Genomic DNA, 132907 nt, shown 5'->3' with positions numbered 1-132907 from the left:
CAGAGAACAGCTGATCAGTAGGGGTCCCTAGTGATGGACTCCAACGATCTACTATTCATACCTGGTCTTGAGGATCGGCCATCAATAGTTTACAACTGGACTATCCCTTTAATTCTCAAATCAAACTCAGCTACAAATCTGTAATTCAGGATAAAACAAACTGTAACCAAAATGTTTGGCTGAGTAGGTGAGGAGTAACAGGCACCGGCCAGGATGAGGACAACATAAAGCATATGGGAGTGGGGTCTTATAGGCTAGCAATTACTTAATGCTAGTCTCTCAATTCTAGGTGGGCTGGTCTATAGTGGAGTGTAGGGGACAAAACATCCGTTCTGTGCGGCCTGAGGATGAAAAGGAAAGTTCAGACTTATGTTTATTATTTATTGCTTAGACTGTTATGGAAAGAAGCATAAGTAGCAACGTTTCGGCCCCAGGACAGGCCTTTTTCAGGCACGCTTGAAAAGGCCTGTCCCAGGCAAAACGTTGCTAATTATACTTCTTATGGAGATTTAAATAAAGAAGGCACGGGTTAGTGCTGAACCAGTTTTAACAAGAATCCCTGTGTGCTGCTACATCTTCAAATTTTTGATTCCTTTTAAAGCAGTTGCTCTGTAATTCCAGACTGTTGTGCCCTCTGAGGTCCTGCAGACTGCCGTCTAGGAGGTGGGGTGCCCCGTGTGTATATTGTGTATGTATATAAGGGAGTAGGGGTCAAATAAGTTTTCCAGGATGTAATATTGATCATATATCCTTAGGACAGCAATATCAGACCAGTGGGAGCCCAACTTCCAGGAGCCCTATCATTTTAGTGTCTTTGGCCTGTGAGGTCATGCTCACAGATCACATGGCCCGGGAATCTCTGTCCCATTGAAGTGAATAGGAATGAGATGCAATACAAGCCACAACCACTATGCAATGTATGGCGCTGAGCTTTTAAACAAGATGAAGGTGAAGATAGAAATTGTATTGATCTGGAAGGCATCCAAGTAATCCGGTCTCATACTTTAAGGTTAAAAGTAAAGTTTATTTAGAATACGTTTTACTAGTTAAAGGTAAGTAAATAAGAAATACAAACAAGGACACCCTCACAAAAAAAAAAAGAGCCAGAATCTAATGAAACACCGTAACGGTTGTATGTAAGTATGTTTTCTGGTTCTCCGCCATAAGGAGTCTCAATATTAACATGAGGAATTTTCAAGAAATCGGCAATTCAGCAACAATAAACATACAATAAACTTAAAGAGCTTCTTACATCTATTAGTTAAACATGTCTGCATCCCCCCGCACCTCATCAGAAAACCTTCTGGCCTAGAACATTGCTTTATCTTTACCATTTAGGCCTCATGTCCACGGGCGGATCGGATTCCGCATGCGGATTTCTCCAGCGGCAGACCTGCGGAAACCATTTTCAGGAGATCGCGGATGTTATTGTTTTTCCACATGGATAATCTGTGCAGAAAACAATCTGCCGCCCCCCCCCCTCCAGCCTTCTCCCCTTCACCCTAATTGATTTTAACTTTCCAATTCACAGTGCCTCCACAATTGTATTTGCGGATACACTGTGGATCATCCGCACCCATTGACTTCTTTTGAGCCCGTCCACACAGAATCTGCACTGAAATAGAGCATGCTGCGATCTATTTTCCATACCAAGCGGTCCGTACATCAAATCCGCACGCTTAAATTCAGCTGCGGATGCCTATGCTTCCCTAAGGGCAGATCGAATTGCGGATCTTCCACACGGGTCACCCACAAATAATTCCACAAATCAAATCCGCTCATGGACATTGGGCCTAAAAGGGTTGTCACACTTCTAGCGGTTTTGCTGCAGGAAGCAGACAGCTCTGTTGGGGTGAAAATGTATAAAAGTGGCTATTTGCAGCCCGCCATCTTGTATTCGAACAGCTATGGATGTTCAATGTATAAATTATAAGGATTGGATAACGGAGTCTTATAGACTTGCTGGAACCATGTTAATATCTGGATATAGTATCTCCATTGTCTTGTGATTCTATTGTCTAATTAATCATGCAAATCTATCATCATTGTCTTCTGACTGAACTGGGCCTTATGTATATTTGGGGGTTAGTGCTGTCAGGGTTTTAAGAATCAGTTTTGTTTCTCTGATCTGCTCCCATTTGAGGAATGGCCACTTACGGCTGTGACCTTGATATTCTCAATACAAATATACAAGCAATAGATGATACTAAGTGTAAAAGACAGGAGAAGGCTCTGGAGAGTTAGTAGCATGATGGACCTGTGATGGGGAATACCCTCTCACAGTGGGGTTCCCAAGAGGCCCCTTGTTCTCTGATTTCTCACCACTGCTTTTCCAGTTGATGCACAAAAGGCTCTTGGTGATGTGATTATTGATGTAACCATTATTTAATTATTTACAAAACATATATGCAGTATCACCTATTTTAGTCTATTACTTTGTTTTATCTTATCACTAGCTTACCCGTCACGCGTTGCTGCGAAGACAGATAGACATACATACATTTGTTTTTATATATTTAGATAACAACCAATCACAGCGCAGCTTTCATGTTACCTTAGTGGTATAATAAATAACAACTAGAGATGAGCGAACCTACTCGGCCACGCCCCTTTTTCGCCCGAGCACTGCGATTTTCGAGTACTTCCGTACTCGGGCGAAAAGATTCAGGGGGCGCCATGGGCGAGTGGGGATTTGCAGCGGGGAGTGGGGGGGAGAGGGAGAGAGAGAGAGGGCTCCCCCCTGTTCCCCGCTGCTACCCCCCGCTCCGCCACGGCTCCCCCTGCCCCCCAAATCTTTTCACCCGAGTACGGAAGTACTCGAAAATTGCAGTGCTCGATCAAGTAATTACTCGAAACGAGTAGGTTCGCTCATCTCTAATAACAACCAAACGCAGCGAAGCTTACATGTTACCTCTGCTTTATAATATATAAGACCCAATCACAGCGCAGCTTTCATGTTACCTCAGCAGTATAATATATAACAACCTATCACAGCGCAGCTTTCATGCTACCTGAGCAGCAAGAGAAATAACAACCAATCACAGCGCAACCTTTATTCTGCCTCAGCAATATAAAAAATAGCAACCAATCACAGCGCAGCATTCATTTTACCTCAGCGGTATAATATATAGCAACCAATCACAGCACAGCTTTCATGTAGCCTCAGTAGTATAAGAAGTAGCAACCAATCACAGCACAGCTTTCATGTTGCCTCAGCAGTATAAGAAATAGCAACCAATCACAGCACAGCTTTCATGTCACCTCAGTAGTATAAGTAGCAGCAACCAATCACAGCACAGCTTTCATGTTATCTCAGCAGTATAAGAAATAGCAACCAATCACAGCACAGCTTTCATGTCACCTCAGCAGTATAAGAAATAGCAACCAATCATAGTGATGCTTTCATTTTACCTCAGCAGTATAAGAAGTATCAACCAATCACAGCACAGCTTTCATTTTACCTCAGCATTCTTAATATCCAGCAATTGTCTTGCGAAACGTTCGGTGGATGCATCATTTTCTGGTTGAACACTCATCCCGTTGCTCGTAATGCCTTTTGCTTTCGTGCTTGAGATGGAAATCAAACGATCTTTGTCTGGGGAGGCATAACTGTCGACGACGCTCGCACGCACCCCACCTATCGTAGGATAGTTGTACTATGCCAGTAATCTTCCCAGGAGTGTACTCAACAACTTCCCAAAGTTTCATGGTGATCGGATGAATGGTGTAGTATCGCATAAAGAACAGACAGACCTTCATTCAATTTTATTTATATAGATTTGTATTAAAGGGGTTGTCCCGCGCCGAAACGGGTTTTTTTTTTCTTCTTCATAGACCCCCCGTTCAGCACGGGACAAACCCAAGGGACGTGATAAAAAAAAAAATTTTACTTACCCGAATCCCGTCTCTGCAGCTTCTTTCTTCTTTCCTTCACCAAGATGGCCAGCGGGATCTTCACCCACGATGCACCGCGGGTCTTCTCCCATGGTGCACCGTGGGCTCTGTGCGGTCCATTGCCGATTCCAGCCTTCTGATTGGCTGGAATCGGCACACGTGACGGGGCGGAGCTACGCAGTGACGCGTAGAAGGGGGCGGAGCCATAACGCCGCTCGTGCCCAGACCGAAGAGAAGGGAGAAGACCCTTCTGCACAAGCGCGTCTAATCGGGAGATTAGACGCTGAAATTAGACGGCACCATAGCGACGGGGACGCCAGCTGCGGAGTAGGTACCGTATATACAGGCGTATAAGGCGACGGGGCGTATAAGACGACCCCCCAACTTTCACCTTATATGCCGGTAATACAGTGTAGAAAAAAAAAATCATTACTCACCTCCCCCGGCGTTCTGTCGCGCTCCGGCAGGATGTCGCTTGCTCCTCGTCCCCGGCGCAGCATTGCTTTCTGAATGCGGGGCTTGAAATCCCCGCCTCCAGAAAGCTAATACACACGCCGTCAGCCAGTTACAGCCATTCAATGACAGCATTGAATGGCTGTGATTGGCTGAAGGCGCACGTGGCTTCAGCCAATCACACCCATTCAATGATGTCATTGAATAGTGTGATTGGCTGAAGCCACGTGCGCCTTCAGCCAATCACAGCCATTCAATGCTGTCATTGAATGGCTGTAACTGGCTGACGGCGTGTGTATTAGCTTTCTGGAGGCGGGGATTTCAAGCCCCGCAATCAGAAAGCAATGCTGCGCCGGGGACGAGGAGCGAGCGACATCCTGCCGGAGCGCGACAGAACGCCGGGGGAGGTGAGTAATGATTTTTTTTTTTTACACTTTTTTTTTGGTATTACCGGCGTATAAGACGACCCCCGACTTCAGAGCAGATTTTTCGGGGTTCAAAAGTCGTCTTATACGCCGGTATATACGGTAAGTGAATAACTTCTGTATGGCTCATATTTAATGCACAATGTATATTACAAAGTGCATTAATATGGCCATACAGAAGTGTATAACCCCACTTGCTATTGCGGGACAAACCCTTTAATAAATTGTGCTGTATCAGCCCACTTGTCCTTCTTTAAAGCCGTACCCGAACTTGTTGCCTTTCGAATTGACAATACACTCTATACATTGTGCAGTGAGCTAGATTGGTTTTGCAGGCTTAGTACAATTCATTTCAGTAGTACTCAGCCTGCAGTACCAACCCCAACCACTGTGCAAAGTACAGAGCTGTCTGCTTTCTGCAAAAAAAAACAAAAAAAAAAAACAGCTAGAAGTGGGACAATCCCTTTAAAAAATACAAAGAGAGTGCAAAACAGTAACACAATAATATATTCCAGAGGTTGTTACATATAAGCAATCGGTTATTGCAAAGCTATTTTAATTATAAAGGGAGATTTAAAAGTCAGGGCCACCCAGCGTATCTTCTGAACAAAAAGAGATACAAGTAGGTAACTTTGTAAAACAATTAGATAGGTGGGTACAAACTTTTTGCCCTAGTGGTAGTTCCTATTGGCTATCTTGTCGGCAGCCGTCTTAGATTAAGCCTAAAATACTTCCATAGAAAAAGGATCATGGGATGCATGATTTATGAGCAGACTTTCATCAGAAAATGATAGGTGCAGTCATTTTTTTCAATATTTCCAACCATTTTAGAGTTCTACATGATGTGATGTTGAGTATTAATAAAGTTATGTAAAAGTATATAGTGTGGAGGACAATGGCTGGATGTTCTTCAGGACACAAATGTCCTAAAAGTTTGGGAAATATTGTGAAAGCACAATAGTTAACAATCCCTAAAATAAGGAAGAATGGGAAACATTTAAAGAAACCAGGATGGATGAACACAGAACTTGCACACATGTTAAAAATGAAGAAAAATATGTTAATCAAACGGAAAGAGGGCGGAATATCTAAAGAAGAATATAATGTGGCCCACAGAAACTGTAGGGCAAGTGTCAGAAAAGCTAAAACTAATAATGAATTGAGGCTTGCAACAGAGGCCAAAAGCAATAAAAAAGGATTTTGGGGGGTATGTCAAAAGCAAAACAAAAGTCAAAGATGCTATTGGATGATTACAAGATAAAAATGGTGAATTGGTTAAGAATGATGTTGAGAAGGCTGAACTTTTAAATTCCTATTTTGTATCTGTTTTCTTTCAGAAAGTAGATGGAACATCAGTTGAACTTCCCTGTGCTATTGGGGGGATAAAAGAATACAGGCTATGTATAAGCAGAAAGATGGTGAGGGAACACTTAGCTAACTTAAATGAATTCAAGTCTCAAGGTCCAGATGAACTACATCCTAGAATACTAAAGGAAGCAGCGGAGGTAATTGCTGAACTACTCACCAAAATCTGTGAAAATTCCTGGAGAACAGAAAAAGTCCCAGAAGATTTGAAAAGGGCAAATGTCCCTATCTTCAAAAAAGGTGGATCCAGGAAACTATAGGCCTGTGAGCCTGACTTCTATACCGGGAAAGATCTTTGAACAAATTATTAAACAGCACGTATGCAAGAACTTGGATGAGAATGGAGTAATTAACCAGACCCACCATGGGTTTGTAACAAACAAGTCATGCTACATTAATCTAATTTCCTTCTATGACAGTATGTATCACCGACTGGGTTGATCAGGAAAATTTGGTGGATATAGTTTATCTTGACTTTAGTAAAGTATTTGACAAAGTATCTAATACTATACTTATTGAAAAAAATGACCAAATATGGGATTGACAAGGCAACTGTTAGGTGGATTCACAACTGGCTCAGTGAGCAGACTCAAAGAGTGGTCTTAAATGGCTGCACATCTACGTGGAAGAATGTATCAAGTGGAGTACCAAAAGGCTCTATCCTAGGCCCAGTGTTGTTCAAAATTTTCCTAAATGATCTGGAGGAGTGAATTGATGGGAAACTGATCAAATTTATTGACGACACACAGCTAGGAGGGATATCTAAAACTAGGGAAGACAAAGAGAGAGTATTCAAAAAGATCTAGAAAAGCTTGCATAGTGGGCAGCAACAAACAGAATGGTATTTAACAAGGAGAAATGCAAAGTCCTACATCTGGGTAACTCTACCATTTTATAACACCAGAAGATGCTCTTAACAATCCAGGGCATAAATTAGACCATCTTGATGGTCACTAACAGAAGTACACATTAGGTGGCCGATGCTTTCAATCAAGATAACCCAAGAGGACAGCCAGATTCAAAATATTAACATGGTTTATTCCCTGCATAACTTTTCTACGGTTAAAATGTTTTGATTGTCGAGGAAAATATTTTCCACATTCTGGACATGAATACAGGTTTTTCTCTGTGTGACTTCTCTGATGTTAAATTAGAATTTGTTAATCTGTAAAATATTGTTAACAGTCTAAAGAAGAAAATAGCTTCTCCCTTGTGTGAATTCTTTGATGTTTAATTAGATTTGACTTAGAGGTAAAACACTTCCCACATTCTGAACAGGAAAATGGCTTCTTCTCTGTGTGAATTCTCTGATGTTCAACAAGATTTGATTTATATGCAAAACACTTCCCACATTCTGAACAGGAGAATGGCTTTTCCCCTGTGTGAATTCTCTGATGTACAACAAGACTTGATTTATCGGTAAAACACTTCCCACATTCTGAACAGGAAAGTGGCATCCGCCTTTTGTGAATTCTCTGATGATTTACTAGACTTGATTTAGAGTTAAAACACTTTCCACATTCTGAACAGGAAAATGATTACTCTCTTGTGTGAGTTCTCTGATGTCTAACTAGATAGGTTTTCTGAGTAAAACACTTCCCACAATCTGAACAAGAATATTGCTTCTCCCCTATGTGAGTTCTCTGATGTTCAAGAAAATTTGACTTATGGGTAAAACATTTCCCACATTCTAAACAGGAAAATGGTTTCTCCCCTGTGTGAATTCTATGATGTTCAACAAGATTTGATTTATTGATAAAACCCTTCCCACATTCTGAACAGGAAAATGGCTTCTCTCCTGTGTGAATTTTCTGATGTTTAACTAGATAGGTTTTCTGAGTAAAATATTTCCCACATTCTGAACAAGAAAATGGCTTCTCCCCTGTGTGAATTCCCTGATGATCAACAAGCCTTGTTTTCCGACTAAAACACTTGCCACATTCTGAACAGGAAAATGGCTTCACCCCTGTGTGAATTCTCAGATGCTCAACAAGATTTGATTTATAGTTAAAACTTTTCCCACATTCCGAACAGGAAAATTGCTTCTTTTTCGTGTGAATTTTCTGATGTTCAACAAGATTTGATTTAAAGGTAAAAGACTTTCCACATTCTAAACAGGAAAATGGCTTTTCACCTGTGTGAATTTTCTGATGTTTAACAAGATGTGATTTATCTATAAAACTTTTTTCACATTCAGAACAGGAAAATGGTTTTTCCCCTGTGTGAATTATCTGATGTTTAGCAAGATATGATTTATCCGTAAAACATTTTTCACATTCAGGACAAGAAAATGGCCTCTCCCCTGTGTGAAGTTTCTGATGTTGAACAAGATGTGCTTTCCGGCTAAAACACTTCCCACATTCTGAACAAGGAAATGGCCTCTCTCCTGTGTGAGTTCTCTGGTGTTTAACAAGATTTGCTTTACTTATAAAACATTTTTCACATTCTGAACAAGAAAATGGCCTCTCTCCTGTGTGAATTCTCTGATGTTCAACAAGATTTGGTTTATCTATAAAGCATTTTTCACATTCCGAACAAGAAAATGGCCTCTCCCCTGTGTGAATTCTCTGATGTCTAACAAGATATGATTTTTGGGTATAGCATTTGCCACATTCTGAGCATGAATAGGACTTCTTCCCTGTGGCAGCTGTTTCTTCTTCAACATCTCTTCCGTAAATGTTATGTTGCTTACTAGTCTGTGATGAATCAGAAGATGGAACCTGTATAGAAGGATCAGATGGCAGATGTTTGCTGTGAAGGGCTGAGGGTTTATCTGGGATAGTAGTAGGCTCCTCGCCTGTATCTTGTATGTTACCATCATCTTCCACTGTAGAACCTGAAGATATCAGATGTCCCTCGGATCTCCTGGTGTCGTCATCTGCCAAGAATTAAACAGATTTTTATATTTTTGAATATAACAATTATATTAATATTTTATTACATTTCTATATAAACTGTTCATACACATTGTGAACAAGACAGGTTACACAAATCCCGCGCTCCAAAGTCTGTCGGTTGGTAATCGGTAAAGATTATGTATATGGTTTTACTCATATGAACTTCTAGGTACAATTCCGTGCACACTCTGCTCACACGTTATTCACACAGATTTAGTATACTTATTAATAAACCAGCACCACATTCCTGAAAATGATTTTATATGCATTAATACTCCAGAAACCGTATCCTTTTGTTTTTACAGAAAATCTACAAATTCCTTAGGAACCCCCCAGGACGCCCAATCACAGCCAAAATCAGGTCTATTACCAGTAATCTTTCAGAATATGTAGACCGCCATTTACAACGCTTTTTATATACCTTCTGGGGCCAGACGAGTTACTGAATGTACCCGCTTTAAATTTTTGGATTTTACAGCGGTGGTCAGCATCCTGAGGTGAGGCAAACTGGTTAGAGTGTGGTGCAGGAAAAAGCATGTAGGCTTATTTACAGTTTCCTAAGAGCTAATGTGATCTGTGTTCCCTACTAGAGATGAGCGAGCACCAAAATGCTCGGGTGCTCGTTACTCGGGACGAAAATTTCGCGATGCTCGGGGGTTCGTTTCGAATAACGAACCCCATTGAAGTCAATGGGCGACCTGAGCATTTTTGTATATCGCCGATGCTCGCTAAGGTTTTCATGTGTGAAAATCTGGGCAATTCAAGAAAGTGATGGGAACGACACAGCAACGGATAGGGCAGGCGAGGGGCTACATGTTGGGCTGCATCTCAAGTTCCCAGGTCCTACTATTAAGCCACAATAGCGGCAAGAGTGCCCCCCCCCTCCCAACAATTTTTACTTCTGAAAAGCCCTCATTAGCAATGCATACCTTAGCTAAGCACCACACTACCTCCAACAAAGCACAATCACTGCCTGCATGACACTTCGCTGCCACTTCTCCTGGGTTATATGCTGCCCAACCCCCCCCCCCCCCCCGCACGACCCAGTGTCCACAGCACACACCAAAGTGTCCCTGCGCAGCCTTCAGCTGCCCTCATGCCACGCCACACTCATGTCTATTTATAAGTGCGTCTGCCATGAGGAGGAACCGCAGGCACACACTGCAGAGGGTTGGCACGGCTAGGCAGCGACCCTCTTTAAAAGGGGCAGGACGATAGCCCACTCTTCTGTCTTCTGTCTGCCAACCAGGCCCACTCTTCTGTAAAGAATTGAGGAGGCTGACTCCCACTGCGCCGCCCATGTTGGAGTTGGTATTCTACTATAGCTCTACGCTGCTCATAGAGCCTGGCCAACATGTGGAGCGTAGAGTTCCACCGTGTGGGCACGTCGCACAGCAGTCGGTGCACTGGCAGATTAAACCGATGTTGCAGGGTGGCAGCGTCCGTGTGGGACTTGCGGAAATGTGCGCAGAGCCGGCGCACCTTTCCGAGCAGGTCTGACAAGCGTGAGTAGCTTTTCAGAAAGCGCTGAACCACCAAATTAAAGACGTGGGCCAGGCATGGCACGTGCGTGAGGCTGCCGAGCTGCAGAGCCGCCACCAGGTTACGGCCAATGTCACACACGACCATGCCCGGTTGGAGGCTCAGCGGCGCAAGCCAGCGGTCGGTCTGCTCTGTCAGACCCTGCAGCAGTTCGTGGGCCGTGTGCCTCTTATCTCCTAAGCTGAGTAGTTTCAGCATGGCCTGCTGACGCTTGCCCACCGCTGTGCTGCCACGCCGCGCGACACCGACTGCTGCCGATGTGCTGCTGCTGACACATCTTGATTGCGAGACAGAGGTTGCATAGGAGGAGGAGGAGGGTGGTTTAGTGGAGGAAGCATACACTGCCGCAGATACCACCACCGAGCTGTGGCCCGCAATTCTGGGGGTGGGTAGGACGTGAGCGGTCCCAGGCTCTGACTCTGTCCCAGCCTCCACTAAATTCACCCAATGTGCCGTCAGGGAGATATAGTGGCCCTGCCCGCCTGTGCTTGTCCACGTGTCCGTTGTTAAGTGGACCTTCGCAGTAACCACGTTGGTGAGGGCGCGTACAATGTTGTGGGAGACGTGGTCGTGCAGGGCTGGGACGGCACATTGGGAAAAGTAGTGGCGACTGGGAACTGAGTAGCGCGGGGCCGCCGCCGCCATCATACCTTTGAAAGCCTCCGTTTCCACAACCCTATACGGCAGCATCTCCAGGCTGATAAATTTGGCTATGTGCACGTTTAACGCTTGAGCGTGCAGGTGCGTGGCGGCGTACTTGCGCTTACGCTCCAACACTTGCGCTAGCGACGGCTGGACGGTGCGCTGAGAGACATTGGTGGATGGGGCCGAGGACAGCGGAGGTGAGGGTGTGGGTGCAGGCCAGGAGACGGTAGTGCCTGTGTCCTGATAGGGGGGTTGGATCTCAGTGGCAGGTTGGGGCACAGGGGGAGAGGCAGCAGTGCAAACCGGAGGCGGTGAACGGCCTTCGTCCCACCTTGTGGGGTGCTTGGCCATCATATGTCTGCGCATGCTGGTGGTGGTGAGGCTGGTGGTGGTGGCTCCCCGGCTGATCTTGGTGCGACACAGGTTGCACACCACTGTTCGTCGGTCGTCTGCACTCTCAGTGAAAAACTGCCAGACTTTTGAGCACCTCGGCCTCTGCAGGGTGGCATGGCGTGAGGGGGCGCTTTGGGAAACAGTTGGTGGATTATTCGGTCTGGCCCTGCCTCTACCCCTGGCCACCGCACTGCCTCTTCCAACCTGCCCTGCTACTGCACTTGCCTCCCCCTCTGAAGACCTGTCCTCAGTAGGCGTAGCAAGCCAGGTGGGGTCAGTCACCTCATCGTCCTGCTGCTCTTCCTCCGAATCCTCTGTGCGCTCCTCCCTCGGACTTACTGCCCTTACTACTACCTCACAGATAGACAACTGTGTCTCATCGTCATCGTCCTCCTCACCCACTGAAAGCTCTTGAGACAGTTGCCGGAAGTCCCCAGCCTCATCCCCCAGACCCCGGGAACTTTCCAAAGGTTGGGCATCGGTCACGACAAACTCCTCCAGTGGGAGAGGATTCGGAACCATTGCTACCCATTCTGGGCAGGGGCCCGAGAACAGTTCCTGGGAGTCTGCCTGCTCCTCAGAATGTGTCATTGTAATGGAGTGAGGAGGCTGGAAGGAAGGAGGAGCAGCAGCCAGAGGATTCAGAGTTGCAGCAGTGGACGGCGCAGAACTCTGGGTGGTCGATAGAGTGCTGGATGCACTTTCTGCCATCCACGACAGGACCTGCTCACACTGCTCATTTTCTAATAAAGGTCTACCGCGTGGACCCATTAATTGTGAGATGAATGTGGGGACGCCAGAAACGTGCCTCTCTCCTAATCCCGCAGCAGTCGGCTGCGATACACCTGGATCAGGAGCTCGGCCTGTGCCCACACCATGACTTGGGCCTCCGCGTCTTCGCCCGCGTCTACGTCCTCTAGGCCTACCCCTACCCCTCAGCATGGTGTATTACCAGTAGTGCAGAAACAGAACTCTGTAATTAAATGTACCGCTTATTGGCCTGTGGTTGGAGGCTGACTTCGCTTACGGAACGCACAGCAGAGCCAGGAAAGAATTTTGCGCAAGCCTGCTGTAACACTTAGCTGGCTGTGTATGAATTAGGACAACTACCCCCAGCAGAGATGCAGTACACTGAGGACGGTCACAGGCAGCCCAAATAGATTTTTTTCCCCAAATTTTTTTGGAAAAGCCCACTGCCTACATAGACTGTATATGTCTTCTGTCCCTGCGTCACCACTACTGGCCCTGGACTATGTAAAATTACTGCAGACTGTTTCACTGTGGACAGGAATACAGCGGTGATGTAACAGGCAACACAGAGCCAGGAAAGAATTTTGCGCAAGCCTGCTGTAACACTTAGCTGGCTGCGTATGAATTAGGACAACTACCCCCAGCAGAGACCCAGTACACTGAGGACGGTCACAGGCAGTGCAAATAGATTTTTTTCCCCAAATGTTTTTTGAAAAGCCCACTGCCTATATAGACTGTATATGTCTTCTGTCCCTGCCTCACCACTACTGGCCCTGGACTATGTAAAATTACTGCAGGACGCAATGCTCTGGACGCAATGCTCTGCACGGCCGATATACAAAAAAATAAATAAATGTGCAACACTTCAAAAAGCAGCCTCAACAGTACTGCACACGGTCAGATGTGGCACTAAGAAGGACCGTTGGGGTTATTGAAGCCTACAATAACTCCTAACGCTCTCCCTATAGCAACTCCAGCAAGACAGCACTTTCCCTGAACAATGTCAGAATGCATCTGTGATCTCGCCAGCCACTCACTGCAGGGGGGGTGGTATAGGGCTGGAACGTCACAGGGGGAAGTTGTAATGCCTTCCCTGTCTTTCTATTGGCCAGAAAAGCGCGCTAACGTCTCAGAGATGAAAGTGAAAGTAACTCGAACATCGCGTGGTGCTCGCCTCTAGTAACGAGCATCCCGAACACGCTAATACAATAACGAGCAACAAGCTCGGACGAGTACGTTCGCTCATCTCTATTCCCTACACATCCCTCATACTTCATCCTACTGTAGTGTATTTTATTGTATTTTAAAACCCTCACCAATTGCAGAATTGCTTTTAATGCAGCTTTACTTAATAGGATAAAATGATTGTATTATTTAATAATTTTATAATTCTATACAGTTTTACATAAATTTTTGAATTTAATATGTTGATATTATAGGTTTATGTTACTCATGTTTTACCTTTCTATTAATTTAACACTTTTTATTGTATTTTTTTCTAATTGATTCTCATAATTTTCTCCACCCTTGATTTTATAACTCTTTGCAATTTGGACGCCTTTAGGACAAAAATAGCTTTTCCTTGCCATATTCTATCATATAATATCCCATGAGGACTATAAATGTGCTGCTGGTTCAGTAATAAGCATACTGAATCTATCTGAATAACATGTCTGAATGGAGCATACGCACGGAATTGAGTCTAGAATTTACCCAGAATTGTGTCTGGTCAGGAAAGCGTACGTACATAATTTGATGGCCATTTTTCTTCGCCCACGTGTCCGTATGGCGTGCAGGATTTTTCTCATGTGTGCCAATCATGGGCGCAGGCAGGTACACACTTCTGGGTGGATAAGAGCTGCTGACGCCCCCTGCTGTAAAGTGCCCTGTACTGTGCTGCAACTACAGTCTGCTGATCATGTGCTGCTGACCGGGGAATAAAGACGCATCTAGAAGGTTGGCACCACCATTATCAGTGGGCACACATGTGTTTGTAGCCATTCACTAACCCAGCTGACTGTTACTTGTACTAAGATGTGGGAAGTTCCTACTGAGCATGCCCAGTCCTTCTGGTTCCAGCAGCAGAGGAGAGGGACATGATAATAGTACTTGCACATGTGCGGAGGCAGCACTGGGGACGGGGGTCCAGGTCTGATAGAGTGATTGGATGTTGCAGAGATCCTGACATAGTGCATGGGGTATCAGCTGGGGGCAGATGGAAGGAGCAGCTGAATGCAGAATGAGGATGGCTTCTCCTTACACGGCGCCTGTGGCTCTACCAAAACATTAAGGGGAAATAACATAACAGCTTGTGTAGCTTATTGCTGTATATATCAGAAATATTCCATAAGGGGCCACGAGGGCCCAACATTCTGTAGTGGAAGCTGAGCTCACATCCCAGCACCATGCAGCCTGAAGAGCATTTGCGAGAGATCCCAGAATTGGCAGATCAACCATTGGCCCACCGTTCTCTTCACAGATAAGAGCAGCTTCACAATGAGCACATGTGACAGACATGAAAGAGTCTGCAGAGGATGGAGATCATCCAGATCTGATGTGTGATTGAGATGTTCCCTCTATTCTTTTTAGCAGAATATATTGAATGTTTATATAAAAATATTATATAACATTTACACTTTATTATATACTAGCTGATTACACGGCTTTGCCCGTGTATTTTTTTTTAGACACGAAAAGAATTTAAACATGTGTGTGTATATATATATATATATATATATATATATATAAAAAAAGGTACTAATTTAATATATTCGTATATGATGAGGAGGTTGTCTGCGTAATATAATGGCATATGAGGAGGAGGTCATCTGTGTAATGTATTGGTATATGAGGAGGTCGTCTGTGTAATATTAGTATTTGAGGAGCAGGTGGACTGTGTAATACTGGAATAATTAAAAATCAAAAACTCACCATCTTCCCCTGTAATTTTCATTCCCAATAGCAACCAATCACAGCTCAGTTTTCATTTGTTATACTGCTGAGGTAAAATGAAAGCTGCACTGTGATTGGTTTCTGTGGGCAACACAGATTTAGTTTTGGACAGCTTTCATAAAAGTGGCTGCTGGGCTCATTTCTGTGTGGTACATAGTGGCTCAGTGCTGGTGGGAAGCTGCGTGGTAGTTGGAGCAGAGGAGGAGGTTGTCTGTGTAAGATATTATCTGGGAGCAGGAGGTCTGTGCAATATATTAGTATTAGAGGAGGAGGAGGTAGTCCGTGTAAGACTGAAATAAAAACCATCTGCTCAAGTACATTTCCGGCATTCGACACCTCTCCCCCCTGGGGTAGTGGGGTTGTCTTATTCCACCCCCCAAAAAATTTGTCAACACGGAATGACTTATAAATGTATCAAGTTTGGTTGAAATTGTTCCAGGTGTTCATGAGTTATGGTGGCACATACACACATCCTATTTTATATATATAGATAAATTGTGGCTGAATAAAGGAATATACAGCTGAAAACCCCGACAACACAGACTCTTCTCTACATGTAGTCTCACCTGGGGGGTCATCTGTAGGAATCCCCTCCTTACACGGCTGATCCCCACTCACATGTGTCTCTGTAGCATCAATAGGGATCAGATCTTCCTCCAGTTTCACCAGCTGTGAAATAAATATTGTAAAAGTCATCACACAGTTGGAGAAGTCGTGTGGAAGGTTTTATATGGCCAGAAAAGGTCATTAATTAGTATGAGGAGCCGGAATGACATGACAGCAGTAGTGATCTGGGCCAAATAGCTGCAGGTCTCCTGTATAACTCCAACCTGTTGCTTCTTTATTCCAACCAGAAGTCTCCAGAACCAGAAAAAAGTGATAAGATGCGGAGATCTAATGTCCGCGGTCGGCTGTAATCCTGCCATCTCCAGCTTTCTCATTACACAAGTATCAATCATATAATGAGACTGAACACAAGACCTTCCCAGCCGTCCTACAGACCAGAGGGAAGATTTCATGAGACCTTTTCTCCATCTACCTGATCATCCTGTGGAAGAAGAGGCCGGGGACATCTCTCCGCTGCTGTTCTCTTACTGGATCTACCTGCAGAAAACACAGACAGCCACTGAATTCATTCTCTACATACAAATAATAAAGGCCGTGTGGATTTAGTCCTGTCTATTACCTGGTGATAGGGGGGGCTGGTGGTCCTCCATCATGACGTCCTTGTACAGATCCTTGTGTCCTTCTAAATACTCCCACTCCTCCATGGAGAAATAGACAGTGACGTCCTGACACCTTATAGGAACCTGACAACACAATGATACCGTCATCACCCAGACGTTATACCGTCATAGCGTTACTGTATAATGTCCCAGCATTCCCAGCAGCGTCACCTCTCCAGTCAGCAGCTCAATCATCTTGTTGGTGAGTTCTAGGATCTTCTGCTCATTGATCTCCTCCAGTATCAGGGGGTGAGGTGGAGGCCCTGTGATTGGGCTCAGGGGTCTTCCCCATCCATCAGACACCGGGGCCTGACAGCCATCACTAGAAGTCTTCTTCACTACCGTGTAATCCTGTTTATGGGGAGATACATCCATAAATATCCCTGCAGACATTTCTAGTATCCTCCCCGTCTGGTCCGGCAGTTATGTCGGCTCTTCACATCTGTGTTCATCAGTTCTGTTGTTCTATTCTGTTGGCTGTTCGACATTTTACCAGCTGCAATAGTTTCCAGCATTCCGGCCGTCTTCACACTTGGCTGCAGCATTTACAGTACAGGCCATGCGGGGGAGATTTATAAAATGTCTTTCACGCGGTGCCGGTATTTTCTATAACTAATCTACTTAGTTTTTGAAAACTGCGGCAGATTCTAAATCCGCAGCGAGACTATTTATACTACGGATTTATGCTGCGGATTTTGAACCCCTGAAGAACAAAGGATAAAATCCACAGAAGTTTGGCAAGTAAGTCCGCAGCATAATATGAGCCATTAAGATGCGGATTTGGCCACTGCTTATTTACTGCGTAATAGCTGCAAGCTACCATTGCGGAACGCTTGCAGTAATCACGCTTCATGTGAAGGCGGCCGAAGGACTGAATCTGCAGTAAATCCTCCACCGTAGATGTGAACAGAGATTGACAAAGATAAGAATGATGGAACGTGACGTCATCCCCAGAATCTCTCACCTCTCCTGTAAGCTGGAAGAGTATCTCTAGGGTGAGGGTGAATATACTCTCCGCCATCTTGTCCCGGTTCCTCCCCATCCTTCTCGGGTCAATCAGGATAATTATCTGATATAGAAGATATCAGCTGAAGATCTTGAATGGGAAGAAGACGAGACAATGTAAAATCGCCGGGTCCAGATTGAATACACCCAAGTTTTCTAAAGGAATTAAGTGACATGATGGCTAGACACTATTGAGACCGGGGTTGTAGCACTGGATTGACGCATTGCCTGTGTAGTTCCAATATGCAAAAAGGGGTCTGAAAGAAAGACTAGTAACTACAGGCTGGTAAGTCTCACTTCAATAATTGGAAAAATATTTGAGGGATTTCTGAGAGACGCCATCATAGAAAACCTCCAGGAAAACAACTGTATAACCCCTCATCAGCATGGGTTCATGAGGGGTCGATCATGTCAGACCAATTTGATCAGCTTCTACAATGAAATAAGTTCTAGGCTGGACCTGGGAGAGTCTATTAATCTTATATATCCGGATTTCTCTAAAGCATTTGACACCGTGCCGAATAATAGGCTGATATATAAAATGAGACAGCTCAGCCTGGGTGAAAACGTGTGTATCTGGGTAAGGAACTGGCTTGGAGATAGAAAGCAGAGGGTGGTAATAAATGGTTCATACTCTGGGCGACAGGGTGTCACAGGGTTCAGTATTAGGCCCCATTCTGTTCAATATATTTATCAATGACCTGATAGAGGCACAACTCAGAAAAATATCAATATTTGCAGATGATACAAAATTATATACGAAAATTAATACAACTGGGGACGATCTATGGCTACAAAATAATATAATAATCTTTTATAATAATAATAATAATCTTTATTTGTATAGAGCCAACTTATTCCGCAGCGCATAAAATAACCTGGATAAGCCGGGGGCTTGGGTAGAAAAATGGAAAATGAAGTTCAATGTTGATAAATGTAAGGTTCTGCACATGGGCAGGAGAAACGGATGTCACCAATATACACTAAATGGGGTACTGCTAGGGAAAAGTGATATAGAAAAAGACCTGGGGGTACTAGTGGGCTGTAGATTTAACTGGAGAAATCAATGCCAGTCAGCTGCTGCAAAAGCTAACAAAGTCTTGGGGTGCATTAAAAGAGGTATAGGGGCGAGGGACGAGAACATTATCCTCCCACTATATAAGGCCCCACATGGAATACTGCGTACAGTTCTGGTCACCGGTGCTCAGAAATGATGCTGGAGTGCTTGAGGGGGATGAAAGAAGGGCAACTAAATTAATAAACGGAACGAAAGGACTGGAATACCCAGAGAGGCATCAAAATTAGGATTATTCACCCTGAAAAAAGACGGTTAAGGGGCGAACAAATACCTATGTATAAATACATGAGGGGACATACAAGGATCTCTCCCATGATCTGTTTATACCCAGGACTGCGACGGTAACAATAGGGCATCCTCTATTTCTAGAGAAAAGCAGGTTTCATCACCAACTGAGGAGGGGATTCTTTACTGTAAGAGCAGTGAGACTGTGGAACTCTCTGCCTGAGGACGTGACGATGGTAAAATCCAAAGGAGTTTAAGATGAGACTAGATGCCCTTTTAGAGCGCTATGCTATTACAGGATATAGACATTAGCTGACCAACGGTGTTGTTGATCTCAAATGTTGATCCAGGGATTACTCTGCCTGCCATCATGGAGTCAAGAAGGAATTTCTTTCTTCCAAATGAGCTTGGCTTGTTGGGCTTCTTCTTGCCTTCCTCTTGACCAACAAGGCAGAGGGGAGGTTTGATGCAGGAAGAATTAGATGAATATGGTTTTCATTAAGCCTAACATACTATGTGACGTAGAAAATCCCCTATAATTATACAATTACCGGACATTCACCCCTCTTCCCTTACGCAACACTGCTGACCCCCAACACAGCCCCCTCCACACCCCACTGCTCAACACCCACTGCTGACCCGCAGTTCATTATCACCATTATTAGCCATCTTCTGTCTTCCTGACTGACAGGACTGCCGCCCAGCGGTAATGTTCCCAGCATTACCCGACTTGTCCCACGATCTCCAGACACACTGGGCGCAAGGCTGGAGAGAGGGCGGAGTCAGGTGATGCTGGGAACAGAGCGGCACTGGGTGATACATAGGGGGCACTATAACTAAGTGGGCCAACAAAGGCAGCATTATAGTAGAGTGGAGTCACAAAAGTACACCTGAATTAAAGGGAAAGAGACATTACTGATTTGTCAGGTCACAGAAGATGCATTAGTGCTATGAGGGAGTCACTGAGAGGTTAATTGGAGCAGCGTCAGGATGGACAGCGTGTGCAGAGACTAGTCATAGCTGGAAGAAGCCTTTATGGCGGTCTGGGCCCAGAGAAAGAAGATAAATGTATGACTCCAATCAGAGGACACATCACCTGTGATCACTGAAAGTAACTGCACTGTATTCACTAATACTGGAGGTAACTGCACTGTAATCACTAATACTGGAAGTAACTGCACTGTAATCACTATCTCTGTGTGCAGCTGGTGTGTTTTAGAGCTGTACTATCACCCTGAGGGGGTCAGTAAGCTTCCAACATACAAGGATACATAAAATACTAGAACTTAATGTGCGCAATGATTTTTGATACATTTCTGTAAAATTATAACCTGCTGATTACACTGGTTACACTGAATAATAGCCGCACGTCTCATTTTGAAGTTATTTAACTCCTTAGTGACCAAGCATTTTCTTCATAACTCCTTTATTTATCCATCGATGTCGCTGTATGAGGGCTTGTTTTTTGCGGGAGGAGTTGTATTTTTCAATGTTACTAGCAAATGTGCCGTATAATGTACTGAAAAACATTTAAAAAGTTCCAAGTGGAGTAAAATGAAACAAACACATGAAATTCCACTATCTTTTGGTGCGCCTTGTTTCTGCGGCCCATAAACTGCAACAAAAATGACATGATAACTTTATTCTATGGTTCAGTATAATTACTACGATACCAAACTTATGTGGTTTATTTTTTGCTATACTACTTTTATTTTTTTTTCAAAATCATTTAATTTTTTAAAAATTATTTTCCGCTGCTATTTTCTGCGATCAAAAACTTTTTTTTCCATCCACATAGTTCTGCATGGGCTCATTTCTTGCAGGACGTCCTGTAGTTTACGTTATTACCATAATGGAATACATATGAATTTTTGCTCCTATTTAAATTACATTATTTCTTGGAGACAGAAATTTTGGAGCCTGGGACAGCTTACAACACCTGGCCGATGTCCTCCTGTGCCGCTAAGGATTGAAAAGAGTCCCCTCTAGGGCGGATCCGTGACCACAGGCACTTACGGGACCCACGGCCTAGCGAGGCCTGCACATTCCCGGCCTTGATTACTGAAACCATCCAGGCAGGCACTGCAAATGAGTAGACAGTAACAGCCTCACCTGTCAGCTGTGGAGCTCGCCGCAGACCCAACCATCCTCTGGGGAGCGGTGGTGAGGAGGAAAGTCAGTACGGTGCTGTGTAGCTGCTTGGCTCAGCAGGAGAGAAGGTGAGGAGAGGTGATGAGCCTGCTCCGCTCTGGAGAGGGCATGTCTGTCGGCTCTGAGCCCATGGTGACTGCAGCAGCCCATCAATCAGGGCGACCCTGGTTCTCACACCAGAGCATCAGGATAATGCTCTCCAAGTAATAGCCTATCTCGCTTATCAACCTCAGGAGACTCTACAAGCTGCCACGGTGGTACGAGAGGTGTCCACATTTCTTATGCCGATGTTTGACAAACGATTAGAAGTGCCTTACACCTCTATCAACTGTGCCCTCTCCCTTATAACCACAAATGCCCAGAAAATAACAGAACTAGAAAATAAAGTGGGTTCTCAGGAGATCTCAGTCTCCAACAATCAATTACAATGTGTTGAGAAATGGAGCAGAAACCGAAGGAGAAGCTTGAGGATTTGGAGAATCGAGACCGCAGAAACAACTTGCGCTTCATAGGTGTCCCAGGGGACATTATGGGTTGTGAATTTCTTACTCTCCTGACGGAGCAGCTTCTTAAAGCTTTATTTCCAGACATACCCATTGATAAAACCTGTATAGAAAAAGTCCATAGAATTGGACCCCCCAGAATACTTAAAACACATTGGGCTAACTATTTGGACAACGATATCGAACACTTTAATAACACCCCTCTGCTTTGGGTGATGCCCAAACCAGCGATGAGAGGCCATGTGATAAGCTATGTCTCATTTAAGAGGAAACAGATCAGGTCTCAATTCAGTAAACCCCAACATTCCCTGCTGACCCCACAGCGGCAGCTCGCCGCTCCCCTTCCCAACAAAACAAACTAACCTATGAACAAACTAAACAAACTTTAGAAGCTTTCATGCAATGGCAGCCGGTTTGGCTCACTAAACTGGAACAGAATAAATTTTACCGCCAAGCCAATAAACCTGGCAGATTGCTGGCAAGTATAGCAAACTCACAACAAAAACACAAACCAATCACATATATCACAGACCCACGCAAAGGGGTGAGATACTCCGAACAAACAGACATAGAGGGGACCATATGCAACTACTTTGAAGACCTCTATAGGGCAACCCCCATTGACATGAAGAAGATAGACTCCTGGCAACAGTCTCTTGTATTACCCAAACTCACACCGGACCAGGTAGCCTTCCTGGAGTCACTGTTCTCGGAACAGGAGATACGGGAGGTGATCATGGCTGCACCAAATAATAATACCCCAGGCCCCCAATGTAGTGAGTATTACAAGATTCTGCTGACAGAGATGGCTCTTACAGTAACCAAACTATTATATATATTCCTAAAATATACAGGTTGACTTGATTCTAGACTCCAGGACCAAACTCATTCTTAAACCCAATAAAGATCCCACACTAGTCCAGTCCTATCGCCAATTTCCCTACTAAATAGTGATTATAAATTCCTGACAAAGGCTCTAGCCAGCCGCCTCCAAAGCCTACTCTCCACTCTCATACATCCCTCCCAATGAGGATTCACAATATGCAGACACTTCACCAAACATATATGAACGGCCATCGCTGCAACGATAGACGCTGGTAAACCGCACGCCCCTCAGATGTTACAACTTGCCCTAGATGCGAAAAAAGGCGTTTGACAAAGTGCCGTCCTTTTCTAAATTCCACTCTACAACATAGGAAATTTGGAGCAAATTTTTGCAATTTCATACAATATATCCAACCAGAAATAAACACCCCTTTCATGGTAAATGGTCGTATTACCCAACCTATAGATATCTTTAGGGGAACTAGACAGGGTTGCCCCCTCTCGCCCCTACTATTTAATCTTTCACTGGACCCCCTACTGTATCATATTTAGCCAGTGCCATTAGTACAGACAATCCAAGTGAGGCACCCTGATATTTCGGTAGCAGCGTTCGTGGACGACATACTTCTAATCATTAACAGCCTGTCTAAGTCTCTCTCACTGATCCTGCAGGACCTTCGGGAACTGGGCTCTCCCTTGGGATATTTTCTTAGCCTGGAGAAATCGGAGGCTCTATTGCTGAACGGCCCATCGCGGCCGAGCTGGACTCATAGATGATCATATTCACAACTGACAATTGCTTTCACTGTCGGGAGGCGGGGGTGGGTCTCCGCCATTGCTTGTGGGACTGCACGGTAGTTCAGACCTTTCGGATCAGAGTACATAGATTCACTACAACACATCTAACGTCGGCCTGTCTGTTTAACCCGACATGGGCAACTTTTTTCCTTCTCAATAATTTTTATTTGTTTTATAATAATCAAACAAAAATAAGAGAAATTTTACATATTTGTTGCGTTAGAATACAATTACCATGACAGATATTTTAACCCCTTAGTGACAAAGCCTGTTTGCGCCTTAGTGACGGAGCCAAATTTTGGAAATCTGACATGCGTCGTTCAAGGTAGCATAACTTCGTAAAGGCTTCACATATCCAAGTGATTCTGACACTATTTTTTCGCCACATGTTGTACTTCATTTTGGTTGTAAAAAGAGACCAATATAATTTGTGTATATTTATTAAAAGCGCCAAAATTGGGAACATTTTGAAAAAATTGTCATTTTTTCACATTTTCAACTGTAATATGCCATTTTAAAGATATATTTTTTTCCTATAGTGTCCATGAAAATGAGGATTTACACTCCAAAATGGATATCCCCGTTTCTCCCGTGTTCAGAAACATACCCACTGTGGCCCTAATCTTATATCTGGATGCACAACGGGGCCCAAAATGAAAGGAGCAGTCGGTGGTTTTCAGAACTGAAATTTTCCTTGAAGGCGTTTTAGGCCCCATAGTACATTTGTTGAGCTCTTGAGCGGCCAAAACCAAAGAGAACCCCCACAAGTGACCGCATTTTGAAAACTAGACCCCTTAACGAATTTATCTAGGGGTGTACTGTGTATTTTTACGCTACAATTTTTGAATAAATCTAAGCAAAGCAGTAGGAAAAAAATGACAATTTTCATTTTTTTGGCAGTTGTATCAATTTAAAATCTGTTTTTTTGTACAGCACACATAGGGATGAAGACTTTCACCCCAAAATGGATACCCCTGTTTGTCCCGTGTTCAGAATCATACCCCTTGTGGCCCTAATCTACGTAAAGGACACATGGCTGGGCCTATAATGGAAGGAGCACCCGTTGGATTTCAGGGTACAACGGAATACATTCCAGGCCCCATTGCCCACTTATAGAGCCATTGAGCGACCAAAACGATAAAGAACCCCCTCAAATGACCCCATTTGAAAAACTAGACCCCTTAATGAATTCATCTAGGGGTCTACTGCGTATTTTGACCCCACAGTATTTGAATGAATCTAAGCAAAGCAGAAGGAAAAAATTATAATTTTCATTTTTTTGGCAATTTTGTCAATTTAAAAACAGTTTTTTTTGTACAGTGTACATAGAAATGAAGACGTTTACCCCAAAATGGATACCCCCGTTTGTCCCATGTTCAAAAACATTCCCGTTGTGGCCCTAATCTACTTATAGGACACATGGTTAGGCCTATAATGGAGGGAACACGTTGGATTGCAGGGCACAACTGACTGAATTCCAGGACCTATTGCCCACTTGTACAGAATAAAAATTGACTCCCTAAAAATATCCCCCCCCACACACACCCCCCTACCCCTCCGCACCCTTTTCGGTGTTCCCCAAATCTTAGATGAAAGTAATAATGTGAACTATGTGGTATTTCCGAAGACAGGGGTAACTACAGCGGCTCGTTGGGATGGGCCCATGGGGCAATAAAACCGTGTATCCCCCCTCCTCTCATGCTTTTTGGGGGTATTTCTTGACCTCCGCGGCAGGGATAGGGTGTAAAAAGTGGCGCTCTGTGAGTCTCCGTAAGCTTGCAGAGGTGCGGCGGTCTCGCACAGAAGACGCTCAACAAGCTGCTCCTGGAACTGCAGGAAGGTGAGCGTTCCTGGGGCTTCTTGTAAAATACGTATTACAGGTAGCGGTCTGAATAACGCCAGGCTCACGCAGAATCCGGGAAAGTTCACGGATGAGGATTGCGTCGGGGTGCAAATACGGAGGCCTCCGTTAAAAAGTTTTATCTCCTCTCACCGATCGCATCTGTGAGGGGAGATGAAGCTTCACCCTTTTTTTTACTTTTACGTGATCGCCATTATCCATTGGATAACGGCAAACACGTGACCAGAAACCGCTCACCGCGGCTCTCCGTGAAATCTCCAGGCTCTCGGCTAAATTTTGTAGCCAGGAGCAGGGAGATTTTAAATTATCCTGGCAATCCACAGCTTTTGGCGACGGGCGCGTATGCAGAAGCTGGGGTAAGGTCCGCGGATAAATCCGTGGGCCTTAGGTATGTCATTTCATCCACCCTCACGGATATGATCCATGGGGGGTGATGAGCCGTAAGATTTTTTAACTTTTTAAAAACTGTTTTAAACTTTTTTTTAAAACTTTTTTACACCTTTTTTTAACTTTACATGATCACTGTCATCCATTGGATGACAGTGATCATGTCCCCAGTGACATCCCTCTGCTCCGGGCTACACATGGCAGCTTGGAGCAGAGGAATTTTAAATTTCCCAGGGCTCGAGCCCCTCTGTGCACGAGCCCGATGTCAATCATCGGGCGCGCATGCGCAGAGGGGAACTTTGGGTCGCGGAACATGTTCCGGGACACCGCTGAGGACCGGGCGTGAGTATTTTCACCTCCCCTCATGGATCCGATCCATGAGGGGAGGTGAAACGGACACTTTTTAAAAACTTTTTAAAACTTTTTCGCGATCGCAGCTATCCAACCTTTGAGAGCCAGGAGATTTTAATTTTGCCGGTGGCTCCTGGGCTTCTGCGCATGCGCGTGACGTCATCGTCTGGCGCGCATGCGCAGAAGACTGCCGGCGGGTCCGTGAGAAGCATATCTCCGGGGGACACCGGCGACAAGCCGCGTGAGTACTTTCAGCTTCCCTGATGGATCCGATCCATCAGGGCAGCTGAATCTTTACTTTTTTTCACCATTTTGTTTACTTTTCTGCGATCGGCGCTATCCATTGGATAGCACTGATCGCAATGCCGGGGGGGACTGCCCGCATCCTGGGATGACAGCTCCATGCTGTCGGCTACCTGCGGGCACCGACAGCATGGAGCTGTCACGTCCTCAGGCCAGTGGGCATTAATCCAAAGAGGATGCATAAAACTACGTCCTCTAGGATTAAGGCCCACTTACTGAGGACGTAGTTTACCGATGGGGCAGTCGTTAAGGGGTTAAACATGCAGTGCGTTGCTGAATAGTATTACGAAATATAAAAAAGTAGTTGCCAGGTTGATGTAGTTCATCATTTGAGGACTAGATATCAACTATAAACCAGAAACCTTTGTGTATCACTTGAAGGCTTTTACTTTATGGTAAAAGGGTCTATTAGCGAAATAAGAGGGGGGTTAAGGCATGGAGATATAGGAAGGGGGTATGTGGAGTGATTTGTATGCTAGTTAGTTGAGGGATGATTTGTCAGCCACAGGTCCCATTTCGGACTGCCAGCATTGTTTCATAGGTGCAGTTTGAACACATTAACCAGGATGAAATCAGATGTACATCAGGCAGTCGAAAACTATTACCCATGGTGGCCATGGCCGGGGTTAAAGCAGTCCTGCAGACTGTGACGGCTCTTTATGGAAAAACTATCTTTCCTCGTGCTTATGGATTAGGCGGAGGCAACAATAGCAAAAGAAGCACAGGTCCAAAGTTTCTTTGAAATATGGGAGAGCTTCATTAAGATTTTGCCTCGATGGGTAAAAGGATCTATTAAGGAGTCCTTTAAACTAACTTGCTGGTACTTGGAGTAATGGTGGGAGACCCGCCAATAAACACCACATAGAAGTGTTCTATGATGTGGGGCAAGAGACCTGGGCACCACGGTGTGGAAATGGGTCCTGTGACCTCCCTATACCGAAACGGAGATAATGGCAAGAGGGGGATAAAAAAAAATAACACTCAAAATACATCTCAGAATCGTTTTGGCTCAATGGTTATTGTTGGCCTGGTTGAAAGCCTCTGTTGTTACCCCCTTCCCCTGTGTTCCACCCCACCCCCCTAATAAAGAAAAAAATATCTCTTTTCCCTTCTTCCCAATATCCCCCTGATGAATCATACGAGGAGAAGTTTGGAATGTCCGTATCTAAGCTGGATTAGATGAGTTATATGAAGAATTCTCAGGAAAAAGTATTTTTTATTGAACATTCATATATGACCAGTTTACCTTTTGTAATGTGGAAAAGAGTTTAATACCCTGTTTCCCTGAAAATAAGACAGTGTCTTATATAAATTTTTGCTCAAAAAGGTCTAATTTTTTTACATGTATAGCTGCCTGGACACTATTTAAATTGACTTTTTTAATTAACTGTTAGTAGGGCTTAATTTTGGAGTAGGGCTTATATTTCAAGCATCCTCAAAAAGCCTGAAAAATCATTTTGCATCCTCATAAATTCTGGAAAATTATACTATGTCTTATTTTCAGGGAAACAGGGTAGAAACATTTAAATATAAAACAAACATCAACTAAGAAGTGCTGTCAGCTCCGCCGCGTCTTCTACCCGGTCCCTGGCAGTTGTCTCAGGCATTTTTTTCTGGTCAGGGATTGGAAATTACCCACCTCCGCTTGATGAACCAATAATAGACATTCATTCATTTATTGAATGGCCGTGATTGGTTCATCGAGCGCTGGCTCTGATTGGCTGAGAGCTTTGACACTCAGCCAATCAGAGGCAGCACTTCCTGGAGGCGGGGATTTTATAATCCCTGACCAGAAGAAATGCCTGAAGACAACAGCCAGGCAGAAGACGCGGCGGAGCGGACAGCACGTCTTAGGTGATCTATGTGTTTTGGGGTTTTCTGCAGCTAGGGCTTAGTTTAGGGCTTTGACATTAGGATTTCCTCCTGTAAAAGGTGCATCACACATAGACCACGCCTTCATGCGATGCAACAGAGAGGAAGATCCATAGGGGAACATGAGCTACAAAACATCACCGGTCACGGGCATATTGTGAACCCAGCATGCTACACAACATTGCAAATGTGAGGGAACCAATAGGAAAGCTTGGGCTTCACATACATGCGACTTGTTGTATTTGTCGGGGCTTGAGTCAATCACAAAAATAATCCCAAGGACACGACTTGTCAGAAGCTGTCCCAGTCCACGATGCTCCAACCGCAGCAATTGGTAGGAAAATCGAGAGCCGGCCCCCTGGTTGTCCGCGGCGTTATCTCCTCCAACATCAACACTGATGGAACAATGCTCCCGGTCATTCTAGATCGGCGCTAGAGACCCTCGTCATCCAAGCGAGATAACTAACTAACTTGTCCCCCTGCTTCCACCCCGCTTATCGCATACGACCTCCACCCCCCCTGCACCCTCTTACCGCCCCCTGCTTCCTAATAATTGATCTGCACATGTAACTCCCAGCCTCCATAAATCTGCCCCCCAGTGCTGGTGACCCCACATACCTCCACCTGCAGCCAGACAGGAGCCGTGGGGTTGTTCTGTGCTTACAGGACCTGTGATGATGTCACTGTCATGTGATCGGTGTGTGGGAGGAGACAAGGGGTCACATGACCAGGTCTCTCCGCTCAGTGGATGCAGGACTCTGCTGTGTGAGGATGTATTCAGAGAGTGGATGGAGCGAAGCCGTGCATGTGTGCACGGGGGAGCGGAGCCGAGCGTGTGTGTGCGAGACGGAGGAGCGGAGCCCAGCGCGTGCGAGACGGAGGAGCCGAGCTGAGCCGAGTGCGTGTGAGACGGAGGAGCTGAGCCGAGCGTGCGTGTGAGACGGAAGAGCTGAGCCGAGCGAGTGTGTGAGACGGAGGATCGGAGCCGAGCGCGTGTGAGAGACGGAGGAGCGGAGCCGAGCGCGTGTGAGACGGAGGAGCGGAGCCGAGCGCGTGTGAGACGGAGGAGCGGAGCCGAGCGCGTGTGAGACGGAGGAGCGGAGCCGAGCGCGTGTGAGACGGAGGAGCGGAGCCGAGCGTGTGTGAGACGGAGGAGCAGAGCCGAGTGTGTGTGTGAGATGGAGGAGCCGATCGTGTGCAAGACGGAAGAGCCAAGTCAAGTGCGTGTGCGAGATGCAGGAGCCGAGCGCACGCGAGACGTGGGAGCGGAGCGCGTGTATGAGACGGAGGAGCAGAACCGAGTGCGTTTGTGAGACGGAGGAGCAGAGCTGAGTGCGTGTGTGAGACCCGGGAGCGGAGCCGATCTTGCGCGAGATGGTGGAGCGGAGCAGAGTGTGTGCAGGACGGAGGAGCCGAGGGACATTACTGCAGTACTTTATAAGTTGGCATTATTGCCACATCAGGAGACAACGGGGCATTATCACTATATAGGGGAGCATTCATGGGGACAGTATTACTATATATGGACTTTCAAGTGACCAATATAGCGTGGAGGTCAGGTGGGCACTGCTATTTTGTAAGGGGGCGCTCACAGGCAGAACTATTACTTAAACAAACCACAAAGGGGGAATTATTAATGTCTATGGGGAACAAGAGGGCACTATTGCTAGGATGGATAGAGGGGACAGTATTACTTACAAGGGAGCACTACTGTGGCTATTATTACTGTGTGTGGGCACAAAAGGGGCATTAATATCATGGAGGGTCTGGCTAACTGCCATCATGGAAGCTTGGGTCAAAGTGGTTATCTCTACCGGGTACAAGAGAGATATTTCCGTTACCCTCTTTAAATGTGCGATTCTGGAACTGCCAGTCAGCATGTAATAAACTCCCCACCATCCATGACTTTTTTTTACTGCTAAATCCCTAATCTGCTAGCTCTAACAGAAACGTGGATACAGCAGTCTGACACGGCCTGCCCTGCTGCACTGTCCTATAACGGCCTGAAGTTCTCACATACCTCAAGACCGGAAAACAGGTGTGGAGGAGGAGTAGGTGCTCTTCTAACCCCAAAATGCACCTACCAGGTCACCCCCCTCGTACCCTCACTACCCATCATTTGAGGTACATATGCTATGACTTTTCTGCCCACTGTCCATGCGAGTTGCAGTTATATACCACCCCCCAGGTGCTCCTCGCCTGTTTCTGGACCACTTTGCTGCCTGGCTGCCCCACTTCCTCTCCTGCGAAATTCCAACCTTCATCTTGGGTGACTTTAATATCCCCATAAATTATCCCATCTCCCCATCTGCCTCTGAGTTTCTATCGCTCACCTCTTCCCTTGGTCTCTCACAGCTCACAGCCTCTCCCACTCACAAGGATGGCAATGCTCTCGATCTGGTCTTCCTCCATCTCTGCTGTGAGTCCCACTTTACTGACTCCCCTCTTCTGCTCTCGGACCAAAACCTTCTCTCTTTCTCTATCAAGCTCTCTAACATCTCTTTAGACCCACCGACCTACCATACTTACAGGAACCTTCAGGCCATTCACACCCAGGACTTTGCCAAATCCCTACAGTCCTCTCTGTCCCCTATCTCACTCCTCCCCTGCCCCAACCTGGCTGCCACAAACTACAGCACCACTCTCAAATGTGCCCTGGATGAAGCTCCACCTCCCACCCCCCCTGTGATGCAAGCCATCTGATGCAGACCGCGGCAACCCTGGCTTACGCCTCAAACACGTTTCATCTGGCGGTGATCGAGGAGTGCTGACCAACTGTGGAGAAAGTTGCAAATGTCCGCAGACTTTCTCTACTACAAATTCATGCTCAGAACCTACAACCTCGCCCTCCACCATGCCAAACAAGTCTATTTCACCTCTCTCGCCTCCTCAGTTTTGCAGAACCCTAATCGACTCTTTGCTTTTCACTCCTTTTTCAGCCCTAAACTGCAGCCCATAGTGAATAATTTCAGTGCTGAAGAGCTGGCTGCTTACTTCAAAAAGAAACAACCTCCCAATCCCAGATTAGCCTTGACGCTAGTTTCATCAATACTGCATCTAGTACTACTCACTGCCTGTACTCCAACCAACGACAGAGGAAGAAGTCTCCAATTTTCTTTCCTCTGCTCGCCCCACCACCTGCACTCACGATCCTCTCCCCTCACACCTCCTCCAGTCCCTCTCCCCAGTGGTTATTTTCCATCTCACCACTATATTCAACCTCTCTCTGACCTCTGGCATCTTTCTCTCTTCTTTCAAACATGCGTGAAACCGACTATTGACTCGACTGATACTGCCAACTACTGACCCATCTCAAATCTCCCCTTCATCTCCAAACTATTGAACGCCTGGTTTTCTCTTGCCTTCTAAGCAATCTATCATAAAACTCTCTTCTCGACACCCTACAGTCCAGCTTCCAACCCCTACAATCGACAAAAACTTCTATTACAAGGGTGTCAAACAACCTCCTGACAGCCAAATTGAGCGGCGATTACTCCCTATGATCCTCCTTGACCTTTCCACAGCATTTGATACTGTTGACCACAAACTCCTCCTCAGTAGGCTTTGCTCCATTGGTCTAAAGGACATTGTTCTCTCCTGGTTCTCCTCCTACCTATCTGACCGCTTCTTCAGTGTCTCCTTTGCTGGTTCTACCTCTCCTCCTCTTCCCCTTGCTGTTGGGGTCCACCAGGGTTCGGTTCTCTGCCCCCTCCTTTTCTCTATCTACACAGCCCCTATTGGCCAAACCATCAAGAGATGGCCTCCAATACCACCTCTACACCGACGACACCCAGTTATACATCTCTTTCCATGACATCTCTGCACCTTTCCTCCAAAACATCACCGACTGTCCACTGTCTCTAACATTATGTCCTCTCTCTACCTAAAACTGAACCTCTCCAAAACTGACCACCTGGTGTTTCTGCCCTCTATTAACCGACCTCATTCTGACATCTCCATCTCAGTGTGTGGCACCACCATAACTCCCAAACAGCATGCCTTGGGGTCATACTCAATGCCGATCTTTCCTTGACCCTCTACATCCAATCTCTGGCCCGAACATGTCAGCTGACCTCAAGAACATCTCAAGAATCAGCCCTTTTCTCACCGTGGACTCGCTTAAAATGCTCACTGTTGCCCTCATCCATTCTCGACTCGATTATTGCAACTCGTTGCTGATTGGACTCCCCTGCTTCAGACTCTACCCTCTCCAATCCATCCTGAATGCAGCAGCCAGTCTCATCTTCCTGTCCAGCCGCTACTCGGACGCCTTTGCCCTGTGCCAGTCACTGCACTGGCTGCCCGTTAAATACAGAATTCAATTTAAACTCACTACCTTCATCCATAAAGCTATCCACAGTGCCGCACTGCCCTACATTGCCTCCCTCCTCTCAATCCATCACCCAGCCCACGCCCTCTACTCTGTTAACAAAATCAGACTGAGTGTTCGAACCTCGAAAAATGTACTTCTTCAATTAGGCATACCATATCTCCTAAACCAAACCCCTCTGTATGCCGCCTGATAACATGCTCCCTGACCTACTGACTGCAATCCCTGCTAGCCACTATCAACTACCCTCTGCAGTCACTGTTTCTGCCCTCACACGGCTTAATATCTGAACATTGTCTATGTGTATAGCATCCCTCACTCTCCACCTGCCATACTGGGCACATCTCCAGACTCTTTACCTTCTGTATCACCCAATTATTTGTAGTATGTAAGCTTGTTTGAGCAGGACCCTCACCCCTATTGTTTCCATCAACTGATTACTACATGTAACCGTGGTTCTGTAATTTTTGTACTTTTGTCCTTCTGTATTCCCCGTCTTTATAAGTGCTGCAGAATATGTTGGCGCTATACAAATAAAGATTATTATTACCCCATTTCTTTAAATCTCATCCTCCTCAATCTCCTTCTCTTGTTTCACTTTTCAAGCAAACTCTTAATTTGCCTTTGGGCCCAGCAGCCATTGTTCTGGTTCCCACTCAGGTAAAGGTGCATGGAGTTCTATCAGAACCAGTTTATCGTCCCCAAGAAGGATGGCTCAGTCCGCCCCATGATGGACCTAAAATGCCTGAACCAGTATATCCGTCTTCTCCGTATACAAATGGATTCCCTCTGCTGTGTGATAGCTTCATAGAGGACAATGAGTTCCTATTCTGGGGGACATTTTGGGTGCTTACTTGCACATTCCCATCCCCCCACTATAGGGTTCCTCCACCTTCCCGTTCAGTCAGACGACTTCTAGTTTGGGACACTTCCGTTTGGGTTTGCAGTGGCTCTTTATGAGTAGTAATATGTGAACATATCTCGTCAAACAAGAAAGTGAGAGTTGCATTGCCCCTTTATAGCCTGTTAACAATGTCTTCACATTTTTTATATAATCTTTATTTGTATAGCACCAACATATTCCACAGCTCTAGATTAATAACCACGCCTCCCACACCCTATTATAGCATAATAACTAGGCCCTGAGGCCAGTTTTAGGTTAATAGCACCTTATATAGTCGAATTACATGCCCCCTCCCACACCCACATTAGCATAACTAATTGCCCCCCCCCCACCACCACCACACAGCTGACCCACCCCATAAATTAGCATAACATAGCAGTTCAGTCCCAGCTTTTCTGGTGATAACCCCTCCCTATGATGTATTATTATACTTTTGAGTTATGTAGCCATTCCATCCACCATGTTATGTTTGGTAATGGGATTATCCAGCTCCGAGGCGTCTTATATGCAGTCCTCCACATTTTTTTATTCAGCTTTTATACTTTTATTGAAAGTCATCTACTTCTGTGCCTCATGATAAAAATTCACACAACAGACAAATGGAAAGTTTTAAAATCTTTACTGACCAGTCAGCAGGATACAGAATACAGCTAAAGATAATTGCTGTTCATAGAGGCACTTATACTGCACAAATCTGTACATGTTCAGTATAATTTACGATGTTAACCATGCTGTTTGGAGCAATGGAAGAGTTCTTTCTTTAGGTAGTAAACTTTCCTGTATTATTCTGGGAGATGCAGGAGAAACGCTAGGGTTCTGCGCTGCGGTGGGGCAGGTTCAGAAGTAGTATTCAAGTCCCTTTTCAGGCTGTAAAGAATTTCTTTAGTAGCGAGGTTACCCATGTTATGGGAATAAATCATATTCCAACAGATTTCACTGATCTGCTCCAGATTGGTTATAATGAGAAGCTTCAGGCATGAATATATGTATTTGAACTGACGGATGTTATTGGTCAGCCCCCAATGCTCTAATGATTTATTCAAAGGAAGTACAATACAAATATAATTGACCATGATGCACCAATTACATGCATGCCAAAAAAATCACAGGGGCAGAGGGAACTACTGTGACTAGGAATTACATGCATGCCCCACCCAACATCATAACAACTCCTGATTGTCCAAGTATGTAATGACGCTAATGATTAACATATGTTTTTGCCCCAGGTATATGTCGCTATGTGAACACATTCCTATATACCCAAGGAGCATAGACTTTATTAATACTCCAATCTTAACTGAAAGAATGCAGTCAGTGATGTGAAAAAATAATTAATATAAAACAAGAAAATAATAAATACATATAAATTACAACAGAAAACAACACAGGCTGTCCCCAACCAATTTCACCATGTCAGAGATGGTGAATTGGGAAATGACTCAATTTACTGATATGATTGTATTACCCTCATGTCACTAATGCATGAATAGCAGTAGCAGTTGAATTGCCCTCATTTCCCATAAGTAAAAAAAACGGATGCCGGCTAAAAATTTTATGTCTCTGAGAGTGATAAAAGTATCTTTGTCCTGAATATTCATGTGCTAGATCTGGCGGGTCAGCCAGTTGGTGGTCTAGTGCAGGGGTCCCCAACTCCAGTCCTCAGGGACCACCAACAGGTCATGTTTTCAGGATCTCCTATGGTAAGAACACCTGTGGCAATGTGTGAGGCACTGACAATAATTACATCACCTATGCAACACCTGAGGAGATCCTGAAAACATGACCTTTTGGCGGTCCCTGAGGACTGGAGTTGGGGAACACTGGTCTAGTGGTTAGGATTCGGAACACTCACCACCGTGGCCCGAGAAGATAAGGTAAGAGACAAGAATATATCAGGACACTGGGTTCTGTTTTGAGTGCCTTTAGGCGGGAGTCCCCCGAGAAGGCTATAACAGACAGATGGAGTGAGCCCTTATAATAAAACCGTGAGTACTACAAATAAGACCTGTGTCATCACCTGTCTTGAGTTCTTTGGGGTGGTATCCGCCTCAAAGAGTGCAAGACAGATGGAGGTAGACTTTGAACTTCGCTTAGTGACCCGTCGTGATGGCCTTGGGGTGGTATCAGCCACGAAGGCTGGAGACAAAGGCGGGGAGGTTCTGCCTATGTGATGACATTTGTAGGAGACTGCAGAATACACCTGAGAATTAGTAATAACCAGGTGGATCATGGGAGGCTCACTGAGAAATGAAGGGGGAGGGGAAGAATGTGTTCAAGTGCCCACTAGGCAGATAGTCCAAGAGATAGAAAGCTCTCCTGTCAGATGCCCTGACTACAATAGACTGACTTATAAATGTCTCGATAGCTTAGACATGAAAGAAACAGAAGGAACAGATGACAACACATTTTTGCATACACAAAGAATTGCTGGACTGGGGAGGTGTAGAGAGATGCCTTCTGGGAACGAGATTGAAGTGAAGTGCATTCAGGAATTGAATGGAGAAACTAGGGCTGATACTGTAGGGTCAGCGGGTGCAGCCATGGATGCCAGAGTCAGTGGCAGAGGGAAAAAGAGATTATAAGAGTTAAAATGGAAAATCTTCAGAAGCAACTTCACGCTAAAACAATAGATGTCCAGGAAAAGAGAAGGATTATAACACACCGGAAAAGGAATGGGCGAAGATATAGGACGCCGTATGAACAGCTTAAGGTCCAGCATAATAAGTTAATATTTGAACCTTTAGTGGCCTAAGGGGGTATGAGCTCTCCTTCTTGTTATTATTATACCCCAACACAATTAATGGGTAGAAAATTGCAAAATGAGTAGATGCTGTAATGGTATGACTATGACGGACCTGACAGAGCAAAAATGTAAGACTATACAGAAGTTTTATGCCAATGTGCAAGTACACTGCTCTGAGATAGTGAAACGTAACCATCGAGAGATGGCAAGAGCGGTGGAAAATATTTCAGAAGTAACATTTAAAGAATAATAGGAAGCATGGTAGAGGAAGTGATGAAAAGAAGGGGGCATTCACTCATTAAGTCGTTACAATAGTGTAAGGGTGGGACATCTAAAGAAAAAGTGTAGAAGCCCTCCATGCTCCCCCTTCAAAACGAGTTCTAATTCAGAATACAGTGTTATACCTGATCAACTATCTGAGCTGGTGACAGAATTTCCCTTCGGATTTATTAACTGCATATCAAACAATAAACTTGAAAGTCATGCGGCATCATCCTCAGAGCAGTCTCCGAACACTGAGGTTATTGCCCAGCAGCCTATAGGCAATGAAGTACCTATGTCCCAGCTGCATGATATGACTCCTGTACAAGATTGGGATGATGATGGGTTTCAGGTAGATACGAGTATACATATTACATTACTGGACCCAGAGGAGATCCCTAAGTTTTTCCCCAGAGTATTCTGTTAGACCCATAGTAGAAAGAGATATGGATGGTTAATAAATAAAGGTTCCTAATGTTTGTGTAAGATAAATTTGCAGTTAATAAGGGAGGGGCTGTCTTCTTTAGAGGATTATATTAGAATTTATATTACTGCTGCGTCCCTTGATAAATCATATGGAATTGTTGTATAGCATATAGCAAGTATGAGCCCAAGTAGCCAAGGATAAATTGAGATAATAGTGGTTGAGGTGGCTATTTGCAGCCTCTCTAAGCTATGCTTCTTAGGGTGCATTCCCACGTACGTATATCGGACTCGGTTTTCACGCCAAGCAGATATACGTTGTCCTCGTGTCCTCGTGAAATGAAAGAGCCAGGAGCAGGAACTGAGCTCCCACCCCCGCTCTGCCTCCTCTACACCCCTCTGCACTATTTGCAATGGGGAGAGGGGGGGGGCTAATTCGTGAAACTTAGCCCCGCCCCACCCCGGCGATCAGATACAATGTTCTCGGGCACCCCATGTAGACAAATGATTTCTTTACAAAAATCTTGGCAAACTCTATAGCAGAAGGTAGCTTCTTTAGTGCCGTGAAGTGTGCCATTTTTGAGAAGTGGTCCACAACAACCAGTATCATGGTGAATTTCTGAGACTCTGGCAGATCTGGGATAAAATCTACTGATAAATGCGACCATGAACGAGACGCCACCGGTAACGGTCTATCGGGCCCCTCCAGACGCCGCTGCCGACTTTTACTGCGTGGCACAAACCATCTGCCCTCCAGCACCCTGAGGGAGCGTCCTGCTGACAACTCCATAGATGAGGAATGAGATCAGATTCTACAGCTGCCACCACTACCCCAGGTGCAAAGATATTCTCTGGAGCCACTGTCTCACTTTCTGGCGAACCAAAACTCCGTGAGAGGGTGTCTGCACATGGGCTATACCCAGATGTCCTGCTGATCTCCTGAGACAATACAGCCCCTGCCCCTACCTCAGACGCATCGACCTCAATGAAGAACGGTCGCCGCGTCAGGCTGTACTAGTAGCGGGGCAGCAGTAAACGCCCTCTTAAGACATCTAAAAGCCTCTAGGGCCACTGGTGACCAAGTCGGCCCCCTTGGTAAGATCGGTCAGGGGCTGCGCAATAACAGAATAATTCTTAATAAATTTACGGTAAAAATTTGTGAAACCTAAAAACTGCTGGAGAGCTTTCAGATTATCTGGTCTGACCCATTGGGAGATTGCTGTCACTTTATCAAACTCCATCTGAATCTCCGTGGGTGAAATCACATAACCCAGGAAAGACACTTGTTTAGTGCCAAAATTGCATTTCTCCAACTTGACAAAAAGTTGGTACTTATGCAAACGGGTCAGAACCTGCCTCAGGTGCTGCACATGAGAATCCCAGTCTGGGGAATACACCAGTATGTTATCGAGATATATGACCAAAAATACCTCCAGGAAGTCATAGAAGACCGCATTCATAAATCCCTAAAACACAGTGAGGGCATTACAAAGTCCGAAGGGCATGACTAGACATTCAAAATGTCCTAATGGGGTGTTGAACGTGGTCTTCCACTCATCTCCCTCTCGGATGCAAATTAAATTGTAAGCCCCTCTTAAGTCCAATTTGGAAAACCAGTGGGCCCCTACTACCTGATTCAATAAGTCAGGAATCAGGGGCAAGGAGCACTGGTTCTTCACGGTAATTTTATTCAAAGCCTGATAATCCACACAAGGCCTCAAAGTCCCATCCTTCTTCTCTACAAAGAAGAGACCTGCCCTGGCAGGGGACCTGGACGGCCTGATATGTTGTTTGGCCAGAGACTCTGAGATATAGGACTTAAGGGCTTCATGTTCATGCCCCGACAAATTGGAAATGGCTCCCTTAGAGATGGGACTGTCAGGGATCAAATCAATGCCACAGTCCCACTCCCTATGGGGGGACAAAGTCTCAGACAGGTTCTTGGAAAATGCGTCATGAAAATTAGACAAATACTCCGGAAAAAGTATGGTATCTGCTGAACACATGGATATAGTAGCTAAGTGACTATGACAGGACAACCCCCAATGTGTCAATTCCAGAGTGGACCAATCAAATCGGGGATTGTGCAGTGCCAACCAGGGCATACCAAGCACTACATCAACAGACATCCTTTCTATTACTAGGAACGACAGATTCTCTGAATGGAGACTCTTGCTGACATGCACACACACAGACACTTACTGACGGGCACACACACAGACACTTACTGACAGGCACACACACAGAATATACTTATCAGCCCGCAACAGCAGCAGACTTCTCTTCAGCAGCAGCCGAATGACATCACCCTCAGTGTTGGGACCTCTCTCCTTGCGGCAGCACTCTTTGGTCTGGTGCCGCTCCACTACCTCTGCCTGTTGGATGGATCCTTCAGCAGGCAATTCCCCAGCGGTTCCCTCGGTCTCCTGGCAACGGTTCCTGTGCCACTCCGATGTCTCCCTTCTGTCCTGCTCGCATCGGGCGTCTGACGTCACTTCTGGTCAAATGCTTCCTGTCACGGGCACTTCAATATGATACTTGCATTGACTACTAATGTACCTGATGCCAGTAAGGCTTGTGTAGTCTTTGATGCCAGGGACACCTTCACTGGCACAGATGTTTATAGCAGGCACAGACACCCCCGCTGGCACTGAGTTTTGTAGTGACTACAGACACGCCCGCTGGCACTGATGCTTGCCGCGACTATAGACACCCCTGAGAAAGTACAGGCTCATAAAATGGAAGAATCTGTCTCAAAATGGCCGCTAGATACAAAATGGAGCATTATAAGATGTAAATAAGCTTGTGCGTAGTGAAACAATAATTAAAGCAGAAATAACTTTACAGCAGGGTATTCGGTGCAATGTCTAATGATTTGTTTTTTTGTTTTTTTTCTTTCTATTCATCCGAGAACATTTGCCTGGTACAGCCGCTATCAGAAAAGACTCCCCCATGTCCAGGAGCTTTGGGAAAAGAGCAAATCGTGCTGATAAGACGCTGCGATCATCCAAACTCACAAGAGAGAATAATCATTTGAAGGACATTTCACATATTTATTCTCACTGCGCTGATTGTTCAACAAAGCACAATTCTTGATGTTTTTCTAACCCAATAAGATTAACCTCGTGACTAATGACGTATTACTTTCCTGTATTAGAACTATACTCAGTCAATAAAGATTCAGTGTACGCGCCTTAAGCAGAGTGGGCTGAATACTTGCCGCGGCTCATCTCTACATATCTGTGAGAGCTAATTACTATAAATCATATAGTTTTTGGCCTCTCTGATGCATCCAGGTATGAACTAATTTGGAACCCAAGGCTTGAAAGGTTAATGTGACCGGTCATGTGTAACGGTCCTTAACAGTTGGCGTAGTCGGCAGGATTTACTCTTGACTCTTGTGTCACTCATCGGACGACGACATCGGACTGGGAGGACATATATCCACTGTGCCAAACCAGAGGACTGATCAACCTCACACACAGCCCGGTAAGTGTTCAATTTATCATATGATGTCTGCCGTTGGTCTGTTTTGGCTCAGTTGATTGACAGACTCCTAGGTCAGTCGGATGTTTGATGTTTGACATCATAGTTGTCATCGGTAAAAAAGTTTACCTCAGGTCTTGGGTGGTCTATGACACCAGGGGACAGAATCTTTTAGGACGTTATAAATTGTATTATCGAGCATACTTCTCAGGGACTTCAGATCCTGGTTGAGAGACGGCTTCGAGGGTTTAGTTTATCGAGCATACTTCTCAGGGACTTCGGACTCCCGGTTGAGAGACGGCTCAGAGTTTAGTTTCGGAACATGTTTAAATTAAGGTACCTGACAGTGGTCTGTTTGATCCTGTCGACTTGGTGTCATGTAGAGGAGGGAAGGAGTATGTGAAGAAAGTCAAGAAGTTATGTGAAACTGTTGGTATAGTCACTGAGCAAAAGGCTCAGGCACTTAGAGATATACTTCCCAATGTGTCATTGAGCATAGGGCTAGGCATACCCAGTTGTAGTATGTAGAGTCAATAAGTAATGTAAAGTTGAAGTAAGATAATTGCAGTTTCAAGATGGCGATTATTCATATGCTTTGAGTTGAAGACAAAGGAAGGCAGCCCTTCACCATCTGAAGGCACCGCCCCGGCCGTGTCATGGATGATGTTTTTCTCCCTTTGCCCTGCCCCTAGATGGCCGTGTTGTTATTGGGGCCAATACCAGTCGGTATATCTTGATACGTGTCTAGTATGTAGTATTCCTGGACCCTCCCGTCGCCATCGCCCAGTCAGGCCACACCTTCGGTGGCCATTTCAGTGCCAGCCATGGCCCAGCGGCCATTTTAGCATCTGTTGCAACAATACCTTCAGTTACCCCTCAGATGTCATCTTAGCTCCGCAGCAGAAATGAGCTGGCCTCTGAACTCCCATCTATGTATGTTTTTACCCAGCATACCAATTCTTTGAACTGCAATGACGAGTGCCTTTCCTGAATTTTGCATAGAAACATTCAAGTCCCCTCATCGTGCCTGCAAACAGCCTCCTCCCGATTATCTGTTCTGCAGTCTGTGTTTAGCACCCCCATCCCAAGTAGGTTTGTGCTCAAAATTGCCCACAAATGTAGTTGTTGCTGGAAAATCTTTTCCACTTTGCAAGGAGGAACCTGGGGGCGAGTTCAGGCAGAATCTGTGATCTATGTGACAATTTGTATATCTTAAGGTCCCAACATTGTGTCATTGCTGTACGTGTTGTCCATTCCTCATAAGTCAGATACTGCTGAGAAGAAAGGTCACTATAGGTGCTAGGATCGCAGACGGCAGTAGAAAAGCTTACAGAACGAAGGAGAGGGTTAATGCTTGATCTATGAGAAGCCGCAGCTAGTCCGGAGCAGGTCCTCCCCCCCCTTCTGCATATGCAGACTGTAAATTTTCAATGTGGATAGATGTTTGTAGAATATTCATGTCTCTATTATTGGCACTGATATCTTACAGGCCTTATCTGCATCCATCAAATTCCCACCGGATGGATCAGTACGGGTTGAGACCTTAGGTGACAGTTCAGAAGAGTCTTGTAAACTAACTGCTCCAACAAACACCCCTCTTTTTCCAGTCCAGAAAAGACGCTGAAGGGTCAGCCAGGCACCTACCGCATGTAGGTGCTGTGTGCTGTCGGCGCTGTGTGATGTAGGCACTGTGTGCTGATGAGGTGTCAGTCAGCCACCTACCGCATGTAGGTGCTGTGTGCTGATGATCTGGAAGCCTGCCAACAGGCCACAATTTCACTGTTAATTTTTCTTGCAGAAAATGTCTGTAAAGCCTCTAAAGACAATTTCCAGTTCTGCAAAACTAAGGTTGTTCTCCTGGGTCATTGTTTAGGCTAAAGAACTGGACATCTGACATAGGAACAAAAGGCTGCTGTCCCGGCCATACCTGTACCTATATGCGTTGCCAAACCCCGCACCTTTCTGGGCCTTGTTTCATACTGCCGACCATGAATGCACTCGGTTTCCCTTCTTATGCAACCACTCTATGACTGTCTTTCAATTATTCTTTTCTCTCTCACCTCTGAAGCAGCTCCCTCATGTGTTTGTGCGGTGGCAGCAGTACAGGCAATGGTTAACAAATCTTCGGAGTTGGTATTGAACTAACCCCCCCTAGTGGTCCTCACCCCCCCCCCATGACATCTGGAGCATATACACGCAAGTGCAACCCAAGCACTATCAGATCCGGCTACAATGTGCTCTTTTGAACCTGGCTACTCTTCTTTCAATTGAGTATCCCGGTTCACAGGGGGGAGGAGAAGATATAGGTGATCTAGGTATTGCAGGGTATTGCAGGTCAGCTATTTTTAAATGTTTTTAAAATTTTTCTTTTTCCTTCTTGCAACAAGGTTATGATCTATTTGAAATAGAATACCAGCCTGATTGTCTAGCGGTAATCGGTGCAGGGGGTTTCAGAAGTGCCAATTCAGCTGGCAGAAACTGAACCGCTTGAGGTAATGTTTAAAGGGTCACGATGCCTCACGCGCTTCCTTGTGCTGGAAGGTCCTGAAAGCATATTGAGAATTGACGTGATGGGACCCTTGGGAGGTTGTATCAAACTTTACCTGTCCGGTGAGGCTCGTATACACCCCGGGTCTGAAAGTCACCCGACCTGTGGGATGGCAGCAGACCAAGCAACACCTCTCCCTGTCCTCACTCTTATGCACGCAGAGGAACAAGCTCTTATCCCCCTTTGTCCGTCAGTACCCCCTGGCACATGTCCAGGAAGATGAAATTGCAGACACTGTCTCTTCTTTATGTTAACTTAAAGCCCTTAAAGGAATGTGTCTTCCCAGCCAATACCCCTTTTGTTTCCCGTTAAAGAGAAAGAGTTTAAAGGGCCAGCCAGACTGTCAGTATTTGTTTGCATTTATTTTCAGAGGAAAGCAGTACTGTTGGACAGTGCTGCCATAAGGGGCACAGAATAGCCCAAAACCTGTTCACCAGATGCATGAAGCTGGTATTAGACGCCTGGCCAATTCCCGAGGGCACCACCCTCTTGTAATATGTTGATGATTTACTTTTTTATGTACTCCTGACCCAAATAGTTACCTCAATGCATCACTAAGCCTTTTGTGTTTCCTTCAAGAATAGAAAAGCTGTAAGTTTACTAATGGAAGCCATCATGTTGCCAGAACAGGTGGCCATAATAAAGGTTACTGAAGTCCCTTGCTAACAATGCATATTTTGAGTTGTTTTTTATAGATGGTACCAAGGTGATGGACGACTCAACACTGGATATGCAGTGGTCACACAACAAGATGTCCTAAAAAGCAGAAGCTCTGCCTCCGCATGTTTCAGGACAAGAAGCGGTACTGAAGGCCCTCACTGAAGCGTGTAGAGTGGTAGAAGGTAAGATGGCAAACATTTACACTGACTCCCGGTATGCATTTGGCATGGCTCATGACTACGGCCTAACATGGAAGGCCAGACAGCTTGTTAAGAATGGTGCAGCGGTGACAAAGTGGAAAGCTCACACCAATTCCTACAGCAGAGAAACAAGAGGCAACGCCATCACAGATCACACAGCAAAGGCAGCGGCCCTTAAGCCGTGGAAGAAAAGAAGAAAAGAAGAATTTAACAATAACTTTGGACTTTGATATAAACCTTGGACTTTGATTACTTTGATATGAACTTGGACTTTGATACAAACTTTGGACTTTGCTATGCTAAAGACTTTACAGTTACAAGCCAGCAATGAAGAAAAAGACAAATGGACTAAATATGGAAGCAGCAGAAATGGGACGGTGAATGGCGAACAGTCAACAGAACTTGCCCACCACGGTCCCTGTGCCCCATGATGGCCCAGCGAATGCACGGAAAGACACACCTACCGGGGGTCCAGAAGTCCGCCTTGAGGTCGTGTCCTCTGGTCTGCTCCGTCGCCTCCGGTGCCGTCCGGCATGGCGTGCCCACAAGGGTCTTTCTGACTTTATTCCTGATAATGTTGCCTCCTGTGGCTAGAAACGCACTGACGCCGAAATCTGCGATCTGCACGGAACAGTCTTCACCCAGGAGGATGTTCCCAGCCTTAACATCCCTGAGGATCTGGCCGTTCTTATGCAGGTACTCCAGGCCTTCTAGCACCTCCTTCAGCATGGTGGCTATGCTTGCCTCATGCAGCACCCCGTTCAAAGCAGCAATGATGTCGACGCTTGAACAAGAACGAGTGGCTCCTGGGTTTCCTGTAGTTGCTGCATCATTACTTGTCCAATTTTGCATGATCTTTGCCGTAAGCAACAGGGCAGAAGTAAATTTGCCACATAACACTTGCCTAGACCACTCTACCCATTTCAGGGATTGCAAATTGGCTACATTCAGCTCCCACTTGTTGGGAAGTATGAATATGTGCTTGTTGTTGTTGTTGATTTCTTTTCAGGTTGGAGACCTACCCTGTTACCAAAGTAGATAAGCAGGTAATCGTACAGAAGCTCATGAATGAGGTAATCCGCAGATATGGGGTACCGGAAGTGATTGAGTCAAACAAAGGTACACACTTCACAGGTGAAATAATGCAATACATCATGTCTGCTTTGGGTATAATTCCAGGCTTTTCACACACCCTACCGTCCACGGAGTAGTGGGAAAGTAGATCCATGGGCAATGAAGGAAATGGGCAAATCTTGAATTGAGTGTCTTCCATTAGTTTTTCTTTTTCTCCGGAGGATACATGCCACAGTAGCCAAGTTTGGGAAATGATTCTCTTGTTAATTTTGTCATAGGTCTCTCCAAGGAATTGTCAATAACGCATTCTGTGGTCTCTGCTTCTCTCTCAGGTCCTACAGACGAGCGTCACAATCTGAAACCAGGTGACAGGTTTGATCCACATGTGTGTATATATAGATGCAGTCAGAGTGCCAAGGAGGGGGGGGGGGGTGCCAGATGAGTTTAAAGCCAGGGATCAAGTTAAGGCCGGATTTGAGTCCCGGTTTGGAATAGTAACCATCAGTAAGAATGTTGATATATATTACAACCAACAAAGGTTCGTGAACTATACAAGAGATGCACTTTAAGGGCTTGCTGATCAATTAGGCCCCACGGCCACCATGACTTTCCAGAACCGAATGGCTCTGGATATGATACTAGCCGAGAAAGGTGGTGTTTGTAAAATGATTGGTGAAACTTGCTGTACGAATATTCCAGATAATACAGGCCCACAGGTAAGGTGACTATTGCAATAAAGAAATTGGCCACATTGTCAGAAGAGCTGAAGCGTAATTCTGGGATAACTAACTCCTGGGATGAGTGGTTTGCATGGACCGGACAATGGAAACAATTCTTGATGCAGATAGGAATAGGGATTCTGGTTACTTTTATCATACTCCTGCTACTTTCTGTCTGTATTGTACCCTGCATAAAACGCTCCTGTGCTAAGCTTACAGATCAGATGGTACCTGTCGCCCCCGTATATGTAAATGTAGAGACCCCAGGCTATATGCCTATGATACAACAGAGTGATTTGTCCCCTTGTGGATCTGTCTCAGCAGAAACAGGGGTGACCACTCTAGTTTCCCAGCCATTAGAATAGAATAGCATGTGTGTTGTAGATCCCTTCTGTGTCTATTAGGTCTTCGCGTTTAGTTAGTTAGGATTAGTTGTCGGGGAAGGGATTAGCCCTTGGACAGCTGACCAACAATGATAGGTAGGGCATAGATCATAAGCTAGAGATAGGGAAATCAAACCTTACCCCGCCCAGTAGAAGTTATAAAAGTATCGTTTATTTTGAGACAGTTTCTAGGGGGAATTGAGAAAGTACAGGCTCATAAAATGGAAGAATCTGTCTCAAAATGGCCGCTAGATACAAAATGGAGCATTATAAGATGTAAATAAGCTTGTGCGTAGTGAAACAATAATTAAAGCAGAAATAACTTTACAGCAGGGTATTCGGTGCAATGTCTAATGATTTGTTTTTTTGTTTTTTTTCTTTCTATTCATCCGAGAACATTTGCCTGGTACAGCCGCTATCAGAAAAGACTCCCCCATGTCCAGGAGCTTTGGGAAAAGAGCAAATCGTGCTGATAAGACGCTGCGATCATCCAAACTCACAAGAGAGAATAATCATTTGAAGGACATTTCACATATTTATTCTCACTGCGCTGATTGTTCAACAAAGCACAATTCTTGATGTTTTTCTAACCCAATAAGATTAACCTCGTGACTAATGACGTATTACTTTCCTGTATTAGAACTATACTCAGTCAATAAAGATTCAGTGTACGCGCCTTAAGCAGAGTGGGCTGAATACTTGCCGCGGCTCATCTCTACATATCTGTGAGAGCTAATTACTATAAATCATATAGTTTTTGGCCTCTCTGATGCATCCAGGTATGAACTAATTTGGAACCCAAGGCTTAAAAGGTTAATGTGACCGGTCATGTGTAACGGTCCTTAACACCCCCCGCTTCCACTGATGCTTCCAGCGACTAAAGACGCCCACGCTGGCACTGATGCTTCCAGTGACTACAGACATCCTGGCTGGCACTGATGCTTGCAGTGACTACAGACACCCCCGCTGGCACTGATGCTTCCAGCGACTAGAGACACCCCCGCTGGCACTGATGCTTCCAGCGGCCAACCAGTATGGAAATCCGCTCTGTGCTGAACACACTGGCCCAGAGAACAGCTGATCAGTAGGGGTCCCTAGTGATGGACTCCAACGATCTACTATTCATACCTGGTCTTGAGGATCGGCCATCAATAGTTGACAACTGGAGGATCCCTTTAATTCTCAAATCAAACTCCGCTACAAATCTGTAATTCAGGATAAAACAAACCGTAACCAAAACATTTGGCTGAGTAGGGGAGGAGTAACAGGCACCGGCCAGGATGAGGACAACATAAAACATATGGGAGTGGGTTCTTATAGGCAAGCAATTACTTAAAGGGGTTGTCCCGCAAAAGCAAGTGGGGTTATACACTTCTGTATGGCCATATTAATGCACTTTGTAATGTACATCGTGCATTAATTATGAGCCATACAGAAGTTATTCACTTACCTGCTCTGTTGCTAGGGTCCTCGTCTCAATGGTGCCGTCTAATTTCAGCGTCTAATCGCCCGATTAGACGCGCTTGCGCAGTCCGGTCTTCTCCCTTCCGAATGGGGCCGCTCGTGCCGGAGAGCTGCTCCTTGTAGCTCCGCCCCGTCACGTGTGCCGATTCCAGCCAATCAGGAGGCTGGAATCGGCAATGGAGCGCACAGAGCCCACGGTGCACCATGGGAGAAGACCCGCGGTGCATAGTGGGTGAAGATCCCGGCGGCCATCTTAGTAAGGTAAGTAAGAAGTCGCGGGAGCGCGGGGATTCGGGTAAGTACTGGACGGTTTTTTTTTTTTACCCCTGCATCGGGTTTGTCTCGCGCCAAACGGGGGGGCTATTGAAAAAAAAAAAAAACGTTTCGGCGCGGGACAACCCCTTTAATGCTAGTCCCTTAATTCTAGGTGGGCTGGTCTATAGTGGAGTGTAGGGGACAAAACATCCGTTCTGTGCTGCCTGAGGATGAAAAGAAAAGTTCAGACTTATGTTTATTTTTTATTGCTTAGACTGTTATGGAAAGAAGCATAAGTAGCAACATTTCGGCCCCAGGACAGGCCTTTTTCAAGCATGCTTGTAATGCTTGAAAAGGCCTGTCCCAGGCCGAAACGTCCCTAATTATACTTCTTATGGAGATTTAAATAAAGGCACGGGTTAGTGCTGAACCAGTTTTAACAAGAATCCCTTTGTGCTGCTACATCGTCAAATTTTTGATTCCTTTTAAAGCAGTTGCTCTGTAATTCCAGACTGTTGTCCCCTCTGAGGTCCTGCAGACTGCCGTCTAAGAGGTGGGGTGCCCCGTGTGTATATTGTGTATGTATATAAGGGAGTAGGGGTCAAATACGCTTTTTAGGATGTAATATTGATCATATATCCTTAGGACAGCAATATCAGACCAGTGGGAGCGCAACTTCCAGGAGCCCTATCATTTTAGTGTCTTTGGCCTGTGAGGTCATGCTCACAGATCACATGGCCCGTGCATCTCTGTCCCATTGAAGTGAATAGGAATGAGATGCAATACAAGCCACAACCACTATGCAATGTATGGCGCTGTGTTTTTAAACAAGATGAAGGTGAAGATAGAAATTGTATTGATCTGGAAGGCATCCAAGTAATCTGGTCTCATACTTTAAGGTTAAAAGAAAAGTTTATTTAGAATACGTTTTACTAGTTAAAGGTAAGTAAATAAGAAATACAAGCAACAAGACCCTCACAAAAAAGAGAGCCAGAATCTAATGAAACACCGTAATGGTTGTATGTAAGGATATTTTCTGGTTCTCCGCCATAAAGAGTCTCAATGTTAACATGAGGAATTTTCAAGAAATCGGCAATTCAGCAACAATAAACACAATAAACTTAAAGAGCTTCTTACATCTATTAGTTAAACATGTCTGCATCCCCCCGCACCTCATCAGAAAACCTTCTGGCCAAGAACATTGCTTTATCTTTACCATTTAGGCCTCATGTCCACGGGCAGATCGGATTCCGCATGCGGCAGACCTGCGGAAACCATTTTCAGGAGATCGCGGATGTAATGGTTTTTCGCACGGATAATCTGTGCAGAAAACAATCTGCCGCCCCCCCTCCAGCCTTTTCCCCTTCACCCTAATTGATTTTAACTTTCCAATTCACAGTGCCTCCACAATTGTATTTGCGGATACACTGTGGATCATCCGCACCCATTGACTTCTTTTGAGCCCGTCCACACAGAATCTGCACTGATATAGAGCATGCTGCGATCTATTTTCCATACCAAGCGGTCCGTACATCAAATCCGCACGCTTAAATTCAGCTGCGGATGCCTATGCCTCCCTAAGGGCAGATCGAATTGCGGATCTTCCACACGGGTCACCCACAAATAATTCCACAAATCAAATCCGCTCATGGACATTGGGCCTAAAAGGGTTGTCACACTTCTAGCTATTTTGCTGCAGGAAGCAGACAGCTCTGTGCAGCTATTTGCAGCCCGCCATCTTGTATTCGAACAGCTATGGATGTTCAATGTATAAATCATAAGGATTGGATAACGGAGTCTTATAGACTTGCTGGACCCATGTTAATATCTGGATATAGTATCTCCATTGTCTTGTGATTCTATTGTCTAATTAATCATGCAAATCTATCATCATTGTCTTCTGACTGAACTGGGCCTTATGTATATTTGGGGGTTAGTGCTGTCAGGGTTTTAAGAATCAGTTTTGTTTCTCTGATCTGCTCCCATTTGAGGAATGGCCACTTACGGCTGTGACCTTGATATTCTCAATACAAATAGACAAGCAATAGATGATACTAAGTGTAAAAGACAGGAGAAGGCTCTGGAGAGTTAGTAGCATGATGGATCTGTGATGGGGAATACCCTCTCACAGTGGGGTTCCCAAGAGGCCCCTTGTTCTCTGACTTTTCACCACTGCTTTTCCAGTTGACACACAAACGAGTATACCTAAGGCTCTTCATGTAACCATTGTTTAAGAATTATTTACAAAACATATATGCAGTATCACCTATTTTAGTCTATTACTTTGTTTTATCTTATCACTAGCGTACCCGTCGCGCGTTGCTGCGAAGACAGAAAGACATACATACATTCGTTTTTATATATCTAGATAACCAATCACAGCACAGCTTTCATGTTACCTCAGCAGTATAATATATAACAACCAATCACAGCGCAGCTTTCATGTTACCTCAGCAGTAAGAGAAACAACAACCAATCACAGCGTAACCTTTATTCTGCCTCAGCAATATAAAAAATAGCAACCAATCACAGTACAGCATTCATTTTACCTCAGCGGTATAATATATAGCAACCAATCACAGCACAGCTTTCATGTAGTCTCAGTAGTATAAGAAATAGCAACCAATCACAGCACAGCTTTCATGTTGCCTCAGCAGTATAAGAAATAGCAACCAATCACAGCACAGCTTTCATGTTACCTCAGCAGTATAAGAAATAGCAACCAATCACAGCGATGCTTTCATTTTACCTCAGCATTCTCAATATCCAGCAATTGTCTTGTGATACGTTCGGCGGATGCATTATTTTGTAGTTGAACACGCATCCCGTTGCTCGTAATGCCTTTTGCTTTCGTGCTTGAGATGGAAATCAAACGATCTTTGTCTGGGGGGCAGAACTGTTGACAATGCTCGCACACGCCACCTATCGTAGGATAGTTGTACTATGCCAGTAATCTTCCCAGGAGTGTAATCAATGACTTCCCAAAGATTCATGGCGATTGGATGAATGGTGCAGTAATGAATAACGGACAGACAGACATACATTCATTTTTATATATATAGATGACATCAGGAAGTGAGAGAATTAAGATTCCGTACGTAAAATTTGGACGCTAATTCTTTTGCGCTTAGAATTTAATAATCGAGTTGGGACCCATTAACTTTTCCTATTTATGACAATCAATGCTCGTGCCAAATTTCAAATTTTTATGACATTGGGAAGTGAGAGAATTAGTGGCAATGATGGAAATCGAACGATCTACGTGGGGGGGGGGGGGCCTAACTGTCAACGACGCTCGCACGCACGCTATTTATCATAGGATAGATGTACTTTGCCAGTAATCTTCCCAGGAGTGTACTCAACAACTTCCCAAAGTTTCATGGCGATCGGATGAATGGTGTAGTAGCGCATAAAGAACAGACAGACAGACATTCAATTTTATATATATAAAAATTTGTATTCATAAATTGTGTTGTATCAGCCCACTTGTCCTTCTTTAAAGCCGTACCCGAACTTGTTGCCTTTCGAATTGACAATACACTCTATACATTGTGCAGTGGGCTAGATTGGTTTTGCAGGCTTAGTACAATTCATTTCAGTAGTACTCAGCCCGCAGTACCAACCCCAACCACTGTGCAAAGTACAGAGCTGTCTGCTTCCTGCAAAAAAAACAAACCGCTAGAAATGGGACAATCCCGTTAAAAAATACAAAGAGGGTGCAAAACAATAATATATTCCAGAGGTTGTTACATATAAGCAATCGGTTATTGCAAAGCTATTTTGATTATAAAGGGAGATTCAAAAGTCAGGGCCACCCAGCGTATCTTCTGAACAAAAAGAGATACAAGTGGGTAACTTTGTAAAACAATTAGATAGGTGGGTAAAAACTTTTTGCCCTAGTGGTAGTTCCTATTGGCTATCTTGTTGGCAGCCGTCTTAGATTAAGCCTAAAGTACTTTCATAGAAAAAGGATCATGGGATGCATGATTTATGAGCAGACTTTCATCAGAAAATGATAGGTGCAGTCATTTTTTTCAATATTTCCAACCATTTTAGAGTTATACATGATGTGATGTTGAGTATTAATAAAGTTATGTAAAAGTATATAGTGTGGAGGACAATGGCTGGATGTTTTTCAGGACACAAATGTCCAAATAGTTTGGGAAATATTGTGAAAGCACAATAGTTAACAATCCCTAAAATAAGGAAGAATGGGAAACATTTAAAGAAACCAGGATGGATGAACACAGAACTTGCACATGTTAAAAACAAAGAAAAATATGTTAATCAAACGGAAAGAGGGCGGAATATCTAAAGAAGAATATAATGTGGCCCACAGAAACTGTAGGGCAAGTGTCAGAAAAGCTAAAACTAATAATGAATTGAGGCTTGCAACAGAGGCCAAAAGCAATAAAAAAGGATTTTGGGGGGTATGTCAAAAGCAAAACAAAATTCAAAGATGCTATTGGGCGATTACAAGATAAAAATGGTGAATTGGTTAAGAATAGAGATGAGCGAACGTGTCCGTTACGGACACATCCGCACCCGGACACCGGCTTTAGCGAACACTGCAGTGTTCGCGCGTAAGTGTCCGGGTGCCGCCGGGGGGCGGGGAGATGCGCGGCGGCGCGGGCGGCAGTAGCGGGGAACAGGGGGGAGCCCTCTCTCTCTCCCTCTCCCCCCCACTCCCCGCCGCACCCCCCCGCGCTGCCACGGCGGCCCCCGAACTTTTTCGCCCGAACACCGAGGTGTTCGCAAAGTTCGGTGTTCGGGCGAAAAAGGGGCGGGGCCGAACGTGTTCGCTCATCTCTAGTTAAGAATGATGTTGAGAAGGCTGAACTTTTAAATTTCTATTTTGTATCTGTTTTCTTTCAGAAAGTAGATGGAACATCAGTTGAACTTCCCTGTGCTATTGGGGGGATAAAAGAACGCAGGCCATGTATAAGCAGAAAGATGGTGAGGAACACTTAGCTAACTTAAATGAATTCAAGTCTCAAGGTCCAGATGAACTACATCCTAGAATACTAAAGGAAGCAGCGGAGGTAATTGCTGAACTACTCACCAAAATCTGTGAAAATTCCTGGAGAACAGGAGAAGTCCCAGAAGATTGGAAAAGGGCAAATGTCCCTATCTTCAAAAAAGGAAAAAGGTGGATCCAGGAAACTACAGGCCTGTTAGCCTGACTTCTATACCGGGAAAGATCTTTGAACAAATTATTAAACAGCATGTATGCAAGAACTTGGATGAGAATGGAGTAATTAACCAGAACCACCATGGGTTTGTAACAAACAAGTTATGCTACATTAATCTAATTTCCTTCTATGACAGCATGTATCGCCGACTGGGTTGATCAGGAAATGTGGTGGATATAGTTTATCTTGACTTTAGTAAAGTATTTGACAAAGTATCTAATGCTATACTTATTGGGAAAATGACCAAATATGGGATTGACAAGGCAACTGTTAGGTGGATTCACAACTGGCTCAGTGAGCAGACTCAAAGAGTGGTCCTAAATGTCTGCACATCTACGTGGAAGAATGTATCAAGTGGGGTACCAAAAGGCTCTGTCCTAGGCCAGTGTTGTTCAAAATTTTCCTAAATGATCTGGAGGAGGGAATTGATGGGAAGCTGATCAAATTTATTGACGACACACAGCTAGGGGGAATATCTAACACTAGGGAAGAGAGAGAGAGTATTCAAAAAGATCTAGAAAAGCTTGCACAGTGGGCAGCAACAAACAGAATGGTATTTAACAAGGAGAAATGCAAAGTCCTACATCTGGGTAACTCTACCATTCTATAATTCTACAACACTAATTGCATGACTTTTCAGGTACCTGAAGATGCTCTTAACCATCCAGGGCACAAATTAGATCATCTTGATGGTCACTAACAGAAGTTCACATTAGGTGGCTGAGGCTTTTAATCAAGATAACCCAAGAGGACAGCCAGATTCAAAATATTATTATGGTTTATTCCCTGCATAACCTTTCTACGGTTAAAATATTTTGATGTCGAGGAAAATATTTCCCACATTCTGGACATGAATACAGGTTTTTCCCTGTGTGAGTTCTCTGATGTTTAACAAATTCTAATTTATCTGTTAAATATTAACCGTCTAAAGAAGAAAATTGCTTCTCCCTTGTGTGAATTCTTTGATGTTTAATTAGATTTGACTTAGAGGTAAAACATTTCCCACATTCTGAACAGGAAAATGACTTCTCTCTTGTGTGAGTTCTCTGATGTCTAACTAGATGGGTTTTCTGAGTAAAACACTTCCCACAATCTGAACAAGAAAATTGCTTCTCCCCTGTGTGAGTTCTCTGATGTTTAACAAAATTTGACTTATGGGTAAAACATTTCCCACATTCTGAACAGGAAAATGGCTTTTCCCCTGTGTGAATTCTCTGATGTACAACAAGACTTGATTTATCGGTAAAACACTTCCCACATTCTGAACAGGAAAATGACTTCTCTCTTGTGTGAGTTATCTGATGTCTAACTAGATAGGTTTTCTGAGTAAAACACTTCCCACAATCTGAACAAGAAAATTGCTTCTCCCCTGTGTGAGTTCTCTGATGTTTAACAAAATTTGACTTATGGGTAAAACATTTCCCACATTCTGAACAGGAAAATGGTTTCTCCCCTGTGTGAATTCTATGATGTTTAACAAGATCTGATTTATTGATAAAACCCTTCCCACATTCTGAACAGGAAAATGGCTTCTCTCCTGTGTGAATTCTCTGATGTCTAACTAGATATGATTTATTGATAAAACCCTTCCCACATTCTGAACAGGAAAATGGCTTCTCTCCTGTGTGAATTCTCTGATGTCTAACTAGATATGATTTATTGATAAAACCCTTCCCACATTCTGAACAAGAAAATGCCTTCACCCCTGTGTGAGTTCCCTGATGATCAATAAGACTTGTTTTATAGGTAAAACACAACCCACATTCTAAACAGGAAAATGGTTTCTCTCCTGTGTGAATTCTAAGATGCTTAACAAGATTTGATTTATAGTTAAAACTTTTCCCACATTCCGAACAGGAAAATGGCTTCTTTCCTGTGTGAATTTTCTGATGTTCAACAAGATTTGATTTAAAAGTAAAAGACCTTCCACATTCTGAACAGGAAAATGGTTTTTCCCCTGTGTGAATTTTCTGATGTTCAACAAGATATGATTTATCTATAAAACTTTTTTCACATTCAGAACAGGAAAATGGCCTTTCCCCTGTGTGAATTTTCTGATGTTTAACAAGATGTGATTTATGTATAAAACCTTTTTCACATTCAGAACAAGAAAATGGCTTCTTCCCTGTATGAATTATCTGATGTTTAGCAAGATATGATTTTTCCGTAAAACATTTTTCACATTCAGGACAAGAAAATGGCTTCTTCCCTGTGTGATGTTTCTGATGTTGAACAAGATGTGCTTTCTGGCTAAAACACTTCCCACATTCTGAACACGAAAATGGCTTCTCTCCTGTGTGAATTCTCTGATGTTGAACAAGATATGTTTTATCTATAAAACATTTTTCACATTCAGAGCAAGAAAATGGCCTCTCTCCTGTGTGAATTCTCTGATGTATAACAAGATATGATTTTTGGGTATAGCATTTGCCACATTCTGAACATGAATATGACTTCTTCCCTGTGGCAGCTGTTGTTTCTTCATCATCTCTTCTGTAAATGTTATGTTGCTTACTAGTGTGTGATGAATCAGAAAATGGAACCTCTATAAAAGGATCAGATGACAGATGTTTGCTGTGAAGGGCTGAGGGTTTATCTGGGATAGTAGTAGGCTCCTTGCCTGCATCTTGTATGATACCATCATCATCTTCCACTGTAAAACCTGAAGATATCAGATGTCCCTCGGATCTCCTGGTGTCGTCATCTGCCAAGAATTAAACAGATTTTTATATTTTTGAATATAACAATTATATTATTATTTTATTACATTTCTATATAAACTGTTCATACACATTGTGAACAAGACAGGTTACACAAATCCCGCGCTCCAAAGTCTGCCGGTCGGTAATCGGTAAAGATTATGTATAAGGTTTTACTCATTTGAATGAGGGGTTCGCTGACATTAGAGATCCTCCTCCAGGGTCCATTTTAGCCTCTGAATTATCATATGTTCCTCTAGGTTTCTTTTGGAGAGTCAGTATCTTCCGGTGTTTATTCCCTTAGCATAGGACGATAGATGCAATACAGGAGATTCAACGCGTGTCGGAGGGCTAACTGACAAATCTGCCTCCATTCTCAAGCATATGACACAGAGACATGATAAGAATCTAAGGTACTTCTTATAACTGGACGACCGGAAGTGCGTGCGTGCACCTGAAAGAAAGTGACCACCAAACTACATCCATGAGCACGCCTGACTGGAAGTGGAGGGAAATTTCTAGACACAATTCTGTGGCAATGCTCCGCTCACACGTTATTCACACAGATTTAGTATACTTATTAATGAAGCATCACCACATTCCTGAAAATGATTTTATATGCATTAATACTCCAGAAACCGCATCCTTTTGTTTTTACCGAAAATCTACAAATTCCTTAGGAACTCCCCAGGACGCCCAATCACAGCCGAGATCAGGTCTATTACCAGTAATCTTTCAGAATATGTAGACCGCCATTTACGCTTTTTTATATAGCTTCTGGGGCCCGACGGGTCACTGAATGTACCCGCTTTAAATTTTTGGATTTTACAGCGGTGGTCAGCATCTAATGAAATTAAGGACACCAAAATCATCCTCCTAAGTTGAGGCAAACTGGTCAGAGTGTGGAGCAGGAAGAAGCCTGTAGGCTTATTTACAGTTTCCTAATAGTTAATGTGATCCACACGAGGCTCTTCTCCCTCATACTTCATCTTACTGTAGTGTATTTTATTGCATTTTAAAACCCTCACCGAGTGATAGAATTGCTTTTAATTCTGCTTTACTTAATATGTTATGATTGTATAATTTTATAATTCTATACCGTTTTCATAATTTTTAGAATTTAATATGTTGATATTATAGGTTTCTGTTACTCATGTTTTACCTTTCTATTAATTTAACACTTTTTATTGTATTTTTTTCTAATTGATGCTCATAACTTTCTCCACCTTTGATTTTATAACTCTTTGCAATTTGGACGCCTCTGAGACAAAAACAGCTTTTCCTTGCCGTATTCTATGATATATTATCCCATGAGGACTATAAATGTGCTGCTGGTTCAGTAATAAGTATACTGAATCTATCTGAATAACATGTCTGAATGGAGCATACGCACGGAATTAAGTCTAGAATTTACCCAGAATTGTGTCTGGTCAGGAAAGCGTACGTACATAATTTGATGGCCATTTTTCTTCGCCTACATGTCCGTATGGCATGTAGGATTTCTCTCATGTGTGCCAATCATGGGCGCAGGCAGGTACACACTTCTGGGTGGATAAGAGCTGCTGACGCCCCCTGCTGTAAACTGCCCTGAACTGCGCTGCAACTACAGTCTGCTGATCATGTGCTGCTGACCGGGGAATAAAGACGCCTTTACAAGCCCGGCACCGCCATTATCAGTGGGCGCAGACATGTTTGTAGCCATTCACTAACCCAGCTGACTGTTATTTGTACCAAGATGTGGGAAGTTCCTGCTGAGCATGCCCAGTCCTTCTGGTTCCAGCAGCAGAGGGGAGGGACATGATAATAGTACTTGCACATGTGCGGAGGCAGCACTGGGGACGGGGGTCCAGGTCTGATAGAGTGATTGGATGTTGCAGAGACCCTGACATAAGGCATGGGGTATCAGCTGGGGGCAGATGGAAGGAGCAGCTGAATGCAGGATGAGGATGGCTTCTCCTTACACGGCGCCTGTGGCTCTACCAAAACATTAAGGGGAAATAACATAACTGCTTGTGTAGCTTATTGCTGTATATATCAGAAATACTCCATAAGGGGCCACGAGGGGCCAACATCCTGTAGTGGAAGCTGAGCTCACATCCCAGCACCATGCAGCCTGAAGAGCATTCGCCAGAGACACCAGAATTGGCAGGTCGGCCATTGGCACCCCGTTCTCTTCACAGATAAGAGCAGCTTCACAATGAGCACATGTGACAGACATGAAAGAGTCTGCAGAGGATGGAGATCATCCACATCTGATGTGTGATTGACATGTTCCCTCTATTCTTTTTAGCAGAATATATTGAATGTTTATATAAAAATATTATATAACATTTACACTTTATTATATACTAGCTGATTACACGGCTTTGCCCATGTATTTTTTTTTTAGACACGAAAAGAAGTTAAACATGTGTGTGTATATATATATAAAAAAAGGTACTGATTTAATATATTCGTATATGAGGAGGAGGTTGTCTGCGTAATATAATGGCATATGAGGAGAAGGTCATCTGTGTAATATTTTACTGCATGAGGAGGAGGTCATCTGTGTAATGTATTGGTATATGAGGAGGTTGTCTGTGTAATATTAGTATTTGAGGAGGAGGACGTTGTCTGTGTAAAATATTATTATCTGAGCAGGTGGACTATATAATACTGGAATAATTAAAAATCAAAAACTCACCAACTTCCCCTGTCATTTTTGTTGCCAATAGCAACCAATCACAGCTCAGTTTTGGACAGCTTTCATAAAAGTGGCTGCTGGGCTCATTTCTGTGTGGTACATAGTGGCTCAGTGCTGGTGGGAAGCTGCGTGGTAGTTGGAGCAGAGGAGGAGGTTGTCTGTGTAAGATATTATCTGGGAGCAGGAGGTCTGTGCAATATATTAGTATTAGACGAGGAGGAGGTAGTCCGTGTAAGACTGAAATAAAAACCATCTGCTCAAGTACATTTCCGGCATTCGACACCTCTCCCCCCTGGGGTAGTGGGGTTGTCTTATTCCACCCCCAAAAAAATTTGTCAACACGGAATGACTTATAAATGTATCAAGTTTGGTTGAAATTGTTCCAGGTGTTCATGAGTTATGGTGGCGCATACACACATCCTATTATATATATATATAGATAAATTGTGGCTGAATAAAGGAATATACAGCTGAAAACCCCGACAACACAGACTCTTCTCTACATGCAGTCTCACCTGGGGGGTCATCTGTAGGGATCTCCTCCTTACACGGCTGATCCCCACTCACATGTGTCTCTGTAGCATCAATAGGGATCGGATCTTCCTCCAGTTTCACCAGCTGTGAAATAAATATTGTAAAAGTCATCACACAGTTGGAGAAGTCGTGTGGGAGGTTTTATATGGCCAGAAAAGGTCATTAATTAGTATGAGGAGCCGGAATGACATGACAGCAGTAGTGATCTGGGCCAAATAGCTGCAGGTCTCCTGTATAACTCCAACCTGTTGCTTCTTTATTCCAACCAGAAGTCTCCAGAACCAGAAAATAGTGATAAGATGCGGAGATCTAATGTCCGCGGTCGGCTGTAATCCTGCCATCTCCAGCTTTCTCATTACACAAGTATCAATCATATAATAAGACTGAACACAAGACCTTCCCAGCCGTCCTACAGACCAGAGGGGAGATTTCATGAGACCTTCTCTCCATCTACCTGATCATCCTGTGGAAGAAGAGGCCGGGGACATCTCTCCACTGCTGTTCTCTTACTAGATCTACCTGCAGAAAACACAGACAGCCACTGAATTCATTCTCTACATACAAATAATAAAGGCCGTATGGATTTAGTCCTGCCTATTACCTGGTGATGGGGGGGGCTGGTGGTCCTCCATCATGACATCCTTGTACAGATCCTTGTGTCCTTCTAAATACTCCCACTCCACCATGGAGAAATAGACAGTGATGTCCTGACACCTTATAGGAACCTGACAACACAATGATACCATCATCACCCAGACACGTTATACCGCCATAGCGTTACTGTATAATGTCCCAGCATTCCCAGCAGCATCACCTCTCCAGTCAGCAGCTCAATCATCTTGTTGGTGAGTTCTAGGATCTTCTGCTCATTGATCTCCTCCAGTATCAGGGGGTGAGGTGGAGGCCACGTGATTGGGCTCATGGGTCTTCCCCATCCATCAGACACCGGGGCCAGACAGCCATCACTAGAAGTCTTCTTCACTACGGTGTAATCCTGTTTATGGGGAGATACATCCATAAATATCCCTGCAGACATTTCTAGTATCCTCCCAGTCTGGTCCGGCAGTTATGTCGGCTCTTCACATCTGTGTTCATCAGTTCTGTTGTTCTATTCTGTTGGCTGTTCGACATTTTACCAGCTGCAATCGTTTCCAGCATTCCGGCCGTCTTCACACTTGGCTGCAGCATTTACAGTACAGGCCATGCGGGGGAGATTTATAAAATGTCTTTCACGCGGTGCCGGTATTTTCTATAACTAATCTACTTAGTTTTGAAAACTGCGGCAGATTCTAAATCCGCAGCGAGACTATTTATACTACGGATTTATGCTGCTGATTTTGCACCCCTGAAGAACAAAGGATAAAATCAGCAGCAGTTTGGCAAGTAAGTCCGCAGCATAATATGAGCCATTAAGATGCGGATTTGGCCCCTGCGTATTTACTGGGTAATAGCTGCAGGCTACTATTGTGGAACATCCGCAGTAATCACGCTTCATGTGAAGGCGGCCGAAGGACTGAATCTGCAGTAAATCCTCCACCGTAGATAAGAACAGAGACTGACAGAGATAAGAATGATGGAACGTGACGTCATCCCCAGAATCTCTCACCTCTCCTGTAAGCCGGAAGAGTATCTCTAGGGTGAGGGTGAATATACTCTCCGCCATCTTGTCCCGGTTCCTCTCCATCCTTCTCGGGTCAATCAGGATAATTATCTGATATAGAAGATATCAGCTGAAGATCTTGAATGGGAAGAAGACGAGACAATGTAAAATCGCCGGGTCCAGATGGAATACACCCAAGTTTTCTAAAGGAATTAAGTGACATGATGGCTAGACACTATTGAGACCGGGGTTGTAGCACTGGATTGACGCATTGCCTATGTAGTTCCAATATGCAAAAAGGGGTCTGAAAGAGAGCCTGATAACTACAGGCCGGTAAGTCTCACTTCAATAATTGGAAAAATATTTGAGGGATTTCTGAGAGACGCCATCCTAGAATACCTCCAGGAAAACAACTGTATAACCCCTCATCAGCATGGGTTCATGAGGGGTCGATCATGTCAGACCAATTTGATCAGCTTCTACAATGAAATAAGTTCTAGGCTGGACCTGGGACAGTCTATTGATCTTGTATATCCGGATTTCTCTAAAGCATTTGATACCGTGCCGCATAATAGGTTGATATATAAAATGAGACAGCTCGGTCTGGGTGAAAACGTGTGTATCTGGGTAAGGAAATGGTTTGGAGATAGAAAGCAGAGGGTGGTAATAAATGGTTCATACTCTGGGCGACAGGGTGTCACAGGGTTCCGTATTAGGCCTCATTCTGTTCAATATATTTATCAATGACCTGATAGAGGGACTGTACAGCAAAATATCAATATTTGCAGATGATACAAAATTATATACGAAAATTAATACAACTGGGGACGATCTATGGCTACAAAATAATATAATAATCTTTTATAATAATAATAATAATCTTTATTTGTATAGAGCCAACTTATTCCGCAGCGCATAAAATAACCTAGATAAGGCGGGGGCTTGGGTAGAAAAATGGAAAATGAAGTTCAATGTTGATAAATGTAAGGTTATGCACATGGGCAGGAGAAACGGATGTCACCAATATACACTAAATGGGGTACTGCTAGGGAAAAGTGATATGGAAAAAAGACCTGGGGGTACTAGTGGGCTGTAGATTTAACTGGAGAAATCAATGCCAGTCAGCTGCTGCAAAAGCTAACAAACTCTTGGGGTGCATTAAAAGAGGTATAGGGGCGAGGGACGAGAACATTATCCTCCCACTATATAAGGCCCCACATGGAATACTGCGTACAGTTCTGGTCACCGGTGCTCAGGAAAGATGCTGGAGTGCTTGAGGGGGATGAAAGAAGGGCAACTAAATTAATAAACGGAATGAAAGGACTGGAATACCCAGAGAGGCATCAAAATTGGGATTATTCACCCTGAAAAAAGACGGTTAAGGGGCGATCAAATACCTATGTATAAATACATGAGGGGACATACAAGGATCTCTCCCATGATCTGTTTATACCCAGGACTGCGACGGTAACAATAGGGCATCCTCTATTTCTAGAGAAAAGCAGGTTTCATCACCAACTGAGGAGGGGATTCTTTACTGTAAGAGCAGTGAGACTGTGGAACTCTCTGCCTGAGGACGTGACGATGGTAAAATCCAGAGGAGTTTAAGATGAGACTAGATGCCCTTTTAGAGCGCTATGCTATTACAGGATATAGACATTAGCTGACCAACGGTGTTGTTGATCTCAAATGTTGATCCAGGGATTACTCTGCCTGCCATCATGGAGTCAGGAAGGAATTTCTTTCTTCCAAATGAGCTTGGCTTGTTGGGCTTCTTCTTGCCTTCCTCTTGACCAACAAGGCGGAGGGGAGGTTTGATGCAGGAAGAATTAGATGAATATGGTTTTCATTAAGCCTAACATACTATGTGACGTAGAAAATCCCCTATAATTATACAATTACCGGACATTCACCCCTCTTCCCTTACGCAACACTGCTGACCTCCAACACAACCCACTCCACGCCCCACTGCTCGGCCCCCACTGCTGACCCGCAGTTCATCATCACCATTATTAGCCATCTTCTGTCTTCCTTACTGACAGGACTGCCGCCCAGCGGTAATGTTCCCAGCATTACCCGACTCATCCCGTGAACTCCAGACACACTGGGCGCAAGGCTGGAGAGGGGGCGTAGTCAGGTGATGCTGGGAACAGAGCGGCACTGGGTGATATATAGGGGGCACTATAACTAAGTGGGCCAACAAAGGCAGCCTTATAGTATAGTGGAGTCACAAAAGTACACCTGAATTAAAGGGAAAGAGACATTACTGATTTGTCAGGTCACAGAAGATGCATTAGTACTATGAGAGAGTCACTGAGAGGTTAATTGGAGTAGCGTTAGGATGAACAGCGTGTGCAGAGACTAGTCATAGCTGGAAGAAGCCTTTATGGCGGTCTGGGCCCAGAGAAAGAAGATAAATGTATGACTCCAATCAGAGGACACATCACCTGTGATCACTGAAGGTAACTGCACTGTAATCACTAATACTGGAAGTAACTGCACTGTAATCACTATCTCTGTGTGCAGCTGGTGTGTTTTAGAGCTGTACTATCACCCTGAGGGGGTCAGTAAGCTTCCAACATACAAGGATACATAAAATACTAGAACTTAATGTGCGCAATGATTTTTGATACGTTTCTGTAAAATTAAAACCTGCTGATTACACTGGTTACACTGAATAATAGCCGCACGTCTCATTTTGAAGTTATTTACCTCCTTAGTGACCAAGCATTTTCTTCGTAACTCCTTTATTTATCCATCGATGTCGCTGTATGAGGGCTTGTTTTTTGTGGGAGGAGTTGTATTTTTCAATGTTACTAGTAAATGTGCCGTATACTGTACTGAAAAACATTTAAAAAGTTCCAAGTGGAGTAAAATGAAACAAACACATGAAATTCCACTATCTTTCGGTGCGCCTTGTTTCTGCGGCCCATAAACTGCAACAAAAATGACATGATAACTTTATTCTATGGTTTAGTATAATTACTACGATACCAAACTTATGTGGTTTATTTTTTGCTATACTACTTTTATTTTTTTTTCAAAATCATTTAATTTTTTAAAAATTATTTTCTGCTGCCATTTTCTGCGATCAAAAACTTTTTTTTCCATCCACATAGTTCTGCATGGGCTCATTTCTTGCGGGATGTCCTGTAGTTTACGCTATTACCATAATGGAATACATATGAATTTTTGCTCCTATTTAAATTACATTATTTCTTGGAGACAGAAATTTTGGAGCCTGGGACAGCTTACAACACCTGGCCAATGTCCTCCTGTGCCGCTAAGGATTGAAAAGAGTCCCCTCTAGGGCGGATCCGTGACCACAGGCACTTACGGGACCCATGGCCTAGCGAGGCCTGCACATTCCCGGCCTTGATTACTGAAACCATCCAGGCAGGCACTGCAAATGAGTAGACAGTAACAGCCTCACCTGTCAGCTGTGGAGCTCGCCGCAGACCCAACCATCCTCTGGGGAGCGGTGTTGAGGAGGAAAGTCAGTACGGTGCTGTGTAGCTGCTTGGCTCAGCAGGAGAGAAGGTGAGGAGAGGTGATGAGCCTGCTCCGCTCTGGAGAGGGCATGTCTGTCGGCTCTGAGCCCATGGTGACTGCAGCAGCCCATCAATCAGGGCGACCCTGGTTCTCACACCAGAGCATCAGGATAACACTCTCCAAGTAATAGCCTATCTCGCTCATCAACCTCAGGAGACTCTACAAGCTGCCACGGTGGTACGAGAGGTGTCCACATTTCTTATGCCGATGTTTGACAAACGATTGGAAGTGCCTTACACCTCTATCAACTGTGCCCTCTCCCTTATAACCACAAATGCCCAGAAAATAACAGAACTAGAAAATAATGTGGGTTCTCAGGAGATCTCAAGTCTCCAACAATCAATTACAATGTGTTGAGAAATGGAGCAGAAACCGAAGGAGAAGCTTGAGGATTTGGAGAATCGAGACCACAGAAACAACTTGCGCTTCATAGGTATCCCAGGGGAACATTATGGGTTGTGAATTTCTTACTCTCCTGACGGAGTAGCTTCTTAAAGCTCTATTTCCAGACATACCCATTGATAAAACCTGTATAGAAAGAGTCCATAGAATTGGACCCCCCAGAATACTTAAAACACATTGGGCTAACTATTTGGACAACGATATCGAACACTTTAATAACACCCCTCTGCTTTGGGTGATGCCCAAACCAGCGATGAGAGGCCATGTGATAAGCTATGTCTCATTTAAGAGGAAACAGATCAGGTCTCAATTCAGTAAACCCCAACATTCCCTGCTGACCCCACAGCGGCAGCTCGCCGCTCCCCTTCCCAACAAAACAAACTAACCTATGAACAAACTAAACAAACTTTAGAAGCTTTCGTGCAATGGCAGGCGGTTTGGGTCACTAAACGGGAACAGAATAAATTTTACCTCCAAGCCAATAAACCTGGCAGATTGCTGGCACGTATAGCAAACTCACAACAAAAACACAAACCAATCACATATATCACAGACCCACGCACAGAGGTGAGATACTCCGAACAAACAGACAGAGGGGACCATATGCAACTACTTTGAAGACATCTATAGGGCAACCCCCACTGACATGAAGAAGATAGACTCCTGGCAACAGTCTATTGTATTACCCAAACTCACACCGGACCAGGTAGCCTTCCTGGAGTCACTGTTCTCGGAACAGGAGATACGGGAGGTGATCATGGCTGCACCAAATAATAATACCCCAGGCCCCCAATGTAGTGAGTATTACAAGATTCTGCTGACAGAGGTGGCTCCCATAGTAACCAAACTATTTAACGATATATACACCCAAAATATACAGGTTGACTTGATTCTAGACTCTAGGACCAAACTCATTCTTAAACCCAATAAAGATCCCACACTAGTCCAGTCCTATTGCCAATTTCCCTACTAAATAGTGATTATAAATTCCTGACAAAGGCTCTAGCCAGCCGCCTCCAAAGCCTACTCTCCACTCTCATACATCCCTGCCAATGAGGATTCACAATATGCAGACACTTCACCAAAAATATGTGAATGGCCATCGCTGCAATGATAGACACTGGTAAACCGCACGCCCCTCAGATGTTACAACTTGCCCTAGATGCAGAAAAGGCGTTTGACAAAGTATCTTGGCCTTTTCTAAATTACACTCTACAACATAGGAAATTTGGGGCAAATTTTTGCAATTTCATACAATATATCCAACCAGAAATAAACACCCCTTTAATGGTAAATGGTCGTATTACCCAACCTATAGATATCTTTAGGGGAACTAGACAGGGTTGCCCCCTCTCGCCCCTACTATTTAATTTTTCACTGGACCCCCTACTTTATCATTTTCAGCCAGTGCCATTAGTACAGACAATCCAAGCGAGCCACCCTGATATTTCGGTAGCAGCGTTCATGGACGACATACTTCTAATCATTAACAACCCGTCTAAGTCTCTCTCACTGATCCTGCAGGACCTTCGGGAACTGGGCTCTCCACTGGGATATTTTCTTAGCCTGGAGAAATCGGAGGCTCTATTGCTGAACGGCCCATCGCGACCGAGCTGGACTCATAGACACTCATATTCACAATTGACAATTGCTTTCACTGTCGGGTGGCGGGGGTGGGTCTCCGCCATTGCTTGTGGGACTGCACGGTAGTTCACAACTTTTGTATCAGAGTACATAGATTCACTACAACACATCTAACGTCGGCCTGTCTGTTTACCGACATGGGCAACTTTTTTCCTTTTTAATAATTTTTATTGGTTTTATAATAAACAAACAAAAATAAGAGAAATGTTACATATTTGTTGCGTTAGAATACAATTACCATGACAGATATTTTAAACATGCAGTGCGATGCTGAATAGTATTACGAAATATAAAAAGTAGTTGCCAGGTTGATGTAGTTCATCATCTGAGGACTAGATATCAACTATAAACCAGAAACCTTTGTGTATCACTTGAAGGCTTTTACTTTATGGTAAAAGGGTCTATTAGCGAAATGAGAGGGGGAGGGGGGGGGGGGGGTAAGGCATGGAGATATAGGAAGGGGGTATGTGGAGTGATTTGTATGCTAGTTAGTTGAGGGATGATTTGTCAGCCACAGGTTCCCTTTCGGACTGCCAGCATTGTTTCATAGGTGCAGTTTGAACACATTAACCAGGATGAAATCAGATGTACATCAGGCAGTCGAAAACTATTACCCATGGTGGCCATGGCCGGGGTTAAAGCAGTCCTGCAGACTGTGACGGCTCTTTATGGAAAAACTATCTTTCCTCATGCTTATGGATTAGGCGGAGGCAACAATAGCAAATAGCATTTCTTTGAAATATGGTCGAGCTTCATTGAGATTTTGCCTTGACGGGTAAAAGAGTCCTTTAAACTAACTTGCTGGTACCCTGTTTCCCTAAAAATAAGACATAGGATGATTTTCCAGAATTTTTGAGGATGCAAAATGATTTTTCAGGCTTTTTGAGGATGCTTGAAATATAAGCCCTACTCCAAAATTAAGCCCTGCTAACAGTTAATTAAACAAGTCAATTTAAATAGTATCCAGGCAGCTATACATGTAAAAAAGTTAAACCTTTTTGAACAAAAATTAATATAAGACACTGTCTTATTTTCGAGAAACCATGGTACTTTCGAGGAGACCCGCCAATAAACACCACATAGAAGTGTTCTATGATGTGGGGCGAGAGACCTGGGCACCACGGTGTGGAAACGGGTCCTGGGACCTCCCTATACCGAAACGGAGATAATAGCAAGAGGGGGATTAAAAAAAAAAAAAAAAAAAATGACACTCAGAATACATCTAAGAATCGTTTTGGCTCAATGGTTATTGTTGGCCTGGTTGAAAGCCTCTGTTGTTACCCCCTTCCCCTGTGTTCCACCGCCCCCCCCCCCCCCCTCAATAAAGAAAGAAACCTCTCTTTTCCCTTCTTCCCAATATCCCCCTGATGAATCATACGAGGAGAAGTTTGGAATGTCCGTATCTAAGCTGGATTAGATGAGTTATATGAAGAATTCTCAGGAAAAAGTATTTTTTATTGAACATTCATATATGACCAGTTTACCTTTTGTAATGTGGAAAAGAGTTTAATAGAAACATTTAAATATAAAATAAACATCAAATAAGAAGTGCTGTCAGCTCCGCCGCGTCTTCTCCCTGGTCCCCGGCAGTTGTCTGGTCAGGGATTGGAAAATACCCGCCTCCGCTTGATGAACCAATCATAGACATTCATTCAATTATTGAATGGCCGTGATTGGTTTATCGAGCGCTGGCTCTGATTGGCTGAGAGCTTCGACGCTCAGCCAATCAGAGGCAGCACTTCCTGGAGGCGGGGATTTTATAATCCCTGACCCGAAGAAATGCCTGAAGACAACAGCCGGGCAGAAGACGCGGCGGAGCGGACAGCACTTCTTAGGTGATCTATGTGTTTTGGGTTTTTCTGCAGTGATAGGGGTCAATCATTATTAATCAATAACCTAACATAAGAAAGATAAGGAAACAGTGTAATGAATGTGACATTAGTTATTTGGTTATATAATGTTATGTATTATATGTAAAACATTCCGGAAGTTGCTAGTAGAATTTGGATATAGAATCATATGTAAAAAGGTATATTCAAGCGTTTATTTGAATATTGATTTTAAAATACTAAATGTATGACTAATTAGATTTTATTCAGTTATCTTACTGAATACCAACTTACCAACTTTGTGCTGACTTCCGAGTAGGTGGCTGAACCAGTTTTGTCTATGTAAAAATTAGAAACAATGTCCCCTCTTTTGATGTGCAAATTGCTGATGAACTTTGAAGATTACAGTTCTTCCCAAACAAGAAATGTAATTAACAAAACCTGTATTATCACACTGTAACTGTTTCCATGTCTACTTCAAACAGTTTTGTTGATACCTTTTGTTTAGAAAAGCTTGTTGATTTACAGTTGCCAAATGTACTTTGTAACCAGGCATCAGGTAACTTTTGGCTTGTTGATTTACAGTTGCCAAATGTACTTTGTAACCAGGCATCAGGTAACATTTGGAAACGCCTTCTTTACAACTTGCATATAAACTAGCAATGTACAACAATAAACAGAATTCATTCTGATTTACTAAGTCTGTGTATAGTGGGTCATTATGGTTCTCAACTATGAGTACTCTATATAATATTTCCTCTTAATTTGGATACAGGCAACATTCGCATTTCGGTCTGCGTTCCAGACCCCCCACAGTTTATTTGGCGCCCAACGTGGGGCAGAAGCTAACTCCTTACCTGCAGCCGATACCTGACTACACTACCTGCCGACCAGCCGGACGAGAGGCCACGGGACCCCAGATCTACAAAACACCGGTATACGGTAAGCTCTTGACTTACCACTCAAGCTCTGGGCTCTCCTGACTTCAAGTCTCGTGTCGACAGGGGGTGAGTTGCTGTATGTTATATAGGACGCTTCTGCCTGTTATTTACGGTGTTCTTAGTAACCGTGCTAGATGGAAGAACCCTTGTGTGTATATTGCCATGTTGCCTGTAGTAATTGTTGAAATCTGTATGTTGATTGTCTGTGTCATGTTAGCCATAATTTGCTTTTACTGAGTCTGTTATAATATCACCAGAAGTCCCCTAAACCCCCCTTAAGGAGTCCGTAAAACTATTCCAGGACCAGGGACCAGGGGTCCTTAGTTTACTAGGTGATATCAGGTCCTGTTTACTTAGTGATGAATAGTGGGAAATAAAATAAATAGTTATCCTGCCAGTTTCGGACTTGGCAGAAGGGACCGCCAGATTTATCTGAGGAAAGCCGTATGCATCCTCAATGCTGTGTTACAGTGGTAAATCAAGAGGTAAGTCCATAAGAGAAAGGGAAGGGGGAGACGTATGCAGACAAACGTATAAAATATATAGACAGATAGGACTTAGAAAAGCGGGAACCTTTTAACTATGAGTTCTGGCAATAGTACGGGAAAAAGCATATGAAAGATATCAGAGACGCCGGTTTAGATAAAGGAACAGACAATATGGGAAACGTACAGGGCAAGTAGTATGCCTATATGGAAATCAGCTAGAGAAATAGTAAAAGACAAAGAAGGCACGTTAGCTGTGGGAAGAAGAATGTAGTAAGGTGTTTAGAATTTTGGGAGTCTTAGACCAGCAAGTTTGGGGAAAAGATTCAGAGATAGTCAAAAGGTTGTATAAAAATATGTTAGACAGATGGATTAAGGCAAGTATAGATACGGCAGTAAGGGGTTATCAGAGAAAGGGAATCCTCTTATAGTTTGTGTCCCTCTGGGACATAAAGTAAGTTCATGCAAAATCTGTGGACAATTATGTGACAAATAACCACTATTGTTTGTCTTGTAAGTCTTGTTGTTATGTAAACTAATCTTTGTTGTACGTCTTAGTGTTCTTGTAATGTCTAATTTCTAAGTGTAAGAAAGTTATACCCCACTCACATCTGTGGGGGTTCAAAAGAACAATGAAGTATATATACTGTGTGGTTTTTTTTTTTTCCTGAGTGTAAAGTTGATGTAAGCAATTTTAGCTGAAGGATATAGTAAAGAAAAAAGCAAGTCAATGAGTTAAGGAAAGGTAGAAGGTTTAACAATGCACGGTAATAATAGTTGCTATCTGGAGTGGTGAATATAAGTATGTAGGTAGAAATGGGCATAAGTTGTATTGTGTTTGTCATTGGGTAGCCTATTCTGAACGAATTGTGTAAAAACCGCGGTACTAAGAGTTTTTCTTATCTATACATAATTCGCTCATTATTGGAAGTCTGGTGTACAGTAAATACAATCCCAATTTCTACTTCACATATTATCAGTCTGTATGAGTGAATTAAAAACCCCAGTGAGTGTGAATTCGTGTATTAATGAAGGGCCCGTATGAGAGTTAGATTGTGTTATATGGTATATACTGTCCGGTGGCTAGAAACTAAATGAGGCAAGAAAGACCAAACGCTGAGCCAGACCACAGGGGGTGGAGCTAGGTGATGTAAGGAGATGGGAGGGAAGAACAATAGGAAGAGGTGTTCTTCCACCCTCAACACAGACCAGCCTAGGAGAGAAGTATACGTCTAGTAATTACTAATAATTAATGCTGTTTGAAGTCTGAATGTTTTAGTTGCTTATTAATATCTTAGCTATTGTTCTGTTTCATAGAGATAAAATTCAGTGTCATAGAAAGGAAGACAGACGCTGATGAAAAAAGAAACTTGTAATGAATTATGTGAATTATACGGTCTTAAAAATAGAGAATATAGGGATTTTTAAGATATATTTTAGTTTTTTTTTTTTTTTTGCTTTTTGTGTAAATGTCAGTTCTGTGATTGGTTGGACGTCTATATCACTGCTAAATGCTGTTAGTACTGCACTGTCTCTGAAAGAATGTTCTGTAGGAGAGACATGCAAACGACCAGCATCGAAGGGGTGGAGCTAGATAATGTAAAAGTAGGTAATGTTTCATCCTTCTTTTGTCTACAAAGGAGGGGGTGAGGAGCTTGGGCAGTTAGGAAATTTTTTTCTTCTCAAATTTGATGAGACATTGCAGGCAGGATCAGATTAATAATGAATTTGCTTAAAGAATATCATATTCCAATATGAATACATGTTTGTGGATTATTCTGCCTTGTTGTAATTCATGTCTGTTATTTGTACTAATATCTTACAAGCCTTATCTGCATCCATCAAATTTTCACCGGATGGATCGGTACGGGTTGAGACCTCAAGTGACAGTTCAGAGGAGGTTTTGTAAACGAACTGCTCTCTTGGTAGATCCGGCTCATGTATTTGTCTTGATAGCCACTGCAGAAACTCAGCTTTCCGCAGGTCCTGACAAATAGTAAGTCACCTCCAAGACAAACTCCAATTCCTGAGTCATTGCTTAGCCCAAGGAACTGGACATCTGACATAATTGATCCAGGTATTGCAGGTCAGCAATTTCTAAATTTTTAATTTTTAATTTTTTTTTTTGCTACAAGGTTCTGATCTATTTTAAATAGAATACCAGCCTGATTGTCTAGCAGTAATTGGTGCAAGGGGTTTCAGGAGTGCCGATTCAGCTGGCAGAAACTGAACCACTAGAGGTAATGTTTAAAGGGTCACGATGCCTCATGCGCTTCCTTGTGCTGGAAAGTCCTGAAAGCATATTGGGAACCGAAATGATGGGATCCTTGGGATCTTGTATCGAACTTCACTCGTCCGGTGAGGCTCGTATACACCCCAGGTCTGAAAGTCACCCGACCTTCGGTCGGATGGCAGCAGACCTAGCGACACCTCTACCTGTCTTCACTTTTACGCACGCAGAGAAACAAGTTCTTAGTGTCGTTCCTTCGAGCCTTTGGGCTACCAGTCAGACGGACCTCGACAGACTGTCTGTATTTGTTTGTATTTAATTTCAGAGGAAAGCAGTACTGTTGGATAGTGCTGCCACAAGGGGCACAGTATAGCCCAATACCAGTTCACCAGATTCATGAAACTGGTATTAGACGCCTGGCCAATTCCCGAGGGCACCGCCCTCTTGTAATATGTTGATGATTTGTTTTTAATTTACTTTTATGTACTGCTGACAGTTACCTCAATGCATCACTAAGCCTTTTGTGTTTCCTCCATCAGAGTAGAATGGCTGAAAAGCCAGCAAAGAGAAACTTCAGTTCTGCAAGTCTCACGTAGTGTTCCTGGGCCACTGCCTAGGTCCAGGTACTAAGCACCTGACGCCGGAACGCACGAAGGTGGTAAGTGACATGTAACTTCCCACCTCCCATGCCCAGTTGCGTACCTTCTTGGGACTGGTTTCATACTATTGGCAATGGACGCTCTGCCTCCATGACCATGCAGCCTCTGTACGACTGTTTGGGTTCACGGCCATTTGCCCTGACCCCGCAGGCCGAGTCAGCCTTCTATCAGCTGAAAGTACAGGTAACCGGTTGCACTGGGGCTGCCAGACTATGACAACCCTTTCCAAATGTACGTCACTGAGATGGAGGGACACGCCACCGCTGTACTGACACAAAAAGCGACCTGTAGCATACTACAGTGCCCATCTTGACGCGGTGGCTAGAGGGTCTCCATCCTGCGTCCGAGCGGTTCTAGCAGTTCAGGCACTAATGGACAAAAGTTCTGACGTTGTCCTAGATCACACCATGGTGATCTACACCCCACATGACATACATGGTATCCTGACACAGGTAAGCCATAGACATCTGTCCCGTGCTAGACAGATCAAAATGGAACTTGCAGTACACTCTTCATCCAATGTCTCATTTCAACGTTGCACCACTTTGAATCCGGCCACCTTATTGCCATTAGGTGACACTGATTCAAATGGGGGAGTAAGTACAGAGGACCAGCTTTTTGCAAATTCTCTGACTGATGATGAAGAGGAGGCCTTTGACGCAGAACACCAGCATGATTGTGACAGCTGGGTTCGCACATGTCACTGACAAACCCCTCCTAAACCCCCACCTTGAAATGTTTGTGGATGGATCTAGATACCTGAATGACGAAGGAAGGTTTGTAACAGGTTTTGAAGTAGTCACACTGAATGAGATGCTTGTACAAAAACCACTGCCGCCACACATGTCAGCGCAGGAAATGAGGCCTGTACGATTGAAAAATATACCACTACTAATATCTACACTGATTCCAGGTACGCCTTTGGTACTGCACACGATTATGGACCCATCTGGCGGTCCAGGAGCTTTCTCACGGCACAAGGCAAGCCCATTAAGCTATCATGTTGCCAGGACAAGTGGCCATAATAAAGGTTAAAGCACACACGCAGGGGCAGTCACCAGAGAACAAGGGGATAGGGCAGCCAAGGCTGCAGCTCTCCTAGGACAGGACGCAAGACCCCTTGTGCTGTAAGTTGGATCTTGGTCCCACCACTCTTGTTGATTTGGGATTTGGCGTCCTACGGGACGTAGATGATGTACCAGCGGCTGCCTACACCCACCTCGCCGTCCTAGCTCACGGGAAAGTGCATGCCTCTCGGAATGCCATGGTTTCTGTTATGGACAAGGTATGGTATGCTCCAGGGTTCGACAGGTTGGCAAAGGCATATGTGAAGGCATGTGAAGTGCACACCCAGACCACTGTATCCTATTCAGAGATTACAAATCGATTACATCCAGCTTCCCAAATCAGGCAGGTATGAGTACGTCCTTGTGTGTGTGGACCTGTTCAAAGCCACCGCACAATGTACAGTGGCTAAACTTGTGTCAGAACTTGTATGTAGATTTGGGGTACTAGAGACAATTGAGAGTGACAGAGGTACACAATTTACAGGTTAAGTGATGCGAAAGGTGATGTCAGCCTTGGGGTGGAACAAGCGTTTTACACTCCATACCACCTGCAGAGTTTAACAAAGTTGAAAGAACTAAAATGATATGCTTAAGTTAAAAGAAGTGTTTGGCTCTATGCCAAGATTAGGCCTGTACCATCCACAGGCCCTACAGCAGGGGTGTGATAAGGTTATTGAATATGTACAAGAGCTATGTCGTAAACTGAAAATAACACCCGATCTAGTGTTTTCCCCAATTCCAGACCCTGACAACCTAGAGGGGACTCATTTCTTGCCACCTGGAGATTGGGTGGTCGCAAAAAGACACGTAGTAAAGGCCTTGGACCCAAGGTTTGACGACCATACCAAGTTCTGTTGTCAACGCCTACTTCTGTAAAAGTGGATACATGCCTCCCAATGCAAGAAAGTTCCCGAGCCAGAGGAAAAGTGATGGGTGGGATCCCGGCGTTGTTTGGGTGGGGGAGGTAATGGACATTTTGATTTTGACTTTTGCATTTGTCTTATTGGACTATCTTCTTATTGGGAAACACCACTACGAACGATCCACATGGAGAAGCGATGGACTGGATGGGCAAATATTTCCCACACGTGTATGCCCAACCTCAGGAGTGGAGAGGACATTTTGCGGACTTGTCTATTATCTGTCCCCACTCCTGTAGAGACTCTTCGAGACATACCCAAAAATACACCCCTTTAAGTGTCTAATATGACAATGACGATATTGATGTTGATAAATCTAAGATTACTGTATTGTAAACTTGATTGACTTGCAATATTTGATATTATGTCTTCATATCTTGATGGACATAGAGTGCACCATTCCTACCTGGGAACCCGGCACCTATGGGTGACAGAACCAGGAGATAATGGTGGCTCTGATGTCCAAATGGGGGAATGATAGGGGTCAATCATTATTAATCAATAACCTAACATAAGAAAGATAAGGAAACAGTGTAATGAATGTGACATTAGTTATTTGGTTATATAATGTTATGTATTATATGTAAAACATTCCGGAAGTTGCTAGTAGAATTTGGATATAGAATCATATGTAAAAAGGTATATTCAAGCGTTTATTTGAATATTGATTTTAAAATACTAAATGTATGACTAATTAGATTTTATTCAGTTATCTTACTGAATACCAACTTACCAACTTTGTGCTGACTTCCGAGTAGGTGGCTGAACCAGTTTTGTCTATGTAAAAATTAGAAACAATGTCCCCTCTTTTGATGTGCAAATTGCTGATGAACTTTGAAGATTACAGTTCTTCCCAAACAAGAAATGTAATTAACAAAACCTGTATTATCACACTGTAACTGTTTCCATGTCTACTTCAAACAGTTTTGTTGATACCTTTTGTTTAGAAAAGCTTGTTGATTTACAGTTGCCAAATGTACTTTGTAACCAGGCATCAGGTAACTTTTGGCTTGTTGATTTACAGTTGCCAAATGTACTTTGTAACCAGGCATCAGGTAACATTTGGAAACGCCTTCTTTACAACTTGCATATAAACTAGCAATGTACAACAATAAACAGAATTCATTCTGATTTACTAAGTCTGTGTATAGTGGGTCATTATGGTTCTCAACTATGAGTACTCTATATAATATTTCCTCTTAATTTGGATACAGGCAACATTCGCATTTCGGTCTGCGTTCCAGACCCCCCACAGCAGCTAGGGCTTAGTTTAGGGCTTTGACATTAGGATTTCCTCCTGTAAAAGGTGCATCACACATAGACCACGCTTTCATGTGATGCAACAGAGAGGAAGATGCAGAGGGGAACATGAGCTACAAAACATCACCGGTCACGGGCATATTGTGAACCCAGCATGCTACACAACATTGCAAATGTGAAGGAACCAATAGGAAAGCTTGGGCTTCACATACATGCGACTTGTCGGATTTATCGGGGCTTGAGTCAATCACAAAAATAATCCCAAGGACACGACTTGTCAGAAGCTGTTCAGTCCACGGTGCTCCAACCGCAGCAATTGGTAGGAAAATCGAGAGCCGGCCCCCTGGTTGTCCGCGGCGTTATCTCCTCCAACATCAACACTGATGGAACAATGCTCCCGGTCATTCTAGATCGGCGCTACAGACCCTCGTCATCCAAGCGGGATAACTAACTAACTTGTCCCCATGCTTCCACCCTGCTTATTGCATACGACCTCCACCCCCCCTGCACCCTCTTACCGCCCCCTGCTTCCACCCCGCTTATCGCATACGACCTCCACCCCCCCCCCCTGCACCCTCTTACCACCCCCTGCTTCCTAATAATTGATCTGCACATGTAACTCCCAGCCTCCATAAATCTGCCCCCCAGTGCTGGTGACCCCACATACCTCCACCTGCAGCCGGACAGGAGCCGTGGGGTTGTTCTGTGCTTACAGGACCTGTGATGATGTCACCGTCATGTGATCAGTGTGTGGGAGGAGACAAGGGGGTCACATGACCAGGTCTCTCCGCTCAGTGGATGCCGGACTCTGCTGTGTGAGGATGTATTCAGAGAGTGGATGGAGCAGAGCCGAGCGTGTGTGAGACGGAGGAGCAGAGCCGAGCGTGTGCGAGACGGAGGAGCGGAGCCGAGCGTGTGTGAGACGGAGGAGCAGAGCCGAGCGTGTGCGAGACGGAGGAGCGGAGCCGAGAGTGTGCGAGACGGAGGAGCAGAGCCGAGCGTGTGTGAGATGGAGGAGCGGAGCCGAGCGTGTGTGAGACGAAGGAGCTGAGCCGAGTGTGTGTGAGACGGAGGAGCAGAGCCGAGCGCGTGTGAGACGGGGGAGCGGAGCCGAGCGCGTGTGAGACGGGGGAGCGGAGCCGAGCGCGTGTGAGACGGGGAAGCGGAGCCGAGCGCGTGTGAGACGGGGGAGCGGAGCCGAGCGCGTGTGAGACGGGGGAGCGGAGCCGAGCGCGTGTGAGACGGAGGAACGGAGCCGAGCGTGTGTGAGAGACGGAGGAGCGGAGCCGAGCGTGTGTGAGATGGAAGAGCCAAGTCAAGTGTGTGTGCGTGTCAGAGGAGCAGAACCGAGTATGACCAGGAGACGCGGGCCGAGCGCGCGATCGAGATGCGGGAGCGGAGCGCGCAAGACGGAGGAGCAAAGCGAGCGCGAGACGCGGGAGCGGAGCCGAGCGCGCGAGAGACGCGGGAGCGGAGCACGTGTATGAGATGGAGGAGCACAACTGAGTGTGTTTGTGAGACGGAGGAGCAGAGCTGAGTGCGTGTGTGAGACGCGGGAGCGGAGCCAAGCTTGCGCGAGATGGTGGAGCGGAGCAGAGTGCGTGCAGGATGGAGGAGCCGAGCCAAGGGACATTACTGCAGTACTTTATAAGTTGGCATTATTGCCACATCAGGAGACAACGGGGCATTATTACTTACAAGGGAGCACTACTGTGGCTATTATTACTGTGTGTGGGCACAAAAGGGGCATTATTATCATGGAGGGTCTGGCTAACTGCCATCATGGAAGCTTGGGTCAAAGAGGTGATCTCTACCGGGTACAAGAGAGATATTTCCGCTACCCTCTTTAAATGTGCGCTCTGGAACTGCCAGTCAGCATGTAATAAACTCCCCACCATCCATGACTTTTTTTTACTGCTAAATCCCTAAGCTGCTAGCTCTAACAGAAACGTTGATGCAGCAGTCTGACACGGCCTGCCCTGCTGCACTGTCCTATAACGGCCTGAAGTTCTCACATACCTCAAGACCGGAAAACAGGTGTGGAGGAGGAGTAGGTGCTCTTCTAACCCCAAAATGCACCTACCAGGTCACCCCCCTCGTACCCTCACTACCCATCATTTGAGGTACATATGCTATGACTTTTCTGCCCACTGTCCATGCGAGTTGCAGTTATATACCGCCCCCAGATGCTCCTTGCCTTTTTCTGGACCACTTTGCTGCCTGGCTGCCCCACTTCCTCTCCTGCGAAATTCCAACCTTCATCTTGGGTGACTTTAATATCCCCATAAATGATCCCATCTCCCCATCTGCCTCTTAGTTTCTATCACTCACCTCTTCCCTTGGTCTCTCACAGCTCACAGCCTCTCCCACTCACAAGGATGGCAATGCTCTCGATCTGGTCTTCCTCCATCTCTGCTGTGATTCCCACTTTACTTACTCCCCTCTTCTGCTCTCGGACCAAAACCTCCTCTCTTTCTCTATCAAGCTCTCTAACATCTCTTTAGACCTACCATACTTATAGCAACCTTCAGGCCATTCACACCCAGGACTTTGCCAAATCCCTACAGTCCTCTCTGTCCCCTATCTCACTCCTCCCCTGCCCCAACCTGGCTGCCACAAACTACAGCACCACTCTCAAATGTGCCCTGGATGAAGCTCCCCCCTCACCCCCGTGACACAAGCCATCTGATGAAGACCGCGGCAACCCTGGCTCACGCCTCAAACACGTTTCATCTGGTGGTGATCAAGGAGTGCTGACCAGCTGTGGAGAAAGTTACAAATGTCCGCAGACATTCTCCACTACAAATTCATGCTCAGAACCTACAACCTCGCCCTCCACCATGCCAAACAAGTCTATTTCACCTCTCTCGCCTCCTCAGTTTTGCACAACCCTAATCGACTCTTTGATGCTTTTCACGCCCTTCTCAGCCCTAAACTGCAGCCCATAGTGAATAATTTCAGTGCTGAAGAGCTGGCTGCTTACTTCCAAAAGAAAATTGATGACATCAATCAAGAAACCACCTCCCAATCCCAGATTAGCCTTGACACTAGTTTCATCAATACTGCATCTAGTACTACTCACTGCCTGTACTCCAACCAACGACAGAGGAAGAAGTCTCCAATTTTCTTTACTCTGCTCGCCCCACCACCTGCACTCGCGATCCTCCCCCCTCACACCTCCTCCAGTCCTTCTCCCCAGTGGTTATTTCCCATCTCACCACTATATTCAACCTCTCTCTGACCTCTGGCATCTTTCTCTCTTCTTTCAAACATGCGATAATATCCCCACTGCTAAAGAAACCGACTATTGACTCGACTGATACTGCCAACTACTGACCCATCTCAAATCTCCCCTTCATCTCCAAACTATTGAATGCCTGGTTTACTCTTGCCTTCTAAGCTATCTAACATAAAACTCTCTTCTCGACACCCTACAGTCCAGCTTCCAACTCCTACAATCGACAAAAACTTCTATTACAAGGGTGTCAAACAACCTCCTGACAGCCAAATCGAGGGGCGATTACTCCTTACTGATCCTCCTTGACCTTTCCACAGCATTTGATACTGTTGACCACAAACTCCTCCTCAGTAGGCTTTGCTCCATTGGTCTAAAGGACACTGTTCTCTCCTGGTTCTCCTCCTACCTATCTGACCGCTTCTTTAGTGTCTCCTTTGCTGGTTCTACCTCTCCTCCTCTTCCCCTTGCTGTTGGGGTCCACCAGGGTTCGGTTCTCTGCCCCCTCCTTTTCTCTATCTACACAGCCCCTATTGACCAAACCATCAGGAGATGGCCTCCAATACCACCTCTACACCGACGACACCCAGTTATACATCTCTTCCCATGACATCTCTGCACCTTTCCTCCAAAACATCACCGACTGTCCACTGTCTCTAACACTATGTCCTCTCTCTACCTAAAACTGAACCTCTCGGGGGGCGTGGCCAAGCAGCTGAACTGACCGGCCGCATGTGAGGAGCGCTCCTCCACATACCGGCAAAAAACCCTAATCCTGAGGACATCCTGAGGGTCCCCTGACCCAGAATAGCACCGGCGGAGGGAGGAGAGGATAGAGACCCTGACGGCGCTCCCGGACGGCCACAGCTGAGGTACCGTCAGCGGGGAGAGCGGAGACCCATAGCCGCCGCGGCCGTACTGCGGAGGACACCGGTGAGCGGCGGGGACTCCGAGCCCGACTTTGCTCCGAGAGGGGGGAGAGAGGAGGTGGACAAACCCCCGGAGGGACGTCTGTGGCACCGGAATAGCGGGCACCGCCGGCGGGAGGAAAGACCGAGAGGTCGCGGCTCCGGCGGCCATCTTGTGAGAGGCAGAGGCGGAGGTGCAGGGCCCTGAACACCGGAGTGCACTGCTCCCGGGCGCGGCACGGAGTTGTGCGGAGAGGGGGAAGAGGAGGTTGAGCTCCGGAAGGTACAACTGAGAGGTGGGCATAGGAAAAGCTGCTGGCGGGAAAAGACCGCGAAAACGCGGCTGCGGCGGCCATCTTGTGTGTGGCACCGAAACAGAAAGGCCCTAAAAACAAGGCCGAAAGCTACCCCCGGGCCCAATATAGTACCGCTGCAGGGGAAGGGAAGAGGACAGAGACATCAGAATTACATAGAAGGCACAGGCAGCGCAGTGCACAACGACCCCAGACCCGCAGCGAAGTGACCATCAAGCGAACAAGCGCTGCTAGCAAGCAAAGCAGTGAGAAGACACATTTAAGGGGACATAGAGAGAGGCCTTACCCCCCCCCCCCCCCCTCCACTTACAAGAGGACTAAACACCATACAATTCGGAGAACCAGGGGAAGGGGCAAAACAGGGGCAGCAGCAGACCCCTATAGAACATTCAATTTCTATAGCGGAAAACCAAACAACCGCGACATGGGTCCCACTAGACAAAACTCATCCGTAGACAAACTTAAAGTCTTCGCAAGAGGAGAAACCCGGAAGGAGCCCAGCCCTGAACCCGCTGCGCCCGCTGCGGCGGGAGTTGCAGCAACAAAGCATACCAACCCAGATCCAACTGAGGGAACGGTGCAAACACTGCAACAATTGTCTGAACAGCTTCTGACCGCAATACAAACATCTACAGCCACGCTCACCAGTAAAATTGATGAAGTTAAAATGGATGTGAGTCTGCTGAGACAAGATCTCCAAAATCTGAGAGAACGTGTTGCCAGCACAGAGAACAGAATATCTACCCTAGATGATACTGTCGCCCCAATGACAGATGCAATACGAGATCTTACGCAGAAAGCTGAATACTGGAGACAAAAAGCAGACGATCTGGAAAATCGGTCGCGAAGAAATAATTTGCGCATAGTGGGGCTACCAGAGCGGGCCGAGGGGCAAAGACCTGAAGAATTTATAGAACGCTGGCTTCGAGAACTCTTTCCCAATGCTGGACTATCGCAAGTCTTTGTTATTGAACGTGCGCATCGAGTGCCCATGAAGCCACCAATACCAGGAGCCCCACCCAGACCCCTACTAGCAAAGCTGCTCAACTCCCGTGACAGGGATATAATCCTACAAGCTGCCAGAAAGGGAGGGCCCCTGCGACATGACAACGCCACAGTGTCCATTTTTCCGGATTTCTCGGCTGATCTCCAAAAGCAGCGAGCAACATTCTTCGGAGTCAAAAAGCAACTAAGAGATCTGCAGCTCCCGTACTCGATGGTGTATCCGGCTCGACTGCGGGTGATTGACGGGGACCGTACCCGCTTCTTCTCCACACCAACTGAAGCAGGAAATTGGCTGAACACCAGACGACGACCAGAAGGGCCGTAATGTATACATAACCATTTATTTTCCCCTCTCTAGGTGCAGAGACCAATACACAAAGATGAACATTTCCCTTACAGTTCCTAACTGCACACTAGTGACTATCCTCTAAACACGCCACAAGAACACTCTAGCCAAATGGCACAGAACCGAGACTTTCTTTATCTGTGGCAGACAAGTAATCTACGACTCCCAGGAGAAGATGACGAAGCTTCCCTTCCTACGGCCCCGGCGGGATTCACCCGTTTTAACCCCCCCCCATCCTCCTCCTCCACCGATCCCCCTCGTCGCTGTCTTGCGGGGTGATTTAGAACCCCCTCCCCATATGCTTCCTATCCTCAAGGGGACCCACCCAGAAAATGACAGCCTAACCAATGCCGGTCCACACAACTGATTTAACAACACAACAATACCACAAGTATAGTCTTGTAATAAGCTATACTATGTAGGTACCCCCTAAATACAGGTTGCCACGAATACGTATGTGATAGAGAAGATAATCTTCGAATCTGTTTAATTACAGGTTGATTGAGAGTTACAGTTGATAGTAGTTTATCAAAATGTTTTTAAGTTGTATGCATCAAGTGCTCTATGATGATATTGAAAATGTGCTGAAGTACTGTTACATGATATATGATAAAAATGCAATTGAGTGTCGGGGGGGGTCGCCTGGCGGGCAGAATAACATGGGGAATAGTATCCGGATCAGATTAACATCTCTTAGCCAATGGCGGAGATAGTCTTTGTATCCTGGAACGTCAGGGGCATGGGGTCTACTAGGAAACGGGCAGCGATGAACACGTTGCTGCGCTCCTGGCGACCACACGTCCTGTGCTTACAGGAGACCCACCTTACACCTGAAACCACAAAAGTCTTGCTGAAGCCATGGGTACAATGGTCCGCGCATGTATACCACACATCATACTCCAGGGGGGTGTCTCTACTAATAAGAAGAACACTTAAATGGGAGGTGGAACAGATTAGGAGAGACACAGAGGGCAGATATATTTTTGTAAGAGCTAAAATCAACAATGACCCATATGTCCTACTATGTTGCTATAACCCGCCGCCGGCAACAACAACCATTCTAGCAGACGGCATTCAATTTGCATCATTCTCTCCAGACGCAACAGTTGTCTGTATGGGAGATATGAACATGGTGATGGATCCCGCCTTGGATAGATTTGGGGGTGGTGCTCGGGGGGAGGGAGATGCGAACAAGACTCGCCTGGCCTCTATTATCTCGGTAACGGGTTGGCTAGACTTATGGCGAACATTTCACCCGCAGCAAAAAGAGTATACCTGCCATGCAGCCCACAACCACGCTCTCAGCCGAATAGACTATATATTCGGGTCCCCTTCACTATTCCCTAAAATAGACTCAATAGAGTTCCTACCTCGAGGTATCTCAGACCACTCGCCAATACGTATGACCCTTAAAAACCCAGGCCCAATCACAATCAAGAGACCAAGGGTGCACCCATTCTGGCTTTCATTATTTGGACCTAATGACCGCATACCGGACCAGATCCAAATATACTATGAGGCACATGAGACGCATGGAGATACAAATCTAGTATGGGAAGCATTTAAATCATACCTTAGAGGCTGTTTAAGGTCCTCAATTTCATTTGTCAAAAGAGCCACGGCACGTGAGGGTGAACTTTTAGCAGAGCAATGCCAACAACTAGAAAGAGATTATATAGCTGACCCTATAGACACTAAAAGAGATAAATGGCTTCAGACAGGCAGAGACTACTTATTATACCTGAAAGAGAAAGCCCAAAGGAATCTATTCTTTACCCGACAGTCCTTTTTTGAACAAGGAAACCAATCCAGTAAACTACTTGCTTATATGGCGAGACAGGAAACCGCCCCCCCAACCATACTGCGAGTTAAATCAACCGAGGAGGTAGTGCTTACAGACCCGAAAGAAATCCTAGATAGATTTCAGCAATTCTACAAAGACTTATACCAATCAAGGGTAAATTACACAGCGGCAGAACTAGAGACCTACTTAAATGACATAATATTTCCAGAAATACAAGACGACTATAGGTCCCTACTTGACTCTCCCATTACAGTGGAAGAGATTGAAGAAGCAATAAATGAGATGGCTAAAAACAAAACTCCGGGAATGGATGGGCTACCAGTGGAAATATACCAACATTACAAAAAAGAAATAATCCCACACTTGTTTACCCTATACAAATACATCCTTGATAAGCATCACCTCCCAGAATCGATGCTAGAGGCCAACATAGTCCTCATACTTAAACCAGACAAAAACCCAGAGGAGTGCGGCTCGTATAGGCCGATTTCTCTATTAAACACGGACTATAAAATCCTTACTAAAATACTAGCGACCCGACTAAACCAAATAATAGGGAAAATTATACACCCGGACCAATCCGGCTTTATCCCGGGTAAATCGACATCGGACAATATCAGAAGAACACAGGTAATCACACAGGTGGGGTGGAGGTGGAGAGCAGACTGGGCCCTGGCCTCACTAGACGCGGCTAAAGCGTTCGACTCCGTCGAGTGGCAGTACCTGATAGAGGTGCTGCGTAAATTCAGGTTTGGAGAAACGTTTATAAAATGGGTCACCATCCTGTACAAAGCCCCGACCGCAAGGGTAACGGTAAACGGCCTGGTCTCCACTTCCTTCCCACTACACAGGGGGACACGACAGGGATGCCCACTTTCCCCCCTTCTATTTGCAATTGCAATCGAACCCCTAGCCCTGAGAATTCGACAACACAACTCATACAAAGGCGTTCAAATCGGACCCAGAGAGGATAGAATAGGCTTGTATGCGGACGATATAATATTGTATATGTCAGATCCTAGAAACACCCTACCACTGGCCATATCTCTAATAGACAGGTTTGGAATTTTTTCAGGCCTATGCATTAACTGGCAAAAATCCGCTTTCATGCCCCTAAGATCAGAGGGATGGCAGACGGGGGATGTATTTTGTAACTTACAAACCACTCCCGGATTTAAGTACCTTGGTATACATATCACCAGAGAACACACCCAGAGCCTCGAGTTAAATATTGCTCCCCTGCTGACAACTCTGCAGCAAAAGTTGAAAGGCTGGAGCACCCTACCACTATCTGTAGCAGGCAGAATAAACCTCATAAAAATGATAATACTCCCTAAATACTTATATTGCCTAGAACATACAGAAACAACTATACCACAGAAATTCTTTAAAAAAACTAACTCATTAATAACGTCATTCATATGGGGAAACTCTAGAGCCAAACTACGACTAGATACCCTACAACGCCCTAAAGAAATTGCAGGTATGGCGTTACCAGATTTTAAACTATATTATCTGGCGGGACAGGTCAGGTATCTCCGTCATTGGCTGTCGGGTGCGCCTCTCCCTAACTCCGAGCACCATCTCATGTACTTCCTCGAGGAGACTTCGTTGTGGATCCTCCTGGAAAAACCAAAATTGATAACCAAACAAATGCTGCCAGTCCACAGACTGGCAGTGAACGTGTGGCAGATATGCAAATCACTAACAAGACAAGAGAACACCCCCTTGGAGACTCCCCTGTGGGACAACAGGGCATTACCACACTTGATGAATTTGCCAGGTAAACAATTCTGGATAAACTCAGGAGTTACCACACTAGAGCATGTTTATAGGGACCAAACACTGGTTTCCTTTGAACAAATGCAAGAGCTGTACCAGATCCCGAGGGCGGGATTTTTTAGATACTTGCAACTCCGACACGCATTGAGCGCACAGTTTCCAGGACCTAGACAAATATTTTCACAGTATCCATTAATAGGTGTACTGCGAACACAAGGACCCAAAGGCCTGATTTCAGTGCTGTATACCCATCTACTACATGCTAAAATTCCTGACATACCAATGACAGTAATGCAGAGATGGAGAGAACTTATTCCCACCCTCACTAGTGAGGATTGGGAAATGGCCATGTCCATATACACCACAGTATCACCGGCGGCAAATAACAAATTAACACAACTATATATCTTACATCAGTGTTATCTAACACCGAGCAGACTTCATAAAATGAATCGGATAACCACCAACCGCTGCCACCGATGTGGAATGCCCAATGCAAACTTCAACCATTTGATATGGAACTGCGTAGATATCCAGACATACTGGAGAGAGATTATAGAGTTTCTAACACAAATATTGGGAATACCAGTACCACACGACCCTGCGGTGTGCCTGTTGGGGATCTTAGACGAAGAACAATGGCAATATCATGACAGGATATTTCTTACAAAGGTTCTATTTTACGCCCGGAAGGCAATAGCCTTACGCTGGATGGACAGGCGCCCCCCGACACTCACAAAGTGGCAGAGCATTGTTAACGCCGTTCTGCCATATGAAAAAATGGTATATAAAAATAGAAAATGCCCTGAAAAATTCGATAAAGTGTGGGAAAGATGGTGTGGGTCACCAAGTACGGTGTACACACAGAACCAGTTCCATAACTTGCTGAGAACAGTGACGCCTAGAAACACTTAGATGGGTTAACAAAGGAACACACCCTCCGCCGACACCACAAAGAAATTATATTACCAGAGGAAAATGTAACAAAGGAATATGTCAATAGAATGTACTAAAACACTTGTTAGGAATGTAATGAGCTAATGATGTAACCAAAAGTTTTCTTTATTTAGTTGATGTACAAAATACAATGTTTTCAATAAAACGAGTTAAAAAAAAAAAAAAACTGAACCTCTCCAAAACTGACCTCCTGGTGTTTCCGCCCTCTATTAACCGACCTCATTCTGACATCTCCATCTCAGTGTGTGGCACCACCATAACTCCCAAACAGTATGCCTTGGGGTCATAATCGACGCTGTTCTCTCCTTGGCCCTCTACATCCAATCTCTGGCCCGAACATGTCAGCTGACCTCAAGAACATCTCAAGAATCTGCCCTTTTCTCACCGTGGACTCGCAAAAAATGCTCACTGTTGCCCTCATCCATTCTCGGCTCGTTTATTGCAACTCATTGCTGATTGGATTCCCCTGCTTTAGACTCTACCCTCTCCAATCCATCCTGAAAGCAGCAGCCAGTCTCATTTTCCTGTCCAGTCGCTACTCTGACGCCTCTGCCCTGTGCCAGTCACTGCACTAGCTGCCCGTTAAATACAGAATTCAATTTAAACTCCCTACCTTCATCCATAAAGCTATCCACAGTGCTGCAATGCCCTACATTGCCTCCCTCATCTCAATCCATCACCCAGCCCACGCCCTCTACTCTGTTAACAAAATCAGACTGAGTGTTCGAACCTCTCATTCCTGCCTCCAAGTCTTCTCCAGAGCAGCACCAGTCCTCTGGAACGCACTACCAAAAGCTATCCGGTCAATCTATGACTCACAAAACTACAGGCGTGCTCGAAAAATGTACTTCTTCAATTAGGCATACCATATCTCCTAAACCAAACCCCTCTGTATGCCGCCTGATAACATGCTCCCTGACATACTGACTGAAATCCCTGCTACCCACTATCAACTACCCTCTGCAGTCACACCGTTTCTGCCCTCACACGGCTTAATGTCTGACCATTGTCTATGTGTATAGCATCCCTCACTCTCCACCTCGCCATACTGGGCACATCTCCAGACTCTTTACCTTCTGTATCACCCAATTATTTGTAGTATGTAAGCTTGTTTGAGCAGGACCCTCACCCCTATTGTTTCCATCACCTGATTACTACATGTAACCGTGGTTCTGTAATTTTTGTACTTTTGTCCTTCTGTATTCCCCGTCTTTATAAGCGCTGCGGAATATGTTGGCGCTATACAAATAAAGATTATTATTACCCCATTTCTTTAAATCTCATCCTCCTCAATCTCCTTCTCTTGTTTCACTTTTCAAGCAAACTCTTAATTTGCTTTGGGCCCAGCAGCCATTGTTCTGGTTCCCACTCAGGTAAAGGTGCATGGAGTTCTATCAGAACCCATTTATCATCCCCAAGAAGGATGGCTCAGTCCGCCCCATGATGGACCTGAAAAGCCTGAACCAGTATATCCGTCTTCTCCGTATACAAATGGATTCCCTCTGCTGTGTGATAGCTTCATAGAGGACAATGAGTTCCTATTCTGGGGGACATTTGGGATGCTTACTTGCACATTCCCATCCCCCCACTATAGGGTTCCTCCACCTTCCCGTTCAGTCTGACGACTTCTAGTTTGGGACACTTCCGTTTGGGTTGGCAGTGGCTCTTTATGAGTAGTAATATGTGAACATATCTCGTCAAACAAGAAAGTGAGAGTTGCATTGCCCCTTTTATAGCATGTTAACAATGCCCCCACATTTTTTATATAATCTTTATTTGTATAGCACCAACATATTCCGCAGCTCTAGATTAATAACCACGCCTCCCACACCCTATTATAGCATAATAACTAGGCCCCGACGCCAGTTTTAGGTTAATAGCACCTTATATAGTCGAATTACATGCCCCCTTCCACACCCACATTAGCATAACTAATTGCCCCCCACCGCACAGCTGACCCACCCCACAAATTAGCATAACATAGCAGTTCAGTTGCAGCTTTTCTGGTGATAACCCCTCCCTATGATGTATTATTATACTTTGGAGTTATGCAGCCATTCCATCCACCATGTGATGTTTGGTAATGGAATTATCCAGCTCCGAGGCGTCTTATATGCAGTCCTCCACATTTTTTATTCAGCTTTTATAATTTTATTGAAAGTCATCTACTTCTGTGTCTTATGATAAAAAAAAAAAAAATCACACAGCAGACAAATGGAAAGTTTTAAAATCTTTATTGATCACTCAGCAGGATACAGAATAAAACAAAAGGTAATTGCTGTTCATAGAGGCACTTATACTGCATAAATATGTACATGTTCAGTATAATTTACGATGTTAACCATGCTGTTTGGAGCAATGGAAGAGTTCTTTCTTTAGGTAGTAAACTTTCCTGTGTTATTCTGGGAGATGCAGGAGAAACGCTAGGGTTCTGCGCTGCGGTGGGGCAGGTTCAGAAGTAGTATTCAAGTCCCTTTTCAGGCTGTAAAGAATTTCTTTAGTAGCGAGGTTACCCATGTTATAGGAATAAATCATATTCCAACAGATTTCACTGATCTGCTCCAGATTGGTTATAATGAGAAGCTTCAGGCATGAGAATATATGTATTTGAACTGACGGGTGTTATTGGTCAGCCCCCAATACTCTTATGATTTATTCAAAGGAAGTACAATACAAATATAATTGACCATGATGCACCAATTACATACATGCCAAAAAAAATCACAGGGGCAGAGGGAACTACTGTGACTAGGAATTACATGCATGCCCCACCCAACATCATAACAACTCCTGATTGTCCAAGTATGTAATGACGCTAATGATTAACATATGTTTTTGCCCCAGGTATATGTCGCTATGTGAACACATAATTCCTATATACCCAAGAAGCATAGACTTTATTAATACTCCAATCTTAACTGAAAGAATGCAGTCAGTGATGTGAAAAAATAAATATAAAACAAGAAAATAATAAATACATATAAATTACAACAGAAAACAACACAACAACACAGGCTGTCCCCAACCAATTTCACCATGTCAGAGATGGTGAATTGGGAAATGACTCAATTTACTGATATGATTGTATTACCCTCATGTCACTAATGCATGAATAGCAGTAGCAGTTGAATTGCCCCCATTTCCCATAAGTAAAAAAAAACGGATGCCGGCCAAAAATGTTATGTCTCTGAGAGTCATAAAAGTATCTTTGTCCTGAATATTCATGTGCTAGATCTGGCGGGTCAGCCAGTTGGTGGTATAGTGGTTAGGATTCAGAACACTCACCACCGCGGCCCGAGTAGATAAGCTAAGAGACAAGAATATGTCCGGATACTGGGTTCTGTTTTGAGTGCCTCTAGGCGGGAGTCCCCCGAGAAGGATATAACAGACAGATGGAGTGAGCCCTTATAATAAAACCAGGAGTACTACAAATAAGACCTGTGTCATCACCTGTCTTGAGTTCTTTGAGGTGGTATCAGCCCCAAAGAGTGCAAGACAGATGGAGGTAGACTTTGAACTTCGCTTAGTGACCCGTCGTGATGGCCTTGGGGTGGTATCAGCCACGAAGGCTGGAGACAAAGGCGGGGAGGTTCTGCCTATGTGATGACATTTGTAGGAGACACCTAAGAATTAGTAATAACCAGGTGGATCATGGGAGGCTCACTGAGAAATGAGGGGGGAGGGTAAGGATGTGTTCAAGTGCCCACTAGGCAGATAGTCCAAGAAATAGAAAGCTCTCCTGTCAGATGCACTGACTACAATAGACTGACTTATAAATATCTTGATAGCTTAGACATGAAAGACAGAGAAGGAACAGATGACAAAACAATTTTGCATACACAAAGAATTGTGGACTGGAGAAGTGTAGAGAGATGCCTTCTGGGAACGAGATTGTGGTGAAGTGTATTCAGGAATTGAATGGAGAACCTAGGGCTGATAGTGTAGGGTCAGCGGGTGCAGCCATGGATGGGTGCCAGAGTCAGTGGCAGAGGGAAAAAGAGATTATAAGAGTTAAAATTGAAAATCTTCAGAAGCAACTTCACGCTAAAACAATAGATGTCCAGGAAAAGAGAAGGATTATAACACACCTGAAAGGATTGGGCGAAGATATAGGACGCCGTATGAACAGCTTAAGGTCCAGCATAATAAGTTAATATCTGAACCTTTAGTGGCTCAAGGGGGAATGAGCTCTCCTTCTTGTTATTATTATCCCCCGACACAATTAGTGGGTAGACATTGCAAAATGAGTAGATGCTGTAATGGTATGACTATGACAGACCTGACAGAGCAAAAATGTAAGACTATACAGACCTTTTATGCCAAAGGGCAGGTACACTGCTCTGAGATAGTGAAACGTAACCATCGAGAGATGGCAAGAGCGGTGGGAAATATTTCAGAAGTAACATTTAAAGAATAATAGGAAGCATGGTAGAGGATGTGATGAAAAGAAGGGGGCATTCACTCATTAAGTTGTTACAATAGTGTAAGGGTGAGACATCTAAAGAAAAAGTGTAGAAGCCCTCCCCCTTCTAAAAGAGTTCTAATTCAGAATACAGTGTTATACCTGATCAACTATCTGAGCTGGTGACAGAATTTCCCTTCGGATTTATTAACTGCATATCAAACAATAAACTTGAAAGTCATGCGGCATCATCCTCAGAGCAGTCTCAGAATGCTGAGGTTATTGCCCAGCAGCCTATAGGCAATGAAGTACCTATGTCCCAGCTGCACGATATGACTCCTGTACAAGACTGGGATGGTGATGGGTTTCAGGTAGATACAAGTATACATATTACATTACTGGACCCAGAGGAGATCCCTAAGGCTGGGTTCACACAGGGCGGATTCTCGACGGAAAACCGTGAGATTTCCGGCGGGAGAACCGCTGCTTCAAAACCCGCGGTGGTTTTGAAGAGGCCTGGCGGCTTGCTCTTCCGCTGTGGCAGGCGCTCCCATAGAGGAGAGTGCAACCGCAGCGGAAGAAAAAAAAAAAAAAGAAATCTCGTCCACATGGCTGGCTAAACCCCGGGATTAGCGGCCGCATGCGGATTTGCCGCAGCAGAATTCCGGACGGTATTTCCACGGCAAATCCGCCCCGTGTGAACCCAGCCTAAGTATTTCCCAGACCCATAGTAGAAAGAGATATGGATCTTTAATAAATAAAGGTTCCTAATTAGAGATGAGCGAGTATACTCGCTAAGGGCAATTGCTCGATCGAGCATTGCCCTTAGCGAGTACCTGCCCGCTCAGGAGCAAAGATCAGCTGCCAGCGGCGGGCGGGGAGCTGCGGGGGAGAGCAGGGAGATCTCTCTCTCCCTCTCTTCCCCCCGCTCCCCCTGCTGACTGCCGCAAATCACCTGTCACCCGCGCCGGCAGCCGAACCTTTTCTCCCGAGCGGGGAGATACTCGCTAAGGACAATGCTCGCTCATCTCTATTCCTAATATTTGTTTAGGATAAATTTGCAGTTAATAAGGGAGGGGCTGTCAGCTTTAGAGGATTATATGAGATATTATATTACTGCTGCGTCCCGTGTTAAATCATATGGAATTGTTGTATAGCATATAAAATATACAAATGTACTCCAGAAAGTGATACCTTTAAGCTACAGCATGTATGAGCCCAAGTAGCCAAGGATAAATTGAGATAATAGTGGTGGAGGTGGCTATTTGCAGCCTCTCTAAGCTATGCTTTTTAGGTAGGTTGTAGATTCCCTAGGATCTTGAAGCATCTGGGCATAGCGCCATTCTTGTCTGAGGCTTACATTTTATGATTCTGACTCTCACAACCAGTAAGTGACCATATGAAATACGAGCACTTGGTTTGAGTGTAAAGTAAGCTGGGGAGCCCCAATTGTGTTGGAAGCTCTGTATGACCAGACAGAATGATGCTTGTAATGGCCCTTGGTAAATAAGTACTTCACCTATGCTAGAAATTATTGTAAAAGTGTGTGCAAAGATAATTGCAATATACAAAAAAAAATTGTCGGTGCACGCCGCAGGGGAGAGGGCGGCTTTATGATTCCATGTGGCCGTGATGCGACTTCGCCCCACCCCTCTGGGCGGGGAGTTCTGCATATATACCTTGCTGGCCCAGACTCTGGTTACCAGTGTTTGGTTTTGATTTGTTTGCCTACACCTGCATTTATTGACCTGACTTCAGTGTGTTTGACTTCGGCTTTTCATTTGACTCTGCTTCTGTTTTTTCCTCCTGTACTCTGCACGTGTCTTCTGGTTTTGACCCAGCTTGTTTCTCGACTATTCTCTGTCTGCTTAGTTGTTGCTTCCAGTCAGCTACTCGGTGCTCACCTGCCGGTCTCCCTGTCCCATCTTCTTGGGGTTCCCTGTCACTAGTGCAGCACAGGGACCATTGACGAGTTGTCGCCCTGGGGCCTAGCCCAGGGGGGCAAGTAGGTAGGGACACGGGAGAGGGCTGGCGTAGACATCCCCTGTCAATCTGCCCCTGCCAGTCCTAACAGAAACACTAGCCCATATTGATGCTGGGTATCCGGTTCGACCTTCCCGTTTGACCCCTGATATGGAGGCTATTGCTGCTCTTGTCAATCAAGTGCAAGTCTTGACAGGTATGGTGCAAGACCTGTCCACTCAGCTCCAGCAACAGGAGCAGACCGCTACCAGTACGTTGGTCACAACTCCTGCAGGTCGGGGGTCGAACCTAAGATCTCTCTACCTGATGTTTTCGATGGTGACCGTAGGACGTTTTTCTCTTTCTGGGAAGCGTGCAGGTTGTATTTCGAATTACGTCCCTACTCGTCGGGTTCTGAATACCAGAGGGTGTGCATTGTTATTTCATGGTTGAGGGGCGACCCTCAAAACTGGGAATTCTAGCTACCTCTTAACTCACTGGCCCACTAATCGGTAGATGCCTTTTTTTTACTGCCCTTGGGCAGATTTATGGTGAGCCAGATAGGGCAGGTTACGCCATGAGTAAGTTATTGAGTCTTCAGCAGGGAAGATGTCCAGCGGAAGAATTCAGTTCCCAGTTTCGTCAGTTTTCTCACTGAAGTAACAAAAGGTTTCAATAATGACTTGTGAAAGACCCTATGAACCCTCCATGTAGCTGGCAAATCAGGTTCATAAGCGAGCGGATTTACTACCCGTGTGATGATAAAGGGACCCATGTAAGGCGGTGCCAGTTTCAACGACGGAACCTTTAATTTGAGATTTCTAAAAGACAAATATACCTTCTGTCCCACCCTGTAAGGTTCAGATACTGACTGACTTCACTACGCAACTGCATATGAGCCCCCATTGCTTCCAGATTCTTCTGTACTTCTTTCCATACTCCCTGCAGCGCATCTGTGGCGACATCAGCTGTAGGACAGGCAGACGGAGTAGAAATAGCTATAAGGAAGCAAGGATGCTGACCATATACGCAACGGAATGGAGATACCCCAGTAGAGGAACAAGTACGGTTGTTTAGCGCAAACTGTGCCAGCGGCAGGAATTCTGCCCACTGATGAGCTTTTTCGCTAGCAAACAACCGTAAATATTGCACTAAATCCTGGTTCTTCCGCTCAGTCTGACCATTAGTTTGCGGGTGGAATGCTGACGAGTAGGAAAGCGACGTTCCCAGGTTCCTACAGAAGGCTTGCCAGAATTACGCAACAAACTTAACCCCACGATCAGATACAATGTTCTCGGGCACCCCATGTAGACGAATGATTTCTTTTAAAAAAATCTTGGCAAACTCTATAGCAGAAGGTAGCTTCTTTAGTGCCATGAAGTGTGCCATTTTTGAGAAGCGGTCCACAACAACCAGTATCATGGTGAATTTCTGAGACTCTGGCAGATCTGTGATAAAATCTACTGATAAATGCGACCACGGACGAGACGGCATCGTTAACGGTCTCAGGGGCCCCTCCGGACGCCACTGCCGACTTGCACTGTGTGCACAGACAGAGCATCCCTTAACAAAGTCGCAGAGCTCCCGCGACATGCCTGGCCACCAGTAGTGTCTAGAACAAAGATCCAGAGTCCCCTGAACCCCCGGATGACCTGCGAGAACAGATAAGTGAGACTCTTTAATGACCCTGAGATGTAAGGTCTCTGGCATAAACCATCTGCCCTCCAGCACCCCGAGGGAGCGTCTTACTGACAACTCCGTAGACGAGGAATGAGATCAGATTCTACAGCTGCCACCACCACCTCAGGTGCCAAGATATTCTCTGGAGCCACTGTCTCACTTTCTGGCGAACTGAAACTCCGTGAGAGGGCGTCTGCCTTCACGTTCTTCTCCCCTGGAATATATGTAACGACGAAGTTAAACACCCACTTGGCTTGAGGAGCTGTGAGTCTCTTGGCATTGGTGAGATATACCAAGTTTTTATGATCACTCTATACAGTAATGGGATGCCTTGCCCCCTCAAGATGGTGACGCCACTCTTCTAGAGCCCATTTAATCACCAACAACTCACGACTACCCACAATGTAGTTACGTTCCGCCGAACTGAACTTCCGCGAGAAGAAAGCACATGGGCTATACCCAGGTCTCCTGCTGATCTCCTGAGACAGTACAGCCCCTGCCCCTACCTCAGACGCATCGACCTCAATGAAGAACGGTCGCCGCGTCAGGCTGTACTAGTACCGGGGCAGCAGCAAACGCCCTCTTGAGACAACCAAAAGCCTCTAGGGCCTCTGGTGACCATCTCACCAAGTCGGCCCCCTTCTTGGTAAGATCGGTCAGGGGCTGCGCATTAACAGAATAATTCTTAATGAATTTACGGTAAAAATTTGCGAAACCTAAAAACTGCTGGAGAGCTTTCAGGTTATCTGGTCTGACCCATTGGGAGATTGCTGCCACTTTATCAGACCCCATCTGAATCTCCGTGGGTGAAATCGCATAACCCAGGAAAGACACTTGTTTTGTGCCAAAATTGCATTTCTCCAACTTGACAAAAAGTTGGTACTCACGCAAACGGGTCAGAACCAGCCGTAGGTGCTGCACATGAGAATCCCAGTCTGGGGAGTACACCAGGATGTTATCGAGATATATGACCAAAATACCCCCAGGAAGTCATAGAAGACCGCATTCATAAATCCCTGAAACACAGTGGCGGCATTACAATGTCCGAAGGGCATAACCAGGCATTCAAAATGTCTGAACGAGGTATTGAACGTGGTCTTTCACTCATCTCCCTCTCGGATGCAAATTAAATTGTAAGCCCCTCTTAAGTCCAATTTGGAAAACCAGTGGGCCCCTACCACCTGATTGAATAAGTCAGGAATCAGGGGCAAGGAGCACTGGTTCTTCATGGTAATTTTATTCAAAGCCCGATAATCCACACAAGGCCTCAAAGTCCCATCCCTCTTCTCTACAAAGAAGAGACCTGCCCTGGCAGGGGACCTGGATGGCCTGATATGTTGTTTAGCCAGAGACTCTGAGATATAGGACTTAAGGGCTTCAAGCTCATGTTCCAACAAATTGGAAATGGCTCCCTTAGGGATGGGACTGTCGGGGATCAAATCAATGCCACAGTCCCACTCCCTATGGGGAGGCAAAGTCTCAGACAGGTTCTTGGAAAATACGTCATGAAAATTAGACAAATACTCCGGAATAAGTATGGTATCTACTGAACACATGGATCTAGTAGCTAAGTGACTATGACAGGACAACCCCCAATGTGTCAATTCCAAAGTGGACCAATCAAATCGGGGATTGTGCAGTGCCAACCAGGGCATACCAAGCACATCAACAGACATCCTTTCCATTAGTAGGAACAACAGATTCTCTGAATGGAGACTCTTGCTAACATGCACACACACAGACGCTTACTGACGGGCACGCACACAGACGCTTACTGACGGGCACGCACACAGACGCTTACTGACGGGCACGCACACAGACGCTAACTGACGGTCACGCACACAGACGCTTACTGACGGGCACGCACACAGACACTTACTGACGGGCACGCACACAGACGCTTACTGACGGGCACGCACAGAATATACTTATCAGCCCGCAACAGCAGCAGACTTCTCTTCAGCAGCAGCCGAATGACATCACCCTCATTGTTGGGACCTCTCTCCTTGCGGCAGCACTCTTTGGTCTGGTGCCGCTCCGCTACCTCTGCCTGCTGGATGGATCCTTCAGCGGGCAATCTCCCTCGGTCTCCTGGCAATGGTTCCTGTGCCGCTCCGATGTCTTCCTTCTGCGCTGCTTGCTTCTGGCGTCTGACGTCACTTCTGGTCAAATGCTTCCTGTCACGAGCACTTCAATATGATACTTGCATTGACTACTAATGTACCTGATGCCAGTAAGGCTTGTGTAGTTTTCGATGCCAGGGACACCTTCACTAGCACAGATGCTAATAGCAGCCACAGACACCCCGCTGGCACTGAGTTTGGTAGTGGCTACAGACACGCCCGCTGGCACTGATGCTTGCCGCGACTACAGACATCCCCGCTTCCACTGATTCTTCAAGCGACTAGAGATGCCCACGCTGGCACTGATGCTTCCAGCGACTACAGACATCCTGGCTGGCACTAATGCTTCCAGCGACTACGGACATCCCGGCTGGCACTGATGCTTCCAGCGACGAGACACCCCCGCTGGCACTGGTGCTTCCAGCGACGAGACACCCCCGCTGGCACTGGTGCTTCCAGCGATAACCAGTATGGAAATCCGCTCTGTGCTGAACACACTGGCCCAGAGAACAGCTGATCAGTAGGGGTCCCTAGTGATGGGCTCCAACGATCTACTATTCATAACTGGTCTTGAGGATCGGCCATCAATAGTTTACAACTGGACGATCCCTTTAATTCTCAAATCAAACTCCGCTACAAATCTGTAATTCAGGATAAAACAAACTGTAACCAAAACGTTTGGCTGAGTAGGTGAGGAGTAACAGGCACCGGCCAGGATGAGGACAACATAAAACATATGGGAGTGGGTTCTTATGGGCTAGCAATTACTTAATGCTAGTCTCTTAATTCTAGGTTGGCTGGTCTATAGTGGAGTGTAGGGGACAAAACATCCGTTCTGTGCTGCCTGAGGATGAAAAGGAAAGTTCAGACTTATTCTGGTGCAGCGATATCAATTATGTTTATTTTTTATTGCTTAGACTGCTACGGAAAAAGCATAAGTAGCAACGTTTCGGTCCCGGGATAGGCCTTTTTCAAGCATGCTTGAAATGCTTGAAAAGGGCTGTCCCAGGCCGAAACGTCGCTAATTATACTTCTTATGGAGATTTAAATAAAGAAGGCACGGGTTAGTGCTGAACCAGTTTTAACAAGAATCCCTGTGTGCTGCTACATCGTCAAATTTTTGATTCCTTTTAAAGCAGTTGCTCTGTAATTCCAGACTGTTGTGCCCTCTGAGGTCCTGCAGACTGCCGTCTAAGAGGTGGGGTGCCTCGTGTGTATATTGTGTACGTATATAAGGGAGTAGGGGGTCAAATACGCTTTTTAGGATGTAATATTGATCATATATCCTTAGGACAGCAATATCAGACCAGTGGGAGCGCAACTTCCAGGAGCCCTATCATTTTAGTGTCTTTGGCCTGTGAGGTCATGCTCACAGATCACATGGCCCGTGCATCTCTGTCCCATTTAAGTGAATAGGAATGAGATGCAATACAAGCCACAACCACTATGCAATGTACAGCGCTGTGCTTTTAAACAAGATGAAGGTGAAGATAGAAATTGTATTCATCTGGAAGGCATCCAAGTAATCCGGTCTCATACTTAAAGTTTAAAAGTAAAGTTTATTTAGAATACGGTTTACTAGTTAAAGGTAAGTAGATAAGAAATACAAACAAGGACACCCTCACAAAAAAAAAAAAAAAAAAAAAAAGAGCCAGAATCTAATGAAACACCGTAATGGTTGTATGTAAGTATGTTTTCTGGTTCTCCGCCATAAAGAGTCTCAATATTAACATGAGGAATTTTCAAGAAATCGGCAATTCAGCAACAATAAACATACAATAAACTTAAAGAGCTTCTTACATCTATTAGTTAAACATGTCTGCATCCCCCCCGCACCTCATCAGAAAACCTTCTGGCCAAGAACATTGCTTTATCTTTACCATTTAGGCCTCATGTCCACGGGCAGATCGGATTCCGCATGCGGATTTCTACAGCGGCAGACCTGCGGAAACCATTTTCAGGAGATCGCGGATGTTATTGTTTTTCCGCACGGATAATCTGTGCAGAAAACAATCTGCCGCCCCCCCCCCCCCCCCCCTCCAGCCTTCTCCCCTTCACCCTAATTGATTTTAACTTTCCAATTCACAGTGCCTCCACAATTGTATTTGCGGATACACTGTGGATCATCCGCACCCATTGACTTCTTTTGAGCCCGTCCACACAGAATCTGCACTGAAATAGAGCATGCTGCGATCTATTTTCCATACCAAGCGGTCCGTACATCAAATCCGCACGCTTAAATTCAGGTGCGGATGCCTATGCTTCCCTAAGGGCAGATCGAATTGCGGATCTTCCACACGGGTCACCCACAAATAATTCCACAAATCAAATCCGCTCATGGACATTGGGCCTAAAAGGGTTGTCACACTTCTAGCTATTTTGCTGCAGGAAGCAGACAGCTCTGTTATGGTGAAAATGTATAAAAGTGGCTATTTGCAGCCCGCCATCTTGTATTCGAACAGCTATGGATGTTCAATGTATAAATTATAAGGATTGGATAACGGAGTCTTATAGACTTGCTGGACCCATGTTAATATCTGGATATAGTATCTCCATTGTCTTGTGATTCTATTGTCTAATTAATCATGCAAATCTATCATCATTGTCTTCTGACTGAACTGGGCCTTATGTATATTTGGGGGTTAGTGCTGTCAGGGTTTTAAGAATCAGTTTTGTTTCTCTGATCTGCTCCCATTTGAGGAATGGCCACTTACGGCTGTGACCTTGATATTCTCAATACAAATAGACAAGCAATAGATGATACTAAGTGTAAAAGACAGGAGAAGGCTCTGGAGAGTTAGTAGCATGATGGACCTGTGATGGGGAATACCCTCCCACAGTGGGGTTCCCAAGACGCCCCCTGTTCTCTGATTTCTCACCACTGCTTTTCCAGTTGATGCACAAAAGAGTATACCTAAGGCTCTTGGTGATGTGATTATTGATGTAACCATTATTTAATTATTTACAAAACATATATGCAGTATCACCTATTTTAGTCTATTACTTTGTTTTATCTTATCACTAGCTTACCCGTCACGCGTTGCTGCGAAGACAGATAGACATACATACATACATTCGTTTTTATATATTTAGATAACAACCAATCACAGCGCAGCTTTCATGTTACCTTAGTGGTATAATAAATAACAACTAGAGATGAGCGAACCTACTCGGCCACGCCCCTTTTTCGCCCGAGCACTGCGATTTTCGAGTACTTCCGTACTCGGGCGAAAAGATTCAGGGGGCGCCGTGGATGAGTGGGGGGTTGCAGCGGGGAGTGGGGGGGGAGAGGGAGAGAGAGAGAGGGCTCCCCCCTGTTCCCCGCTGCTACCCCCCGCTCCGCCACGGCTCCCCCTGCCCCCCGAATCTTTTCACCCGAGTACGGAAGTACTCGAAAATTGCAGTGCTCGATCGAGTAATTACTCGAAACGAGTAGGTTCGCTCATCTCTAATAACAACCAAACGCAGCGAAGCTTACATGTTACCTCTGCTTTATAATATATAAGACCCAATCACAGCGCAGCTTTCATGTTACCTCAGCAGTATAATATATAACAACCTATCACAGCGCAGCTTTCATGCTACCTGAGCAGCAAGAGAAATAACAACCAATCACAGCGCAACCTTTATTCTGCCTCAGCAATATAAAAAAATAGCAACCAATCACAGCGCAGCATTCATTTTACCTCAGCGGTATAATATATAGCAACCAATCACAGCACAGCTTTCATGTAGCCTCAGTAGTATAAGAAGTAGCAACCAATCACAGCACAGCTTTCATGTTGCCTCAGCAGTATAAGAAATAGCAACCAATCACAGCACAGCTTTCATGTCACCTCAGTAGTATAAGTAGCAGCAACCAATCACAGCACAGCTTTCATGTTATCTCAGCAGTATAAGAAATAGCAACCAATCACAGCACAGCTTTCATGTCACCTCAGCAGTATAAGAAATAGCAACCAATCATAATGATGCTTTCATTTTACCTCAGCATTCTTAATATCCAGCAATTGTCTTGCGAAACGTTCGGTGGATGCATCATTTTCTGGTTGAACACTCATCCCGTTGCTCGTAATGCCTTTTGCTTTCGTGCTTGAGATGGAAATCAAACGATCTTTGTCTGGGGAGGCATAACTGTCGACGACGCTCGCACGCACCCCACCTATCGTAGGATAGTTGTACTATGCCAGTAATCTTCCCAGGAGTGTACTCAACAACTTCCCAAAGTTTCATGGTGATCGGATGAATGGTGTAGTATCGTATAAAGAACAGACAGACCTTCATTCAATTTTATTTATATAGATTTGTATTAAAGGGGTTGTCCCGCGCCGAAACGGGTTTTTTTTTTCTTCTTCATAGACCCCCCGTTCAGCACGGGACAAACCCAAGGGACGTGATAAAAAAAAAAATTTTACTTACCCGAATCCCGTCTCTGCAGCTTCTTTCTTCTTTCCTTCACCAAGATGGCCAGCGGGATCTTCACCCACGATGCACCGCGGGTCTTCTCCCATGGTGCACCGTGGGCTCTGTGCGGTCCATTGCCGATTCCAGCCTTCTGATTGGCTGGAATCGGCACACGTGACGGGGCGGAGCTACGCAGTGACGCGTAGAAGGGGGCGGAGCCATAACGCCGCTCGTGCCCACACCGAAGAGAAGGGAGAAGACCCTTCTGCACAAGCGCGTCTAATCGGGAGATTAGACGCTGAAATTAGACGGCACCATAGCGACGGGGACGCCAGCTGCGGAGTAGGTACCGTATATACAGGCGTATAAGGCGACGGGGCGTATAAGACGACCCCCCAACTTTCACCTTATATGCCGGTAATACAGTGTAGAAAAAAAAAATCATTACTCACCTCCCCCGGCGTTCTGTCGCGCTCCGGCAGGATGTCGCTTGCTCCTCGTCCCCGGCGCAGCATTGCTTTCTGAATGCGGGGCTTGAAATCCCCGCCTCCAGAAAGCTAATACACACGCCGTCAGCCAGTTACAGCCATTCAATGACAGCATTGAATGGCTGTGATTGGCTGAAGGCGCACGTGGCTTCAGCCAATCACACCCATTCAATGATGTCATTGAATAGTGTGATTGGCTGAAGCCACGTGCGCCTTCAGCCAATCACAGCCATTCAATGCTGTCATTGAATGGCTGTAACTGGCTGACGGCGTGTGTATTAGCTTTCTGGAGGCGGGGATTTCAAGCCCCGCAATCAGAAAGCAATGCTGCGCCGGGGACGAGGAGCGAGCGACATCCTGCCGGAGCGCGACAGAACGCCGGGGGAGGTGAGTAATGATTTTTTTTTTTTTACACTTTTTTTTTGGTATTACCGGCGTATAAGACGACCCCCGACTTCAGAGCAGATTTTTCGGGGTTCAAAAGTCGTCTTATACGCCGGTATATACGGTAAGTGAATAACTTCTGTATGGCTCATATTTAATGCACAATGTATATTACAAAGTGCATTAATATGGCCATACAGAAGTGTATAACCCCACTTGCTATTGCGGGACAAACCCTTTAATAAATTGTGCTGTATCAGCCCACTTGTCCTTCTTTAAAGCCGTACCCGAACTTGTTGCCTTTCGAATTGACAATACACTCTATACATTGTGCAGTGAGCTAGATTGGTTTTGCAGGCTTAGTACAATTCATTTCAGTAGTACTCAGCCTGCAGTACCAACCCTAACCACTGTGCAAAGTACAGAGCTGTCTGCTTTCTGCAAAAAAAAACAAAAAAAAAAAACAGCTAGAAGTGGGACAATCCCTTTAAAAAATACAAAGAGAGTGCAAAACAGTAACACAATAATATATTCCAGAGGTTGTTACATATAAGCAATCGGTTATTGCAAAGCTATTTTAATTATAAAGGGAGATTTAAAAGTCAGGGCCACCCAGCGTATCTTCTGAACAAAAAGAGATACAAGTAGGTAACTTTGTAAAACAATTAGATAGGTGGGTACAAACTTTTTGCCCTAGTGGTAGTTCCTATTGGCTATCTTGTTGGCAGCCGTCTTAGATTAAGCCTAAAATACTTCCATAGAAAAAGGATCATGGGATGCATGATTTATGAGCAGACTTTCATCAGAAAATGATAGGTGCAGTCATTTTTTTCAATATTTCCAACCATTTTAGAGTTCTACATGATGTGATGTTGAGTATTAATAAAGTTATGTAAAAGTATATAGTGTGGAGGACAATGGCTGGATGTTCTTCAGGACACAAATGTCCTAAAAGTTTGGGAAATATTGTGAAAGCACAATAGTTAACAATCCCTAAAATAAGGAAGAATGGGAAACATTTAAAGAAACCAGGATGGATGAACACAGAACTTGCACACATGTTAAAAATGAAGAAAAATATGTTAATCAAACGGAAAGAGGGCGGAATATCTAAAGAAGAATATAATGTGGCCCACAGAAACTGTAGGGCAAGTGTCAGAAAAGCTAAAACTAATAATGAATTGAGGCTTGCAACAGAGGCCAAAAGCAATAAAAAAGGATTTTGGGGGGTATGTCAAAAGCAAAACAAAAGTCAAAGATGCTATTGGATGATTACAAGATAAAAATGGTGAATTGGTTAAGAATGATGTTGAGAAGGCTGAACTTTTAAATTCCTATTTTGTATCTGTTTTCTTTCAGAAAGTAGATGGAACATCAGTTGAACTTCCCTGTGCTATTGGGGGGATAAAAGAATACAGGCTATGTATAAGCAGAAAGATGGTGAGGGAACACTTAGCTAACTTAAATGAATTCAAGTCTCAAGGTCCAGATGAACTACATCCTAGAATACTAAAGGAAGCAGCGGAGGTAATTGCTGAACTACTCACCAAAATCTGTGAAAATTCCTGGAGAACAGAAAAAGTCCCAGAAGATTTGAAAAGGGCAAATGTCCCTATCTTCAAAAAAGGTGGATCCAGGAAACTATAGGCCTGTGAGCCTGACTTCTATACCGGGAAAGATCTTTGAACAAATTATTAAACAGCACGTATGCAAGAACTTGGATGAGAATGGAGTAATTAACCAGACCCACCATGGGTTTGTAACAAACAAGTCATGCTACATTAATCTAATTTCCTTCTATGACAGTATGTATCACCGACTGGGTTGATCAGGAAAATTTGGTGGATATAGTTTATCTTGACTTTAGTAAAGTATTTGACAAAGTATCTAATACTATACTTATTGAAAAAAATGACCAAATATGGGATTGACAAGGCAACTGTTAGGTGGATTCACAACTGGCTCAGTGAGCAGACTCAAAGAGTGGTCTTAAATGGCTGCACATCTACGTGGAAGAATGTATCAAGTGGAGTACCAAAAGGCTCTATCCTAGGCCCAGTGTTGTTCAAAATTTTCCTAAATGATCTGGAGTGAATTGATGGGAAACTGATCAAATTTATTGACGACACACAGCTAGGAGGGATATCTAAAACTAGGGAAGACAGAGAGAGAGTATTCAAAAAGATCTAGAAAAGCTTGCATAGTGGGCAGCAACAAACAGAATGGTATTTAACAAGGAGAAATGCAAAGTCCTACATCTGGGTAACTCTACCATTTTATAACACCAGAAGATGCTCTTAACAATCCAGGGCATAAATTAGACCATCTTGATGGTCACTAACAGAAGTACACATTAGGTGGCCGATGCTTTCAATCAAGATAACCCAAGAGGACAGCCAGATTCAAAATATTAACATGGTTTATTCCCTGCATAACTTTTCTACGGTTAAAATGTTTTGATTGTCGAGGAAAATATTTTCCACATTCTGGACATGAATACAGGTTTTTCTCTGTGTGACTTCTCTGATGTTAAATTAGAATTTGTTAATCTGTAAAATATTGTTAACAGTCTAAAGAAGAAAATTGCTTCTCCCTTGTGTGAATTCTTTGATGTTTAATTAGATTTGACTTAGAGGTAAAACACTTCCCACATTCTGAACAGGAAAATGGCTTCTTCTCTGTGTGACTTCTCTGATGTTCAACAAGATTTGATTTATATGCAAAACACTTCCCACATTCTGAACAGGAGAATGGCTTTTCCCCTGTGTGAATTCTCTGATGTACAACAAGACTTGATTTATCGGTAAAACACTTCCCACATTCTGAACAGGAAAGTGGCATCCGCCTTTTGTGAATTCTCTGATGATTTACTAGACTTGATTTAGAGTTAAAACACTTTCCACATTCTGAACAGGAAAATGATTACTCTCTTGTGTGAGTTCTCTGATGTCTAACTAGATAGGTTTTCTGAGTAAAACACTTCCCACAATCTGAACAAGAATATTGCTTCTCCCCTATGTGAGTTCTCTGATGTTCAAGAAAATTTGACTTATGGGTAAAACATTTCCCACATTCTAAACAGGAAAATGGTTTCTCCCCTGTGTGAATTCTATGATGTTCAACAAGATTTGATTTATTGATAAAACCCTTCCCACATTCTGAACAGGAAAATGGCTTCTCTCCTGTGTGAATTTTCTGATGTTTAACTAGATAGGTTTTCTGAGTAAAATATTTCCCACATTCTGAACAAGAAAATGACTTCTCCCCTGTGTGAATTCCCTGATGATCAACAAGCCTTGTTTTCCGACTAAAACACTTGCCACATTCTGAACAGGAAAATGGCTTCACCCCTGTGTGAATTCTCAGATGCTCAACAAGATTTGATTTATAGTTAAAACTTTTCCCACATTCCGAACAGGAAAATTGCTTCTTTTTCGTGTGAATTTTCTGATGTTCAACAAGATTTGATTTAAAGGTAAAAGACTTTCCACATTCTAAACAGGAAAATGGCTTTTCACCTGTGTGAATTTTCTGATGTTTAACAAGATGTGATTTATCTATAAAACTTTTTTCACATTCAGAACAGGAAAATGGTTTTTCCCCTGTGTGAATTATCTGATGTTTAGCAAGATATGATTTATCCGTAAAACATTTTTCACATTCAGGACAAGAAAATGGCCTCTCCCCTGTGTGAAGTTTCTGATGTTGAACAAGATGTGCTTTCCGGCTAAAACACTTCCCACATTCTGAACAAGGAAATGGCCTCTCTCCTGTGTGAGTTCTCTGGTGTTTAACAAGATTTGCTTTACTTATAAAACATTTTTCACATTCTGAACAAGAAAATGGCCTCTCTCCTGTGTGAATTCTCTGATGTTCAACAAGATTTGGTTTATCTATAAAACATTTTTCACATTCCGAACAAGAAAATGGCCTCTCCCCTGTGTGAATTCTCTGATGTCTAACAAGATATGATTTTTGGGTATAGCATTTGCCACATTCTGAGCATGAATAGGACTTCTTCCCTGTGGCAGCTGTTTCTTCTTCAACATCTCTTCCGTAAATGTTATGTTGCTTACTAGTCTGTGATGAATCAGAAGATGGAACCTGTATAGAAGGATCAGATGGCAGATGTTTGCTGTGAAGGGCTGAGGGTTTATCTGGGATAGTAGTAGGCTCCTCGCCTGTATCTTGTATGATACCATCATCTTCCACTGTAGAACCTGAAGATATCAGATGTCCATCGGATCTCCTGGTGTCGTCATCTGCCAAGAATTAAACAGATTTTTATATTTTTGAATATAACAATTATATTAATATTTTATTACATTTCTATATAAACTGTTCATACACATTGTGAACAAGACAGGTTACACAAATCCCGCGCTCCAAAGTCTGTCGGTTGGTAATCGGTAAAGATTATGTATATGGTTTTACTCATATGAACTTCTAGGTACAATTCCGTGCACACTCTGCTCACACGTTATTCACACAGATTTAGTATACTTATTAATAAACCAGCACCACATTCCTGAAAATGATTTTATATGCATTAATACTCCAGAAACCGTATCCTTTTGTTTTTACAGAAAATCTACAAATTCCTTAGGAACCCCCCAGGACGCCCAATCACAGCCAAAATCAGGTCTATTACCAGTAATCTTTCAGAATATGTAGACCGCCATTTACAACGCTTTTTATATACCTTCTGGGGCCAGACGAGTTACTGAATGTACCCGCTTTAAATTTTTGGATTTTACAGCGGTGGTCAGCATCCTGAGGTGAGGCAAACTGGTTAGAGTGTGGTGCAGGAAAAAGCATGTAGGCTTATTTACAGTTTCCTAAGAGCTAATGTGATCTGTGTTCCCTACTAGAGATGAGCGAGCACCAAAATGCTCGGGTGCTCGTTACTCGGGACGAAAATTTCGCGATGCTCGGGGGTTCGTTTCGAATAACGAACCCCATTGAAGTCAATGGGCGACCTGAGCATTTTTGTATATCGCCGATGCTCGCTAAGGTTTTCATGTGTGAAAATCTGGGCAATTCAAGAAAGTGATGGGAACGACACAGCAACGGATAGGGCAGGCGAGGGGCTACATGTTGGGCTGCATCTCAAGTTCCCAGGTCCCACTATTAAGCCACAATAGCGGCAAGAGTGCCCCCCCCCTCCCAACAATTTTTACTTCTGAAAAGCCCTCATTAGCAATGCATACCTTAGCTAAGCACCACACTACCTCCAACAAAGCACAATCACTGCCTGCATGACACTTCGCTGCCACTTCTCCTGGGTTATATGCTGCCCAACCCCCCCCCCCCCCCCCCCCCGCACGACCCAGTGTCCACAGCACACACCAAAGTGTCCCTGCGCAGCCTTCAGCTGCCCTCATGCCACGCCACACTCATGTCTATTTATAAGTGCGTCTGCCATGAGGAGGAACCGCAGGCACACACTGCAGAGGGTTGGCACGGCTAGGCAGCGACCCTCTTTAAAAGGGGCAGGACGATAGCCCACTCTTCTGTCTTCTGTCTGCCAACCAGGCCCACTCTTCTGTAAAGAATTGAGGAGGCTGACTCCCACTGCGCCGCCCATGTTGGAGTTGGTATTCTACTATAGCTCTACGCTGCTCATAGAGCCTGGCCAACATGTGGAGCGTAGAGTTCCACCGTGTGGGCACGTCGCACAGCAGTCGGTGCACTGGCAGATTAAACCGATGTTGCAGGGTGGCAGCGTCCGTGTGGGACTTGCGGAAATGTGCGCAGAGCCGGCGCACCTTTCCGAGCAGGTCTGACAAGCGTGAGTAGCTTTTCAGAAAGCGCTGAACCACCAAATTAAAGACGTGGGCCAGGCATGGCACGTGCGTGAGGCTGCCGAGCTGCAGAGCCGCCACCAGGTTACGGCCGTTGTCACACACGACCATGCCCGGTTGGAGGCTCAGCGGCGCAAGCCAGCGGTCGGTCTGCTCTGTCAGACCCTGCAGCAGTTCGTGGGCCGTGTGCCTCTTATCTCCTAAGCTGAGTAGTTTCAGCATGGCCTGCTGACGCTTGCCCACCGCTGTGCTGCCACGCCGCGCGACACCGACTGCTGCCGACGTGCTGCTGCTGACACATCTTGATTGCGAGACAGAGGTTGCATAGGAGGAGGAGGAGGGTGGTTTAGTGGAGGAAGCATACACTGCCGCAGATACCACCACCGAGCTGTGGCCCGCAATTCTGGGGGTGGGTAGGACGTGAGCGGTCCCAGGCTCTGACTCTGTCCCAGCCTCCACTAAATTCACCCAATGTGCCGTCAGGGAGATATAGTGGCCCTGCCCGCCTGTGCTTGTCCACGTGTCCGTTGTTAAGTGGACCTTCGCAGTAACCACGTTGGTGAGGGCGCGTACAATGTTGTGGGAGACGTGGTCGTGCAGGGCTGGGACGGCACATTGGGAAAAGTAGTGGCGACTGGGAACTGAGTAGCGCGGGGCCGCCGCCGCCATCATACCTTTGAAAGCCTCCGTTTCCACAACCCTATACGGCAGCATCTCCAGGCTGATAAATTTGGCTATGTGCACGTTTAACGCTTGAGCGTGCAGGTGCGTGGCGGCGTACTTGCGCTTACGCTCCAACACTTGCGCTAGCGATGGCTGGACGGTGCGCTGAGAGACATTGGTGGATGGGGCCGAGGACAGCGGAGGTGAGGGTGTGGGTGCAGGCCAGGAGACGGTAGTGCCTGTGTCCTGATAGGGGGGTTGGATCTCAGTGGCAGGTTGGGGCACAGGGGGAGAGGCAGCAGTGCAAACCGGAGGCGGTGAACGGCCTTCGTCCCACCTTGTGGGGTGCTTGGCCATCATATGTCTGCGCATGCTGGTGGTGGTGAGGCTGGTGGTGGTGGCTCCCCGGCTGATCTTGGTGCGACACAGGTTGCACACCACTGTTCGTCGGTCGTCTGCACTCTCAGTGAAAAACTGCCAGACTTTTGAGCACCTCGGCCTCTGCAGGGTGGCATGGCGTGAGGGGGCGCTTTGGGAAACAGTTGGTGGATTATTCGGTCTGGCCCTGCCTCTACCCCTGGCCACCGCACTGCCTCTTCCAACCTGCCCTGCTACTGCACTTGCCTCCCCCTCTGAAGACCTGTCCCCAGTAGGCGTAGCAAGCCAGGTGGGGTCAGTCACCTCATCGTCCTGCTGCTCTTCCTCCGAATCCTCTGTGCGCTCCTCCCTCGGACTTACTGCCCTTACTACTACCTCACAGATAGACAACTGTGTCTCATCGTCATCGTCCTCCTCACCCACTGAAAGCTCTTGAGACAGTTGCCGGAAGTCCCCAGCCTCATCCCCCAGACCCCGGGAACTTTCCAAAGGTTGGGCATCGGTCACGACAAACTCCTCCAGTGGGAGAGGATTCGGAACCATTGCTACCCATTCTGGGCAGGGGCCCGAGAACAGTTCCTGGGAGTCTGCCTGCTCCTCAGAATGTGTCATTGTAATGGAGTGAGGAGGCTGGAAGGAAGGAGGAGCAGCAGCCAGAGGATTCAGAGTTGCAGCAGTGGACGGCGCAGAACTCTGGGTGGTCGATAGAGTGCTGGATGCACTTTCTGCCATCCACGACAGGACCTGCTCACACTGCTCATTTTCTAATAAAGGTCTACCGCGTGGACCCATTAATTGTGAGATGAATGTGGGGACGCCAGAAACGTGCCTCTCTCCTAATCCCGCAGCAGTCGGCTGCGATACACCTGGATCAGGAGCTCGGCCTGTGCCCACACCATGACTTGGGCCTCCGCGTCTTCGCCCGCGTCTACGTCCTCTAGGCCTACCCCTACCCCTCAGCATGGTGTATTACCAGTAGTGCAGAAACAGAACTCTGTAATTAAATGTGCCGCTTATTGGCCTGTGGTTGGAGGCTGACTTCGCTTACGGAACGCACAGCAGAGCCAGGAAAGAATTTTGCGCAAGCCTGCTGTAACACTTAGCTGGCTGTGTATGAATTAGGACAACTACCCCCAGCAGAGATGCAGTACACTGAGGACGGTCACAGGCAGCCCAAATAGATTTTTTTCCCCAAATTTTTTTGGAAAAGCCCACTGCCTACATAGACTGTATATGTCTTCTGTCCCTGCGTCACCACTACTGGCCCTGGACTATGTAAAATTACTGCAGACTGTTTCACTGTGGACAGGAATACAGCGGTGATGTAACAGGCAACACAGAGCCAGGAAAGAATTTTGCGCAAGCCTGCTGTAACACTTAGCTGGCTGCGTATGAATTAGGACAACTACCCCCAGCAGAGACCCAGTACACTGAGGACGGTCACAGGCAGTGCAAATAGATTTTTTTCCCCAAATGTTTTTTGAAAAGCCCACTGCCTATATAGACTGTATATGTCTTCTGTCCCTGCCTCACCACTACTGGCCCTGGACTATGTAAAATTACTGCAGGACGCAATGCTCTGGACGCAATGCTCTGCACGGCCGATATACAAAAAAATAAATAAATGTGCAACACTTCAAAAAGCAGCCTCCACAGTACTGCACACGGTCAGATGTGGCACTAAGAAGGACCGTTGGGGTTCTTGAAGCCTACAATAACTCCTAACGCTCTCCCTATAGCAACTCCAGCAAGACAGCACTTTCCCTGAACAATGTCAGAATGCATCTGTGATCTCGCCAGCCACTCACTGCAGGGGGGGGTGGTATAGGGCTGGAACGTCACAGGGGGAAGTTGTAATGCCTTCCCTGTTTTTCTATTGGCCAGAAAAGCGCGCTAACGTCTCAGAGATGAAAGTGAAAGTAACTCGAACATCGCGTGGTGCTCGTTTCGAATAACGAGCATCCCGAACACGCTAATACAATAACGAGCATCAAGCTCAGACGAGTACGCTCGCTCATCTCTATTCCCTACACATCCCTCATACTTCATCCTACTGTAGTGTATTTTATTGTATTTTAAAACCCTCACCAATTGCAGAATTGCTTTTAATGCAGCTTTACTTAATAGGATAAAATGATTGTATTATTTAATAATTTTATAATTCTATACAGTTTTACATAAATTTTTGAATTTAATATGTTGATATTATAGGTTTCTGTTACTCATGTTTTACCTTTCTATTAATTTAACACTTTTTATTGTATTTTTTTCTAATTGATTCTCATAATTTTCTCCACCCTTGATTTTATAACTCTTTGCAATTTGGACGCCTTTAGGACAAAAACAGCTTTTCCTTGCCATATTCTATGATATATTATCCCATGAGGACTATAAATGTGCTGCTGGTTCAGTAATAAGCATACTGAATCTATCTGAATAACATGTCTGAATGGAGCATACGCACGGAATTAAGTCTAGAATTTACCCAGAATTGTGTCTGGTCAGGCAAGCGTACGTACATAATTTGATGGCCATTTTTCTTCGCACACGTGTCCGTATGGCGTGCAGGATTTTTTCATGTGTGCCAATCATAGGCGCAGGCAGGTACACACTTCTGGGTGGATAAGAGCTGCTGACGCCCCCTGCTGTAAAGTGCCCTGTACTGTGCTGCAACTACAGTCTGCTGATCATGTGCTGCTGACCGGGGAATAAAGACGCCTTTACAAGCCCGGCACCGCCATTATCAGTGGGCACAGATATGTTTGTAGCCATTCACTAACCCAGCTGACTGTTACTTGTACCAAGATGTGGGAAGTTCCTACTGAGCATGCCCAGTCCTTCTGGTTCCAGCAGCAGAGGAGAGGGACATGATAATAGTACTTGCACATGTGCGGAGGCAGCACTGGGGACGGGGGTCCAGGTCTGATAGAGTGATTGGATGTTGTAGAGACCCTGACATTGTGCATGGGGTATCAGCTGGGGGCAGATGGAAGGAGCAGCTGAATGCAGGATGAGGATGGCTTCTCCTTACACGGCGCCTGTGGCTCTACCAAAACATTAAGGGGAAATAACATAACTGCTTGTGTAGCTTATTGCTGTATATATCAGAAATATTCCATAAGGGGCCACGAGGGCCCAACATTCTGTAAGGGAAGCTGAGCTCACATCCCAGCACCATGCAGCCTGAAGAGCATTTGCCAGAGATCCCAGAATTGGCAGATCAACCATTGACCCCCCGTTCTCTTCACAGATAAGAGCAGCTTCACAATGAGCACATGTGACAGACATGAAAGAGTCTGCAGAGGATGGAGATCATCCACATCTGATGTGTGATTGAGATGTTCCCTCTATTCTTTTTAGCAGAATATATTGAATGTTTATATAAAAATATTATATAACATTTACACTTTATTATATACTAGCTGATTACCCGGCTTTGCCCGTGTATTTTTTTTTAGACACGAAAAGAACTTAAACATGTGTGTGTATATATATATATATATATATATATATATATAAAAAGGTACTAATTTAATATATTCGTATATGATGAGGAGGTTGTCTGCGTAATATAATGGCATATGAGGAGGAGGTCGTCTGTGTAATATTAGTATTTGAGGAGCAGGAAATTGTCTGTGTAAAATATTATTATCTGAGGAGCAGGTGGACTGTGTAATACTGGAATAATTAAAAATCAAAAACTCACCATCTTCCCCTGTAATTTTCGTTCCCAATAGCAACCAATCACAGCTCAGTTTTCATTTGTTATACTGCTGAGGTAAAATGAAAGCTGCACTGTGATTGGTTTCTGTGGGCAACACAGATTTAGTTTTGGACAGCTTTCATAAAAGTGGCTGCTGGGCTCATTTCTGTGTGGTACATAGTGGCTCAATGCTGGTGGGAAGCTGCGTGGTAGTTGCAGCAGAGGAGGAGGTTGTCTGTGTAAGATATTATCTGGGAGCAGGAGGTCTGTGCAATATATTAGTATTAGACGAGGAGGAGGTAGTCCGTGTAAGACTGAAATAAAAACCATCTGCTCAAGTACATTTCCGGCATTCGACACCTCTCCCCCCTGGGGTAGTGGGGTTGTCTTATTCCACCCCCCAAAAAATTTGTCAACACGGAATGACTTATAAATGTATCAAGTTTGGTTGAAATTGTTCCAGGTGTTCATGAGTTATGGTGGCGCATACACACATCCTATTTTATATATATAGATAAATTGTGGCTGAATAAGGGAATATACAGCTGAAAACCCCGACAACACAGACTCTTCTCGACATGTAGTCTCACCTGGGGGGTCATCTGTAGGAATCCCCTCCTTACACGGCTGATCCCCACTCACATGTGTCTCTGTAGCATCAATAGGGATCGGATCTTCCTCCAGTTTCACCAGCTGTGAAATAAATATTGAAAAAGTCATCACACAGTTGGAGAAGTCGTGTGGAAGGTTTTATATGGCCAGAAAAGGTCATTAATTAGTATGAGGAGTCGGAATGACATGACAGCAGTAGTGATCTGGGCCAAATAGCTGCAGGTCTCCTGTATAACTCCAACCTGTTGCTTCTTTATTCCAACCAGAAGTCTCCAGAACCAGAAAATAGTGATACGATGCGGAGATCTAATGTCTGCGGTCGGCTGTAATCCTGCCATCTCCAGCTTTCTCATTACACAAGTATCAATCATATAATAAGACTAAACACAAGACCTTCCCAGCCGTCCTACAGACCAGAGGGAAGATTTCATGAGACCTTCTCTCCATCTACCTGATCATCCTGTGGAAGAAGAGGCCGGGGACATCTCTCCGCTGCTGTTCTCTTACTGGATCTACCTGCAGAAAACACAGACAGCCACTGAATTCATTCTCTACATACAAATAATAAAGGCCATGTGGATTTAGTCCTGTCTATTACCTGGTGATGGGGGGGGCTGGTGGTCCTCCATCATGACGTCCTTGTACAGATCCTTGTGTCCTTCTAAATACTCCCACTCCTCCATGGAGAAATAGACAGTGACGTCCTGACACCTTATAGGAACCTGACAACACAATGATACCGTCATCACCCAGACACGTTATACCGCCATAGTGTTACTGTATAATGTCCCAGCATTCCCAGCAGCGTCACCTCTCCAGTCAGCAGCTCAATCATCTTGTTGGTGAGTTCTAGGATCTTTTGCTCATTGATCTCCTCCAGTATCAGGGGGTGAGGTGGAGGCCCTGTGATTGGGCTCAGGGGTCTTCCCCATCCATCAGACACCGGGGCCTGACAGCCATCACTAGAAGTCTTCTTCACTACCGTGTAATCCTGTTTATGAGAAGACACATCCATAAATATCCCTGCAGACATTTCTAGTATCCTCCCCGTCTGGTCCGGCAGTTATGTCGGCTCTTCACATCTGTGTTCATCAGTTCCGTTATTCTATTCTGTTGGCTGTTCGACATTTTACCAGCTGCAATAGTTTCCAGCATTCCGGCCGTCTTCACACTCGGCTGCAGCATTTACAGTACAGGCCATGCGGGGGAGATTTATAAAATGTCTTTCACGCGGTGCCGGTATTTTCTATAACTAATCTACTTAGTCTTTGAGAACTGCGGCAGATTCTAAATCCGCAGCGAGACTATTTATACTACGGATTTATGCTGCGGATTTTGCACCCCTGAAGAACAAAGGATAAAATCAGCAGCAGTTTGGCAAGTAAGTCCGCAGCATAATACGAGCCATTAAGATGCGGATTTGGCCACTGCGTATTTACTGTGTAATAGCTGCAAGCTACCATTGTGGAACGCCCGTAGTAATCTCGCTTCATGTGAAGGCGGCCGAAGGACTGAATCTGCAGTACATCCTCTACCGTAGATGTGAACAGAGACTGACAGAGATAAGAATGATGGAACGTGACGTCATCCCCAGAATCTCTCACCTCTCCTGTAAGCTGGAAGAGTATCTCTAGGGTGAGGGTGAATATACTCTCCGCCATCTTGTCCCGGTTCCTCTCCATCCTTCTCGGGTCAATCAGGATAATTATCTGATATAGAAGATATCAGCTGAAGATCTTGAATGGGAAGAAGACGAGACAATGTAAAATCGCCGGGTCCAGATGGAATACACCCAAGTTTTCTAAAGGAATTAAGTGACATGATGGCTAGACACTATTGAGACCGGGGTTGTAGCACTGGATTGACGCATTGCCTATGTAGTTCCAATATGCAAAAAGGGGTCTGAAAGAGAGACTAGTAACTACAGGCTGGTAAGTCTCACTTCAATAATTGGAAAAATATTTGAGGGATTTCTGAGAGACGCCATCCTAGAATACCTCCAGGAAAACAACTGTATAACCCCTCATCAGCATGGGTTCATGAGGGGTCGATCATGTCAGACCAATTTGATCAGCTTCTACAATGAAATAAGTTCTAGGCTGGACCTGGGACAGTCTATTGATCTTATATATCCGGATTTCTCTAAAGCATTTGACACCGTGCCGAATAATAGGTTGATATATAAAATGAGACAGCTCAGCCTGGGTGAAAACGTGTGTATCTGGGTAAGGAACTGGCTTGGAGATAGAAAGCAGAGGGTGGTAATAAATGGTTCATACTCTGGGCGACAGGGTGTCACAGGGTTCCGTATTAGGCCCCATTCTGTTCAATATATTTATCAATGACCTGATAGAGGCACAACTCAGAAAAATATCAATATTTGCAGATGATACAAAATTATATACGAAAATTAATACAACTGGGGACGATCTATGGCTACAAAATAATATAATAATCTTTTATAATAATAATAATAATAATCTTTATTTGTATAGAGCCAACTTATTCCGCAGCGCATAAAATAACCTAGATAAGGCGGGGGCTTGGGTAGAAAAATGGAAAATGAAGTTCAATGTTGATAAATGTAAGGTTATGTACATGGGCAGGAGAAACGGATGTCACCAATATACACTAAATGGGGTACTGCTAGGGAAAAGTGATATGGAAAAAAGACCTGGGGGTACTAGTGGGCTGTAGATTTAACTGGAGAAATCAATGCCAGTCAGCTGCTGCAAAAGCTAACAAAGTCTTGGGGTGCATTAAAAGAGGTATAGGGGCGAGGGACGAGAACATTATCCTCCCACTATATAAGGCCCCACATGGAATACTGCGTACAGTTCTGGTCACCGGTGCTCAGGAAAGATGCTGGAGTGCTTGAGGGGGATGAAAGAAGGGCAACTAAATTAATAAACGGAACGAAAGGACTGGAATACCCAGAGAGGCACCAAAACTGGGATTATTCACCCTGAAAAAAGACGGTTAAGGGGCGATCAAATACCTATGTATAAATACATGAGGGGACATACAAGGATCTCTCCCATGATCTGTTTATACCCAGGACTGCGACGGTAACAATAGGGCATCCTCTATTTCTAGAGAAAAGCAGGTTTCATCACCAACTGAGGAGGGGATTCTTTACTGTAAGAGCAGTGAGACTGTGGAACTCTCTGCCTGAGGACGTGACGATGGTAAAATCCAAAGGAGCTTAAGATGAGACTAGATGCCCTTTTAGAGCGCTATGCTATTACAGGATATAGACATTAGCTGACCAACGGTGTTGTTGATCTCAAATGTTGATCCAGGGATTACTCTGCCTGCCATCATGGAGTCAAGAAGGAATTTCTTTCTTCCAAATGAGCTTGGCTTGTTGGGCTTCTTCTTGCCGTCCAAGGGGGAGGGGAGGTTTGATGCAGGAAGAATTAGATGAATATGGTTTTCATTAAGCCTAACATACTATGTGACGTAGAAAATCCCCTATAATTATACAATTACCGGACATTCACCCCTCTTCCCTTACGCAACACTGCTGACCCCCAACACAGCCCCCTCCACACCCCACTGCTCGGCCCCCACTGCTGACCCGCAGTTCATTATCACCATTATTAGCCATCTTCTGTCTTCCTGACTATCAGGACTGCCGCCCAGCGGTAATGTTCCCAGCATTACCCGACTTGTCCCACGAACTCCAGACACACTGGGTGCAAGGCTGGAGAGGGGGCGGAGTCAGGTGATGCTGGGAACAGAGCGGCACTGGGTGATATATAGGGGGCACTATAACTAAGTGGGCCAACAAAGGCAGCATTATAGTAGAGTGGAGTCACAAAAGTACACCTGAATTAAAGGGAAAGAGACATTAGTGATTTGTCAGGTCACAGAAGATGCATTAGTACTATGAGAGAGTCACTGAGAGGTTAATTGGAGCAGCGTCAGGATGGACAGCGTGTGCAGAGACTAGTCATAGCTGGAAGAAGCCTTTATGGCAGTCTGGGCCCAGAGAAAGAAGATAAATGTATGACTCCAATCAGAGGACACATCACCTGTGATCACTGAAAGTAACTGCACTGTAATCACTAATGCTGGAAGTAACTGCACTGTAATCACTAATACTGGAAGTAACTGCACTGTAATCACTATCTCTGTGTGCAGCTGGTGTGTTTTAGAGCTGTACTATCACCCTGAGGGGGTCAGTAAGCTTCCAACATACAAGGATACATAAAATACTAGAACTTAATGTGCGCAATGATTTTTGATACGTTTCTGTAAAATTAAAACCTGCTGATTACACTGGTTACACTGAATAATAGCCGCACGTCTCATTTTGAAGTTATTTAACTCCTTAGTGACCAAGCATTTTCTTCGTAACTCCTTTATTTATCCATCGATGTCGCTGTATGAGGGCTTGTTTTTTGTGGGAGGAGTTGTATTTTTCAATGTTACTAGTAAATGTGCCGTATACTGTACTGAAAAACGTTTAAAAAGTTCCAAGTGGAGTAAAATGAAACAAACACATGAAATTCCACTATCTTTCGGTGCGCCTTGTTTCTGCGGCCCATAAACTGCAACAAAAAATGACATGATAACTTTATTCTATGGTTCAGTATAATTACTACGATACCAAACTTATGTCATTTATTTTTTGCTATACTACTTTTATTTTTTTTTCAAAATCATTTAATTTTTAAAAAATTATTTTCTGTTGCCATTTTCTGCGATCAAAAACTTTTTTTTCCATCCACATAGTTCTGCATGGGCTCACTTCTTGCAGGACGTCCTGTAGTTTACGTTATTACCATATTGGAATACATATGAATTTTTGCTCATATTTAAATTACATTTTTTCTTGGAGACAGAAATTTTGGAGCCTGGGACAGCTTACAACACCTGGCCGATGTCCTCCTGTGCCGCTAAGGATTGAAAAGAGTCCCCTCTAGGGCGGATCCGTGACCACAGGCACATACGGGACCCACGGCCTAGCGAGGCCTGCACATTCCCGGCCTTGATTACTGAAACCATCCAGGCAGGCACTGCAAATGAGTAGACAGTAACAGCCTCACCTGTCAGCTGTGGAGCTCTCCGCAGACCCAACCATCCTCTGGGGAGCGGTGGTGAGGAGGAAAGTCACTACGGTGCTGTGTAGCTGCTTGGCTCAGCAGGAGAGAAGGTGAGGAGAGGTGATAAGCCTGCTCCGCTCTGGAGAGGGCATGTCTGTCGGCTCTGAGCCCATGGTGACTGCAGAAGCCCATCAATCAGGGCGACCCAGGTTCTCACACCAGAGCATCAGGATAACGCTCTCCAAGTAATAGCGTATCTCGCTCATCAACCTCAGGAGACACTACAAGCTGCCGCGGTGGTACGAGAGGTGTCCAGATTTCTTATGCCGATGTTTGACAAACGATTGGAAGTGCCTTACACCTCTATCAACTGTGCCCTCTCCCTTATAACCACAAATGCCCAGAAAATAACAGAACTAGAAAAGAAAGTGGGTTCTCAGGAGATCTCAGTCTCCAACAATCAATTACAATGTGTTGAGAAATGGAGCAGAAACCGAAGGAGAAGCTTGAGGATTTGGAGAATCGAGACCGCAGAAACAACTTGCGCTTCATAGGTATCCCAGGGGAACATTATGGGTTGTGAATTTCTTACTCTCCTGACGGAGCAGCTTCTTAAAGCTCTATTTCCAGACATACCCATTGATAAAACCTGTATAGAAAGAGTCCATAGAATTGGACCCCCCAGAATACTTAAAACACATTGGGCTAACTATTTGGACAACGATATCGAACACTTTAATAACACCCCTCTGCTTTGGGTGATGCCCAAACCAGCGATGAGAGGCCATGTGATAAGCTTCGTCTCATTTAAGAGGAAACAGATCAGGTCTCAATTCAGTAAACCCCAACATTCCCTGCTGACCCCACAGCGGCAGCTCGCCGCTCCCCTTCCCAACAAAACAAACTAACCTATGAACAAACTAAACAAACTTTAGAAGCTTTCGTGCAATGGCAGGCGGTTTGGCTCACTAAACTGGAACAGAATAAATTTTACCGCCAAGCCAATAAACCTGGCAGATTGCTGGCAAGTATAGCAAACTCACAACAAAAACACAAACCAATCACATATATCACAGACCCACGCACAGGGATGAGATACTCCGAACAAACAGACATAGAGGGGACCATATGCGACTACTTTGAAGACATCTATAGGGCAACCCCCATTGACATAAAGAAGATAGACTCCGGGCAACAGTCTCTTGTATTACCCAAACTCACACCGGACCAGGTAGCCTTCCTGGAGTCACTGTTCTCGGAACAGGAGATACGGGAGGTAATTATGGCTGCACCAAAAAATAATACCCCAGGCCCCCAATGGCTTTAGTAGTGAGTATTACAAGATTCTGCTGACAGAGATGGCTCTTACAGTAACCAAACTATTATATATATTCCTAAAACATACAGGTTGACTTGATTCTAGACTCCAGGACCAAACTCCTTCTTAAACCCAATCAAGATCCCACACTAGTCCAGTCCTATCGCCAATTTCCCTTCTAAAAAGTGATTATAAATTGCTGACAAAGGCTCTAGCCAGCCGCCTCCAAAGCCTACTCTCCACTCTCATACATCCCTCCCAATGAGGATTCACAATATGCAGACACTTCACCAAAAATATATGAACGGCCATCGCTGCAACGATAGACGCTGGTAAACCGCACGCCCCTCAGATGTTACAACTTGCCCTAGATGCAGAAAAGGCGTTTGACAAAGTGACTTGTCTTTTTCTAAATTCTACTCTACAACATAGGAAATTTGGGGCAAAGTTTTGCAATTTCATACAATATATCCAACCAGAAATAAACACCCCTTTCATGGGAAATGGTCGTATTACCCAACCTATAGATATCTTTAGGGGAACTAGACAGGGTTGCCCCCTCTCGCCCCTACTATTTAATCTTTCACTGGACCCCCTACTGTATCATATTTAGTCAGTGCCATTAGTACAGACAATCCAAGCGAGCCACCCTGATATTTTGGTAGCAGCATTCGTGGATGACATACTTCTAATCATTAACAGCCCATCTAAGTCTGTCTCACTGATCCTGCGGGACCTTCGGGAACTGGGCTCTCCGTTGGGATATTTTCTTAGCCTGGAAAAATCGGAGGCTCTATTGCTGAATGGCCCATCGCGGCTGAGCTGGACTCATAGACACTCATATTCACAATTGACAATTGCTTTCACTGTCGGGAGGCGGGGGTGGGTCTCCGCCATTGCTTGTGGGACTGCACGGTAGTTCAGACCTTTTGGATCAGAGTACATAGATTCACTACAACACATCTAAGGTCGGCCTGCCTGTTTAACCCGACATGGGCAACTTTTTTCCTTCTCAATAATTTTTATTTGTTTTATAATAATCAAACAAAAATAAGAGAAATTTTACATATTTGTTGCATTAGAATACAATTACCATGACAGATATTTTAACCCCTTAGTGACAAAGCCTGTTTGCGCCTGTTTGACGGAGCCAAATTTTGGAAATCTGACATGCGTCGTTCAAGGTAGCATAACTTCGTAAAGGCTTCACATATCCAAGTGATTCTGATACTGTTTTTTCGCCACATGTTGTACTTCATTTTGGTTGTAAAAAGAGACCAATATAATTTGTGTATATTTATTAAAAGCGCCAAAATTGGGAAAATTTTGAAAAAAATTGTCATTTTTTCACATTTTCAACTGTAATATCTCAAATATGTCCAAACATACTGTACAAATTTTTTATAAGATATATATTTCCATCTGTTTACTTTATGCTGAATGCACATTTGAAAAACTTTTGTGTTTTTTTTAACCATTTAGATGACGTACAAATTTTACATTACTTTTCAGCATTTTGAGGAGCACTTTGTTTTCCTGCACCAAGCCAAGTTTGCAAAGGCTCATGAGTGTCAGAATAATAGATACCCCCCCAAATGACCCCATTTTAAAAACTATACTCCTTAATGTATCCACTGAGGGGTGTCATGAGTATTTTGACCCCACCGTTTTTTTTCAGGAATGAATTAAATTTAGAGGAGAAAAAATACAATTTCATATTTTTGCAAATATGCCATTTTAAAGATATATTTTTTTCCTATAGTGTCCATGAAAATGAGGATTTACACTCCAAAATGGATATCCCCGTTTCTCCCGTGTTCAGAAACATACCCACTGTGGCCCTAATCTTATGTCTGGATGCACAACGGGGCCCAAAATGAAAGGAGTAGTCGATGTCTTTCAGAACTGAAATTTTGCTTGAAGGCGTTTTAGGCCCCATGGCACTTTTGTAGAGCTCTTGAGCGGCCAAAACCATAGAGAACCCCCACAAATGATCCCATTTTAAAAACTAGACTCTTAACGAATTTATCTAGGGGTGTACTGCCCATTTTGACCCCACAGTTTTTGAATGAATTCTAGCAAAGCAAAAGGAAAAAATTGTGATTTTCATTTTTTTGTCAATTCTGTCATTTTAAAAACAGCTTTTTTTGTACAGCACACACATGAATGAAGCCTTGCACCCCAAAATGGATACCCTTGTTTCTCCCGTGTTCAGAGACATACCCATTGTGGCCCCAATCTTATGTCTGGATGCACAACGGGGCCCAAAATGAAAGGAGTAGTCGGTGGTTTTCAGAACTGAAATTTTCCTTGAAGGCGTTTTAGGCCCCATAGTACATTTGTAGAGCTCTTGAGCGGCCAAAACCAAAGAGAACCCCCACAAGTGACCCCATTTTGAAAACTAGACCCCTTAAAGAATTTACCTAGGGGTGCGCTGACCATTTTGACGCCACAGTTTTTGAATTAATTCAAGCAAAGCAAAGGGGAAAAAATGTGATTTTCGTTTTTTTGCCAATTCAATCATTTTAAAAACTGTTTTTTTTGTGCAGCACACACATGAATGAAGACTTGCACCCCAAAATGGATACCCCTGTTTCTCCCGTGTTCAGAGACATACCCATTGTGGCCCTAATCTTTTGTCTGGATGCACAACGGGGCCCAAAATGTAAGGAGTAGTCGGTGGCTTTCAGAACTGAAATTTTCCTTGAAGGCGTTTTAGGCCCCATAGCACATTTGTAGACCTCTTGAGCGGCCAAAACCAAAGAGAACCCCCACAAGTGACCCCATTTTGAAAACTAGACCCCTTAACGAATTTATCTAGGGGTGTACTGTGTATTTTTACGCTACAATTTTTGAATAAATCTAAGCAAAGCAGTAGGAAAAAAATGACAATTTTCATTTTTTTGGCAGTTGTATCAATTTAAAAACTGTTGTTTTTGTATAGCACACATAGGGATGAAGACTTTCACCCCAAAATGGATCCCCCTGTTTGTCCCGTGTTCAGAACCATACCCCTTGTGGCCCTAATCTACTTAAAGGACACATGGCTGGGCCTATAATGGAAGGAGCACCCGTTGGATTTCAGGGTACAACGGAATAAATTCCAGGCCCCATTGCCCACTTGTAGAGCCATTGAGCGTCCAAAACGATAAAGAACGCCCTCAAATGACCCATTTGAAAAACTAGACCCTTTAATGAATTCATCTAGGGGTGTACTGCGTATTTTGACCCCACAGTATTTGAATGAATCTAAGCAAAGCAGAAGGAAAAAATTATAATTTTCATTTTTTTGGCAATTTTGTCAATTTAAAAACTGTTTTTTTTGTACAGTGTACATAGAAATGAAGACGTTTAGCCCAAAATGGATACCCCCGTTTGTCCCATGTTCAAAAACATTCCCGTTGTGGCCCTAATCTACTTATAGGACACATGGTTAGGCCTATAATGGAGGGAACACCCGTTGGATTGCAGGGCACAACTGACTGAATTCCAGGACCCATTGCCCACTTGTACAGAATAAAAATTGACTCCCTAAAAATATCCCCCCCCACACACACACACACACACCCCTACCCCTCCGCACCCTTTTCGGCGTTCCCCAAATCTTAGATAAAAGTAATAATGTGAAGTGTGTAGTATTTCCGAAGACAGGGGTAACTACGGAGGCTCGTTGGGATGGGCCCATGGGGCAATAAAACCGTGTATCCCCCCTCCTCTCATGCTTTTTGGGGGTATTTCTTGACCTCCGCGGCAGGGATGGGGTGTAAAAATTGGCGCTCTGTGAGTCTCCGTAAGCTTGTTGAGGTGCGGCGGTCTCGCACAGAAGACGCTCAACAAGCTGCTCCTGGAACTGCAGGAAGGCGAGCATTCCAGGGGCTTCTTGTAAAATACGTATTACAGGTAGCGGTCTGAATAACGCCAGGCTCACGCAGAATCCGGGAAAGTTCATGGATGAGGATTGCGTCGGGGTGCAAATACGGAGGCCTCCGTTAAAAAGTTTCATCTCCTCTCACCGATCGCATCAGTGAGGGGAGATGAAGCTTCACCTTTTTTTTTACTTTTACGTGATCGCCATTATCCATTGGATAACGGCAAACACGTGACCAGAAACCGCTTACCGCGGCTCTCCGTGAAATCTCCAGGCTCTCGGCTAAATTTTGTAGCCAGGAGCAGGGAGATTTTAAATTATCCTGGCAATCCACAGCTTTTGCGCATGCGTCCGCCATTTTGGCGACGGGCGCGTGCGCAGAAGCTGGGTTAAGGTCTGCGGATAAATCTGTGGGCCTTAGGTATGTCATTTCATCCACCCTCACGGATATGATCCGTGGGGGGTGATGAGCCGAAAGATTTTTTAACATTTTAAAAAAAACTTTTTTACACCTTTTTTTAACTTTACATGATCACTGTCATCCATTGGATGACAGTGATCATGTCCCCAGTGACATCCCTCTGCTCCGGGCTACACATGGCAGCTTGGAGCAGAGGAATTTTTATTTTCCCGGGGCGCGAGCCCCTCTGTGCACGAGCACGATGTCAATCATCGGGCGCACATGCGCAGAGGGGAACTTCGGGTCCCGGAGCATCGGGACACCGCTGACGACCGGGGGTGAGCATTTTCACCTCCCCTCATGGATCCGATCCATGAGGGAAGGTGAAACGGACACTTTTTAAAAACTTTTTTAAACTTTTCCGCGATCGCCGCTTACCAATGGATAGCGGCGATCGCGGGCCCGGGGACCGCTCACCGCGGTCCCCGGTAACACCTCCTGGCTTCCAGCTACCTTCGAGAGCCAGGAGATTTTAATTTTGCCGGTGGCTCCCGGGCTTCTGCGCATGCGCCTGACGTCATCGTCTGGCGCGCATGCGCAGAAGACCGCCGGCGGGTCTGGGAGAAGCATATCTCTGGGGGACACCGCCGACAAGCCGCGTGAGTATTTTCAGCTTCCCTGATGGATCCGATCCATCAGGGCAGCTGAATCTTTACTTTTTTTCACTATTTTGTTTACTTTATTGCGATCGGCGCTATCCATTGGATAGCACCGATCACAATGCCGGGGGGGACTGCCCGCATCCTGGGATGACAGCTCCATGCTGTCGGCTACCTGCGGGCACCGACAGCATGGAGCTGTCACGTCCTCAGGCCAGTGGGCATTAATCCAAAGAGGATGCATAAAACTACGTCCTCTAGGATTGAAGCCCACTTACTGAGGACATAGTTTCCCGATGGGGCAGTCGTTAAGGGGTTAAACATGCATTGCGTTGCTGAATAGTATTACGAAATATAAAGAAGTAGTTGCCAGGTTGATGTAGTTCATCATTTGAGTACTAGATATCAACTATAAACCAGAAACCTATGTGTATCACTTGAAGGCTTTTACTTTATGGTAAAAGGGTCTATTAGCAAAATAAGGGGGGGGGGGTAAGGCATGGAGATATAGGAAGGGGGTATGTGGAGTGATTTGTATGCTAGTTAGTTGAGGGATGATTTGTCAGCCACAGGTTCCATTTCGGACTGCCAGCATTGTTTCATAGGTGCAGTTTGAACACATTAACCAGGATGAAATCAGATGTACATCAGGCAGTTGAAAACTATTACCCATGGTGGCCATGGCCGGGGTTAAAGCAGTCCTGCAGACTGTGACGGCTCTTTATGGAAAAACTATCTTTCCTCATGCGTATGGATTAGGCGGAGGCAACAATAGCAAAAGAAGCACAGGTCCAAAGTTTCTTTGAAATATGGGAGAGCTTCACTGAGATTTTGCCTCGATGGGTAAAAGAATCTATTAAGGAGTCCCTTAAACTAACTTGCTGGTACTTGGAGTAATGGTGGGAGACCCGCCAATAAACACCACATAGAAGTGTTCTATGATGTGGGGCGAGAGACCTGGGCACCACGGTGTCGAAACGGGTCCTGTGACCTCCCTATACCGAAACGGAGATAATAGTAAGAGGGAGATAAAAAAAAAATGACACTCAAAATACATCTCAGAATCGTTTTGGCTCAATGGTTATTGTTGGCCTGGTTGAAAGCCTCTGTTGTTACCCCCTTCTCCTGTGTTCCACCCCACCCCCCCAATAAAGAAAGAAACATCTCTTTTCCCTTCTTCCCAATATCCCCCTGATGAATCATACGAGGAGAAGTTTGGAATGTCCGTATCTAAGCTGGATTAGATGAGTTATATGAAGAATTCTCAGGAAAAAGTATTTTTTATTGAACATTCATATATGACCAGTTTACCTTTTGTAATGTGGAAAAGAGTTTAATACCGTGTTTCCCTGAAAATAGGACAGTGTCTTACATTAATTTTTGTTCAAAAAGGTTTAACTTTTTTACATGTATAGCTGCCTGGACACTACTTAAATTGACTCTTAAATTAACTGTTAGTAGGGCTTAATTTTGAAGTAGGGCTTATATTTTAAGCATCCTCAAAAAGCCTGAAAAATCATTTTGCATCCTCATAAATTCTGGAAAATCATGCTATGTCTTATTTTCAGGGAAACAGGGTAGAAACATTTAAATATAAAACAAACATCCACTAAGAAGTGCTGTCAGCTCCGCCGCGTCTTCTACCCGGTCCCTGGCAGTTGTCTCAGGCATTTTTTTCTGGTCAGGAATTGGAAAATATCCGCCTCCGCTTGATGAACCAATCATAGACATTCATTCATTTATTGAATGGCCGTGATTGGTTCATCGAGCGCTGGCTCTGATTGGCTGAGAGCTTCGACGCTCAGCCAATCAGAGGCAGCACTTCCTGGAGGCGGGGATTTTATAATCCCTGACCAGAAGAAATGCCTGAAGACAACAGCCGGGCAGAAGACGCGGCGGAGCGGACAGCACGTCTTAGGTGATCTATGTGTTTTGGGTTTTTCCTGCAGCTAGGGCTTCGTTTAGGGCTTTGACATTAGGATTTCCTCCTGTAAAAGGTGCATCACACCTAGACCACGCTTTCATGTGATGCAACAGAGAGGAAGATCCATAGGGGAACATGAGCTACAAAACATCACCGGTCACGGGCATATTGTGAACCCAGCATGCTACACAACATTGCAAATGTGAAGGAACCAATAGGAAAGCTTGGGCTTCACATACATGCGACTTGTCGGATTTGTCGGGGCTTGTTACATGTGAGGGGAGGAGATCCATTCACTTATTAACCCCCGAACAGCCGCATTACAGGAATGTTACATGTGAGGGGAGGAAATACATTCACTTATTAACCCCCGAACAGCCGCATTACAGGAATGTTACATGTGAGGGGAGGAGATCCATTCACTTATTAACCCTCGAACAGCCGCATTACAGGAATGTTACATGTGAGGGGAGGAGATCCATTCACTTATTAACCCCCGAACAGCCGCATTATAATAGAAAAATGTCAAAAAAATGTCACTTTATTTGTTGCAGGTTTTGAATTCATGTCTTATGGAAATAAAGTTGGCGCAGAACCCGGTGACTTCCATCATTATTAACCCCTTAATGACAGGAGCATTCCAACAGATAAAGCTGCAGCAAACTGTCTGAAAGGCAAATCTCCTGGCCTTGAGGCTTGCACGGGGCTTGAGTCAATCACAAAAATAATCCCAAGGACACGACTTGTCAGAAGCTGTCCCAGTCCACGGTGCTCCAACCGCAGCAATTGCTAGGAAAATCGAGAGACGGCCCCCTGGTTGTCCGCGGCGTTATCTCCTCCGACATCAACACTGATGGCACAATGCTCCCGGTCATTCTAGATCGGCGCTACAGACCCTCGTCATCCAAGCGAGATAACTAACTAACTTGTCCCCCTGCTTCCACCCCGCTTATCGCATACGACCTCCACCCCCCCTGCACCCTCTTACCGCCCCCTGCTTCCACCCCGCTTATCGCATACGACCTCCACCCCCCCTGCACCCTCTTACCGCCCCCTGCTTCCTAATAATTGATCTGCACATGTAACTCCCAGCCTCCATAAATCTGCCCCCCAGTGCTGGAGACCCCACATACCTCCACCTGCAGCCGGACGCATATTAGTAGTTTACACTGCGGTTATTCCTGCTGCCGATTCCAGCCAATGAGGTGGCTGGAATCGGCACCATGTGACCTCCCATTGTGCACGAGCAGTACAGTTCAGCTGCCGTGCACGATGAGAGCTGTGCCCGCGCCTCACGTGACCGGTGACGTCACCGGTACTTGAATTTGCCCGCGAATTCCGAGCCTACAGAGGAAGCTGATGGTTGGAGCCTTTTATACTACTGTCAACGTGGGAGAGGAAGATTTCAGCGCTGTGTGGTGAGTACCTACCTGAGATTAATGTGCTGTGCTGCTACGTGTGGTGAGTACCTACCTGAGATTAATGCGCTGTGTGGTGAGTACCTACCTGAGATTAATGCGCTGTGTGTGGTGAGTACCTACCTGAGATTAATGCGCTGTGTGGTGAGTACCTACCTGAGATTAATGTGCTGTGCTGCTACGTGTGGTGAGTACCTACCTGAGATTAATGCGCTGTGTGGTGAGTACCTACCTGAGATTAATGCGCTGTGTGTGGTGAGTACCTACCTGAGATTAATGCGCTGTGTGTGGTGAGTACCTACCTGAGATTAATGCGCTGTGTGTGGTGAGTACCTACCTGAGATTAATGCGCTGTGTGTGGTGAGTACCTACCTGAGATTAATGCGCTGTGTGGTGAGTACCTACCTGAGATTAATGCGCTGTGTGATGAGTACCTACCTGAGATTAATGTGCTGTGCTGCTACGTGTGGTGAGTACCTACCTGAGATTAATGCGCTGTGTGGTGAGTACCTACCTGAGATTAATGCGCTGTGTGGTGAGTACCTACCTGAGATTAATGTGCTGTGCTGCTACGTGTGGTGAGTACCTACCTGAGATTAATGCGCTGTGTGGTGAGTACCTACCTGAGATTAATGCGCTGTGTGGTGAGTACCTACCTGAGATTAATGCGCTGTGTGGTGAGTACCTACCTGAGATTAATGCGCTGTGTGTGGTGAGTACCTACCTGAGATTAATGCGCTGTGTGGTGAGTACCTACCTGAGATTAATGTGCTGTGCTGCTACGTGTGGTGAGTACCTACCTGAGATTAATGCGCTGTGTGGTGAGTACCTACCTGAGATTAATGCGCTGTGTGTGGTGAGTACCTACCTGAGATTAATGCGCTGTGTGTGGTGAGTACCTACCTGAGATTAATGCGCTGTGTGTGGTGAGTACCTACCTGAGATTAATGCGCTGTGTGTGGTGAGTACCTACCTGAGATTAATGCGCTGTGTGGTGAGTACCTACCTGAGATTAATGCGCTGTGTGATGAGTACCTACCTGAGATTAATGTGCTGTGCTGCTACGTGTGGTGAGTACCTACCTGAGATTAATGCGCTGTGTGGTGAGTACCTACCTGAGATTAATGCGCTGTGTGGTGAGTACCTACCTGAGATTAATGTGCTGTGCTGCTACGTGTGGTGAGTACCTACCTGAGATTAATGCGCTGTGTGGTGAGTACCTACCTGAGATTAATGCGCTGTGTGGTGAGTACCTACCTGAGATTAATGCGCTGTGTGGTGAGTACCTACCTGAGATTAATGCGCTGTGTGGTGAGTACCTACCTGAGATTAATGCGCTGTGTGGTGAGTACCTACCTGAGATTTATGCGCTGTGTGGTGAGTACCTACCTGAGATTTATGCGCTGTGTGGTGAGTACCTACCTGAGATTTATGCGCTGTGTGGTGAGTACCTACCTGAGATTTATGCGCTGTGTGGTGAGTACCTACCTGAGATTTATGCGCTGTGTGGTGAGTACCTACCTGAGATTTATGCGCTGTGTGGTGAGTACCTACCTGAGATTTATGCGCTGTGTGGTGAGTACCTACCTGAGATTTATGCGCTGTGTGGTGAGTACCTACCTGAGATTTATGCGCTGTGTGGTGAGTACCTACCTGAGATTTATGCGCTGTGTGGTGAGTACCTACCTGAGATTTATGCGCTGTGTGGTGAGTACCTACCTGAGATTAATGCGCTGTGTGGTGAGTACCTACCTGAGATTAATGTGCTGTGCTGCTACGTGTGGTGAGTACCTACCTGAGATTAATGCGCTGTGTGGTGAGTACCTACCTGAGATTAATGCGCTGTGTGGTGAGTACCTACCTGAGATTAATGCGCTGTGTGGTGAGTACCTACCTGAGATTAATGCGCTGTGTGGTGAGTACCTACCTGAGATTAATGCGCTGTGTGGTGAGTACCTACCTGAGATTAATGCGCTGTGTGGTGAGTACCTACCTGAGATTAATGCGCTGTGTGGTGAGTACCTACCTGAGATTTATGCGCTGTGTGGTGAGTACCTACCTGAGATTTATGCGCTGTGTGGTGAGTACCTACCTGAGATTTATGCGCTGTGTGGTGAGTACCTACCTGAGATTTATGCGCTGTGTGGTGAGTACCTACCTGAGATTTATGCGCTGTGTGGCGAGTACCTACCTGAGATTAATGCGCTGTGTGGTGAGTACCTACCTGAGATTAATGCGCTGTGTGGTGAGTACCTACCTGAGATTAATGCGCTGTGTGGTGAGTACCTACCTGAGATTAATGCGCTGTGTGGTGAGTACCTACCTGAGATTAATGCGCTGTGTGGTGAGTACCTACCTGAGATTAATGCGCTGTGTGGTGAGTACCTACCTGAGATTAATGCGCTGTGTGGTGAGTACCTACCTGAGATTAATGCGCTGTGTGGTGAGTACCTACCTGAGATTAATGCGCTGTGTGGTGAGTACCTACCTGAGATTAATGCGCTGTGTGGTGAGTACCTACCTGAGATTAATGCGCTGTGTGGTGAGTACCTACCTGAGATTAATGCGCTGTGCTGCGCTGTGTGGTGAGTACCTACCTGAGATTAATGCGCTGTGCTGCGCTGTGTGGTGAGTACCTACCTGAGATTAATGCGCTGTGTGGTGAGTACCTACCTGAGATTAATGCGCTGTGTGGTGAGTACCTACCTGAGATTTATGCGCTGTGTGGTGAGTACCTACCTGAGATTTATGCGCTGTGTGGTGAGTACCTACCTGAGATTTATGCGCTGTGTGGTGAGTACCTACCTGAGATTTATGCGCTGTGTGGTGAGTACCTACCTGAGATTTATGCGCTGTGTGGTGAGTACCTACCTGAGATTAATGCGCTGTGTGGTGAGTACCTACCTGAGATTAATGTGCTGTGCTGCTACGTGTGGTGAGTACCTACCTGAGATTAATGCGCTGTGTGGTGAGTACCTACCTGAGATTAATGCGCTGTGTGGTGAGTACCTACCTGAGATTAATGCGCTGTGTGGTGAGTACCTACCTGAGATTAATGCGCTGTGTGGTGAGTACCTACCTGAGATTAATGCGCTGTGTGGTGAGTACCTACCTGAGATTAATGCGCTGTGCTGCGCTGTGTGGTGAGTACCTACCTGAGATTAATGCGCTGTGTGGTGAGTACCTACCTGAGATTAATGCGCTGTGTGGTGAGTACCTACCTGAGATTAATGCGCTGTGTGGTGAGTACCTACCTGAGATTTATGCGCTGTGTGGTGAGTACCTACCTGAGATTTATGCGCTGTGTGGTGAGTACCTACCTGAGATTTATGCGCTGTGTGGTGAGTACCTACCTGAGATTTATGCGCTGTGTGGTGAGTACCTACCTGAGATTTATGCGCTGTGTGGTGAGTACCTACCTGAGATTTATGCGCTGTGTGGTGAGTACCTACCTGAGATTTATGCGCTGTGTGGTGAGTACCTACCTGAGATTTATGCGCTGTGTGGTGAGTACCTACCTGAGATTTATGCGCTGTGTGGTGAGTACCTACCTGAGATTTATGCGCTGTGTGGTGAGTACCTACCTGAGATTAATGCGCTGTGTGGTGAGTACCTACCTGAGATTAATGCGCTGTGTGGTGAGTACCTACCTGAGATTAATGCGCTGTGTGGTGAGTACCTACCTGAGATTAATGCGCTGTGTGGTGAGTACCTACCTGAGATTAATGCGCTGTGTGGTGAGTACCTACCTGAGATTAATGCGCTGTGTGGTGAGTACCTACCTGAGATTAATGCGCTGTGTGGTGAGTACCTACCTGAGATTAATGCGCTGTGTGGTGAGTACCTACCTGAGATTAATGCGCTGTGTGGTGAGTACCTACCTGAGATTAATGCGCTGTGTGGTGAGTACCTACCTGAGATTAATGCGCTGTGTGGTGAGTACCTACCTGAGATTTGCGCGACGCCACCTGACGCAACCTATCTTTTTTTGCAGATTTGTGCGCTACGTGTGTAGACGCGGCCACCCGAGATTTGTGCGCCTTTTTTTGCAAACTTACGTGTGGAGATGATCCTGACGTTTGGACGCGTTTTGAGAAGAATTTCGCTTCGCTTGCACACAAGCTGACATAACTCGTCGAGGTAAGCTGCTGCATCTGCTAAAATTTTCATTGCGTGCATCTGCTCATACGTGCTTATTTTGCGCATATTTGCAGGTTTTCGTGTGTACGTGTATATATAATATATGATTCTTCTGACCAGGTTGGGGGAGTAGTGGTCAATGTAAGTGCGTGGAGCGGATCTAGGGATCAGTAATACTGGTGTGATGTGACTGTTAACCTGCTGATTTTTCGTTATTTCCTGCAGATCTGACGTCCTTGAGAATGGGAAGGCTGGCGGACAGTGAAGAGACCCTCGACGTTCAGCAATCTTGAAACCCTTCGTTTTATGGACTGCTTTTTGCCGGTGACTCACCTTTTTTTTTTTTTTTGGTATTTTTGGATAGACTAGGCTTTTATTTATTTTCTTGCAAACTTTTTTCCTTCTTCTTTACAGGTTATCTGATAAGTAATTTCCAGATTACCACACTGCGTTTGCTCACAATCATTGTTGAAGCAGCAGAGAGACTGACGGTCCTAGATGTTGGCTCAGTAGGACGCTTTGAAGATGGGCATGTTTGCAAATCGAAGTGATTCTTACATTGTTTTTTCTGTGCCTTGTTGTACTTCGTTTAAGTGGTAAAAATGGGCAGTTAGAAGTTGTGTATATTAATTAAAATTAAGAATATTGACAGTTTTGAAGACATTGTAATTTTTTAACATTTGCAAATGTTATATCTCATATGTGCAAGCATACTCTACAAATCCTCGCCAACATATTTCCATCTGTTCACTTTATTCTGGACGCACATTTGCAAAAACATCCTTTGTTTGGAACCATTTTGGAGACATTCAAGTTGAACCTCATTTTTCCTCATTTTGGGGGGGGGGGGGGGGGGGGGGTGTCGACAGTGGCCCAACCTAAGCATATACATCCCCAAATAAGAGGGCAGCCCAGCGGTCTTCGGAACTGGGCCATAGCTGATCGTAGGAGCCACAGAACAGGACACACGCATGGCATATAACAGAGACGGAACAGAATACACAGAGATAGAAAACACTGCATACAGAAGCCAAAAATGCAACCACTACTAACAGGCTGATTATAAAGAACAGGTATTACTTGACATTGTAGACAAAACGTGAAGCTAGCGGGCAAACGTCTAAGCTCCTGGTTATACCGCTAGTCCCTACACTAACCATGAGTCCGGGAGACCCGGACAATACTGCCCACTTGGCCTGTAGCAGCAGCCACAATGCATACTCGAGTATAGCTGATCCCAGTGTTAGCCAAGGTACCTAATATTACCCCTTGCCTTATACTCAAGTCAATAATTGACCCCAGGTTTTTGGGGTAAAAGTTGGTACCTTTGCTTATACTCAGGTCGGTTTAGACTGAAGTATATCTGATTACATACAAAAACCTAATGAAATAAGAGCAATCGTTGCATGCAAAGCATTAACCCTTTCCAATCCACTTATTTTTTCTCACCCATTCTCCCCAGCTCCAAATAAATTGGTTCTGGGGAGAATGGGTGAGAAAAAATACACTTTCCCTGCACCCTCCTGAGCTGACAAAGTTCAGGAGGGTGCAGGGAGGGACCTGCTTACCTGTCCGGCGTCTTCAGTACTCTCCTTCTGCCTCCCGGTTCGGCGATCATGTGACTGCTGGGGTCAGGTAACACCGGCGGTCACATGATCGCCGGCCAGAATCTATGCATTACATAGCGCTAAGTAATGTGTAAAGGAGAAGGCAGAAAGGATTAAAATCCCTTTCTGCCTTCTCCTCGGGGGTCTTCGATGAGGACCAGTGCAGGAGTGCATCTGCACCCGATGTGCCTGACGATCGGTTGCAGATCCACTCCTGCACTGCAGTGTCGGGCCTGCCCCGACATTGGAGGGAAATTATGATGTCGGGGCAGGCCCGACATTGGACTGGAAAGGGTTAACAGCGGGAATCTGTTGTCTCACCCATCCCCTCTGTGGCTGCGGGAGGCCAACTGTCATTAGCAACAGTCTTCAGCAGTAGATGGTGTGGGCTCAGATCTGTAGGATGTAGATGCAAGTCCATTCCAGAAAGCTGCTTCCTAACATATACATACATTCACGTGCTGCGGTGGCAAGGGGTTAAAAGGGTTCCCTGGGACTCCAGTACTGATGATCTATGCGC

The 132907-nt window shown here is 45.0% G+C and overlaps 2 protein-coding genes, 2 long non-coding RNA genes and 1 pseudogene across 6 annotated transcripts; 2 read left to right on the top strand and 3 right to left on the bottom strand.

Moving 5' to 3' along the window:
• Positions 1 to 4582: 4582 nt before the first annotated feature.
• Positions 4583 to 7594, bottom strand: LOC136624501 (gastrula zinc finger protein XlCGF67.1-like). The gene has a single exon (XM_066598488.1). The coding sequence runs from the start codon at positions 7592 to 7594 to the stop codon at positions 7316 to 7318; it is 279 nt and encodes a 92-aa protein (XP_066454585.1). The 3' UTR covers positions 4583 to 7315.
• An 81-nt stretch (positions 7595 to 7675) lies between these two features.
• On the bottom strand, positions 7676 to 17752 carry LOC136624353 (zinc finger protein ZFP2-like). Its single transcript, XM_066598302.1, has 6 exons — positions 17507 to 17752; positions 16714 to 16893; positions 16503 to 16626; positions 16356 to 16420; positions 15883 to 15985; positions 7676 to 9015 (listed from the first exon to the last, which is right to left on the bottom strand). The coding sequence occupies exons 1-6, from the start codon at positions 17582 to 17584 to the stop codon at positions 7676 to 7678; spliced, it is 1890 nt and encodes a 629-aa protein (XP_066454399.1). The 5' UTR covers positions 17585 to 17752.
• Positions 17753 to 52156: 34404 nt separating this feature from the next.
• Positions 52157 to 113761, bottom strand: LOC136624510 (zinc finger protein 585A-like; annotated as a pseudogene).
• LOC136624538 (uncharacterized) lies at positions 67529 to 74927 on the top strand. The gene is made up of 2 exons (XR_010792330.1): positions 67529 to 74786; positions 74844 to 74927. It is a non-coding gene; the product is annotated as an uncharacterized lncRNA (long non-coding RNA).
• Positions 113762 to 126385: 12624 nt separating the features above from the next.
• LOC136624537 (uncharacterized) lies at positions 126386 to 131122 on the top strand. 3 transcript variants are annotated; one of them, XR_010792327.1, is made up of 3 exons: positions 126386 to 126640; positions 130635 to 130780; positions 131006 to 131122. It is a non-coding gene; the product is annotated as an uncharacterized lncRNA (long non-coding RNA). The 3 variants fall into 3 exon arrangements; XR_010792328.1 differs by lacking the exon at positions 126386 to 126640 and adding an exon at positions 129561 to 129575; XR_010792329.1 differs by lacking the exon at positions 126386 to 126640 and adding an exon at positions 129772 to 129783.
• Positions 131123 to 132907: the final 1785 nt, after the last annotated feature.

This window comes from Eleutherodactylus coqui, chromosome 4, assembly GCF_035609145.1.
Source record: "Eleutherodactylus coqui strain aEleCoq1 chromosome 4, aEleCoq1.hap1, whole genome shotgun sequence".
Taxonomy (NCBI): domain Eukaryota; kingdom Metazoa; phylum Chordata; class Amphibia; order Anura; family Eleutherodactylidae; genus Eleutherodactylus; species Eleutherodactylus coqui.
The sequence above is the reverse complement of the archived record's forward strand: the minus strand, read 5'-3'. Positions and strand labels throughout refer to the sequence as shown.

What these genes read in the sequence shown, in the direction of transcription:
- LOC136624501 (XM_066598488.1), bottom strand. Translation starts at nt 7,594, where the DNA reads ATGCCACTTTCCTGTTCAGAATGTGGGAAGTGTTTTACCGATAAATCA.
- LOC136624353 (XM_066598302.1), bottom strand. Translation starts at nt 17,584, where the DNA reads ATGGGGAGGAACCGGGACAAGATGGCGGAGAGTATATTCACCCTCACC. An exon ending in TTCTTCCACAGGATGATCAG is followed by an intron (nt 15,986 to 16,355) that starts GTAGATGGAGAA and finishes TTTATTTCACAG; the next exon opens with CTGGTGAAACTGGAGGAAGA. An exon ending in TCCTACAGATGACCCCCCAG is followed by an intron (nt 9,016 to 15,882) that starts GTGAGACTACAT and finishes AATTCTTGGCAG; the next exon opens with ATGACGACACCAGGAGATCC.